At 35.9% G+C, this 101,881-nt stretch overlaps 3 protein-coding genes across 3 annotated transcripts in view; 1 reads left to right on the top strand and 2 right to left on the bottom strand.

The window, feature by feature from the left end:
- Window positions 1-13,839: 13,839 nt before the first annotated feature.
- On the bottom strand, window positions 13,840-91,109 carry RAB26 (Ras- protein Rab-26). Its single transcript, XM_051210155.1, has 7 exons — window positions 91,010-91,109; window positions 61,201-61,311; window positions 56,828-56,936; window positions 55,706-55,758; window positions 35,290-35,421; window positions 23,543-23,619; window positions 13,840-20,164 (listed from the first exon to the last, which is right to left on the bottom strand). Exons 1-7 carry the CDS (start codon window positions 91,049-91,051, stop codon window positions 19,993-19,995), a joined length of 696 nt encoding a protein of 231 aa, XP_051070122.1. The 5' UTR covers window positions 91,052-91,109; the 3' UTR covers window positions 13,840-19,992.
- Window positions 33,128-43,932, top strand: MS3_00002563 (uncharacterized protein). Its single transcript, XM_051210156.1, has 2 exons — window positions 33,128-35,187; window positions 40,726-43,932. The coding sequence occupies exon 1, from the start codon at window positions 34,762-34,764 to the stop codon at window positions 35,065-35,067; it is 306 nt and encodes a 101-aa protein (XP_051070123.1). The 5' UTR covers window positions 33,128-34,761; the 3' UTR covers window positions 35,068-35,187; window positions 40,726-43,932.
- Window positions 91,110-95,629: 4,520 nt separating the features above from the next.
- RAD21 (Double-strand-break repair protein rad21) overlaps window positions 95,630-101,881 on the bottom strand; it is a 23,987-nt gene continuing 17,735 nt past the window's right edge. Inside the window, exons 8-9 of the mRNA XM_012941387.3 lie at window positions 98,112-98,411; window positions 95,630-96,265 (exon numbers count right to left, since the gene is read on the bottom strand). Of these exons, the coding sequence (XP_012796841.1) occupies window positions 96,137-96,265; window positions 98,112-98,411 (429 nt within the window). The 3' untranslated portion in view covers window positions 95,630-96,136. The remainder of the gene's footprint in view (window positions 96,266-98,111; window positions 98,412-101,881) is intronic.

The raw sequence follows: 101,881 nt of genomic DNA, 5'->3' as shown, positions 1-101,881 counted from the left end.
GTAAATAATTCATTTGCAAAATGTCAATCAATCGTCTCAGACTTCATTGTTCCTTTATTTCTACACTGATCATTCATTGTTCTCGTTCTTTTTTCTTTGATCTTCTTAATCTTTTGGTGCCAGACACTGCACTGTCGATTCATGGTACATACTACTTATACCCGTCGACATCAGTAGCACACACCACATTACAAATTATGGTGTCAAATGAGATTTTTTTCGGGTTTAATTTTTTAATTATGTAAACACGTGATTTATGGACTGGATTATTGAGAGTGTAATCCTAATCACTGACTTCTCGCAGCATTACTATTGTTTACGAAATTGAAAGGATGAAAACGAATGTCTGGCGTTTAAAATGGGTTGATGATGGATATAGATGATTCACTTAGGGGAGTTGGAATACCCTGATTAGAAACCATTGGTACACATGGGCTCCAGGATCCTGAAACAAAAAATGGCGTATCAATCAATTGTTGACCACCGGCTTCTATAAGACTGCATCTACTTACGTTGCTTCACTTCCTTGTGGATTAGACCTTTTGGTCGAAAGATCCGAGTATGCCACCCTAGTAAAACTACCTGCTTTAATTTGCGCAACCGGTCAGTATCACAGCCCTCACACAAATCAAGTAACCTTTGCGTGGCACATATGTATTCGGTACCACTTTGTATCAATATTTATATGTTCAAATACATAAATAACATTCATCAAAATCAAATACTATAGAAGATATTCAGCATATATACCATTAGTCAGCATCGTGCATGCATGAAAGACCTCCACTTTTTTGAATGATCAAGCATATGACTACTATCGATGATAACCGTTTTCTTTTCAACGACTATCCTTGTCGTTCAACTACAAGATTGGAAGTTATCCTTATCATATTGATCATAATTGTCTCATTTATTATTATAGAGTAGTGAGTCTCTATAGATTAACTAAGTAAATATATATTTATGATGTAAGAAACAAAATGGTCTAATCAAAACAAGTGAAAACATTTAAAAAAATAAACAATAAATAACTATATAGCAACATATTACTTACAATGACCTTGAGGAAACAAATCAATATTACTAGGGTATGTTTATGAGTAAAAGTACTATTATTATCAGAATGGGTTTTGTGAAGATTTTTAAAAATTTCACTGGTTGAAATCATGAGTCATTTGAAGCTAGACTGACTTCAGGAGACACTCCTGAAGTTCTAGTGAGAAGTCGTTTTCAGTGGAGTTCAACTAGGTCTGTTGTGAGATAGGAACTCATTGAAGACAATGGTGTACGGTGGTGCAACTTTGTGGATTGGTTGAAGTTAGATATTAACACCGTTGGATGCCAGCCGGCTCAGTGGTCGGATGGTTAAGTGCTGGCGTGCGAAACCAGTAGGTACTGGGTTCGAATCCCGCAGGGTGTGGGATCGTGGATGCGCACTGCTAAGGAGCCCCGTACCAGGACGAAACGACTGTCCAGTGCTTCCAGGTTTTTCATGGTGGTCTAGCTTCAATTGACTCATGATTTCAACCAGTGAAAAGTACTATTTATGTTTTGAATACACAAGAACAACTTAAATGTTAACCATTCGCCTTAAAAAACGAATTACTTATACTAATACTAATACTACTGTGATGTGTGCTACTTATATTGACGTAAGTAGTAGTGAAGGTCTGACATGAGAGAGACAAGAGAATCGAACAGTAAAGGATCGAAACAGAATGCAATTTGTATGAAAATGGAAGAACAATGAAGTCTGGGTCATTTTGAGAGAACTGATGGATATTTTGCGAATTACATATTTAGATTTTATTAACAAGTCCTGTAATGTTGTGTCAAATACATTCGATTGTTCCCACTGGTATTCTTGTTCACTACACTACTACTGTGATGTGTTCTACTGATGTTGACAGAGATATAAGTAGTATGTATCATTAATCGAAAATGAAATATTTTGCGTCAGAAAGTTAAGAAGCTCGAAGGGATGAGGATGAGAAGAGAGAATGATTGGTGTAGAAACAAAGTAATAATAAAGTGTGAGACAAATGATGGAAATTTTTGCAAATGAAGTATTTATTGTATGATTCTCAGATTTTACTGAGATTCTGTAATTTTATGTTGAAATATATCCGATTGTCCCCATTGGTGTCCTCGTTCATTATACTTCCAAGACTATACACACAGCCAGTATCGCAACTACTCACATTACTACTAACAATACTACGATCACTCACACCACTGTTGTAGTGTATACTACTTATGCTGACGGATATAAGTAGTACGTAGATGCAGTCGGAAGTAGAATACTTGTCAGCAGAATATTGAATTGAAGAGAATAAGAAGAGAAATTATAATAACACCAAGACTAGAAGAATCATAAAGCATATACAGGACAATTGAAGGAAGATGTTAAATTATTGTATTTCACGTATGATTTTCATATTTTACTAAGGTACTTTGTGATTTTGATTTAACAACGAATACAAAGATTGTTTTCTTGCTTAATCTCATTCGTAATGACCATGTTAAAGAGATGTTAACAGGATAAAAATGACGATGAGACTATGATTTATAGACGACTTTTGAGCGATGCCAAAGTGAATTTGAGAGGGTCTACCTACTTCCTAGGGCTAAATAAGGTTTGTAAAGCAGTTTGAAGAATAAGAATTATGATTCATGTTTGATAGTTAGAGTTAGAAATTAGATTTAGGAGGTTTTTATCACGAACTGACATCAGCTAAAATGCTGTTTGACCAAATGGTTGAGTGAATTTCGGGCCAAAATCCAAAACCCATTATCTTTATTCTGATTAGTTCGTCCATAAATTATAGTCTCGTCTATTAAACTACATTGATTTGTATTTTGATCATTGTTTCTTTGTATCTGTTTATATATAGTTGTGTCTTTTAGCTACAACATTCACATGTAAATTGATAAACACAATGGGATATGATGTTACTGTTTATATGATAAGTGGAATTGTTTTACTGAAGCATGAATTTTGTTGTTATTTGTGTTTTTCATGACGTTCTACCAAGGAGCCGTGATCAGTGGGGTCCAATCTGTGTCAGGCAGAGACAGGTATCTATCTCAGACAATGGATAAATGATTGTGTAAAATCATGGGTCAATGAAAGTTAGACATTAAACTATAGAATGTCAGCTCAGTGGTCTACAGGTTGAACGTTTGCACATAAGACCGAAGATCTTGGTTTCGAGTCCCACATACAGGATATCAGATGAGCATTTCTGATATGTTTCATACAAGGACAAAATAGCCGTTCAGTAGTTTCAGGTTCTCAATGGTGATCTAGCTTAAAATGCCAGATATTCACTATTCATCCTCTCAATATCGTAAACAATAGTAATGCCATTAGAAGGCAGTAATTAGAACTTCACTGGTAGTGATTGTATGCACATGGCCATATGAGAGTATTTGAAGTTGGAGAGGTGACTCTTCTCAATCTCGGCCATACCAGGGCATTTAAGGGCATGTTATAAGTAGTTTATTAAAATGTTATTATCATTTGAACATTACCATATGTGACTAAATAAAACAACTATTTACTGACCTTATTAATGGATACACAAAATAAACAAACAAGCAATTAATCAACAGATGTTCTACTAATTCAATAAGTAATATGAGAAGAATGAAAAGTAAATAAGAATGTGTTTATTATTTACTGAATGAAAATAAATAGAATAAGGTTTATATTGTTTAAGTATTCATCAAAGTTTATTATTATGATTTAAGTAATGATTAGAACTTCTGATCAAACTGTGATAACTACAGGGGCATCAGTCTTCTTTCACTACCGGGAAAAGTCTTCAACAGGGTGTTGTTAAACAAGATGAAGAACTGCTTAGATGCCCAACTTCGAGACCAACAAGCAGGATTCCGTAAGGATAGATCGTGTACAGACCAAATCGCAACTCTACGGATCATTGTGGGATATTCAATTGAATGGAATTCATCACTCTACATCAACTTGGAGATAGACATGAGTAAAATGAACAAGAATAGAATGGAACCAGAAAAGGTCGTGGAGGACGGAGTGGATTGGAGAATGCTGGTCAGCGACCTATGCTCCATTAGGAGTCACAGGCGTAAGTAAATAATTATTAGAAATGCAACACTGTTAGTAATCATGAACTATGCCTGTAGCTCTTCGAAAGTTATTACCGATTCCAAGTTCCGGTAAAGGAGGAGGGTTGGTCATGGGGTGGTCAGAAATCCTATCTTGTAGAAAAAAAATTGAACGATTTAAACTCTGTCATAAGAGTTAAAGGAAGAATTATGACGTCTTAGGATGTAAGTCGAGATTCTTCGAAAGTCACGAGGCTGATGCTCCTTCTAACAATCAGAGCAACAATTTTTATAGGTATATGGAACATTTGAAGCTTGTGGGAGACCGGAAGGACCAATCAAATAGAAACGAAAATGAGGGGATACAACTTAGTGGTTCACAAAATCAGCGAAACTCATTTTATCCAAACTGGATAATAAAGGCTAGGTACGAGAGAGATGTTACTGTACTCCAGTCACGAAGGGGAGAATGCTCCACACACTCAGGCAGTTGCTCTCATGCCATTGAAAGAAGCACAAATTGCACTTATAGGATGGGAATCTCAGGAATCTAGGATTATCAAACCATCCTTCAAAAACAATGAAGAAGGGGATCACAATGAATTCTATCTAGTGCCATGCATCCACCAATGATAGCAACGACGACAATAAAGATCAGTTCTATGAGAGGAAAAGTGCCAAGGAAAGGACCTCACCATCCTGATGGGAGATCAGAACGCTAAAGTCGGAATGGACAACACCGGGTATAAAGATATCGTGGCACGACAAGGACTGGGAGAAAGAACGAGAATAACGAGAGATTCGCAAATGTACATTCAATAAGATGGTTATAGACGGCACAATATTAACACACAAACGTATACACAAGGCTACGTGGGTCTCACCGGGTTACACCACGGAGAACTAGATGGATCATATTTATATTAATAAAACATTCAGAAGGACAATGGAAGATGTGAGAACCAGGAGAGTAAATGGCATAGCTTTAGACCACCAAGATGAAACTGAATCTAAAGAAACACTGGACGACTTGGGAAAAAGCATTACAAAGGTTCAATAGAGCCTTCCTACAAGATACTAGCAAACTCAAAGAAATTCAAGATAACTTTCGACAACCGGTTCCAAGCCTTACAGGATCTATTGAAAGAAGAAACTACAATGGAGGACAATTGGAAAATAATCAAAGAAGCATTAACTTCAACGTGTCAGGAGGTGCTGGGCCGCAAGAAGCATCATCATAAGGAATGGATCCCTATGTAAACCCTGAACAAGCTTAAAGAGAGGAAGAACAAGAGGACAACAATTAATAACATCCGAATAAGAACAGAGAATGTCAAGGCACAGACCGAATACATAGAGACAAGCAAACAAGTAACGAGAAGCACTAAAGCCGACAAGCAGAAATACGTGGAAAAGCTAGCAAGGACAGCGGAAAAAGCTTCAAGAGAAGGAAATATGAGACGATTGTATAACAGAACAAAGAGACTACCAGGGCAATATAGCAAACGAAAGTGACAAGTCACGGACAAAGAAAGCAAGACAATCACCGAGATTCAAGAACAGAGGAACAGATGAGTAGAATATTTGGGGAACTGTTGAATAAACTAGCTCCATTGAATCCGCCGAACATCGAAGAAGTACCCACGGACCTACCTATAGATGTCGCTCTACCAACGATCGAAGAAATCAGGATGACCAACAGACAAATCAAGAGTGAGAAAGCAGTAGTACTTGACAATGTACCAGTCGAAGCACTGAAGTAAGACATAAAAGTAACTGCAAAGATGCTCCACATTAAATTCAGAAAGATTTGGGAGGAAGGAAAAGTGCCGGCAAACTAAAAAGAAGAACAACTGATCGAAATACCAATGAGAGATCTCAACGAGTGTAAGAACTCAGCTGCAGAGGCATCAAGCCAATATCGATACCAGGAAAAGTTCTGAACAGTGTTGCTGAACTGGATGAAAGATTCAGTAGATGTCCAGCTTCGAGATCAACATGTCAGACTTCGTCGTGCACAGGCCGAATTGTGTCACTACGGATCATCGTTGAACAATCAATGGAATGGAACTTGTCACCATACATCTAATTCATTGACTATGCAAAAATATTTGACAATGTGGATAGGAGAACATTATGAAAATTTCTTTGACACTATGGTGTACCTGAGAAAATCGTCAATATCATTCGGAATTCATACGACGGACTATACTGCAAAGTCGTGAGTGTGAGACAGCAAGGTCCTCAAATACAACACGAATAACACCAACCCAGTGACACTTGATGGAGAAGCTCTGGAAGATCTGAAAAGCTCCATGTACTTGGATAGTACCATCGATGAACAGAGAGGATTCGATACAGACTTTAATAATGTCTCTTTTTATTAATTTGAGTTTACTCTCTTTGAGATAATAAATAAAACGATATGTATGAAATTTTACAATTTACTTTTAAATCTCAGTTTTGAAAGAAACAATTAACCAATATGGTCACAATTGACTGATCACTGGGTGGCGATCAATGTCATGCGTGTCTAGTCCTTATTAGTGCAGATCGAATGCTATCGATCATGTTGCAATATGGCCACCAGTCTAGGTGACTCGACACTGCGGGCACTATATATTGTGATTACATCTCAGTCCTACAGGAGGTCGGTCGTGGCTCGGATAGCTCAGTGGTAATGTCTCTGACTGTGAAGCTGGGTGACACGAGGTCGAGTTCGACAGGAAGCACCAGTTCCCTCAAGATTACAGGTACACCTTGCTGATGACGAGTGCCAAGTAGCACGAAACCCGGGTCCAGGGTTTCCTGTCGACTACCTCCAACCATCATCTAACCAATATGGTTTATATTTCATCTAATAATATCTACCATTGAAGAACATCTGAAACTCAAAACATCTGTCTGTCAACCAACACTAAGGCCAGAATTTTCAATACAAATGTCAAGATAGTTCTACTGTATGGAGCAGGAACTTGGATAACTATGAAAGCCATCATCCAGAAGATACAAGTGTTTATTAACGGTGGTCTACGCAAAATACTTCGGATCCGCTGGTCGAACACTGTTAGCAACAACCTACTATGAGAGAGAACAAACCAGATCCCAGTGGAAGTAGAAATCAGGAGTAAGCACTGGAAGTGAACAGAACACAGATTGAGGAAACCACCCAACTGCGTCACAAGGCAAGGATTCTCATGGAATCCTCAAGGCCAGAGGAAGACCAAAGAACACATTACGCCGTGAAATGGAGACATATATAAGAAGAATGAACAGCAATTAGATAGAACTAGAAAGGAAGTTTTAGGACAGAGTGAATTGGAGAATACTGGTCGTCTGCCTATGTTTCATTGAGGGTAAAAGGCATAAGTAGGTTTGCCTATGCATATCATATCTGGATTTAAAAATCTAATCGTTTATATCGATAAAATACATAATTGGATTACATCAATTGACCCACTGATATAAGAAATTAAAGTGACGTATACTATCTGTTCATCTGTTATATATATATATATATATATATACCGAATAACAGAATAAATCAAGCATAACTACTTATATTACTTCCTTACGCCTGCTACACCTCATCGAGTAGAATAGGCCACCCACAAACATTCTCCATCCAACCTTGATAACTAAGTACATATATATACTTACTTATCTACTTGCTTACTTACTTACTGACTGACTGACTTACCTGCTTACATAATTATGCCTGCTACACCTGATCGAGTAGAATAAGCCACCCACCAACATTCACCATCCAATCTTGATAACTACACATATTTATGTATCCATGACTTTATTTATGATTAGTTCATTAGGAAATCATAAATGTTTCATCTATTATTCTTATTAACACAATTATGACTTTGATAATAGTAGTTCCACATCAATAATCAATTTAATATGTAACGGAACATTTAAATCATTGAAATAATTTAATTATAATTACAGTATAATCATGACATGAAGGTGATATATATATATATATATATATATATGACATAGGAACAAAGTGAATTGAATGATTCAATAGTTCACTAAGTATTTCATATAGAAACCAATTCATCAACGTGATATCTTATCAAATCCTTCTTTATCAATTTCTTTATGCTTTTTTTAAGAAAAAAAGAAAAAAAGAAAATCATCAAAGAGAAAAAAAGATGAAAAGAAAAACAATATTCCCCCCCTCTCTATATATATATTGTCATGCATGATTAAGCATAACAATTTCAATCAAAACTTATTTCCATCTCCCTTTCTCTCTCTCTCTCTCTCTCTCTGTGTGTGTGTGTGTTAATAACATACCTGATTAAAATGCAATCAGAAAATAAAGAAGAAAATAAAGAAAAAGAAGAAGAAGAAGAATGTAGGTCAATGAAAGGTCAATTGAGTTGATTATCGAAATAAGACATAGTTCTAGAAAGAAAAAAACAAACTTTGATTGACCTTGTTCATCTATTCACCTTCAAATTTTTTCCTCTTTTTTTCTTTCTTTCTTTTCTTTTCTTACTTTTTTTGAAACTTTTTTTTCTGGTTCTTCCTGTTTCCTTTTTTTTCTCTTCTTCTTTTTATTATTTTAACACGTTTTATTTTATCATCACGCAATTTATTATTAAATAGAAAAATGAATTTTTTAATCGTTCAATTCATAAGTCAATTGAAGATAGACTATTATTGAAATGCCTGATTGTTTCGTTCTCATATTGGAGTGTTTAACAGTAAGTATTCAATGATCTCGTTAGTGAAATCCGAACATAGAACCTTTAGATATCATGTTTATCATGATGATATAGTTTTTTGTAGACTTGTGAATTCAGGGAGCATCAGTTCCCTTAAGATTACAGATACACCTTGGTGATGATGAGTACCAAGTAGCACGAAACCCGGGTCGAGGGTTTCCTGTCGAATACCTCCAACCAACATTTAATTCATGAATTCAATGATTAAATGATTAAAATCTCTACAAAACCCTATTTCTGATGAAATTTAATTGTTTTTAAATGAGGCTAAGGATAATTACGAATCTTGTTACTTTTAATCGTTGACATTTTGAATACATGTATTGATATTATTTATTGATTTGAACACATAGATATTGGTACAAGGAGGCACCAAATACATATGCACCACACAAAACTCATTTGATATGTATGAGCGGTGTGATACTGCCCATGTGCCCAAACCGAAGTGCGTGATTTTCTTAGAGGGACACACTCGGAGCCTTCGACCTGAAGGTCTGATCCACAAGGTAGTGGAGCATCGTAAGGAGATGCAGTCCCATGGTAGCCGGTGACTAATAATTGTTTCATATGCCATTTGTTCCTTCAGAATACTGGAGCAAATGTGCACCATTGGTTTGGAATCAGGGTCCACCAACCCGGTTACAGCACCGGACATTCGCTATTTATCCTCTCAATTTCGTAAATAACAGTAATACCACGAGAAGGCAATGAGTAGGACTTCCCTGGCAGAGGCTATATACGCGTGGCCATGTTAGAGCATTTGGAGAGGGAGAGCGGACTAATATAACATAAGAAAATATTGGAGGAATGTTTTAGATGATCTGACCAACATGTAATCTCAGTTTATGTATGTTATATCCTAGCGAAGATTATATTACGGGTAACTTCTCACAACTATTCATGGACTAATATGGTACACATATTGTATACCTGTTCAGTAACTGGATTATGTATATCTATATTTGTTTTATTATGGGCTTCATTTTGACTTAGACTATTACTATACGATTTACTATTCTTAAGGATACGCAGTGTATATTGATTAAAGTCTTCCAAAATCACAGCCACTTTTGGCTAGATCTTGTACAAATATTATTTACTACTTTATGGTGTGATACAGTCTGTTTAGCTGGTAATATAAACCCAGTATGTTTGAAATAAATGATTCTTATAGTGGAAGCTGGCAATAGTGTTCTGGACTCAACTGGAAGGCCTAGGTAAGAAGAAGGACTAATAAGGAGGCTAGGCTGTTCATACCAGTCGAACATCATTGTTTTTACACAGTGCTACGATCATATAAGTCGTATTCTGATTGGTGAATCAATCACATGGTATTTTAATAGACAAAAAGTCACAACAATATGGTTGTTGATTGTTGTTCTATGTTATGTTGAGAAATTGCTAACTTTCCAGTCTCACTTCATACGATAATCATAATTTATAGTTATAGACTTTAAGTGATGCTTTTAAAAACATATATCTCATTGAGAGGCATATACATCCATTCATTCATTCATTCATTCATTCATTCTTTTTGTCTGTTAGAGGCTAAACCAAGAGTCATTAGTTGAGAAAAGTCTTAATCCATGTGAAACTAGTTTAACATCTACGATTACGAGTTCCATATACTCATGAAAGTCATAAAAGATTGAATAAGACGATAGTTTAAGATTTCTCTTTTAATCCTACCTATATATACGGTGTATGCCACTTATGCTAACATGTAAGTATTATGTAACCTCAATCAAAAGTGAATTGCCTGGTTTTGCCCATGTGAGTTTTTGTGCACTACACATTACTACTAATACAAAGGTTGTTTTGCTCACATAAACTCATTTTTAATTATCAAAAGGGGTTTTTGTGACCGGAATTCAAGGTATAATCGTTTGTTCTTTCGTGAAATATCAAAATCATACATTAAATACTTCATTTGTATATCTTCCATCAATTATATTATATACTCATGATTTGAATCTGTGAAATTTCTAATACCTTCACAAACCCCTTCTGATAATAATCATCTGCTCACTAATGACTGACTTCAAGAGGCATTTCCTGGAGTTCTAGTGAAAAACCGTGACTAGTGGAGTTCAACCAGATCTTTTGTGAGATATCAACTCACTGAAGACAATGGTTTACGGTGGCGCAACTTTGTGGATTGGTTGAAGCTAAACATTAACACCGTTGGATTACGGCCAGCTCAGTGGTCTAGTTGATTAGGCGCCTGGCGCGAGGCTGATAGGTCCTGGGTTTGAGTGTTGCGGGATGCGGGATCGTGGACGCGCACTGCTGAGGAGTCCCACAATAGAACGAAACGGCCATCCAGTGCTTCCAGGTTTTTAATGATGATCTACCTTCAATTGACTCATGATTGCAGTCTGTGAATTTATATTTTGCACATCTCATTGGTTATCCATTCCTGTTGTTATTACAATTACTCTCTGTTTACATTCTTATTCTTTTTAATTCTATGTTCTATTATTAAACATTTCATTTCTGGTTAATGTTATATACTACTTATACCTATCAATATAAGTAGCATACAAAACAATACAAAAATTAATCCAAATATCATTCACAACAATAAACTGTATATCAGAAGGGGTTTTGTGGAGATTTTAGAAATTTCATTGATTGAAATCATGAGTCGATTGAAGCTAAACCACCATGGAAAACCTGGAAGCACTGAATGGCCGTTTCGTCCTAGTATGGGACTCCTCAGTGGCAGTGCGCATCCACGATCCCGCACCCCCGTGAGATTCCAACCCATGACCTATCAGTTTCGCGCAAGGCGCTTAACCAATTAGACCACTGAGCCGGCATTCAACGGTGTTAATGTCTAGGACTACACGGTCGTATTGTACTTCCAGATTTTTCATGGTAGTCTATAGCTTCAATTGACTCATGGTTTCAATCAGTAAACTAAACTGTATACTTAATTTGTATTAAATTTCCATGGGAATATAATGATAAAACTGATATCATCATAGATAATCAATAAAAAACAAACAAACAAAAATTAATTCTATTTAAATAGTTGAATAAACAAATCCATAAATATTGGTATTTTCTTTACTCTCACTCCCCCCTCTCTTTTTCTCATTCCCCCCTCTCTCTCTCGTACTATTTTTCTTTATGTTTTCTTTTCTTTTTAATTTTCTTCTTTTTCTTCTATAATAATTCCATTTATTTCACATTGAATAAATTTTAGAAAGAAAAAAACAAAAAAGAGAAAGAAAAAAGAAAACACAAAAAAGAAAGAGAGAATAATGACATCAAAGAATGAGATGAATAAAGAATAGAAAGAAAAAAAGTAAAGAATAGAAAACAATAACAAAAATAACAAGATTTATAGTATACAATAAATTTTATTATTCTATTTTGTTAAACTTTCTATTCTCTTTTATAAATAGCCTGAAGTAATAAATAAGGAATTAAAATGTTAGAAGCCAATTGTTAGTTGCTAACATCCCCCCCCACACACAGACATACTATATATATATATATATATATATATATATATATAATAAGGGAAATAATTAAATATAGTTGAATCTGATATTGAGATTATGAATGGATCAATGTTAGATTACTATTAAAAAAAATCCTGGAAGTACTAGATGACCGTTTCATTCTAGTATTGATAATGATCGTTTAATATCAGATAGGTTTTGTGAAGATTGTAGTAATTTCAATGCTTAAGATCATGAGTCCGTTGAAGCTGGACCACCATAGAAAACCTAGAAGTACTGGATGGCCGTTTCGTCCCATTGTGGGACTCTTCAGGAGTACGCATCCATGACCTCACCCCCTGCGAGATTCGAATTCAGGACCTACTGGTTTCGCGCGTGAGCACTTAACAATTAGACCACTGAGCCAGCATTAGTGACTAGCTAAGAGAGGTAGTTCTTGCAGTTCTAATGAGAAAGTTGTTAGGACCCGAGGAATATAATAAATGGTAACTTGGGATCTGTTGATGGACTAATACTAAACGTATATTTCTATTGTATAATTATTAAGTAACTAAACTATGCATATTCATATTCCACTTATTATAAGCTCTATGTTGACCCATAAACTATTATTATACGATTTACCATTCTTGAGTTATACCCAGTATATTAATTACTACCTCCCTCATTCACAGCCATATCTGGCTAATTCTTGTACAAATGTTGTTTCCTATTTTATTGGTACGATGTGGTCTGTTTGATTGATATATAAACTCAGTATGTTTGAAATATAATGATTCATATTGCAGCGGCTGAGATAAGCGTTCTGGACTTAACTGGCTGGGCTAGATAGGAAGCAGGACCAATCAGAACTCTAGGCTGCTCATACGTGTTTTACGCGTCCTCGATCCGATCGATAAGTCACTGCCATCTAATCGGCGGTCCCAAGTCATAACAAAGGTGTGACTTGTGAAGGTAATCCGTGTCGGTTAGAGACAGGTATCTATTTCAAACAATGGAAGATGGTTGGGCAATTTCGTGGATTGGTTAAAGTTAAACATTAACATCCATGGATGTCAGTTCAATGGTCTAGTATGATGTGTGCTACTAACATCGACAGATATAAGTAGTTTGTATCATCAATTGAATGTGAAGACGCTGATAAAATGCAAAGTTATTTGATAGCACTGAGCAACAATACCAGAATGTTTGTGAAGCACTTCTCTCCCCTCTCTAAATGGAAGTTGTTGCTTCAGCACTGGCATGCGTCAACACTTGAACTAAGGATAGAGAGTGAAGTAGTAGAACGCGTCGACAACTTCACTTATCTTGGAAGTCTGATCATCGCTAATGGATTGGTGTCTGATGAATTGATAGATATAGAAAGAAGTAACTAGTTATATTTATAAACAAGAAAAAAACACATAAATCTTTTAAGAAAACGGATATCTCACTTAAGTAGATACATAAAAACAATTGAATAGTTCATTATGAGATATTCATAAAGATACAAATGAGTCTCAACTGATAATTCTCTTTATTTATGTTTTATATTATAACAATATGAGATGATGATGGAGATGATGATGATGATGATTAGGATGAATGATAGAATAGTTAATTATCACCAAAAACTAAGGCGTGGTTAACTTGTAAACATCATAGATATGTATCATTAGTGTTAGTGATAATAAATTATTGATAATAAGAGAATTTTCATGATATATGTAAGTTGATTTCATCAAACATCTATGAAGTTATGTTCCTGTATGGACCTGTACTTTAATTTGAAGAACTACAATAGCCATCATTCAGAAGATACAAATGTTTATTAACAACTGTCTACACAAAATACATCGGATCCGTTGGACAGATACTATCAGTAACAACCTACTGTTGGACAGAACAATCCAGATTTCAATGGAGGAAGTAATCAAGAAGAAATGCTAGAAGTGGATAGGATACATATTGAGGAAAGCACTAAACTATGTCACAAGACAAGCCCTCACTTAGAATCCTCAAGGTCAAAGGAGAAATGGAAGACCAAATAACACATTGCTCCGAGAAATGGAGATAGATATGAAAAGAATAAACAACAATTGGATAGAGATAGAAAGGAAGGCCTAGGACGGTATGGGTTGGCAGCTTATGATCCACTGGGAGTAAAAGGCGTAAGTAAGTGAATAAGTTTCTAGCATGGGGGAGTTTTGGAGATTGTAATAAGTTTACTAGTTGAATTCACTTGTTATTCTAAGCTAGTTCACCATTGAAAACCTAGAAGAACTGGACAGTTGTTTTAACCTAATACAGATCTACATTAACACTGTTCAATGCTAACTCATTAGTCTACAGGTTAGGCGTTCGTGCGCGTTATCGAAGGTTCTAGACTTCAGTCCCGCGTACGAGATTGTGAGTGGGCACTACTGAGGAGTCCTGAACTTGGATAAAACGGGAATGAAGTGATTCCAGGTTTTTGTTGGTGATTCAACTTGCATCAACTCACATTAGGAAAAAATGTGAACTTCATTAAACTCCACCAAAATCAACTATACATTTGACTTGTAGACATAGATCATCTTACAACTTTTTGATGAAGTTTTGTTCTCTGAGCTGAATGGTTTAGTCATGGATCTTTCATTGTTCTTCTGAACAACATCAACAATACAAACTTCAGATAGAAATCATCTATCTACCTAAACTAAAAATCTCCTCCATCATCTCACCTGACAACTATTTGTCTTGAATAACATCTACAATAAAAACTGTAAATTTTTTAAGTGGTTTACTAGTCATTTTCAAAACTTTAAAAGTACATACTACAAGTTTATCATTCAGAAAATACTTGATTTAACAATTTTTTTACAGATTGAAATCACGAGTCAATTTAAACTAGACCACCATGGAAAACCTGGAAGTACTGGATGGCAGTTTCGTCTTAGTATGTGTCTCCTCAGCAGTGCACATCCACGATCTTGCGAGATTCGAACCCAGGACCTAACAGTCTCGCGCCAGGCGCCTAATCAACTAGACCACTGAGCCGGCCGTAATCCAACGGTGTTAATGTCTAGCTTCAAGCAATCCACCAAATTGCGCCACCGTACACCGTTGTCCTCAGTGAGCTGATATCTCACAACAGACCTGGTTGAACTCCACTGGTCACGGTTTTTCATTACCACCCCCATTTTTCGTTAAAAAGTGTGAGGAGGGGGATAAACAAATAGTCTTTTTTTCATCATAATATATAAGGTTTAATGTCTCCAAAAAGATTTTTGTATTGTTGATTTAGCCCCTGTTCCATAATATTTACGAGAATAATCAACTAAAATTAATTGTTTTACACTTAAATGTTAAACAATTCATTCATTATTATAATTGATCAATGACAAAAGAGTTTATATTTGATAAATTTGGTTACTATGGTTACTATTTTCTGGTCTTATTGTCTTTCTTTTATATTATGATATTCACTTGGTATTGTTTGGCTTGTATCTTCTCATTGAGGACTTAGTAGTTGGGTGGATAACGCGATGGCGTTTGAAGCGAATCATACTACTGGGTTCGAGTCCCACAATGAGAATCAACTCTGAGATGCAGGTACATCCAACTGACGAGTCTCAAATAGGACGAAATACGCATCTTGGATTCTACTGCTTGCCAATATCCATCTTTGCTTAGAATGTTTGTGAATCAAGATAATATCGAGACAATTCGCACAGGATGCATATATGCCAATTATGAAAGACTGACCAATTGATGTCCTAAACATCGACGGAAAGATTCAAGTAAACAATACCAAGTGAATTTAAACTTCACTTCATAAGCAAGTGGCTGACAGGACTCTGTAGCTAAATGGTGTTACGTCCTAGTGAAGATTACATTACGAGTAACGTCTGAGGCTTATTAACGAACTATTATTATTTATATATTCTCATGGTATAAATATTCGGTAACTAGATTATGTATATTTATATTCCTCTTATTATAAGCTTTATTTTGACCCATAGTTCACAATTGTACGATTTACGGTTGTTAAGCTATGTTCAGTTGATTAACTACTGCCTCCCACGTTCACAGACACTTTTTGGCTTTATTGTGTACAAATGTTATTTCCTATTTTATGTTGCGTTGAGGTCTGTTTGTTTGATATATAAACACAGTATGTTCGAAATATATGATTCCCATAGTGGAAGCTGGTATTGGTGTTCTGGACTCAATTGGACGGGCTAGGCGGACATAGGACCAATAAAGACGCTAGACTGCTCATACCAGTTGAACGTCATTGGTTTGGCACAGTGCTAAGATTGTATATGTCGTATTTTGATTGGTGGATAAATCCCGTGATAAAAATTCGGACATAAAGTCATAACAAATGAATAACACGATGGTGATCGTAGCGAACAGTACTCAGTTCGAGTCCCAGAGTGAACATCAACTATGGAATGTATTTCATCAAACATCACAAAGGTATTCTAAATTGTACCTTTTTTTCAACTAATGTTCATTCTTCATTGAAAGCATCCATTGATAAGCTAAACTTCTGTCTAATATACGATTGTTTGCTCCGAAATTTTCTAGTTAATCATAAGTGACTGGTGATGTTCAATATTGTCAGGAATGTGACAGTAATAATTGACGTGATTCGACAATTCTAGTTAATTGATTTAAGAAGAAAATATAGAATAGTTAGATTCTAACCAGGTAGTTTTATGATTAGTCACTCATTATAATGTTTGAGTGTTCTAGGCTTGGTCTCAGGCTGAGTGTTGAATATTTTGGCTTACAGTAATAATAAAACAAATGTTGATTAATAACTAAACCCATTAATGAATAAATTTAAACAATATCAGTATGGGGATTTGTGAAAATTGTATTAGTTTAACAGTTGAATTCAATCAAGTCAATCTAAGCTAGATCACTATTGACACTCGGGAAGCAAAGAACGGCTGTATCGTGGATACTCACTTCTGAGGAGACGAATAAATCATGAGTACAATGCAAAGTCGTGCATGGAGGGCAGCTGAAAGATGCATTCCAAGTGAGGACCAGAGATAGATAAGGCTACTTAATTTTCCCCTTCCTCTTTCTTCTAGTGGTCGGCTGGATTATGAAGACTTCGACAGCAGAGAGAAAGCAGGAAATACAATGGACAGCTCGGAATCAGTTAGAAGATTCGGACTTCGCAGATGACCTGGCCCCTCTATCCCATACACACACATGAACATGAATGCAGATAAAGCCAACTAGTGTAGCAGCAGTCTCTATATCAGTAAGCCTCAACATACATAAAGGAGAAAGCAAGGTCCTCAAATACAGCACGGAGAACACCAACCCAATCACACTTGGTGGAGAAGCTCTTGAAGATGTGAAAAGCTTCATGTACTTCGATAGCATCATCGATGAGAGTGGAGGATCCGATATAGACGTATAGGCCAGGATTGGCAAAGCAAGGGCCACATTCCTACAGTTGAAGAACATATGGAACTCAAAACAACTGTCTGCAAGCCAACATCAAAGTCGTAATCTCCAATACGAACATCAAGACAGTTCTACTATAGGAAGCTGAAACGTAGAGAACTACTACAACCATCATCAAAAAATGCAAGTATTGATAAACAGTTGTCAAAGCAAGAAGCTCAATGTTCGTCGACCGGATACCATCAGCAACAACTTTCTGTAGAAGAGTACAAACCAGCTTTCAAATGAAGAGGAAGGGAGGAAAAGACGTTGGAAGTGGATAGGACAAACATTGAGGAAATCATCAAACTGTATCACGAGACAAGCTCCAACTTGGAATCGTGAAGGGAAACGGAAAAAAGGAAGGCCAAGGAACACATTACCTCGGAGAATAGAATCAGATATTAAGAAGATGAATAACAACTAGAAAGAATTGACCAGGACAGAGTTGGATGAAGAATGTTGGTTTGTGGTCTAACCTCCTCCTCCTCCATGAAGGGTAAGAGACGTAAGTAAATGTAAATAAGACAGTAACTCAATAACGACAACATTAAAAATATCGCTTATAAAATAAATCGATCTAATTGAAAAGTATCGACAAAACAAAATCTGATCATCAGTGTGTTACTCATAGCATCATTTGTTATTCATCAGTTATTTGATTTATTAATAACTTATGTTAGTGATCAGAAAAATGGTTTTGTGAAGATTATAGTAATTTTAATAGTTGATTTCATGAATTAATTCAAGCTAGACCATTGTGAAAGACCTGAAAGTAAATGGTGGTTGGAGGTAGTCGACATGAAACCCTGGACCCGGGTTTCGTGCTACTAGGCACTCGTCATCAGCAAGGTGTACCTGTAATCTTGAGGGAACTGGTGCTCCCTGGCACATTCGATCCCATGTCACCCAGCTTCACAGTCAAAGATGTTCAGGGTTTCCTGTCGACTACCTCCAACCACCATTTAATCTCAATATATAATGCACATAGTGTCTAGTCACCTAGACTGATGGCCACATTGCAACATGGTCGATAACATTCGTTCTGTACTAAATAAGGACTTGACACACATGACGTTGATCACCACCACTCAGTAATCAATCAATTTTGGATAACCTGAAAGTACTAAACAGCTCTTTCGTCCTAATATTAAACTCCTCAATAATATGTATCCACGATCCTACCCTATGGAGATTATGATACAATCTTTCTGGATGAGAAACACTAAAATAAAAATTCACTTTGTATTGTTTGACTTGTATCTTCCTATTGAGGTTTAACACTGCAATTGATCAGTCTGTTATTGGCATATGTGTATACTGTGCGTATGCCTCGATATTACCTTAATTCAAAAGCTATTTGTAAGCAATGATGGATAATGGCTAGCAATAGAATCCAGTTTGACGCACGTTTCGTCCTATTTGGAACTCATCAGCTAGATGTACCTGGATCTCAGAGAGTTGATGTTCACTCTGAAACTCGAATCCAGTACCATTCGATTCAAACTAAACTAAAAGTTGATAAACTTTGTAAAGTACAATATGATTGTATATTAGTAGTTACATTTATGTAAAATATACATTAAGCACACAGCTATGTATTTCTATGAATTATACATATACAAATAAGAAAGTGTATTATAAGTTACTTTTCCTAAAAAAAAAAGAAAAGAAAAGAAAAGAAAAACAAAAAATAATTATATCATCTCTTTAGTTTGAGTAATAATCAACTCTAATTTCATTCAATGAATGTATTTCCTTATGGAATGCAAAGAGATATATATATATATAAATATAGCTTGTTTGTGTATGTGTCTCTCGCCCCCCCCCTGTGTGTGTGTCTCTTCCCCTATGTGTGCGATAGTAACGTAATAATGAATATTAAATTACAATAAACATTGAATAATAACAGCAACAACAACAACAACAATGAGAATAAAACATTGAATACAAACTTCCGGTAATTTTGAATTAATTCTCCACGTACAATTTCTGTTCGTTTGTTTGTTTATTCTTTTCTTTTCTTTCTTTCTTTTCTTTTCTTTATTGTTTTTTTTTTGTATAAACCGTGAAAAAAATAGGAGTCTCTTATTGAATGAAACATCCTGAATTATACTTAATTTATTGTAATAAGAGTCATAATAATAATAATAATGATAATAATCATTTACATTCAGTATAGATGAAACTAAGCAAATTCAATTCAATCTACATTGTTGTTCTTGTTGTCGTTGTTGTTGTTGTTCTATTTAACTAGAACAACAATTACGTAATGGTTTGGTTGAATGGTTTAATTTAAATGATTGATTTGATGATATTGAATTATGAATTTCATTGATAGTTGTTGAATAACCATTTGATTGTTGAGTTGAATTCGTTGATGAAATGGTACAAATTGGTGTTTGAATTTCAAGTAAACGTCTATAAAGAAGAAAAAATAAAGTGATTAGTAGGTTCAGTTAGTCAATCAGTTACAATGTAGGAGATCAGGCATATATATATATATATATATATATATATATATATATATATATATATATATATAGTGTGGCGTCGAGTCGCGGTTGACTATGATCACCACTACAAGAAGGTTGAGTACTAAATATCAGAAGGCAATTGAAGGTTGTAGCGAAGTATATTTGTTGGTGATCTCGTGGTATTGAAAGATTACCGAGATTGTACCAAAGGAGTACAAGCGGATTTACTGAGCAAACGTTAGTTCGTACAAGGTCACAATCAACGGAAGGAAGAATAGAAGAATAATGGATGTCTTTAGTACAGTTAAACAAAACAAGTCCAGTAACACAATCACTGGTACTGTGGTGCGTGTTACTTATATTGATATAAATAGTACATTATGTGAGTCAGGAATGTAATGTCTGGCAGTAGAAGATGAGGGAAGATCAAGAAAGCAAGAGTGGGAATAGAATGCAATTTGTATGAAAGTGTAAGAACAGTGAAGTCTGAGGCATTTTGAGACAATTGGTGGACATTTTGCAAATCAACGATTTAATATATAGTTCTCAGATTTTATTGGGATGCTTTGTAATTTTGTGCCATCCGATTGTCCCCACCCGTGTTCTGTTCACTGCAGTGCAGTTGGTTATAATAATAGTTGTTCCCATTAAACCAATCGCGTTCTCTTCATAAAAATAGGTCACTACATATACACCAATCCAAGTTGTCATATCTCATTAGCACAATAAGATGAACACCGAATTCATAGAAGTGGTTAATTCAATGGTGGTAGTAATATATAAAAATAAGTTATATAATATAGTTACATAATATACCCTTGTGGGCCAGGGTAATTATACATTGGTTTTCAAGAGAACCAGACACCATCTGGACTTTCACATAAAAACCCGAACAGTACAGCTCAACCCCGTTTAGCAGGGGAACCAGACACCGTACAGGCTTTAACGCTACAATCTGAATAGTACAGCTCAATCCTGTGGCGCAACCACACAGGTACCAAGCACCTTGGTGGACCATTCACACCATTCATATACACATTCACATCACATGTATAGTTATTCCGATCAATGATCGCGTGAATCAAGTATGCACAGCACGAACAGGCCAAAGTTGACCTATTCCGCTTACACGACAGTCAAACTCGTTAATGTTAGCAATGGCGACATGCCTTACAATGTCCCAATGACAATGGCCCTCGGGAACACTGAAAAGCAACCACCAGTATGAATGAAATCAGTTAACCAGCAAACCAATTTTTTGCATGAACAGTCAGCAAAACTTGCCAAAGCAATTCCGAACCATCCACAATAACAATGGCAAACCTCCAGCCTCATATGAGACCTTCAGCTCTATATAGCCATATAGCTTATACTGCATACAACACATGTATAGGGTAGTAAGCGAAATAGCCGAGCCTGAAGCGTTAGGGCTTAAATAACGCTTAAAACCCACTGTCTGATATCGGATAAAAATAAGATTGTGTATAAGGATATAGTACAGCAAGAAAGATTAAGTACGTAGAAAGAAAGATATGAAGCAATTTAAATCTCATAGTTTAAGAAAGGACAGTGAATGTATACACCGACGCCATTGTGATCTACTTTGAGTCATGTCATCAAGAGTCTCTACAGTGTGGACAACCGGAAAGTGATAACCGCCTTTATACCTTTAACATCAATCAAGACCACTGATTAATAGGTTAAAAATAAAATTGAAAAAAAAGCTTAATACAATACGATTGAACTAATTCACAAGTGGATCTAAGCTAGATAATCATTGAAAACTTGGAAGCAATGTATGATTGTTTCATTCTAGTATGAGATTCGTCAGAAATGCTGATTCACGACCTTATACTCAGGATCCGATCTCTAGATCTTTGGTTTCGCACATGAATGCTTTAACTTGAAGATCATTGAGCCAGTATCCAACAGTGTTAATGTTTAACTTTAATCGATACATGATACTGCGCTGCCCTACTTCCATTGTCTAGGATGGTTAACTATTTCACACCCGATATGGATTAGACTTCACTGGTCACGGCTTGTCATTAGAATTCTAGGAGTTTTATTTTGAAACTAGTTACTAGTGAGCATATAATGTTCATAATTCACAAAATAAATTATAGTAAAATAGGTTATTATCAATGTTATTGGGAAAAAATGGTGAGAAAAATGCTTTGAAATGAAAACTTAGTTATATTAGTTCCCCGATGACTCGTTTTATACCTATTTAACAAGTATTCAATCAACAATTGGTAGCTAAGAATTAGCCAATCAGCGCGCTAGTCAATACTTGGAGAACATTCTAGAATCTTCTCATGTAAAAATTATAAATATACTAACGTTTCTCTTATTGTGCTTCATACGTCCACCTAACTTTGTTATTTGGAATATAATTTCGTTCCTGTTCAACCATGTTCTGATTTGGGGAGTTTGTCGAATGAAATTGTATCCAAGAATACTAAGCCATAGGAATAGCTGGATTGTAATATGAGAGGATTATAATAGTGGCGACGGGGATTATAAGAACTACAGTCTAATAACTATAAATGTACTATCCAGTTTGTATCAATCATTTCCTAGTTGAACTTCGTAAATTTTAGTGTTTATAGTCATGTATTCTACTGACATAGCGATGAATGTGATCAGTCTAAAAGTGATAGATTATACAAGTGATTACTGTCTAATCTGCATTGACATTTCGCTAATAAAATATTTCAATAGTTGAAATCATGAGTCAATTAAAGCTAGACCACCATGGAAAAACTGGGAGCATTAGACGGCAATTTCGGCCTAGTATGGGACTAGGACTCCTCAGCAGTGCTCATCCACGATCCCACACCCAAGTAACTCGGACCCAAGACATTCAGTCTCGTGGGTGAACGCTTGAACTCTAGACCACTGAGCCGGCATCCAACGATGTTAATGTCTGACTTCAACCAATCCACCAAATTGCGCCACCGTACACTATTTGTCCTCAGTGAGTTGATATCTCATAAAAGACCTGGTTGAACTCCACTGGTCACAGCTTCTCACTAGAACTCCAGTCACTAATGAGCAGATGATTACTGTATGATTCTCAAATTTTACTAAGATTTTCTGTAATTTTGTGTTCAAATTATTTCCACTTGTGTTCTCATTCAGTACAATAACTTTAAATGTTTTAAGGAAGTTTTTCCAGTGAAAACTACACTCTAATATTAAGTAAGGCTCAGGAGAGATTGAGTTGGAGAATGCTGGTTAGTGGTCTATGCTCCATTGGGGGGGGGAGAAACAGACGTAATTAAAATATTACAACAAAATTTTTTTTGAATTATCTTACTCAGCTATACAATGAAACATTGAATCGACATTAGCCCCAGTTTTAGCACTTGTCTCCCAGAATAATGCATCCGTTTGCTGAAAAGCAATTTAATAAGGAAACAGATTTGATTTAAAGAAAATCTTTGTATCTAATTAAATCAATAAATCAAAGTTAGAAATAGATTAACCATGTGAATAATCTTGTCATAACCTGGTTACATAAGAAGGAGAGGTGAACGCTTACATTATATCAATTCTTATATGATTTAATTGTGAGGCTTCATAACCATATTTGATGTCATGTATACCATAACAGATTAGAACAAAGACAATGTTTTTAATATAGCGTTCACTAGTTAATTCAACAAATGAAATCACCTAGTGCGATTTCTGGATATCATTAACAACAGCCTACTGTGAGAGAGAACAAACCAGGTTCTAGTTGAAAATACTCTGAAATCGGATAGGACATACATTATGGAAATCATCAATCTGTATCACGAGGCAAGAACTAGCTCAGAGTCCTGAGACGAAACGGAAAGACCAAAGAATACACTGCACAGGAAATTAGAAGCAAACATGAAAGGAATAATAAGCAACTGGAAACTAATGGAAAGGATTGACCAGGACAGATTTGAATGGACAATGCTATTGAGCGGCCTACGCTCCTACATGAGGGGTAAGAGGCGTAAGTAAGAAGTTGCAATTTGTTTTTATACACAGCCTGTTCATAACATAGAAAAGCATAGTAAATTAGCATATTTCAAAGATCGGTGGTAACCAGTTAGGATGAAGTAAAGCTCATTATAAAGAACTCATTATGTGCAAACGTAAAAAATTATTATCGGAAGGGGTTTTGTGGAGATTGTAGTAATTTCAATAGTTGAGATCATGAGTCAATCGAAACTAGTGGTTAAGCGCTTGTGCTCGAGACCGATAGGTCCTGGGTTCAAATCTCCATAATATGACAAGCGTATCTCGAATCTTTCTCTGAGATTTTATCACGACAAAATCTTATTGAACAGTTTATTCTTTGATTGTACTAATCATTTTCTTTTTATTTCAGGTTAGGTTCAAAATGTATGTAAAGAAATGCAATTTAAAGGAATTCATATGTCAAGTTTCCCGTAAATTAAGGGACGTATTTGTTGTGGATTGATAATGTTCATTGTGATTATTTTGGATGTATGTAGGTGAAAGAATAATTTCTCAGGTTGGCGCTTTTTTAACGAGTTAGTTTTCTAAGGGATGGGGTCACTAACCCCATGATCAACCCTCCGTCTTCATCCGGGCGTCGGACCGGCAGTAGCGCCAGAGGCCTATGCTCCATTGGGAGTAACAGATGTAAGTAAGTAAGGTGAAAAAATTTATATGTAGAATTAAGAATATTCTAACTATAATCATAGTAAAACACATAATTACGTAATTACATCATCAATCATGAAAATAGAGAATTTCTATCGATCAGTTTAAAGTTTATTCATCAATCAATGTTTAATCTCTTGACATTGGGGCTGCCTTAGATTTGTTGGACAGGACTGTTATCTGGGATTGTCTATTGAAGAACGGTGTGCTTGAGAAGTTCATTAACATCTTAGAGGCCATATATACAAACACCTCAGGTAGAGTGAGGGCATACAACCACCCTTCTCCATTGTTCCATTCAAGCAGTGGGGTTAGACAGAGTTGCCAAATCTCAACATTCCTCTTCAACTTTGCCATCGATGACATTCTGGAAACATCTCTGATGGATGTAAGTAATGGCGATGTGGAGAAAGACTTCTCGACCTTGAGTATGCGGACGATATTGTCTTACTGTGCGATAATGCCCAAGGCGTGCAATCCGCACTTAATCAGTTGGCAATCAGTGTCCGTAAGTATGGGTATGTGCTTTGCACCTTCGAAGTGCAAAGTACTTCTACAAGACTGGCAGGATTCCAAGCCTGTACTCACCCTGGATGGTGAGCAGATAGAAGTAGTCGAGAAGTTCGTGTATCTAGGTAGCTGCATAAGTGCTGGTGGTGGCGTGAGTGATGAGATCAATGCACGAATAGTGAAAGCCAGAGCAGCTTATGCCAATCTGGGCCACCTATGGCTCCTTCGTGATGTTAGTCTGGCTGTAAAAGGTCGGATCTACAGCGCGTCGGTGAGAGCAGTTTTGCTCTATGCTTGTGAACCCTGGCCTCTCCGAGTTGAGGATGTTAGACGACTCTGTTTGATCATCGTTGTCTCTGAAGGATTGCTGACATCCAGTGGCAACACCATGTTAGTAATGCAGAGGTTCGGCATCGTGTGTTCGGGCACAGAGCCGATAATCCAATAGGTGTCACCATCTTGAAACATCGACTTCGGTGGATTGGACATGTTCTACGAATGTCGTCCCAGAGAATTCCACGTCGTGCATTATTTGCCGACACAGGGACTGGTTGTTAAAAGTGGAGAGGTCCTTCACAACTCCCTGGCTGGGATCCGAGAGATGGTGCAACACAGTGGCCATAGACGTTATCAGATATGGCTCAGAATAGAAGCCAGTAGCGATCCTGCTGTAACCTTCTTTTACTTTCTTCATAAAAAGTGGTTGTATCTTCCTTAACTGAAAGAATTCTTTTTGGTTGTGCCTTTCCGTTTCCCCCATTATTATTATTATTATTATCTCTACACTACCTTACACTAACCTGTGGTCATTATTGTTCTCTCCCTTTTTTCTCATACACATCTTACATTCTTCATCTCTTCCCATTCTCATTGTTATAGTGTGGCGCATATATACCTGATGCCCCCTTGTACCAATATTTATGTATTCAACTAAATAAAACAAATCTCTACCAAAACTGAGGTAATTGACCATGATCAATAAGTGATAATGACTAATATAATAATCAATATAACTCGAAATGATACATAGAAACAGATACAGTTTTCTGTGATGATTAGTAACAAATACAAAAAATAAAAGTTTAAAATAGTATCCTAACTAACAATGACCTTTAATTAATGAATATAATATTAGATAATTGTTTTTTGGGAGGGGGGCGAAAAAAATGTTCACAAATGTTGACAGTTATTAAATGACCTATTTTTCTAGATGTTATTTGTTTTGCATTATAGTGAGATTTTCTCAAAGGATTACTGGTTTCATTTCCCCCGGAGAGTGGGTTGGGAGGAGAAGGACGAGAGGGGGGAATTTGTTTTTTAAGAAATCTGAAAAGAACTTATCAACATTTTATTAAACGATTGAATTCTAAACGCGAATTTTTTGTGTTGAATAATTTATCACGTACAAAGATAAACATTACAGAAAATATTCCATGTTACATTAAAAGAATTGCCCCCAAATGCCCTGATATGGCCGAGAGTGGAAAGAGTCCGTTCTCCTCCTCCTCCGAATGCTCTCACATGGCCATGTGCATACAACGACTACCCGGGAAGTCCTACGCATTACCTTTTCGCGACATTACTATTGTTTACAAAATTGAGAGGAAGAAAAGAGAATGTCAGGCGTTTTAACCGGCTTAGCAGATATGCAGTTCCATCAATGGAAGTTGGAAATCCCTGATTCCAAACCATTGGCGCACAAGGGCTCCACGATCCTAAGGAAACAAATGGCGTATGGACCAATCGTTGGTCACCAGCCACCATGGGACAGCATCGCCTTACGTTGCTTCACTGCCTTGTGGATTAAACCTTTAGGTCAAAGGCTCCGAGTGTGTCCCACTAAGAAAACCACCTACTTCGATCTGGGCACCCTGTCAGTATCACAACCCTCACACAAATCGAATGATTTATGTAGCGCATATGTATTTGGTGCCTCCTTGGACCTATGTTTATATGTTTAAATAAATAGATAATAAATAAAAGAATTGTACAGTACTATCTAGTTTTTAATGAATACCTGCATGAAATGGATCTATGGTGTAAAATATGTTCATAGTGAATAATCTGTACAAGTCCCATATTTTTAACTCTTAATATTTTCAATTTGTATCGGTGTACATAGTTGTTAGTAATGTGTTTGCGTAATGATAATTTAATAAACAGTATCTTTAATGTTAAGACATTTAATGTTGTAAATCACAATTACTGAAGGTGTGGTTGGATAAATAATGAACGTCTTTAAAACGTCTCACTGACAAGTTGGAATTATTAATGACGTTAAACATACATTGACAAATGATTAATATGCTGAATTACATGATCATAAGATATACCCCACTAGTGGGAGCATAAAAACAAACAGCTAAGTTCGTGCGCAAGACTGAATGCCATGGGTTCGAATCCCGCGAGCGGGATTGTGGATGCGCACTGCCGAGTAGTTCCACAATGGGACGAAACGGTCGTCCAGTGCTTCCAGAATTTCAATGGTGGCCTAACATCAATCGCTCCATGATCTCAATCTAAAACTTACATAATCTCTACAACCCTATACTTTAATAGTTTAATTCATGAGACAATCTAAGCTAGTCCGTCATTGAGAAACTAGAAGCATTGGATGAAAATATCGTCGTAGTCTGGGATTTCTTGAAAGTTTTCGCCCACGACCTCGTATGCGGGACTGAAATCCAGGACCTTCAGTCTCGCGCGCGGAAACTTAACCCTTAGACAACTGAAGTGACATCCAATAGTGTTAATATCTAACTTCAACTAATCTACGATATTAAGTGACCGTCCGCCATTGCTTTCAGTGAGTAATTGCCTCACAACAAACACGGTTAAACTACAATTGTTAGGATTCCTCAGTTAATCCAAACAGTAACTCTAATTTACCACTGTGATGAATCTCTAAGCTAGTTGCCTCAGTTTAATCATTTGATTGATGACAATAACTGTCGCGTCGAAAGCTGCTACTCAAATTTTAACGAACAAAACGTACGAATGGCGTGTCATAATATGTAGACATAGTATTGTGTGTACAAGTTCTCATTTCATTAAACACCATTACGTATTATTGCACTATTTAGTCATTGAAATTATTCAGAGTCCAACCATATAAGGAATGAACTGGTCTTTAGAAAATTGATTGGATCATAGTCGTATCAATTAGGAAGGTGATTGAAGTTAGACATTTGTACTGTTGGATGTGTTTGTCATGAAATACAAAGGTCCCATACTTATACTCTAAGGAATTATTCGGTGCACGCTGATGAGGAATCCCTATATTAAAACCAAAGAGCTACTCAGTCCTCCATAATGTAATGAATACTATTTACCTATAAAGAATACACTTGATTATCATGACAGTTTTATGATCAGTGCTAAATGAAGTAGACGTTACATCAAGTGTTCTTATGATAGGTAATTTTAATATCAGACTATTTTAATTTAACTAAAGAATCAGTTATAACTATGGAAACAAAATAGTTGTTTCATTCTACTTTGAAGATATTCACTTACTTTTTCGTGGTTATAAATTACTTATTGCGAGACCTGATTATATTCTGCATTCAATCTACTCATAGAATTATAGAGCCATCACACTAGAGAATCTCTAACTTGGAAGAAGAATGTTATAGCTCATATTGCGAATTAAACTTGGTTAGACAACCGTTGAATACCAGGAAGTATTGGACAGTTGTTTTGTCTTAGTTAACGACTTCACAGAGATACGCATCAATGACCTTATCAGATAACGAACCTGGAACCTTTTGATATCGTTTATAGCATTTCAATTTTAAAATACTGAGTCGAAATTCACTTGCTTATATGCCTAATTGGACTCAATTTGTGATAATGTTCAACCATCCACCTAACTCCCCTCATGAGTAACTGCCATGCTCACGACATGGTTGAACCCAACTATCGTTTACTTATTAATTTACATACGCCAGTTACTCCTAATGGAGCATAGGCCGCCGATCACCATTCTCCAACCCACTCTGTCCTCCGCCTTCTTTTCTAATTCCATCCAATTCTTGTTCATTTTTCTCATGTCTATTTCCATTTCTCGGTGTAATGTGTTTTTTGGTCTTCCTCTTTTCCTTTGGCCTTGAGGATCCCATGTGAGGGCTTATCTTGTGATGCAGTTGGGTGCTTCCCTCAATGTGTGTCCTATCCACTTCCATCGCTTCTTCCTGATTTCTTCCTCCACTGGAATCTGGTTTGTTCTCTCCCACAGTACGTTGTTGCTAATAGTGTCCGGCCAATGGATCCGAAGTATTTTGCGTAGACAACTGTTAATAAACACATGTATCTATGGATGATGGCTTTCGTAGTTGTCCAAGTTTCCGCCCCATACAGTAGAACAATCTTGACATTTGTATTGAAAATCCTGACCTTGGTGTTAGTTACCAATTGTTTTGAGTTCCAGATGTTCTTCAATTGTAAATATGCTGCTCTTGCTTTACTGATCCGCGCCTTCATATCTGCATCAGGTCCATCATGTTCATCAATGATGCTGTCCAAATATGTGAAGGTTTTTACATCTTCCAAATCTTCTCCGTCAATTGTGATTGGATTGGTGCATGCTGTGTTGTATCGGAGAATCTTGCTCTTCCCTTTGTGTATATTGAGACCTATTGCTGCTGAGGCTGCTTCTACACTGTTCGTCTTCTCCTGCATTTGTTGTTGCGTTTGGGATAGAATGGCCAGATCATCTGCGAAGTCTAGATCGTCCAACTGCATCCTATCTTTCCATTGTATCTCGTGTTTCCCTTCAGATGTTGACGTCTTCATGATCCAGTTGATCACCAGCAGAAAGAGAACAGGTGAAAGTAAGAAACCTTGCCTAACACCGGTCTTTACTTCAAACGAGTTTGTCAACTGTTCTCCATGCACAATTTTGCATAACTTCATAACACCCCCAAAGTTTTCAAAATTTCTCATTAAACCTACCTTAATGATATATAAGCCATCAAAGTTAATCGAAACATTAACAAACAAACAAACAAACAAAAAAGAGGTAATTTATTGTCATTTGTCATATGGAATTACAAAAATCGAACCGATTTCTCTCTGTCTAATCGATTGTTCAACAATTTTTTTGTAATAATCAATAGGGAGACAAATTTAAAACGAAAATATTTGATAAATTTCAAAAAAAAAAAGAAAAGGAAAAATGTATATTCTTCTTTAGGATATATTATTGTTGTCATAGTGTTTGTCGTTATTATAATTGGTTATTATCATACTACTTAATAAAACAACCGAATTCATTTCAGTTAATTTGTTATAAATATCAGAAGGGGTTTCTTGTGGATATCATGAGTTGATTGAAGCTAGGCCATTATGGAAAACCTAGAAGCACTGGACAGCCGTTACGTCCTAGTATGGGACTCCTCAGCAGTGCGCATCTTGGATACCGCCTCGTGAGATTAGAACCCATGAACTATCAGTCTGGCGCGCAAGTGCTTGACCTCTATACCATTAAAAACGGCCGGTATCCATTGGTGTTAATGTCTAACTTCAACCAGTCCACGTTTTCCATAGTGGTCTAACTCCAATCGACCCAAATCGTCAGTAATTAAATTACTATAATATCCCCAAAACGCCTCTCTGATTATAGTTTATTATTGTTGGTGATAAATTTCTGTATAGCCTAAAGAAAAACAACCAACCGAACAAACAAACAAACAAACCAATTCACTAAAATATCCACCTATAGCAATAATTATTATCCCTGGTAGACAATAGAAAGATTGATTGATTGATTTATGAAAAAAAGAAACAGTGTAGAAGGAGAGAAAAAAACAATCAACACGTGAGACCTTTCTCATTTATTTTATAAACTGATAGTTATGAATAAATCAACAACAAAAGAGAGAAATTGAGTATAATGAAATGAATAATTATGGTCAGTTGTTAACCATGTATAAATGTGTGTATACTTGGCATTAACTTCAACGTGTCAAGAGGTTCTGGGCCTAAAGAAACACCATCATAAGGAATGGATCTCTACAGAAACACTGGACAAGATCAAAGAAAGGAAGAACAAGAAGGCAGTAATAAACAACAGCCGAACACGAGCAGAGAAAGTCCAAGCACAAGCTGAATACATAGAAGCAAACAAACAAGTGAAGAGGAGCATTAGAGCCGACAAGAAGAAATACGTTGAAGAACTAGCAACGACGGCAGAAAAAGCTGCTAGAGAAGGAAATATGAAACAGCTTCACGATACAACGAAGAAACTAGCAGGGAAATACAGTAAACCAGAGAGGCCGGTCAAAGACAAAGAAGGCAAGAAAATCACCGAAATTCAACAACAGCGTAACAGATGGGTAGAATACTTCGAGGAACTCGTGAATGGGCCGGCTCCAATGAATCCACCGGACATCGAAGCAGCACACATAGATCTTCCTATAGATGTCAATCCACCAACTACGGAAGAAATTAGAATGGCCGTCAGACAAATCAAGAACGGGAAAGCAGCAGGACCCGACAACATACCAGCTGAAACACTGAAATCAGACGTTGAAGCAACCACAAGCATGCTTTATCTTCTATTCAAAAAGATTTGGGAGGAGGAACAAGTGCCGATGGACTGGAAAGAAGGACACCTCGTCAAGATTCCAAAGAAAGGAGATCTGAGCAAATGTGAAAACTACAGAGGCATTACACTACTGTCAATACCAGGGAAAGTCTTCAACAGATTGTTGCTGAACCGGATGAAGGATGCAGTAGATGCCCAACTTCCAGATCAACAAGCTGGATTCCGTAAGGATCGGTCGTGCACAGACCAAATTGCAACACTACGGATCATAGTCGAACAATCAGTTGAGTGGAACTCATCACTATACATCAACTTCATTGATTATGAAAAGGCATTCGACAGTGTAGATAGGAGTACATTATGGAAACTTCTTCGACACTACGGAATTCCTGAGAAGATTGTCAATATTATCCGGAACTAATACGACGGACTACAGTGCAAAGTAGTGCATGGAGGAAAGCTGACAGATGCATTCCAAGTAAGGACCGGAGTCAGACAAGGCTGTTTACTCTCTCCCTTCCTCTTTCTTCTGGTGGTCGACTGGATTATGAAGACCTCGACATCTGAAGGAAAACACGGAATACAATGGACAGCTCAGAATCAATTAGACGATTTGGATTTCACAGATGAACTAGCCCTCCTATCACGTACACACGAACAGATGCAGAAGAAGACAGCCAGTGCAGCAGCAGTCTCTGCATCAGTAGGCCTCAGCATACACAAAGGGAAAACCAAGGTCCTCAAATTCAAGGCGGAAAACAGCAATCCAATCACTCTTGATGGAGAAACTCTGGAAGATGTAGAGTCCTTCACATACCTAGGAAGCATCATCGATGAACAAGGAGGATCCGATGCAGACGTAAAGGCGAGGATCGGCAAAGCAAGGGTCGCATTCCTACAATTGAAGAACATATGGAACTCAAAACAACTTTCAACCAATATCAAAGTGAGAATCTTCAATACCAATGTCAAGGCAGTTCTACTGTATGGAGCTGAAACTTCGAGAACTACAACAACCACAATCAAGAAAGTACAAGTATTTATAAATAGTTGTCTACGCAAGATACTCAACATCCATTGGCCGGATACCATCAGCAACAGCCTTCTGTGGGAGAGAACAAACGAACTTCCAGCTGAAGAAGAAATTAGGAAAAGACGATGGAAATGGATAGGACATACATTACGCGAATCGTCAAACTGCATCACGAGGCAAACCCTAACTTGGAATCCTGAAGAGAAGCGAAAAAGAGGAAGGCCAAAGAACACATTGCGTCGGATAATAGAAGCAGATATGAAAACGATGAATTACAACTGGACGGAGCTAGAAAGGATTGCCCAGGACAGGGTTGGATGGAGAATGCTGGTGAGCGGCCTATGCTCCTTCACGAGGAGTAACAGGCGTAAGTAAGTAAGTAAGTGGCTTTGAATCACATTCTAAGTATTCGGACGAGTGATACTACAAGGTTAATCAAATTGAAGTAGATGAAGCGGGTTTCGAACCCATAATTTAGTGGATGAAAGTCGAATGTACTAACCATAGATAAGGACAGGTTGATAGTTAATACCTTCAAGTGACATGTCTTTGAAATTTTGATAAAATGTATGCTAACCATAGAATATAGATCAATGACATTTTTATAAAGCTATTCAATTTACCACAGTTATATAGTGGTATTGAGTTCTTTACTTTATAATTGGTTAATATATGAACACCGTTGAATACCGGCTCAGTGGTCTAGTGGTTAATCGCTCACGCGCAAGACTGACAGGTCCTGGGTTCGAATCTCGTGAGGCAGGATCATGGGTGCGCACTGCTGAGGAGTCCCGCAAAGGGACGAAACGGCCATCCAGTGCTTCCAGATTTCCTATGGTGATCTAGCTTCAATTAATTCATAATCTCAACTATTGAAATTAATATACTATCAACAAAACCAATGTCTGATATTAATATATACCAATCTTGGACGGTGTTTAGACCACAATGTTAATTAAATTCTTTCAGTCTAGTCAAAATGTAATCATCCTACTGAGTAACTTGGGACAGCAATACATTTTATGAAGTATTTCATGAATAAAGAGATTGAGTAATAAATTTGAAATGACTTGAGCTTTGATAAATGTCAGCAAAGAAACTAAAGGTTCTCATAAGATTCAAACCCAATTCACTGAATATGTTGAAGTTAAACATATGAACAATTAAGCGTTGGCTTGATCGTCTAAAGAATAAATTCTCACAATTAGACATGATGGTGCTAGGTTCTATCTGTGATGAGTTCGTTGATAAACACTGTTATAGAGGTTCATGACAGAATGAAAAAGAAGTCCAATGCTTTCCGATTTTTAATGGTCATATAACTAAAGGTAATCCATTGAACAACTATGTAAGTTTTCTATTATTCATGTTTTAAATTTGATTTGCATTCAAAAATTGACTTTAGCTAGAGAATCAAAGAGTAAGGAATAATTATTATGTCACATTATGGAACTCTTCAATAGTACATCTTCCATAATCAGAGATGAATAGTGGCTAGTAGTGAAATCCAGGATTTATGTTCCGTCTTGTTTAGGACATGTCAGCTGGATGTACCTACATCCCAGGGTTAATGTGCTCACTGGGAGTTGAACTCAGCATCATTCTCTCCAAATGCTATCAAGTTATCCATGTAACTACTGAGTCCAGAGAGCCACTAGCTTGTGTAATAGCGTGAGGTTTATGTCATATTTGTATTGTATTTTTTCAACCTCCCCATTGATGTTTATCCTTTGAATTACTTTTTCTGGTTAGCGTTTTTTTTAGCAAGTTAGTCTTCTACGGGATGGGATCGCTAAACCCATGCCCAACTCCTCTCCTTTATCCAAGATTGGGACAGGCAGTAGCCCCAGAGAGGCTCCAGATGTCTACCCAGAATACTTCGGATTCGTTGGCCAGATACTATCAGCAGCAATCTACTATGGGAGAGGAAAAACCAGATTCCAACAGAGGAAGAAATCAGGAAGAATCACTGGAAATGGATAGGACACGCATTGATGAAAGCACCCAATTGTATCACAACACAAGCCCTCACTTGAAATCCTCAAATCCAAAGGAGAAGAGGAAGACCAAAGAACAAATTACGCCTTAAAATGGAGATAGACATGAGAAGAATGAATGACAATTGAATAGAACTAGAAAGAAAGGCCTAGAATAGAATGGGTTGGAGAATGTTGATCGGCAACCTCTACTCGATTAGGGGGTAACATGCGTAAGTACATGAATTGTAAAAATTTATAGTTATATTCTATAAATAATCAAATTTGATTAAAGAAAACAATATATAATTATCAACAAAATAATATTCATTTACTTGAGCTAAACGTTCACCTTCTTTTTTAGTGACCATACGATTTTTTTCTTCATCTAATTTATTCCCAACTAATATAATAAGTATATTATTATTATTTGATTGTATATTTGCATTGATTTCACTCATCCATGACTACAAAACAAAAGAGAAATATATACAGAGAGAGTGAGAGAGAGAGGGAGGTATGGTAGGGAGGGGGGAGGGAGGTAGATAAGGAGATGATAACGGAAAGAAGAAATGACATCAAAGTAAAAAGAAAAAAAAAAGAAAGATTGAAATTGAATAGAAAATAGTTGTAGGCTATAAATTGTTGAATCGTTATTTCTTTCTTAATTTCAACGAAACAATACAAAATTCCTTTAACATTATAAGATGTCTCCGCCTGGAGCCCAATCGGGGCTACTGCCCGTCTCAAGCCCAGATAAAGGAGGAGGGTTAAGCATGGGGTTAGCGACCCCCTCCAGTAGAAAACGAACTCGCTAAAAAAATGCTAACCAGAAAAAACAATTCAAACCATTTAAACTCTGCCCTGGCAGTTAGAAGATCTTCATTTAGAAGAGCTATGATACCTTATGATGAAAGCCGAGTTCCTTCGGAAGTCACGAGGCTGATGCTCCTTCTGACAACCAGAGTAATCATTAATTTAGGTATGTGAAATGCTTGTACAATGTGGGAGACCTGGAAAGTTTTTCAAATTGCTGCATGACAGAGCAGAAAAAATTCATTGTGTTTTATTTGCTAAGATTATACAGTAATCAGTATATTTAGTGTAAATATAAACTGCTTAGCAACTATTCATGAAAGTCTTATCAGAAAACAACTTTAAACAACATGTCTATTTATTTTAATTCAATAATAATAATAATAGTCATTGAATGTGAGAGAGTACTGAACAACTGGTTCATTTCAATGTGAAACTTCATCGAGGATAAGCATCTATAATGTCAACATGGATCAAATCTGAAATTTTCAAAGTCTTTGGTAAGTATTCAAGCTATCGAATACAGAGTTGGTAAAATATTTGTCCACCACTCCTTGATTCAAAATTAGGACCTATAGGTCTCGCGGATGGTGGCACAATTTCGTGGACTGATTGAAGTTAGACATTAACACCGTTGAATTCTGGCTCAGTAGTCTATAAGTTAAGCGTTCCAGTGCGAGACCGTAGGTGCTGGGTTTGAGTCCCTTTAGTGCGGGATCGTGGATGCACGTTGATGAGGAGTCCCGCACTGGGACGAAATGGCCGTCTAATGCTTCCAGGTTTTCTATGCTGGTCTAGCCTTAATTGACCCATGAAGTCAGCTATTAAATTACTGTAATTTCCACAAAACCTTTTTCTGATAAATAAGTAATTATAGATAAGTACCAATAAAATGGTTTATGCAATTAGCTATGAAGGTATTCCATTTTCCCTGTATTAGCGTTCAAAGATGGATTCATAAATCTTTTTTTAGAATTTAAGTTTATTAAACAACAGCCTTTGGTATTGTTCACAATAACATCCTGGTTATAGTTTGGATAGATAATAGCCAGCGATGAAATGACCATCAATAAAGTCATTTGTAATAGCCAGTAACGCAAACTCTATAGTGTTATCTATAATAATGAGTGAAATATTAGTTTATATAATTAGAATATCAACATTACTATACAGGTAGATCCAAATGATAAGTTTCAAATAGGATAGAATGAAGCTTTTTGACTGTAATTGTTAGTCACACAAACAAATTAGTCAATTATTCAACATAAACATGCCATTAGTATGGGATTATGGAGATTGTTGAAGTTTATTGATATCATGAACCGATCTGAGTTGACTAACCTTTAAAAATTTGGAAACACCGGACACGCGTTTCATTTTAGTATAGAACTGAGTATCTATGACCCTTCAACCGATAATCAAACCTAGAAGCTTCTGTCTCGTTTAACCCCTACACCACTGAATTAACGTTCAATCTTATACGAATCCAAATTTAATCAAACCATGATATTGAGTGACTATCTTCGATTGTCTTCTATGGGTACCATTTACACACCTAACATGATTGGGCTTTACTGATCATAGCTTCGTACTAAAATTCCAGATATTTCCTCTTGAAACTCTCCAATATGATGTAATGATTATCTAGTGTTTCCAGATATTCTATGATTGTATAACTTAGATCGATCCATAATTTCAATCATTAACACATCAATTTACTCTCGAATATTACCATTAAGAAAACGTCTAATAAAATCTCGACAAAACCCCCTTTTGATCATAATATAACAGTTGAATTTCATGAATCGATTAAAGCTAGACTACCATAAAAAGTCTAGAAGTACTAAATGGATGTTTCGTCCTAGTATAGGACTTTTCAGAAGTGAACATCTATGATCTCACCTCGCATGATTTGGACTCAGAACCTTCGGTCTAGCTGGCGAACACATAACCTCTAAATCTCTGAATTGCCATCCAATGGTGTTCATGTCTAACTTTTGTTAAAATACTCATTTGATGAAAGTACTTCCTTTCTTATATAACCACTTATAGTAACCATAGGAATTTGAATACAAAATTTTTATTGACATATTCTTTTCATCATTGAAATTACTATAATACTGATAAATGTAATAAAAGTATTAGGGAGAGAGAGAAAGAGGGGGGGTATTGGTACGTATGTATGTATGACAGTGAGAAATCATTTCAATGCGTTTTAATACAAAAAATTAAGTTCTATAGAAAAACAAAATTAATGAAAATGACAATATAAAGGCACCAAAAAATTGGTCTTACACATCCATAAAGTACTTGTATTTTCCAAGTGAATGGATGGACAAGTAAGTGTACACATATTATTATTATTATTATTATTATTAATAGTAGTAGTAGTGTGGTGTGCTACTTATATTGACATAAGTAGTAGATGATGTTAGTCGTGAACAGAATGTCTAGTAGCAGAGAGACAAGAGAAGCGAACAGTAAAGAATGGGAACGGAATGCAATTTTTATGAAAATGCAAGAACGATGAAGTCTGAGTCATTATGAGACAATTGATGGACATTTTGCAAATTACGTATTTACTATTTGATTGTTAGATTTTATTAAAAGGTTCTGTAATTTTGTGTCATATGCATTCGATTGTTCCCCACTGGTGTTCGTGTTCACTACAGTAGGAGATTAATTACTGTCTTAATAACTTAATAATAATGTCTCTGACTGTGATACAGTATGATTCAATTTTGAAATGCAAAGGGAACATTGGTTGTTTTGGTGTTGCTTAATAAAATAATTGATGATTTGTAAGTAGTATTATTTTTATTTGTTTACTTGAATACATAACTATTGGTATAAACAGGTTGCCGAATACATATACAAGTTACTTGATTTGTGTGTGGACTGTGATACTGCCCAGGTGCCCAGACTGAAGTAGGTGCTTTTCTCAGGGGGCCAAACCCGGAGCATTCGACCTAAAGGTCTGATCCAAAAGCCAGTTTAGCAACGTCAAGAGATACAGTTCCATGGTAGCCGGTGACCAAAGAATGATTCATAAACTATTTATTGTTCCAGGTTCCTGGAGCCCATGTACACCATTAGTTTGGAACCAGGGTTTAACAACTCCCCTAGGTGGATCCTCCGTATCAAACAACCCAGTTAAAGCGACGAACATTCGCTTTCCATCTTCTCAATTTCGTAAACAACAGTAATTTCACGAGAAGGCAGTTAGTAGGACTTCCGTATAAGTGTTTGTATTGACGTGACCATGTGAGAGCATTTCGAAAGAGAGAGGTGACTCTCTTCACCCTCGGCCGTAATAGGGCATTCAGTGGTAGGATCATCTTTAATAGAAAAGTCACTAATGAATATTGTAGTATTTCAGTAATTTGCAGAGATTAATCATAATTGAAAATACTTTTTAACACAAACTGATTGACCTATAAAGAGGTAGTCAATATGTACTGATCATGAAGCGATCGATGTTAGACCACCATTGAAAACTTGGAAGCACTGAACGGCCATTTCGTTCTATACGTAGTATTTTGTGCACAGACTAGAAACTAATAAGCACAAAGAATTCCAATTTATAATACACAAAATATACTTGAATTATGTAATATGTATTTTAACGTGATTGAAAGTAGTCGGTTTGAAGATTATTGATTAGTGTTACCTGTTTTTTTTTTCATAGTTAATGCCATGACATTGTTCCAAGAAACTTGAGCAAATTGATCCTCCCTATGGTCTTTATCACTGAATTGTTGAAATCTCACCTGAACTATTACAGGACTGCTGTATCTAAAGAATCTATCGTTTAGATTGTGTTATTCAGAGTGACAATTTTATTATTAGACTAGTAGATTGTCAATGACTAGGATAGGGCAGATTTGAAACTTATTCAACTTATTTCAACCTCTAAACAGGTATTACAACTAGATCTCATATCAAAATATGACACATCGAATTTGACCTGTTAATCTTAATACTCGTATTGTCCTCTTGATTGGATCAAGAGACTTGTTTTTTTCTTTTCTCAATAAATGTTACTATGAGTACCTAACAACACTTTTAAACTCAATTGTATACTCTGTTATAAGTCATATTTCTGTGTATGATATTACAATATATGTTTTTTTGATATCAGAAGGGGTTTTGTGGATATTGTAGTAATTTCACTGGTTGAAATCATGAGTCAATTGAAGCTAGATCACCATGGAGAACCTGGAAGCACTGGACGGCCGTTTCGTCCTATTGTTGGACTTTTCAGCAGTGTGCATCCACGATCTTGTAAGCGAGACTCGAACCCATGACTTCCAGTCTCGCGCGCGAACGCTTCATCTCTAGACCACTGAGCCGGTCGAGATCCAACGGTGTTAATGTCTAACTCCAACCAATCCATCAAATTGCACAACCATCTTCTATTGTATTTAGATGGATACCTATCTCTACCCGACACGGATTAGTTCTACTGGTCACGGCTTCTCACAAGAACTCCAAGAATTCCCTCATGACGTTAGTCACTAGTTAGTAAATAGTTCATAATCTCAATCATAAATTTACTAAAATCTCTACAACTCAATTCTAATAAAAACTGTATTTCTGGACAATGTTTCGTGACTTAATATAAGCCATTTCTTCAGAGTAAATAACTAATTGAATTAAATCAAAATTGTTTCCTTTATACTATTTACAATAGTGTTAATTGAATTTCATCATGAAACATTAGAAGTACAATTTTTCTATTCATAAGGATATAAGAAAAGAAAATGTAATCAGATTTAATTAATTCATTGTGAATTTAAAATAAAGAGATCAGTAAGTAACTAATTATTATTCATAGAAGGTTTATGTTGATATTCAAGAAAGAATTTGATCAGTCTTTATGTGCATATGTGGTAACTGGATAAATACTAATTTACTACCTACATATATAGATATATACAATGTTTTTTTATTAGATGGTGGTTGGAGGTAGTCAACAAGAAACCCTAGACCCAAGTTTCGTACTACTTGGCACACGTCCGCATGGTGTACCTGTAATCTTAAGGGAACTGGCCACATCGTAACTTGATCGATCGCATTCGATCTACACTAAGAAGGACTTGACATACATGACCTTGATCACCACCCAGTGATCAATCAATTGTGAGTGTTTTGTATACCATATTGGCTTGAAACTAAATTTGGAATGTGGATTTTGTCCTGTATATATGACTTTGTGATTATGAATCAAACCTGGGAATTATAGGCTTCTTATCAAGAACATTATCTTCAGATCTATAGTTCGGCATCCAATAGACCGCATTTCTTACTTCGGTCAATTCGTGATACACAAATAAAAAATATTCCTCTACTGAATCATGATTCACATAGCGCTATACATTATCTCTACCTTTATCGCAACTTCAAATAATTATCAGACTGGGGAATTGCGGAGATTATTAATAATTTTAACAGTTGAATTCATTAGTCGATTTAAAACTTGGAAGCACTGGACGGCCATTTCGTCATAGTATGGGACTTCTCAAAAGTGCGCATCCACGATCCCGCATGTGGGACTCCGACCTAGGACCTTCAGTCCCGCGCGTGAACGTTTAAACTGTTGACCACCGAGTTGGCATTCACCGATTTTAATGTCAAACTTCAATCGATCCACGATCTTGAGCAGGCCTTTATTCATTATGTATGTGGATAACTGTTTAACACCAGGCATGGATTTTTATTTATTTATTTATTTTAACACAGATATTGGTACAAGGAGGCACCAAATACATATGCGCCACACAAAACTCATTTGATATGTATGAGGGCTGTGATACTTACCGGGTGCCCGAACGGAAGCAAGTGGTTTTCTTAGGTGGCCACACCTCGAGCCTTCGACCTGAAGGTCTGATCCACAAGGCAGTGGAGCAACGTAAGGAGATGCAGTCCCATGGTAGTCGGTGACCAACGATTGGTCAATACGCCATTCGTTCCTTTAGGATACTGGAGCCCATGTGCACCATTAGTTTGGAACTAGGGTTTACCAACTCTCCTAGGTGGATCCTCCGTATCCACCGACTCGGTTAAAGCGCCGGGTATTCGCTCTTCGTCCTCTCAATTTCGTAAACAACAGTAATGCTGCGAGAAGGCAGTGAGTAGGACTTCCGTGGCAGTGGTCATATACGCGTGGCCATGTTAGAGCATTTGGAGAGGGAGGGTGGACTCTCCCCACTATCGGCCGTACTAAGACATTTGGGGGCATGGATTGGATTTCACTGGTCATGGTTTAGGAGTTCCGTACTAGGACGAAACGATCGTCCAGTACTTCTAAGTTTTTAATGGTGGTCTAGTTTAAATCGACTTGTGAATTCAATTGTTGAAATAATTATCTGAAAATATCTATTAAAAAAGTGCTTTAATTACCAAGAATAAAAGATTCGTGGCTGAAAATCTACTTATTTTAGTGAAATATGAAATGTTGGAATTTCCCTGCCGAAACATATGGGACCAGAATCTTTCGGTCCTCTCTATAGAATGATAAGTGATCACTTTTGAAGTTTTGTACATAACACAAGGAACAGACATTCAATGGTCAGTAGGTTTTAGGTGATATCAATTCATAGTATCATGTATGTTCAAACGTATACATAGTAGTGACAAACTATGTAAATTATATTTCATAGTATAAGCTGATGAATTTGTAGAATGAACTATATTAGACAACCGGTGAAACTTAAGAAGTATTAGATACTAGTTTCGTTCTAATATAGAACTATTTAACAATGTTTTATCCCCACAATCAACATCTATGATATATCTCAAGAAATTTAAACCTCTCAGAAAGTGTTATAATTATTATCTCTTTTGAGTTTTATTAGATAGACAGTTACCTGGGGAATAATGAAGAAGCTTTTGTTATCAGTGCATGAAACAAGGTAAATATTAAGTTTGTTTATTGGATCCATAATGAATTCTAGTTACATATTAAATGATAAACAGAGAATGCGTTGACAAAGTTCCACAAGAAAGATAAAACCGTAAAAATAGATGATTTTGATGCTTACAAAGTAATGCTTCGATAATATGTATGTGTGTATGTGTGTTAGTCTGTAAACGGAAGAGAGAAAGGATGGTTTCACTTGAATATTTGTCTAAATGATTAACTCCCTGTATTATGCCAAAAAAAGGGAGAGGGTACAGCCGTAAATCTGAACCAGTTTATTTGTATTCATTCATCATTTGCTTCTTATGTAAACAACATTTGGATATTTATTATTTTACACTTTCTTAATTCTGAATATGTTCTCTGAGTTGGATGGTTTGGTTATGTAACTTCTACCTGAAGTTTGTGTTGATGATATTATTCAAAAGAACGATGATAACTCAATGACTAAATCATCCAGCTAAGAGAACAAAACTCTATCAAAATGAAAAAGATCTACATCACTGTGATCGATTTGAAACCAATATCATTCATGATTCATTTAGAATTCATGCTACTTCATAGTAATATGGTGGAATCAGAACAAGTTACGATATTTAGTAGTTGAATTCATAAGTCAATTAAAGCTAGACTACCATAGAAAACTTGGAAACATTGGACGGCCATTTTACTTATTTATTTATTTTTAAACATAGATATTGGTACAAGGAGGCACCAAATATATATGCGCCACACAAATCTCACTCGATATGTGTGAGGGCTGTGATACTACTGACCGGGTGCCCAAACCGAAGCAGGTGGTTTTATTAGGGGGCCACACCCAGAGCCTTTGACCTAAAGGTTTGATCCACAAGGCAGTGGAACATCGTAAGGAGATGCAGTCCCATGAAAGCCGGTGACCAACGATTGGTTCATACGCCATTTGTTCTTTGAGGATACTGGAGCCCATGTGCACTATTGGTTTGGGATCTGGTTAAAGCGACGAACATTCGCTTTCCGTCCTCTCATTTTTGCAAACAACACCCTCTGCACGAGAAGGCAGTGAGTGGGACTTCCGTGGCAGTGGTCATATACGCGTGGCCATGTGAGAGCATATGGAGAGGGCGAGTGGACTCTCTCCACTCTCAACCGTACCAGGGCATTTGGGGGCGACCATTTAGTCCTGGTATGAGAGATTCCTTAGTTATGATATATTCAATTTGATATAAATGATTGATAGGCATTATATTGTGTTCATTTTGTATTAGATCAAGTTATGTAACATAGTATGTTACACATTTTTACAAAATAAATTGAAATAAGGTCAAATACATGAAATTAAAATTAATAATTTAACAAAATGTTTTCTATGTATTTGTGTATGATCGGGAGGGGGGTGGGTAAGATTGGGCATAGTTACAAGACAATCTTCAATTACATGTATTATATACCTAAGAGAATAATTGATAATTGATTTATCAAAGTCTGTTACTTTAAACAGATGATTATACGTGATTACATAATAAGTGGGAACCTAGAAAACTAGGTTTCATGAACAGCATTATCGATTTAAATCTGTTATACTCTGTTGTCATGATGTAGAACTTCCATCAATAATATATTTACAAGTCATTGCCAACCACCACATTATGGCATGTGTTACTAAGGTTTATCCTCAGTCTTAAAGGAACTGATTCTCTTCAAATGATTTAAACGTATATCACAGTCACAGATATTACCAGTGCTTTGATGTCGTGATTATTTTCAAATCGAAGTTAATGAAGATTTCTTTCCAGATTCCTTAAAACACCTAACACTCAAACATAATTTACGGATAATGTACGGAATATGACCACATTTAAGCTTGATCAATAGAATTTATTCAGCATTAGGAATTAAGTAAACATGAGATTAGTTATTATGCAGTTATCAATCATTGTGAATATATTACTCTTATGATAGGAGAGCATTCCTACAGTTATAGAACATATGGAACTCAAAACAACTGTCAATATCACAATCTTCAATACGAATGTCAAGAGAGTTCTATTGTATGGAACTAAAACTTGCAGAAGTACCACAACCATCATCAAAAACGTACGAGTATTTATAAACAATTGTCTACTCAAGATACTCAATATCTGTTGAACGGATATCATCAACAACAGCCCACTGCGAGAGAAAATAAACTAACTTTCAGATGAAAAAAAATCAGGAATTGGATAGGATACGCATTGAGGAAATCATCAAACTACCTTACAAGGCAAGCACTAACTTGGAATCCTGAAGTGAAACGGAAGATGGGAAGGCCAAAGAGCACACTACGTTGAGGATCAGAATCAAACATGAAAAGGATGAATAGTAACTGGAAACAACCGGAAAGAACTGTCTAGGACAGACTTGGATGCAGACTGCTGATGGGTGGTCTATCCTCCTCGATGAGGGTAATAGGTGTAGGTAAGTAATGATAGAATAAGTGAGGCTTGAAGAGCGCAATAATATCTTTAGTCATGCCGTCGGTTGGTGAATGAATCATTCCGCTAAAATATACAAATGTTCTTCGTTGATAACTATCAGCGAACATGAAATCTATGTCAAATAACGCTAAATAACAACCTCGTTTAGCCATTTCAGTTATCGATTAATATATTTGGCTTCTAGTCAAACTATATTTATAAACTCTAGTGAAACAACCCAGTTACAAAAAACCACATTAGATGAAATGAGGTTCAAATCTTCACTCATTCATTTGGAATCAACTGTAAATGATTAGTCTAATTCGTCAAACACTGGTTTATAACCTTCATTTGGTCCTAGTTATTAGGTAGACAGTTTCAAGTTCAGTCTAGCATCGCTCGAAGGTCGTCCATAAATTATAGTCTCATTTAACTTTCTTTAAAAATAAATTATTAAAAAAATAAGTAAATAAATAATGAAAACATATGGTATTTTTTAAAGTTAAATGTTAACTCTTTACGCCACAACAGAATAAACTAACAATTATTTAGATTTCACTGATTGAAATCATGAGTCAATTGAAGCTAGACCACCATGTGAAACCTGAAAGCACTGGATGGCTGTTTCGTCATAGTATGGGACTCCTTAGCAGTGCGCATCCACGACCCGGCACCCTGCGAGATTCGAACACAGGACCTAGCAGTCTCGTGCCAGGCGCCTAACCAACTAGACCACTTAGTCGGCATCCAACGGTGTTATTGTTTAAATTCAACCAATCCACCAAATTGCTCACCGTACATCATTGTCTTTAGTGAACTGTTATGTCACAACAGACCTGGTTGGACTCTACTGGTAACGGCTTCTCACTAGAACTCCGGGAAATGCCTCTTGAATTCAACCATTGGTCATCATACTAAAATTATAATCAGAAAAGATCTTGTGGGGATTTTAGTTGAATCCATAAGTCAACTGAAGCTAGACTACCATGGAAAAGCTAGAAGCACTGGACGGCCGTTTCGTCCTAGTATGGGACTTTTCAGCGTTGGATGCCGATTCAACAGTCTAGAGGTTAAGCGTTCGCGAAACGGCCGTCCAGTGCTTTCAGGTTTTCCATGGTGGTCTAGCTTCAATTGACTCATGATTTCAATCAGTGAAATTTCTAAAATCTACACAAAACCTCTTCTGATAATTATTTAGATGCATTAAAGTGAACAAAAATTTAAAAAAATTACATAACATATATATACATACACACGTACTAATGGAAACAGTATGTGTGTGTGCATGTGTGTGTAAAAGTAGTAAATAGAATCCCAGTTAACACAAATCTAAATTACTAATTGATAATGATATATTCACACTAGGTTTTTTTCATCTCATATATGAGGTGCGAGTCGAGGCAGTTTATTGTCATCAAAAGACATCAACTATAATAATAATAATAATAATAATAATAATAATAATAATAATAATAATAATAATAATAATAGTAACAATAATAATAGTAGCAACAGTAATGGCAATAGTAGTCACGGTGATAATATTAATAGTAATAATAATAGTAATAGTAGCGATGATAATAATAATAATCGTAATAATAATAGTACTAATAATAATAGTAATAATAATAGTACTAATAGTGATAATAATAGTAATAATGGTAATAGTAATAGTAATACTAGCAGTAATAATAACAGTACTACCAATAATAGTAATACTAATGATAATAATAGTAATAGAAATAATAATGATAATAGTAATAATAATGACAATAATAATAATGATAGTAATAATAATAATAGTAATGGCAACAGTAATGGCAATAGTAGTCATGGTAATAATAACACTACTACTAATAATAATAGTAATGATAGTGATAATAATAATAATACTAATAATAGTAATGGTAATAATTCTTTATTTATTTAAGATAAAAGTCTAAATGAAATTAATGAAATTAAATTATTATCAAATAAATAAATAAATTTGTTTACGTTATTCTTAGGGAAAAAAAAGATAAGTAAACAAATTTTTATAGAATGTAAATAAACATAAAGAAAGAGAAGACAAGAGAACAAATGGTAATAATAATAATCCACAGTATGTAGAGTGGATATGAAAGAAATATTGGTTAGAATGATTGTTTTCTGGTTAGCGTTTTTATTTTAGCGTGTTAGATTTCTACAGGATGGGATCACTAAACCCCCGTGGCTCAACTCTCTTTCTTTATCCAAACTTGGGACTGGCATTAGCTCATGAAGGGCTTCAGGCAAGCCTTTATTTGGAATCCTCAAGATCAAAAAAACTTATTACGCCAAGAAATGGAGAAAGAAATGAGAAGAATGAGCAACAGTTGGATAGAACTAGAAAGGAAGGCCCAGGACAGAGTGAATCGGAGGATGCTGGTTAGCGACAGACTGATCTTGAGAGTGTCTACCTAATAATCGGTACCAAATGAGGGTTATAAACCAGTGTGTGAGAAATTAGAATTATGATTTACAATTGATAACTAAGGTTACAAATTAGATTTAGGGTTTTCATCACGAACTGATATCAGATATAATGCCAAAACTCTATTTATCCTAATGAATGAGTGAATTTCGCTCCAAAATTCGAGACCTTTTATCTTACATATGATTGATTCTTCTATAAATTTTAGTCTCGTCAAAACACCTATTTTTATTCAAATTAAATTCAAAGGCGATGATGTCTCAGGGTCAATCAATATTCATTATCATTATATTTTGTGTGTAGGTTGTGATATTGACTGGGTTCCCAGACCGAAGTAGGTGGTTTTCTTAGTGGACCACATCCCGAGCCTTAGACTTAAAGGTCTGACCCAAAAGGCAGTAGAGCAACGTGAGGAGATGCAGTCCCATGGTACCTGGTGACCAACGACTGGTTCATTCGCTATTTGTTCCCTCAGGATCCTGGAGCCCATGTGCACCATCGGCCAGGGTCAATCAATATAAGAATAAAAGCTTTATTGAAAAGAACTTTTCTTGCAGTTAGACTGATTGTCTTGTTCAAAATAATATGTTCTTTAACACAATCAAAGCTCGATAGGTATCCCTTTCATATTATCGCCAACTGTGCATAAAAAATTTATATGTATCTGCCAAAACAGTTACATTGGTAGAACAAAAAGGAGAGCCTACGTTCTATTTAAAGAATATATTCTAAAACGTTTAAGGCTTAACGGATTAAAATCATTCAGCAGTACCATCTCAAGACATCTCCTTGATACAGGATATAAAGTTGATAAACTAAAGTCTTTCAAGGTGATTAATAAACAATCAAACTTCAATCTTTTGAAATTTGCCAAAGCGATAGCGATTAAATATCTAAAACCCGATTTATATGTCCATAAAGAGGCGGTAGCCCCCAAATGCCCTGGTACGGCCGAGAGTGTGGAGAATCTGCTCTCCCACTCAAAATGCTCTCACATGGCCACACGTATACAGCCTCTGCCAGGGAAGTCCTACTCATTGCCTTCTCGTGGCGGGGGTGTTGTTTGCAAAACTGAGAGGACGAAAAGCGAATGTCCGGCGCTTTAACCGAGTTGGTGGATACAGAGAGTCAACCAACGGGAGTTGGAAAACCCTGATTCCAAACCAATGGTGCACATGGGCTCCAGTATCCTCAAAGAACAAATGGCGTATGAAGCGATTGTTGGTCGCCGGCTACCATAGGACTGCATCTCCTTACGATGCTCCTCTGCCTTGTGGGTCAGACCTTTAGGTCAAAGGCTTGAAGTGTGGCCCCCTAAGAAAACCACCTGCTTCGGTTTGGGCACCCGGGCAGTATCACAGCCTTCACACATCGAATGAGATTTGTGTGGCGCATATGTATTTGGTGCCTCCTTGTACCGATATCTATGTGTTAAAATAAATAAATAATAAAGAGGCGGTAATAAATCTTTCTTTGCTATGGTTACATTACATCCCCCTTTTTATTTATTACGTCATTGATTATTCTAACTTTTCCTGAAGTTCATATTACATCATTGTAACTTTTTTCTTCAATTCATAGCTGACTGAATTCAATTCAATATCATTTATGTATATCCAATCACTTCATTACATATTCATCTAACTCTAGGAGTTCTAATCACTCGTTCAATGGTCTGGAACTTTCTCGCCTAAACTTTGTTTATCCGAAACAAAAGCTATTTTTTTATGACCTCATTAACTCTATTGGAATATTCGCTACAACATACAGTATACTTGAATTGTTATTCTAGTTTGAATATGATTCTATATTGATGAAAAATGTAACTTCGTTGTATAAGTAGGTTCGAAGTAAACAAAGAGTATTGGTTTCCTCCAAGTTACAAATAAACTTTGTTGAGAAATACTAAGACAAAAAAACCAAGGTCAACTGGAATATCTTATAAACTATCTCTGATAATGAAGCTGAGTAACACGAGATCGAATCTATCATGGAACATTAGTAGCTTCAAGATTATACGTATCACTTTGTTGATTGCTACCAAAGAGCATGAAGGCTAAGTCATGTAGAGTTTCCTGTTGACTATCATATCAAAATATAATGCACACGATGTTGAGTCAATTAGACTAGTGGTGACATCGCAGTTTGATCAATAGGATTCAATCAACAATAAGCATTAGCCAAACATAATATTGTTCAATATATATGGTCATTATTCAATATAGTTTTAACATTGTGAACTAACTGTTCATAGTAAAGTAATTAAGAGCTATACAAATCCAATAAAGTATTTACTTTACAAATAAACGTTAGATGATTAATATGTTCTTATGATTTCAACTATTAAAATTATTATAATATCCATAAAACTTATTCTGTTATTAATCAATATAAGCGCAATAGTGACGGCCTCCAAGAGGTAGTTCCTGGAGTTCTAGTGAGAAGCAGTGATCAGTGAAGTTCAACCGAGTCTGTTATGAGATAGTAACTCACTGAAGACAATGGTGGATGTGCTGTTCAATTTCGTGAATTAGTTGAAGATATAGACTAACACCGTTGGATACCGGCCAGCTCAATTGTCTAGAGAGTAAGCGTTCGCGCGCAAGACTGATAGGCCCTGGGTTCGAGTCTCACCATGTCGGATCGTGGATTCGCACTGCTAAGGAGTCCCAAAATAGGACGAAGTGGCCGTCCAGTGTTTTCAGTATTTCCATGGTGATCTAGCTTCAATTGAACCATGATCTTAACTACTAAAATTACTACAATATCCACAAATCGCCTTCTGAAATTAGTACTATGACTAAATATAAAGTAGATGAAAGAAGGACAGGAAACTACTGAAATGAAAGTTATTCTAGATAACAAACCATTTGTAAAATCTTGATGACGTTGATACTCTTTTTTGAACTCAATCAGATATAACATCGTTTTATCACTGACCTATTTGTTCAAAGACTAACCTTCTATATAATTGAAATATTCGTCAATTTTGATAGTTACTAATTTCATATTTATTAATTATCTGGTGTTAATGGAACTTTCTTTGATCTAGTTGTAATGTGAAGAAATTAAATTAGTTCAATTAGTAACTACAGTATAATTCGATCAGCACAGTTTTTTTTCCTTCCTTTATATCACTTCTTGTTGTTGCATGCAACAGCATAAGTTGATAATCAATTGCTAGGCAGAGTATTCAAAGAGAAATTCTTTCTGATGAACATTTATAGAAGGAATTCATCCGTGAAACTATGAGATTAGGAGTGATCAAGTATTTCATCCTAAATTTCTATGTCTTATTATGTGAATGTCAATGGATTTAAAGTCAGTCATTAAAAAAGTATCTGATCTAATTGTAACACTAGTTGTCAAATTGAATTGTGACGTGTGTTTTTTTTTCTATTGAAGTTGGATAGTAAGTAGTAGTGAAATTTAAACAGATATATATTATTCTATTTAGAAATTGTTAAATAAATAATTAATCTTTCAGCTGAAGAGGAAATTTAGGGAAAAACTTTAGAAATAGATAAGACATACATTGTGGAAATCATGAAACTACATCATAAGGTAAGATTTAACTTGGAATTCTGAAAGGTAACGGGAAAAAAAGGAAGAACAAGAAGAACACACTATGTCAGGAATCGAAAGTATACATTAAAAGAATGAATAGTAACTGGAAAAGATTGTCTAAGAGAGAGTGGAATAGAGAACGTTAGTGATTGACCTATGCTCCTCGATGAGGGGTTACGGACACGAGTAATTAAGTGATATGATGATTTACTCATTATGAGTTTTGTTCAACACTACTTCCCTTCTAATTCAATGTGATGATCATTCAGTGTAGTATTTGATTGTTTTCCCAGTATGGTACTTTCTTCTGTATAATATACGATATTCTTGTATTCAGTTGACATGAACTATACTCAGTAAGTGATTTGTTATAACTGAGTATGTGATTTAATCGAAATTATTAATCAAAATGGGTGTACAATCAATATATAAATGAGTGTATTTTAGACTATTTTGATTCGTTGTCGTCATAGTGTTTCGGGGCTAATAAATCTTCACTTATACCAATCTTTGATCTCAGCGGAGGAAGAAATCAGGAAGAAGCACTTGAAGTGGATAGGACACACATTGAGGAAAGCACCCGACTGCATCATAAGACAAGCCCTTACATGGAATCCTCAAGGCCAAAAGAAAAGAGGAAGACCAAAGAACACATTACGCTGGGAAATGGAAATAGACATGAGAAAAATGAACAAGAATTGGATGTAATTAGAAAGGAAGGTTCGGAACAGAGTGCGTTGGAGAATACTGGTCGGCGGCCTATGTTCCATTAGGAGTAACAAGTGTATGTAAATAAATAAGTATACTAGTCTTTGTGTTCTTACTTTCGCATCATGGGAATTGCAGAGGTCCCTTATTCCAAGTATAAGTGATCAGAGCTTTTTCCGGCACAGCAATCAGCGACCACCGAATATAACATTAAGTAAATAAATATACATGCCCATTAGTGTTAATGTTCACACTCAAACTCATAGTCATCAATATCTTTCTCTCCCTTTCTATTAATTATTCGAATGAAACTAAAATCATTTATTTGAGTATATATTCTAAAGATTAATTTAATAGCTGAAGTGCTATTTCTGTAAGACTATAATTTATGGATGATTTTTTGAGCAATGCCAGGCTATTCTTGAGAGTCTTCACCTAATGACTACGATTAAATGAGGGTTAGAAATCAATGTAAGAAATTAGATTCAGAATTTTTATCATCAACTGACATAAACTATAATGCTAAAACTCTATTTATCTAAATGAATGAATGAATTTCGCGCCAAAATAAAAAAAAACCATTATCTTAAATCTGATTGGTTCATTCATCAATTCTAGTCTTGCCGCCATGTCTTCATAACTCATTTGACAATTCCACTGTATTATTTATGGAATAGCCCATTTTATAGGGAAAAACAATGAAAGAGAGAGAGAGAGTGGGGGGGTGAGAGTAGGAGACACACACACACAGAGACAAAGAATAAAAAAATATTTTTCTCCATAACGGTTTACACTTTTTGTTCTTTTGCAGAAAAAAAACAACAAAAAAAAAAGAAACTAATTTCAAAGAATAAAACGTGACATTTAACAATTTTAAAAAGTAATAAATTATTTCTTTCGATGTATATGAATAAATTTATAGGTTTTGAAGTGAACTTATCCAAATTGGGACCTTTAATTTCATAAGCTTGGTAACTATATGGATCGATGAGAATGTCTGTGGATTCAATTCTACATGAGGTCGATTTAAATCTTATCGAAGACATCAGGGTGAGACGACCATTGAGAAACGCTAGATTAACCTTGAGATTGTATACTTAATAACTAGGATCAAATGAATATTACAAACCAGAGTGAAGAATCTAAATTATGATTTATAGTTGATGGTTAAGGTTAGAAATCAGATTTCGCACCGAAATCTAAGATTTGTTATCGTATACGTGTTTGGTTCTTCTATAAATTATATTCTTGTCGACATCAGTTTATACAAGAATATAGGTATATTTTTCTGATGACTGGAAACTAAAGTGAAATTGAAGTCAATAAAGTGTCTTTTCAGTGATTGTATTCAATTGCTTAATAATAGATAAATATGAATTGTCACAATTGAAATCAATAACTGATCTTAGCTAGACTAAATTGAAATCTGAAATCAATGATGGCCATTTTGTTCTAGTATGAGACTTATCAAAAATGCGTATGGACAACCATGAAATCGGGAATCGGACACAGAAATTTCAATTTTGTGCGCCAAAGTTTAATCTCTAGACCAGTAAGCTGGCATTCATTGGTGTTAATATCTAAATTCAATCAATTCATTATCTTATTCAACCCTTCAAAGATTCCTTGCAGTGAACAACTATTTCACACCAAACATGTATTGAACTCCACTATTTACGGTTTCTCACTAGTGAGCACATGGTTGTTATTAGTATAAGGAACTTGTGGAGATTATAGTATTTTCATTGTTGAAGTCAAAAAACGTTCTCGCTTGCGTAGTCATGTGCGCACACTGCTGAGAATTCCCACACTGAAACGAGGTTTTCAATGTTGGTTTGGCTATGATCAATCCGTGATTCTGAAGTGCAAAATACTACAACCTCCACAAATTCTCTATACTAATAAATGCATATGTATATATATATATATATATATATATATATATATATATATATATATATATATGTTTGGCAGAAGTGAGATGCTTGGGAAACGTGGACTCAGTCTCATTGGAGTTGTTAAGGAATTCAGTGTGGATTAACTGTTATTCATCTTGTGAAGAAGAAGAAGAACTTACAGTGTCAATCTAACGAATACGTGAACTGAACGATCAAAGTTTCATTAATTTGACCGTAGTTGGATGTCTATATGCTGCTGATGATTAATTAAAGCTGCACAGTTTTTAACTACAATCATTATACTAGGTTATCATTCGTACACATCAAACTTAGTCAATTGTAAATTCTTCTTGTTCCTAGAATGGTCAATCAAGTGAGATTAACATTTGAACGATGTATAAATCATAAAATGTAAAATGATATTTCATAGAAAAGCATGATATCTGAGAATTTCTGGGAAATTTTCGAACAATAAGGTTAGAAATTAACACCGTTGGATGTCGACTCATTGGTCTGATGTTTAAGCGCTCGCGCGCAAGACTGATAGGTCCTGCGTTCGAAACTCGCGGGGAGCGGGATCGTGAATGGGCACTACTGAGGAGTCCCATACTGGGAATTAATATCAGAATAAGGATTTGTGTAGATTGTAATAAGTTTAATAGTTGGATACATGAACTGATCTAAACTAGGTCAATCCCACACACGGGACCCGAACAAACGACCTTCGATCTCGCGCGCGAATACTTAAGCTCCAGACCATTGAGCTCACTACTGACGAATACCATATTAGGATGAAATGACCATCCAATAGTGGTCCAATTTAGATTGACTCATGAATTGAACTGCTACAATTAATACTTATCAGGATTAGTATGTTATTTCATATATAAAAGATGTAAAAAGAACTTCGTAAAGACAAAAAGTGAATACATCAATATCATTGTGATTGATTTTGAAATATGTCACCCAATGTTTCTAAGGATTCATCACGATAATCAACCATACGAAAATTAGGATCTTTTCATCTACCAATATTACTCAATCTAAAAGTCAACAACTTCCTGAACTAATGCTATACTTTGGGTTTGATAGCCCTTAGCTTTGTTCTTAAGTGCTTCAGTGAACATCTCTCTTCGAAATTAGATCAGGGTTAAGGATAAGTAATAAATATCTTAGCCAGTTCAGTAAATGAAGATTTATTTTCTTAACCTAGTTGTCATATATTATAACTTATCTCACAAGCCATCACTCAGTGAACCCAACACATACAGACAAACCTTCTAAGACACCTAAGGCCAAGTAATAGTAACTTACGAATATCCTCAATTGCTGAAGGCCACTTTTCAATTATAAAGTGAGACTGAACGAGCTCATTAGTAGTGTAATTCTTCTTCCACTTAGAATAAGAACCTTTTATCTATTCCGTAAATGACATAATTTGGCAACATCTAACCAAATTCATGCTGAGATTTTGTCGGACATCAACCAACCATCGTTGATTAGATTTCCAATGAAAGTGAATTGGTCGATGAGCTTAACTAATTCACTCCTTATCAGTAGCTAAGACTGTCTTAAAGCGAAATTGTGTACCTTGAAGAAGAATAATATATCCGAAACTCAAAGAAATTAAATGATACTAGATTTTATCAAAGGAATCGGTAGTTAGGAAGATAACGCGATGGTGTTTAAAGCGAACGTTAATGGATTCAAGTCCCTAACCTGAGTGAAGATCAACTCTGAGATGTAGGTACATCCAGCTGACGAGTCCCAAATAAGACGAAACCGGAGTCCTGGATTCTACTGTTAGATTTTGTCAAAGTCTTCACCAAATAAAGTTACTTCATTTAATAAACCTATTGTTATCTACAATTCATTCATCTTATAAACCATTAAATGATTCCTCTCATTAAAACTTTAATAAACTCATTACTATAAATAACAGTAGTGACTTACTTTTATATTACTAAATGAATCCATTTTGCATATATCATATACAAGTAGTACAGCTGAATAATATTGAAAAAATAACAATAAATTAGTTTGTACTACGTGAATGATCATTACTTAGAAGAAAAAGGAGTAAAGATAATGTAATCCGACAAGAGTTTTGTGGAAATTATAGTAATTTAATGTGATTGAATTTATGAGTCAATTGAAGTTAGACCATCAAGAAAATCCTGGAAGCACTGGATGACCGTTTCATTGTAGTATGGAACTCCTCAGCAGTATGCATCAACGATTCCGCCTCGAGAGATTCGAACTCAGAATGAAACGGCTGTCAAGTGCTTCCAGGTTTTCCATGGTAGTAGTCTAGGTTCAATTGACTCATAAATTCAATTATTAAAGTATAATATACCTAATATTTTAGACTTACTTTTCCACTCTGTCAATATCCTATTACTGCGTATTAGAATGTAACCTTCATTGAAGATGATATTTTAAATCCAAAATTTCACTAAATCACCAATACATGTATAGTATCAGAATGGGTTTTGTGGAGAGTTTTAGAAATTTCACAGGTTGAAATCATGAGTCAGTTGAAGCTAGACCACCATTGAAAACCTGGACACTGGACGGCCGTTTCGTCCTGGTATGGGACTCCTCAGCAGTGCGCATCCACGATCCCGCACCACACGGGGCTCGAACTCAGGACCTACTGGCTTCGCGCGCGAGCACAATTATTGATGAATGAAAATGCTGAAAATGGAATCTTTATTGTTCCATTCAGTCGATAAATGAACAACCAACTATTCAAAAGTACTGTCGATGAGACTATACTTTATGGACGACCTTTCAGTGACGCTAGACTGATCTTGATAGTGCCCACTTAATAACCAAGACCGAATGGGGGTTGTAAACCTGTGTGAGGAATTATAATTATCATTTACAGTTGATGGTTAGTGTGTTAGAAATTAGATTCGATGGGTTTTCATTCTGAACTGACATCACTTATAATGCCCAAACTCTATTTATTCAAATGGATGAATGAATTTCGCGCCAAAATTCGAGACTTATCTTCTTATATTTGATTAGTTCATTCACAAATTATAATCTTGACATTAAATTATTACTTACCATTAGTATCACGATAATATGATTTTGTTAAACTACGAAATTTCTCTTGTCCAGCTGTATCCCATATTTGTAAACGAACTAATTGATCATTAGCTTTTACTGTTTTTGTCTATAAAACATAGAAATAAACTATTTAATATAAGTAATAAGAAGATTAGCTTATATTGAGGTTGATTAGTAGCTATTCAATTTTCATATATGAAAAAAAACTTGTAACTAAACGGTACTATACAAGTAATCTATTCAGAATGTATATATGTCCATGGAGATATTTATGATTTATTGATTTTAGCACATAGATATTGGTACAAAGAGGCATCAAGTAGATATGCGCCACACAAATCTCATTTGATATGTGTGAGGGCTGTGATACTACTGCCCGGGTGCCCAAACCGAAGCAGGTGGTTTTCTTAGGGGGTCACTCCTCGAGCCTTCGACCTGAAGGTCTGATCTACAAGGCAGTGGAGCAAAGTCAGGGGAAGCAGTCCTATGATAGCCGGTGATCAACAAATAGTTCATACGCCATTTGTTCTTTTAGGATACTGGAGCCCATGTGCACCATTGGTTTGGAATCAGGGTTTTCCAACTCCCGTTGGTTGACTCTCTGTATCCACCAACTCGGTTAAAGCGCCGGACATTCGCTTTTCGTCTTCTCAATTTCGTAAACAACAGTAATACTGCGGGAAGGTAGTGAGTAGGACTTCCTTGGCAGAGGCTATATACGCGTACCTATGTGAGAGCATTTGGAGAGGGAGAGCTGATTCTCTTCACTCTCGGCCGTACCAGGGCATTTGGGGGCCCGCCTGCCATGGAGATAGATTCAATTCAAACCATAACAAGCTAAAAATGTATTGAATAATGCGATTTTTTTTCGCTTGAAACCACTCCTCTAATATATAAGTGTTACAAATGTTGTTATTGTATAAAACATATGAATGGTACTTAGCACCTATTGCATATAGCAACTGAATACATCCAATTATAGATTTTATGTAAATGTGAAGAATGAAACTATTTTGAGTAACTATGTCTTATCTTCTTCTGTGGTAGACATGTAAAAATCTTCTTGGAATCATTAGTGATGTAAATAAACTGACGTGAAACATGTAATTGCTTTATAAAGAATGATCGGTTATGAGATGACGAGAAACAATGAAAGAGGATGGATGTACCAGACTATCCATCGCATTGGAGAGTTTCTGTTGTTCAGTGATATATTAAATAACATCTGTGTTAGTGCTCCTTGGTTTTCACTGATTAATGGGTGTACAGGATAAAATAATTTCCACAAAACCAAATCATTTAAATTAATTATTCAACTCATTCTGATTCCAAGCACCTCCAGGTTGTATCTCCTCATTTCTGCAGCAATTTGGAAGACTTTTCCTGTCTCTCATATTGTGCGAGCATTACATGTACCTAAATTAATGGTTGCTCTGGTTGTCAGAAGGGACATCAGCCTCGTGACTTCTGAAAGAACTAGGCTTCCACCATGATACGTCATAACTGTTCAAAATAAAAATCTAACTGCCAAGGCAGAGTTTAAATGGTTTGAATTGTTTTTTCTGGTTAGCGCTTTTTTAGCGAGTTAGTTTTCTATAGGATGGGGTCGCTAACCCCATGCCCAGCCCTCCTCCTTTATCCGGGCTTAGGACCAGCAGTAGCCCTAGAGGGGCTCAATTTGAGATAAGTTCGTAAAATTATAATAGCAAGTTATGAGTAGTGGATTTTAGTCGTGTTAGAAATAAAACAGTTATTATGGAAAACCTGGAAGAACTGGACGGCTATTTCGTCCTAGTATGGGACTCCTCAGCAATCGTGGATACGCACTGCTGAGGAGTCCCATAGTAGGACGAAATAGCCGTCCAGTTCTTCCAGGTTTTCCATGGTGGTCTAGCTTCAATTAACTCATGATTTCAACCAATGAAAACAGTTATTACCAATAACAATTAGATAATCTTTAAGTTATGCTGTAAATCATTTGAAGTTAGAATTTTACCACTGAACGCTGACTCAATAATTCTAATATCTAAGTATTCGCTATGTAAGTTGAATTTTAAGGGTTCTGTTAATAAAGAGGTTGTGAATGCCCACCATGAAGGAGTCATATACCAGGATGAAGCATCTGCTTATCGATCTGTAACGTTGTTTCTTGAATTTAATGTTAGTAATTAGTTTTTATAAAAAAATAGAGTTAACTTATCAATATAGATATCCGCTCAAAGAGGATCAATCAAGGGGTGAACCACAAAGTTGAATTCACAAGTTAATCTAATCTAGACTATTATTAAAAAGTTTGAAGCAGTGAATAAATGTTTCGTCTTAGTATGGAACTTCTCAATGCTTCTAAGTTTTCAATAGTTATCGTAACTTCGATGAACTCGTGAATCTAACTTTGAAATTTTATGATTCAATGTCTGGCTGATTTCAATTGGCTTATGCTATAAAAGAAAATTGTAATAATTATGATATCAAAGGATATTTATAGTGTTGGTTACTATATTAAGCCTACACAACTTATTCTCGCTTTTGGATCGGCCAATTTATCGATTCTTCTTGAATCACGTTCTGACCTTGTTAATCTTGACTGAGTGTATATATATATATATGTGTACATCTTACCCTACGTTTACGTACTTTCTCCATTACGCACTATATTGTTTCGTTCTCTTGTCTTCGCTTCCTTCGCTATGTCTCTTTGATTGTATTGTTCCGATCAACGATTGTACAAAATATATATCTTTAAATATCCATTCTCGTATTTTCACGACTAATTTAATTCCGTTATACACTCAGTCAGCAACAACGTAGAACTTCGTACGTACGTACATTAGTTCAAGTTGCCATACCACATTACCATAGAGATACAATTGTCGATTCAAATCCCATAGTGGTAGAGGTAGTAAAAATATAAGCAGTAATCGGAAAGATTATAGTTTGAAGATGTTATTCAAGGAGTATAATACAGTGAAATAAATTTCGAAAGAGAAAAGAATGGACACAAAGAATTCAGAAGATTAGAATTTGGGAGAACACAAAGAGTGGATGCACCTGTGCCACTGAAAACAATTTTAAGCCATGTCATTCAATATCTCTAACCATCGGTTGCTATCATCTCACGGATTCCAACCAGGTAGTCTACAGCTGCCAACATGGCTCAATCCACATGTCAGTGGCTAATGCGATTTTAGTCGATGATAATGTACAAGCATTGGCAACATATATATTGTCATAGTAACCATTCATATAATCAAACTAGAATTAGATACCGGGTCAACAATTTGGAGAAAAAAAATATATATATATATGATTTCACATGTGTGTTGTATTGATAGGATAAACAATTATAAATTAACATGTAACAATCAATGTGACAGTTTAATGGACTATCATTTTCTACTGTTTACTGACTTCTTTTTATGATGGTGATGATGAGATTTCTATGAATTTCGCCTAGTTTGCCTGTTCGTTTGTTTTTTTTTTGCAGAAGGGGGGGGATGGTGGTGGAGAAGGGTTGTATTTACTCAATTGAGAGTTTATTATGATCAGATTAAATGATGATACATTGATCAACTGGTTATGTTTATTCTCATGAGATTATGTTGCTCAATATAAGTCTGTTATAAATTGAAATTGATTATTACTTCTATATAGTACAATGTATGCATACAGCATTAAATGTAATTGTATCTAGATAATAATAATGTCAAGGCAGTCCTAATGTATGAGGTGGAAACAGTTGTCTACGCGAAATATTTCGGATCCATTGGTCAGACATTATTAGCAACAACCTACTGTAGGAGAGAACAAACCAGATTCCAATAGAGGAAGTAATTAGGAAGAAGCACTGGAAGTGGATAGAACATACATTGAGGAAAACAGTCAACTGTGTCACAAGTGAAGCTCTCATTTGAAATTCTCAAAAGCAAAGAAGGAGAGGAAGACCAAAGAATATATGACGTCGAGAAATGGAGACAGACATGAAAAGAATGAACAACAGTTGAATAGAACTAAAAAGAAAGGCCCAGGATAGAGTGGGTTATAGAATGTTCGATTGGGAGTAACATGAGTAAACAAGTAAGTAAGTAATAATGATAAATGTTTATGAAAGCACAAGTTTATTAATAATTGTATGTTCATTATGGACTTTCGTTGTGGGCGAAGAGAAGGAGAGTTTTTGAAGTTCTACTTTACAGTTATGAATATTGATGGAGTCAATTACGACACTCATGACATTTTATGACAATCATTGAATATTAAGTACTTGATTAAAAAAAACTAGAAGAGCTCATAATGTTAATTTACTTCTTTAACACATATAGACCCATTTTAAAACAGTAATCATGACAATAAAATAAATTGAACTTCTTTACCTTATAATCAATTCCAACAGTTGAAATATAACTACCTTTTATGAATATACCATCTTTAAAACGGATTAATAATGAAGTTTTGCCAACACATGAATCACCGATAAGAAGTAACTAAAATGTCAACAAAATAATGGAAAGAAAAAACAAACAAAGAATATAATTGTTTGGATCAAAGTTAGTCAATTATCAAATCAAACTCACTTGGTATTATTGTTTACTTGGATCTTACTATTGAGGTTTAACACTACAATTAATCAATCTCTTATTTGTATGTGTGTATCCTGTGCGGACTGCCTCGATATTGTCGTTAATCACAAGCTTTATAAGCAAAGATGGATATTAACTAGTAGGGGAATCCAGAAAGTAATGTACTTGCATCTCAGAGTTGATGTTCATTACGAGATTCGAACTCAATACTGTTCGTTTCAAACGCCATTGCATTATCCACTTGACGAATGAGTCCTCATAGCTACTCACTTGTGGCATTGTGGTGAAGTTTAAATTCACTTGGTATTATTTACTCATATCTTTCCATTGTCATTTGTTAGCATATGGGCATCCTGTGGGGACTGCCTCAATATTACCTTAAGTCACAAGCTGACGAGTCGCAAATAAGACGATACGAGCATCCTGGATTCCACTGCTATCCACTATCCATCATTGTTTTTAACCGACATTTTAAATTAAGATTTTCATAGATTAACTACGCCATCTAGGATACATAATCTTTAAAATATGTGAATATTATAACAAGTTTTCTATTTATTTCAAGTTTGTTTTAATCAACTAATTCTGTTTATAAACTGGATTATTTGATTATCTGCTTTTGTCATCAAAACAAATATTATCATTCATCTGTGAATATGAATTTATGTTACTATGGGAAATACAAAAAAAAATACAAAGTGCTGAATGATACTCTTCTGTTCTGTTTATATTTCCATGGCTTTCCATTAGTAAACCCAAATGATGTCTGTTCATGAGAAAGATCACATACAAATCAAATTAATATTCATCAAACAAACCACCTCAAATAAAGAATATTGTGTTTGCTTAATGATAAGCACGAAATTCCTTCGTGGCAGTAGTAGGAGTAGTAGTAACAGTAGCATTAGGAGTCACAAATCGATCAAATAGAAAACGGTCAAACTGTTTTACTGATTAAACTTCCTCTATGGTACCTGAAGTTCCTGAGTCAAACCCTTGACAGATTTGTTGCATAAGTATTGACCAAGAGTTATATACTAGAATGAATAACTGTCCAGTACTTCATGACTTTCAATAATACCTCAAATTGGATCGATATTTGACTAAAACAACCGGCGAGACTATAATTTATAAACGAACCAATCAGATGTAAGATAATAATGGCACGAAATTCACTTATCCATTTAGATAAATAGAGTTTTGGCATTATAGCTTATGTCAGTTCGGGATGAAAACCCCCCAAATCTAATTGCTAACCTCTTCAATAAGATTTGGGATGAGGAACAAGTACCAAAAGACTGGAAAGAAGGACTTCTGGTCAAAATACCGAAGAAAGGCGATCTCAGCAACTGTGATAACTACAGGGGCATCACTCTTCTCTCAATACCGGGAAAAGTCTTCAACAGGGTATTCTTAAACAGGATGAAGGACTGCGTAGACGCCCGACTTCCTGACCAACAGGCAGGAATCCGTAAGGATAGATCGTGTACAGACCAAATCGCAACTCTACGGATCATTGTGGAACAATCAATTGAATGGAATTCATCACTCTACATCAACTTCATTGACTACGAAACGGCATTTGATAGCGTGGACAGAACAACACTATGGAAACTTCTTCGACACTACGGTGTGCCTCAGAAAATAGTCAATACCATACAAAATTCCTATGATGGATTAAACTGCAAAATTGTGCATGGAGGACAGTTGACAAACTCGTTCGAGGTAAAGACCGGTGTCAGGTAAGGTTGCTTACTCTCACCATTCCTCTTTCTCCTGGTGATCGACCGGATCATGAAGACATCAACGTCTGAAGGGAAGCACGGGATACAATCGACATCTAGGATGCAGTTGGACGATCTGGACTTCGCAGATGATCTGGCTTTTCTATCCCTAGCGCAACAACAGATGCAGGAGAAGACGACCAGTGTAACAGCAGCCTCAGCAGCAGTAGGTCTCAATATACACAAAGGGAAAAGCAGGATTCTCCGATACAACACAGAATGCACAAATCCAATCACAATTGACGGAGAAGATTTGGAAGATGTAAAAACCTTTACATATTTGGGCAGCATCATTGATGAACAGGGTGGATCTGATGCAGATGTGAAGGCGCGGATCGGCAAAGCAAGAGCAGCATATTTACAACTGAGAAACATCTGAAACTCAAAGCAACTGTCAACCAACATCAAGGTCAGGATTTTCAATACAAATGTCAAGACAGTTCTACTGTATGGGGCAGAAACCTGGAGAACTACAAAAGCCATCATCCAGAAAATACAGGTGTTTATCAACAATTGTCTACGCAAAATACTTCATATCCATTGGCCGGACACTATTAGCAACAACGTACTGTGGGAGAGAAAAAACCAGATCCCAGCGGAGGAAGAAATCAGGAAGAAGCGATGGAAGTGGATAGGACACACATTGAGGAAAGCACCCAACTGCGTCACAAGACAAGCCCTCACATGGAATCCTGAAGGTCAAAGGAAAAGAGGAAGACCAAAGAACACATTACTCCGAGAAATGGAAATAGACATGAGAAAAATGAACAAGAATTGGATGGAACTAGAAAAGAAGGCGGAGGAGAGAGTGGGTTGGAGAATGCTGGTCAGCGGCCTATGCTCCATTGGGAGTAACAGGCGTAAGTAAGTAAGTAAGTAACCTGAATCATCAACTGTAAATCATAATATTAATTCCTCACACACTGGTTTATAACCCTCATTCAATCTTAGTTATATTAGATGGACACTTTCAAAGTGATTTTAACCTCTCTCTCAAATGTCGCTCATAAATTATAATCTTATTAAATAACCTACAAATTGAATGAATCTCTAGAAAATCTCTTTTCGAAAAAAAAACAAACTAAACTACTGATAATTCAGAGTAATTTATAACTTGACCTATATTGTTTGTATATATGCATATATATAACTCAGTTTAGTCACTAATAATAAAGTATTAAAGGATATTAATTATCATTTCAACTTGTCAAATTCAATCAACATTCACCTAAAAAAAATGAAAAAAAAATTGAAAACGAAAACAAACAAACTACTTAATTGAAGAAAATTTTTTTTAATTTTGTTGTTGTTGTTGTATTAAGTCAGTTGAAGCTAGAAACATGTGCTCACAAGTGACTAGTGTTGAGTCGGCTTTTGGAGAACTTCAACGGAGCCTCCAGAGGCCCAAAAGGAGCCGAAGAGTCCTAGCATGATGGAGCATTCTAGAATTCCAACGTGGCGTGTTACTATTGGTCGGTAGCATATTCTGTCGTTAACGGATTGGCCGAAATATGATGTTGATTTAACAAACTCTAACATCTATAAATACCCATGATTTTCTGTACAAGAACGAACCTTGGAATAAAGTGTTTCTCTCATACCTTGCGTCTTCTCTCTGGTGTTCAGGTTGCTGTGTAGTTCTGGCTTGTGGGTTGCCAGAATAGCTTAGGAAACGAATATAGCGTTCAATCGACAAGACTTATCAACTAGCTTCAAGAAGTATAACCTGGAGTTCCATTGAGAAGTAGTGATCAGTGGACTTCAACCAGGTCTGTTGCGAGATAGTAACTCATTGAAGGCAATGGTGGGCGTGTCGCTCAATTTTGTGGATTAGTTGAAGTTAGACATTAACACCGTTGGATGCCGGCCGGCTCAGTGTTCTAGTGGTTAACTGCTCGCGCGCGAGACTGGTAGATCCTGGGTTCGAATCTCGCAGGTGGCGAGGTCGTTGATGAGAACTGCTGAGGAGTCCAACAGTAGGACGCAAAGGCTATCAAGTGCTTCCAGGTGACCCATATTGGTCTAGCTTCAACTGACCCATGATCTTAACCATTGAAATTTCTATAATATCCACTAAACACATCTTATATTTTATTATTAAAGAATATGCTTTTCTTCTAGTCAATCTATCATTCATCTAATAAATTATTGAATTGAGATTCAGTGTAACTTGAAAATAATAAGCTAAATGGTAAGGAGTAGTTATTTTCTCATAGACAGGGAATTTATGTGAACACTGCCTTCTCGCGGCGAGGAAGTTAATGGACACAGAGAGTTTATCTAAGGGATTTGGAAAACATTGATTCCAAATCAATGGTGCACATAGGCTCCAGTATTCTGAAGGAAAAAATGGCGTATGAACCAATTATTTGTCACTGGTTATCATTGCTTTGTGGATCAGACATTTAGGTTGAATGTTCCGGGTGTGGCCCCCCTAAAAGAACTACCTGCTTCACTTTGGTCACCTGGGAAGTATCACAACCATCAAACAAATCGAATGATTTATGCAGCGCATATCTATTTGGTGCCTCCTTGTACCAATGTTTATGTGTTTAAATAATAACAATAATAATACTTAGTTTAATCAAAGTTTTACGTTTACAATTTTCAGTGTGTATAAAAGTTACCTTACTTTAAAATATCACGAAAGTTCTAATAATACATTTACATCATAACTCGGTTATCATTTATCGTTTGAAACAGCCCTTAGATGTCCTGAGAATATTATCAGTATTTCAAATCTTACTGGAATCATACGTACAATCAAGTTTTCTAAATTCAGTTTATCAGTTATAGGAATGAATGTATTATAAGTAATAAACAAAGATTTATATCATGTATATTATTACTGAAATTACACGTTCCTACAGATTCTCAATTATATTATTTGATAGTGAAAAATCGTTAGTCAGTCAGTAACAACGTAGAACTTCTTACGTATGTACATCAGTTAGAGTTGTCATACCACATTAACACAGAGACACGATTGTCAATTCAAATACCATGATGATAGAGGTAGTAAGAGTATAAGCAGTAATCGGAAAGATTAGGGTTTGAAGATGTTATTCAATGAGTATAATCCAGTGAAAGGAATTTGGAAAGAGAAGATTAGAATTTGGGAGAACATAAAGAGTGGATGAACCTGCGCCATTGCAAACGGTTTTGAGCCATGTCATTCAGGGTCGCTAACCATCGGTTGCTATCATCTCTCGATCCCCAACCAGGTAGTCAACACCTATCAACATGGCTCAATCGACTTGTCAGTGACTTTATGGATTTGTGTCATGTTTTGATATGGTCGCTCCTAGCTTCCTTCCAATCTACTCCTATACCATTGAACATCGCAAGTCGGGGCAATCGGTGGTTGGGCATACGTAACACGTGTCCCACCCATCTCAACTGATGAAGTTTCACTACTTCATCAATTGATTAATAATATCAATGAATTTGATATCTCAATCATGAACTGATGACACTTAAAATACCATAGAAAACTAGGTAGTACCTAATTGCTATTATATCCAATTATAAGACTGCTTAAAAATAAACATACCTATGATCTCAGTAAAGGATCGAACACAGGAATGAATTGTTCTTAGACATCTCAATCACAATTCACTTAGTTATATTGTTATTAACACGTCGTACCAACAACAAAAAAACTCATTATTTTCATGAAAGTATAAATAAAATCGATAACTTTTAATGAAATCCTAAACGTTTCATCACTATTCTAAACAACATCATCAGCATAAAACATCTAGTTCAATGAATAAAACTTTATCAAACTCATTCATTTATTCTATAAATCATTTCTATTATCCCAAAATCAATAACTACTTAAGACATTTCAATAGTTCACCACCACATTATGAATTGAACCCTCTCCCCCCTCAAAATATGCTTAGTAACAATAATAATAATAATATTAATTTTAAATATAGTTTATACAATAGTTCATATCCTGAACTACTATGAGCTATTATGATAGAGTCATCTAGTTTAGTACTTGTTTCGTTGTTGCTGCTAATGTTGTTATCTATTTTATTCATTAATCAACATTCATATTGAGAATACTAATGTTAAAACTCTATTCCATATATATAGGTAGATAGACAGATATATCGATAATCGTGTGTATAGTTAAGCCAATTTATTTTCTTGAAATTATATATCATCTTAACAATTGACTACTACTGGTTTAATTATTTTGAACATATAGATATAAGTATATGTATATTTATTCATTTATTGCATGCGAAACTTTGCCTGTAGCTCTATTAGAATTATTGCCGGTTCCAAGCCTGGGTAAAGAAGGAGGGTTGGACATAGGGTTAACAATCCCATCTCATAGAAAACTAACTCACTAAAAAGAACGCTAGCCAGAAAAAATAAAATAAATTGCATGAGAATATAGATAAAGAAGTTAACAAAACAAAAAGGGAAAGAAATGAGGTAATATGTATTTCGATTTTTTGAAAACAGGGAAATATGAATGAATGTTTGTGAATGATGTAAAACTAAATAAACATATAACAGTGTTAATGTTTAACTTGAATCAATCCATGAAATTGCCCAACTATCTTCCATTGTCTGATGTAGATATTTGTCTCTATCTGACATGGATTAACTCCGGAAACCCTGGACCCGGGTTTCGTGCTACTTGACACTTGTCATCAGCAAGGTGTACCTGTAATCTTGAGGGAACTGGTGCTCCCTGGCGGATTCGATCACGTGTCACCCAGCTTCACAGTCACAGACGTTACCACTGAGCTATTCGAGCCGCGACCGACCTCTTGTAGGACTGAGATGTAATCACAATTGATTGATCATTGGGTTTCCTGTCGACTACCTCCAACCACCATCTAAATCTCAATATATAGTGCACGCAGTGTCGAGTCACCTAGACTGGTGGCCACATTGCAACATGGTCGATAGCATTCGATCTGCACTAATAAGGACTAGACACGCATGACATTGATCACCACCCAATGATCAATTAATTGTGATGGATTAACTCCACTGGTCATGGCTTTTCATTAGAACTCTAAGAAGTCTCTATAGAAGCTAGTCACTAGTGAGTACATGGTAATGATCAGTATGAGTTTGTGGAGATTGTTAAATGGGACTAATCCGTGTCAAGTAGAGATAGGTATCTACATAAACGTTCACAAACAAGACCGAATGTCCTGTGTTCGAATCCCGAGTGTAGGATCGTGGGTGCGCACTGTTGAGAAGTCCCATATTAGAACGAAACGTCCATTCAGTGAATCCAGCTTATCAATGATGGTCTTACATTCATCATTTCATGATCTCAATCAAGAACTTAATAATCTTTACAACCCTAAATTGAAAACATATAGCAGTAGATTGAATAAAAGACAGAGTATGTGTGTATAGTGAATATATACTGAAACAAAACTCCGCCAAAAAAACATCAGTTTGCATAATATAGATAAAATTTAATTCCCCATCACAGCTGATCAGTCTTTCTTTTAAAAACATATCTACCTTCTGAACAGATAACGTCAATATTGTCTCTTTAAATCACCTGGATTTTAAAGTAGTAGTTTGCATCTCATGATGTCAACAACGTGAAGAGTAGACCGCTCATATCTTCTATTAAAATCATATTGATTTTAGTGAATTACTTTTAGCCTATCAATATATATTAATATGTTCGAATCCCGCGAGTGGGATCGTGGATGCGCACTTCTGAGGAGTCCCACAATAGGACGAAACGGCCGTCCATTGCTTCCAGGTTTTCAGTGGTAGTCTAACATCAATCGGTTCATGATTTCAATCAAAAATATATTAATATTGTGACTTCAGACGATACATTATGTAATCATATTTAACACGTAATCAACATGAAATCATCACTATTTTCAAATATTATTATTTGATCATGACTTTTATAAATCTATAACCCTGTCATCATAGTGACTGGTGTAATACAATATTGATAGATGTTTTATAGTTCTACCAATAGAAAGTTATATTTTGAGTAGTTTTCAAGATTTTCTGTTTTAAGGATTGAAAACAGTCATGTAATTGATTGAAATTATATGATACATTACAGTTGATGTATATTTTATTTAACGTACTTCGGATACAATCGGCAGGATGATTTATTTGATGTCATTTATACTAGTAGAAACTCATCAGTGAATCAGCTGTGAAGTCATTTGAGTTATTAATAACACTGTAATTTGATTGATGGAATTCGATCATCATTCAAAAGTTGAAATAAATATGACAATATAAGCAAACATGGATAGTGTCTAGTAGTGGAATCCGATTTGAGACTCGTTAGTTGGACATGCCTACATCACAGAGTTAATGTTCACTCTAGGACTTGAACTAAGTACCATTTTGCTTCAAACACCACCTCACTATCCACTCAACTACTGGGTTCGAATCCGAGAGTGAACATCAACTCTGAGATGCAGATACATCCAGCTGACAAGTTCCAAATAGGACGAAACACGCTAAGATATTTACAATGAATTAATTACAACGTAATAAACAGTGATCGGTTTACATGGATCTGTTAGTGTTTATCAAATTCTATCGATCAGTTTGTAAGTATTGAACAGCGCATGTAAGTAATTTTCACATTTTATAGTTACTATTCACACCTTATATACTTATGATGTATATGTTGGGGTGACTCAGAAAATTTCTCGAAAAGGTCAAGCAAGGATCTGAAAAACACTAAGAAGCTGGTGGGGAAGATTTGTAGCTCAGATGGATGATTTTGGTGGAGTTTTGTTCTCTGAGCCGGATGGTTTGGTCGTGGAGCTTTCATCGTTCTCAGAGAACAAAACTCCACCAAAAACACTAAGAAGCGTTTCATCGAATCAGCGTTCACTTGAAGTTTTAACCAGAAATATCAATGGGGCAAAACGTCATATGTAGAGGTTCTGATTGGTTGGCTGCTACACTGCTACTATGTTTAGTAGCATTCTAGAATCTTCTAGCAACCCAAGAAGGACATTTAAAATTTTATAAAAACCCTATATTTTCTGTATTGAAATGAACCTTGGGAGTAAAGTACTTCTCGCATACTTTGTGTTTTCTCTCTCTTTGTTCAGGTCGCTGTATAGTTTTAGCTTATGGGTTAAAGAATAGTTTAGGAAACGAATATAGCGTTCACAATTAGCAAGACTTATTAGTATGTATAGTTTTGCCTTTAGTATTTACAAAGGAAATATGAGTAAATTTATTATATAAGCAATTGGATCATCAAATTATCAACAACAACAAAAAGACAAACAAGAAAGATAAGTAGATACGAAAAAAAAAGAAAAATGGAATAGAGAAAATTAAAAAAATAAAAGTTTCAAAATTGGAATTTCTCAAATTTCATGAAATTCAAGCTTATCATAATGACAATAACAATCATAATGGTTATATCCTAATGACAGTAATGAATGGTAATTGTTGGGATCCATTTATAGACGAGTATTTTACATATATTTGTATTGTATAATTGTTAAGTAGCTAAACTATGTATATTCCTGTTCCTCTTATCATAAGCTATTTTTTAAGTAAAGATGGGTAGTGGTTAGCAGTACAATCCAGTTTGATGCTCTCTTCATCCTATTTGGGACACGTCATGCGATAACGTTTGAAGTGAATGGTACTTAATTTGAGTGTCATAGTGAACATCAACACTGATATGCAGGCATGTCCAGCTGACGAGTCCTAAATAGGATGAAACGCGCGTCCAGGATTCTACTGCTGGCCACTATTCATTTTGCTTAATAAATCCAGTATGTTTGGATTAGGCAGGAAGCAGGACCGATAACAACTTCAGACTGCTCGTCATTGGTCCGGTCGATAAGTCACTGTTCTCTAAATGGCAGTATCATTACGTCATATATTAATAGGGCACAAGGTCAGAAGTTATAATAATAATAATAATGATTCAAAGATAAAAATAGATCTGGATTAGGCGGGTAATAAGTCTAGAAAGCAATATATTATATCCAATTATTTACAACAAATAAAATTTATATTATTAAAGGAGGCTATAGTCAGAAAAATGAATAAACTGATTATTCGAAAGATAATGAAGGACTACAATAATAATTAAATGAATAAATACGTATCCTTCGTTTATCATATCCTTTTAATTGAGAGATTTATAACTATTATCTACTTACAGACGACGACAACAACAGGGGAAGAAGGTTTGGGATAAGTATGTCAATAATTACAACGCGCCCACAGATGCCCTGGTACGACCGAGAGTGGGAAGAGTCCACTCTCCCTCGCGAAATGCTCTCACAAGGACACGTGTATAGAGCATCTGCCACGGAAGTCCTACTCACAAACTTCTCGTGGCATCACTGTTGTTTACGAAAATGAGAGGACGAAAAGCTAATGCCTGGCGCTTTAACCGAACCCCAAACCAAAGGTGCACATAGGCTCCAGTAACCCGAGGGAACGAATGGTGTATGAAACAATCGTTGGTCACCGGCTACCATGGGACTGCATCTCCTCACGGTGCTCCACTGCCTTGTGGGTCAGACCTTTAGGTCAAAGGCTAGGAGTGTGGCTCCCTAAGAAAACTACCTGCTTCGGTTTGGGCACCCGGTCAGTAGTATCACGGCCCTCACACATATCAAATGAGATTTGTGTGGCGCATATGTATTTGATGCCTCCTTGTACCAATATCTATGTGTTAAAATAAAATAAATTGTAACGCTATAATGAATAATAACTAGTCAACTTCTAATTCAGTACAATAAGCTATTAATTACATGTAGAGTAATACTAGTAGATCACCCTTTTCAGATATGATCAGATGATATTCTCTAGAAAGATGATGAGGGGTTTCAGGATTAAACCTTCTAGATTAAAAAACATAATACCTTTGAATTGTTCGTCATTAGCTATAAAACTTTATCATTATTCTGACAGGAATAACACGAGGCAGTAATATATATAAAAATTTAAAATTGAAGCATATGTTTTTGATTGAGATTATGAAGCGATTGATGTTAGACCACCACTGAAAACCTGGAAGCACTGGACAGCCGTTTCGTTCTATTGTGGGACTCCTAAGCAGTGCGCACCCACGATCCCGCTCGTGGGATTCAAACCCAGGGCCTTCGGTCTCGCGCACGAACGCTCAACCTACTGGACCACTGAGCCAGCATCCAATGATGATAGCGTCTAACATCAACCAATCCACGGTTCATGATCTAATTCAAAAACTTAATAATCTCCAGAACCCCTATACTAGTAACGAAGCATATGGTTAGATCTTGGGTTTTGAATATTCCAGGATTTCATTTAATTCTTGTACTTCCCCGTTTATTTTGTTATTGCACTATAATACTTAAAAATCCTTGATTGTTTGAATTATTGTTCATCATTTTGATGATTTATTGAAGTAAACTATCTATTTACATTCAAATTTGTTGCTTTGACTCATAATTCTAATTCTTCATACGGTTTTATAACCCTCATTTGGTTCTAGTTAGTAGGCGAACCCTCTCAGTCAGTCAAGCGTCATTCAAAGGTTGTCCATAAATTTTAGTCTCACCTTTATTCTTTCTTCTTGAACCATATTGTTTATATCTAATCCTTTTTTACTACTAGTAATACTATCTAGCTCATTGTGTTGATGTAGTATGGCAACGTAAACCAGTGTATTTATGAGCCAGTTTTCACATAGCTTATAACTAAATGACTGATCGTTATTGTTTAATTTTTTTATCTTCAGTTCCCGACTAAATCTAACAATTAGAAGAAAACACAAAGTTTATTTTCAATAGTAATTCCTGGTTGTTGGAATTTTTCGAGGAGAATCTTCTGTAATAAACTATCAGAGTATTTTAGATATTTGGAACCTGACTGATGAATATGGTTTAGTTTTTAAGAAATTTACTTAGAATAAGAATAACTTCCATATTTGAGCTGATAACTTGTATAGAGTTCTAGAGATTGTTGAATTTTTATTGAGATCACTAACTGATGGATGTAAGACCACAAGTGAAAACCTGGAAACACTGGACATTCTTTTAGTCCTAGTATCAGACTCCTCAACAGTGAGCATACACGATCCCGTACGAATGATTTAAACACAGGACATTCGATCTGGCGCACGAACGCTTAACAAGTAGACCCCTGAGCTGATATCCAACAGTGTTAATGATGTCTAACTTCAACTAATCCACCATCTTCCATTGTGTGAAGTAGATATCTGTCTCTACCTGACGCGGATTAACTCTACTGGTCACGGTCTCTCTCTAGAACTATGAGAATTTCGTCACGAAACTAGTCACTAGTGAGCATATAGAGGATTCGTTTAAGTTCGATATTTACACCATTGGATGCCAACTCAGTGTTCCAGAGGCTAAGCGTTCGCGCGCGAGACCAAAGATCCTGTGTTCGAACCCCACATGCGGATTCGTGGATACACACTGTTGAGGAGTCCCACACTAGGATAAAACATCCGTCTAGTGCTTCCAGGTATTCAATAGTGGTTTAACATCAATCAACTCGTGAATTCAATCCAAAAAATAGTAAAAATAATAGATTTTGAAAATCTCTTGATTGAAAAGAAAAAAACAAAACAAGTTGATTGAGTTACATTTGAATAGGTTTCTGATAAAAACAAAAAGACAATTATCTAGTTTTCGTGATAAAATTTCACGGTAATTGATTTATGAAATTAGATAATGAAGAAATATACAAATGAATTGAATAGCTTTATTTTAATTGTCCAGTAGATGGCCTATGATCCTCCATGAGGAGTAATAGGCATAAGTAAGTAAGTAAGTAATCTTGATTGTAAGTCATTTCCAATTTTCTTATTGTCACTACAATCTGATACATTAACAGTAGGTTAAGCGTTCGTGTGCGAGACTGAAGACCCTGGGTTCGAATCCCGCGAGCGAGATCGTGGATGCGCACTTCTGAGGAGTCCCACAATAGGACGAAACGGCCGTCCAGTGCTTTCAGGTTTCCAAGGGTGGTCTACCATCAATCGGTTCATGATCTCAATCAAAAACTTAACAATCTCCATAACTCCTAAACTGATGATACATTAATGTTGAAATACTGATGCGTAATTAATATGAATACAGTGTTTACATCATTTAGTACTATGTTCGACGAATAATGATAACGTTAACATAGAGGCTCAGTAGTCAGGTTATAAATTCATTGATATGTTAACTAGATAAAAAGCACATATTATTCAATTGCCTTTATTCAGATAACTGTGATTTATGTTTGCTTTAATGTTTAGTGCTCAATATGATAAACATATCGTTATGAAAGAGTGAAATGTATTATATTGATAAGTTGTTTTATCTTATGAAATCAGTACGTACGGGGGCATAAGTTGATAATTTAGAGTAGTCATTAGTTAGTATTTATCCTCATCATATCATTATGTATCATTTGTCAATTAACAGTCCATTCATTGTTTTAACAATATAATCATAACACAACCAAAACTTCAACCAACCCACGAAATTGAGCCACTATTCGTCATTGTCTTCAGCGAATTCTAGTGGAGTTCACTGAAGACAATGGTGAACGGTGGCGCGATTTCGTGGATTAATTAAAGATAGACATTATAACTGTTGGATATCAACTTAGTGGTCTATAGGTTAATCGTTCGCGTGCGAGACCAAAGGTCCTGGATTTGAGTCCCACATAACGGATTATGGATGCGCACTGCTGAGGAGTCCTATACTAGAACAAAACGGTCGTTCAGAGATCCTAGGTTTTCCATGGTAGTTTAACTTTAATCGACTTATGAATTCAACTATTAAATTACTACAATATCCACAAAACCCTTTTATTGATAATAATCAAAACTTTTCCTTCATTACAGTTTCAATGTAATTAATTTAATAAGTAAGTCAACTTACTTAGATTCAACACACAAGCAGCTAATTATTACTATGATCAATATGCAAAGATTTTCATCTCATCTATCTCACGTAATAGGACACACATTGAGGAAACCACCCACCTGTATCACAAGTCAAGCCGTCACATGGAATCATCAAGGCCAAAGGAAAAGAGGAAGACCAAAGTACACATTACACCGAGAAATGAAGACAGACATGGGAAGAATGAACAACAATTAAATAGAACTAGAAAGGAATACCCAGGACAGAATGGATTGGAGAATGCTAGTCGGCAGCCTATGCTCGATTGGGAGTAATAGGCGTAAGTAGAAAAGTAAGTATCTCATATAATTTATCTAGAATATTTGGATTTAATTATTTATTTATTTTAACACAGATATTGGTACAAGGAGGCACCAAATACATATGCCCTACACAAATCTCATTTGATATGTGTGAGGGCTGTGATACTACCCGGGTGCCCAAACCGAAGCACGTGCTTTTCTTAGGGGGCCACACCCGGAGCCTTCGTCCTGAAGGTCTGATCCACAAGGCAGTGGAGCAACGTAAGGAAATGCAGTTCCATGGTAGTCGGTGACCAACGATTGGTTTATACTCCATTTGTTTCCTTAAGATCATGGAGCCCATGTACACTAGGTGGACTCTCTATGTCCACCAACCCGGTTAAAGCGCCGGACATTCACTCTTCATCCTCTCAATTTCGTGAACAACAGTAACGCTGCGAGAAGGCAGTGAGTAGGACTTCTCTGGCAGAGGCTATATACGCGTGACCATGTGAGAGCATTTGGAGAGGGAGAGGGGACTCTCCCCACTCCCGGTCGTATCAGGGCATTTTGAGGCAGAATATTTGAAGATGTTAACAGAATCCACTAAGAAGTAGCCAGTGATTTCATGTATCAATATCAATGAGTAAATTAACCAAATATAAACAGTTATACGACAAATACATAATATATGTACTTTGTAGACTGCTTTCAGACAGCAAATAAACGATTTCATTTCATCTACATTATGAATAATAACATAGTAGTATGTATCGATATTGACATTTTATTACATTTCTTAATCATTAAATCTTTCAGTAGTAAATTATGTTGTGTTTTTTTCATTTTGCAACCAATAACCGTAATGTACCAAAACATAACTCCTATTCATTAAGTGCAACTTTAAGCCATACTATTCATATATTTATATATGTGTGGGCTGGTGTTAATATTTTGGTATTCCACTAAAAGTGGATGTATGTAGGGTTAGAACTTACAACTTGATGTTTGTAAGCCAAGTGCTTCAATCACAACACCATACATGCCCTGGTACGGCCAAGAGTGGAGAGAGTTAGTTCTCCCTCTCAAAATGCTTTCACATGGCCACGCCTATACAGCCACTACTAGGGAAGTCCTTCTAATTGCCTTCCCGCGTAAGGGCTGTCGTTTGTGAAACTGAGAGGATGAAAAGCGAATGAACCGGGTTGGTGGATACGGAGGATCCACATAGGGTAGTTAGAAAATCCTGATTCCAAACCAATGGTGAACATGGGCTCTACGATCCTGAGGAAACAAATGGTATATGAATCATTTGTTGCTCACCGGCTACCATGGGACTGTTTCTCCTTACATTGCTCCACTGCCTTGTGGATAAGACCTTTCGGTCGAAGGCTTAGCGTCTGACCCGCTTAGAAAACTACCTCTATCGGCACCTTTAACTTCTCACTAGTAAGTTATTTATTCTAACGTTTTTCCATTTAGTTCGGTTTCAACAGACGTGGAACCTGATTTACGAATACATAAATACACAGTATTTCTCAAAGTTCAATAGATAAATTTGTATTCAATGAATGAGTTACCATTAAAGAAGAAACATATTATAATAAAATACCTAAATAAAATGCTTTAAAGAAGTCAATACTCATCAACATAGTCAACTGAAATATCAGTAGAAAATGTATATCTGATATATGTGTGATTATTCTACACTACTAATGAACAATTAAAGCTAAAGTAACGAAAACCAATAGATATTATAAGAAAAGATGGATAGTGGCTAGCAGTGGAATAAAGTGTGAGTGTTTCGTCCTATTTGGGACTCGTCAGCTGGAGGTACCTGCATCTCAGAGTTGATGTTCACTTTGGAACTCAAACCCAATACCATTAACATCAAAAAACACCACGTTATCCATTAGCTACTGAGTCGTGATAGCCACCTTCTTCTGCAATGTGGTGAAGTTTGAATTCCACTTGGTATTGTTTCCTTAAGGCAAACGATATTAAGTTCGAGTCCCGGAGTGAAGGCACGTCTAGTTGACGAGTCTTAAATAGGACGAAACACGCGTCCTGGATTCCACTGCTACCCACTACCCATCTTTGCTTCTATAGCATGTGACGTAAGGCAATATCGAGGCAGTCCTCACAGTATGCACATATCCCAACAAGAGACTGATCAATTGGAGTCCTAAGTAACAATAGAAAGATACAAGTAAACAACACCACGTGAATTTAACCAATAGATATTGTTTAATAAAAAATTACCGAGTGACTTACTAAAAAGTGAAAATCATACATTAAATACAGTATTTGTACAATTTCGTCCAGTTGTCTTGTACATGCTTCATGATTCTTTCAATTCTGTTGTTATTATGATTGTTCTCTATTTCTCTTCCTGTTATGTTCAATACAATCTCCTGCTTGCAGGCGTTCCGATTTCTGCTACATAATACTTATATCTGTCAGTATAAGTAGCATACACCAAACTCGTCCTCCTTTTAAACGGTCGCTTCTGCAGTTGTGCTGCTTGCCATGCCACTTTCTTGTTTTTCGTAGTTTGTGCCACGCTCCCCGTCGAAATGTCGAGTATTCTGGAGCTCTGGCCACCGTAGCTCTGTTGATCTATTGGGCCATCTAAACTTGATGTCAACCCAGTACCCTGGACGTCCAACGCCAGCTCGACAAAGACTCGCTGAGTCATCTACATTATTACTTATGTCTATCAGTATAAGTAGTAATCACCACAGAAGTACTTGAAAAAACAGTCATAATTTACAAGAAATAAACTATTTCGCCACATACAACAGAAGATGAACAGCCAAAGTGGTGAGTAATGTGGAAAATGTAACAGTCTTAGAAGATCGGCTGTTGTATGGTTATTGGCACTATGATATTTGTTGTTTACTATGTAAAAAAATTATTCATAGCATGTACTCTTAATTTTAGCCCTGACAACAAGGAGATCAATAAAGGACATTTACTTTATTTAATGAACTGATAAGTTTGCACTTATCTCCAATTTCTTTTCATGATCACTGAACGCACACACAATTAGATGATATTCATTATACATGTACTTTGACAAGTTCAGTTTACTTATTAGTTTATATAAGGGTATGTGAAGATAGTTGAATTTTATAGTTAATATCACAAACTGGGATAACCAATGGGAACCAGGAAGTAATGAACTACTGATTCGCTGTAATATGAGTCACTACAATCCCACATGGGATCAAAGACATGACCTTTAGTTCTCGTAACCAGCATTCAACCTAAAAACTAATAATCATTTAAACTTTAAATTCACTTGGTATTGTTTGGCTTGTATCTTACCATTGAGGTATAAGACTACAATTGATCAGTTTGTTATTGGCATATGTGCATACTGTGCGTATGCCTCGATATTACCTTAATTCACAAGCTATTTGTAAGCAGTGATGGATAGTGGCTAGTAGTGGAATCCAGTTTGACGCGCGTTTCGTCCTATTTAGGACTCGTCAGCTGGATGTACCTGAATCTCAGAGAGTTAATGTTCACTTTAGGACGAAACGCGCGTCCTGGATTCCACTGCTAGCCATTATCCATCATTGCTTACATTTAAACTTTAGTTTCATTTATTATGATCGTAGCCTTAGTTCAAGATTTTACAGTTTCACTGAACTTTGTTAACATAACATACCATAACAAACAAAGGTATACCTAAACATATGGAACATTTTGAACACAATTATATCAAATGTTTTGTATCCATATCATATATTTATACATATAATCACAATAAATGTAAAACACTTTCAGTAATGACTATCAATAATCAATATTCTGTACGGTATTGATTGTCAAAAATAGAATATCGATCATATCAACTTTCTTGAAGACTCTATGGGCTCTTATGCAACACATAATTCACTTCTTAGATGTTATATATATATGACATTAAACAGGAAGAATATGTATTAGTGAAAATCACAGTGAATCCATTTGAAGTAAATCCAACGTTTTTGTCTGGTAATCTGGTCCAATCGTTTTCAAGGAAATATAGAATCAAACATCAAAATTATCGAATATAAATAAGGTACATGGTTCTTCGGTTCATTGTATACTAAATAGATCATCCAATCAATGTTAACAATGTTTACGTATACATACATTTTATCTTAACACTTTTTTGTTTCACACCATATGTCTTATATACACTAATGCAAATACCCACTTTAAACATTGTTAACGTTGATTTGATGATCTGTTCAGTACAAAGTGAACCGGAGAACCATGTACCTTATTTATATTCGATCATTTTGATTCTATAGGTAGGTAGGTAGATAGATACGCCTGTTACTTCTCGCAAAGGAGCATAGGCCGACCACAAGCATTCTCCATTCAACCCTGTCCTGGACAATCCTTTCGAGCTCCTTTCAGTTCCTATTGATCCTTTTCATATTTGATTCTAGTTCCCGAAGTAATGTGTTCTTTGGCCTTCCTCTTTTCCACTCCCCTTCAGGATTTCAAGTTAGGTCTTGCCTCGTGATGCAGCTTGATGATTTGCGTAATGTATGTCCTATCCAATTTCGACGTCTTTTCCTCATTTCCTCTTCAGCTGGAAGCTGGTTTGTTCTGTCCCACAGAAGGCTGTTGCTGATGGTATCCGGTCAACGGACATTGAATATCTGGCATAGACAACTATTTATAAATACTTGTACCTTCTTGATGATGGTTGTTGTAGTTCTCCAAGTTTCAGCTCCGTACAGTAGAACTGTCTTGACGTTCGTATTAAAGATTCTAACTTTGATATTGGTTGAAAAATGTTTTGAGTTCTATATGTTCTTCAATTGTAGGAATGCTGTCCATGCCTTACCAATCCTCGCCTTCACGTCTGCATCTGATCCTCTTTGTTTATTGATGATACTTCCCAGGTATGTGAAGGATTCTACATCTTCCAGAGTTTCGCCATCAAGTGTGATTGGATTGTTGTTCTCCGTGTTGTATTTGAAGACCTTTGTTTTCCCTTTGTGTATGTCGAGGCCTACTGATGTAGAGACTGCTGCTACACCGTTTGTCTTTATCTGCATTTGTTCATGTGTATGCGATAAGAGAGCTACGTCATCTGCAAAGTCCAAATCCTCTAATTGGTTCTGAGCTGTCCATTGTATTCCGTGTCGAGGTCTGATTCTACATTTCCTTGAAAAAGATTGAATCAGATTACTAGACGAAAACGTTGAATTTACTTCAAATTGTTTCACTGTGATTTTCACAAATACATATTCTTCCCTTTTTTTGATGTCTCACATCAACTTGGCGCCTAAATACCATGAAACTATTCAATCAAAGAGATGAATACATTAAAACATGGAATAAAATGAAATACTATTGAATTATCCAAATGAATCTAAACTATCGTTGAATGTTAAAAATGAGAAAAATTAATGAAAAGGAAATTATTATCATTTTCTTTTAAATATTAGTGTAATATGATTTTGAACGAAGGAATTTACAATATTTCCTAATTTGCACTACATATATTACAGTCATTAGAATGAATTTCATTACGGTAACTGTTTCAATACTGATGTGGGACATATAAGTAGTGGGAATCCAAGGATCCATGTGGGTTGAAGCTAGTGATTCCGACTACATATAATTCCAGTTTTTCACCCAGATGTCTGAACTTAATTTTCTTTTCAGATAGCGACGAGACTCTAATTTATGGACGACCTTTCAACGAATCTTAAGTGACCTTGTGAAATATTAGCCAATCAGCAAACAGTCAGTGTAGAGTAAAAGTATATTATACAAAACCAAGGAAATAAAGTAGATACATTTCTTTAACGTGGTTCAAAAACTTGTCATGATTAGAAAGAGGTTCAGGGGTTCTATAACCGTAATGCATACAGTAGAGGAAATCATCCATACGGCTACAGAATAGTCGGCCTCTGGAGCCATGATAAAGTCTCAAAAACTCTTTCAGCCTCGACCACATACCTTCAATATTGTTTATGTGCACTCCGGTTGTTGAGTGCACAAAATGCTACTTGTGGATAACGACACGATGCACATAACCAAGCCTATGTAGGAGTCTGTACACTCTCCAAACATCCGAATATATTGTAGTACCTGGCTGCAACCAGTGTTAGTGGTGCTTTTATTATCCAGTTCGCGATAGTTGTCATAATTCGCCTTAGTTAGAAATTATATATGCGTTTTTCATCACGAACTGAAATCAGCTATAATGCCGGAAATTGATTTAGCCAAATGGATGAAAGGCTTTCGTGTTAAAATCCGAGATCTATTATCTTATACTGGATTGAATCGTTCACAAATTATATTCTTGCCGTTTTATTTGTTATAGGCGCTCAATTATCATGTTTTGTACAAAATTCGTTGTGAACTCATCGTACGTTAGCATTAAGCACTGAGGTTGGCGCCGTAACCTTGAAATCTCCGAAACGCTTCTGATTGGCTCGTTCATAAATTAGAGTCTCGCCCAGATAGCTAGTCGAAATTGTGAAAGATAAATATGATCACATGAAAGCAGTTATGCACAAAACCATTATCCTTTTATGTTTTGACGAAATGAGAATGTTTAAAAAAAACAATGTTTTATAAACAGAAAGGAATGATGGTCAGTAATGGAATTAAGGACAACCGTTTAGTCTTATCTAGGACTCTTCAGTTGGATACGCCTGCATGCTAGACTTAATCATTACTCAGGGACTCGAACCTAGCACCATTCGCTTCAAATGCCATTGTGTTATCCACAAAGCTATTGAGTCCAGGTGGTCACTAACTTGTACAATAGGGTGTACTGGTTAGGGTTTGAATCTTCTTATTGATGTTTAAGAGTGAACAGGATGCACATATACCGATAAAAGAAGGATCAGTTACAGTCTTAAACATTGAACAACATGAATATGACTGAAATTAAACACTATGGATACATAGGAATAAATGAAGCTAATTATACTAGGATTATTATTCAATCAAGTAGTCTGCATATAACAACATGGTTCAGAACAGAAGTCAGTGACTTCAAGCACTGATGCCACGTTTTGGTTTGGCCACCCCTAACTTTCTTCTAACCATCTCCAACACCGGTTAGCATTGCACGTCGTGGTAATCGGTGTTCAGGCATACGTAACACGTGGCCCAACCATCTCAGTCGATGAAGATTAACAACCTCATCAACTGATTTACCATCATTCCCTAATACCCTGCGTCTAACCTCACTATTACTTATCCGGTGATCCCAGCAGACGCCAGCAATATTTCTAAGGCATTTGTGGTCAAATATTAGTAGCTGACGAGTACCTTCTACTCTTAAAGGCCATGTTTCGCTGCCGTAAATTAAAACAGAACGAACTGCCGCGCAGTATACTCGTCCTTTTATTGGTAGACGGATATCTCGCCTTTGCCAAAGGTGACGTAAGTTGGCAAAAGCCAAACGAGCTTTTCGAATCCGTGCTGAGATTTCGTCAGACACCAACCTATTAAGGTTGATCAGACTTCCAAGATAAGTGAAGTTGTCAACGCGTTCGACTACTTCACTTCCTATCCTTAGTTCAGATGTTGACGCAGACCAGTCCTAGAGCAACAACTTGCATTTAGAGGGGAAGAAACGCATCCCAAACATTCTGGCATTGTTGCTTAGAGCTACCAAAAGACTCTGCATTTTATCAGCGTCTTCACCAAACAGGACTATGTCATCTGCGTATTCTAAGTCGATACGTGAACCTCCTTAGAATTTTATTGTTGAATGAAAGTTCAATATTTAACATTTTCAAAGATTATTTTATTCATTTAGTTGTAGGGGTGATAAAAAAACAAGAAAAAAATTACTAAAGGGAGGAGGATTTCATTTCAGTCATCTAAAACTACTTATCTACTTTTTTTCTATAAATATTTAACTGTAAAATATTCCTATTTACTGAGCGAAAAAGTAAAAAAGGAAAAAGTAAATAAAAAGTTATAGCTGGAAATAAAATCATCAATGAAATTTATACTTTCATATTCAATAATCATCTATTAAATGAATGGAAAAATGCCTATTATTGTTTGATACCATGTATATACGGAAGATTAAAAAACGGATCTACTTCATCTTAACAGACATGTATCATATCTCTACTTTTTATTCATGTATCTCATTAACTTGGCATTCACTTTTCATTAAACTGTCTATTCATGTCTTTACGAAACTAAAAATAAAAACAATACTTGATAACATATGATAGTTAATAACAGTATGGAGGTTTTGTGGATATTGTAGTAATTTTTAATAGTTGAGATGATGAGTCGATTAAAGGTAGACTATCATGGAAAACCTGGAAGCTCTGAATGACCGTTTTTTCTTAGGATAGGACTCTACGATCCTTTATGCAGGACTTGAACCTAGGATTCATGAATTCAATCATTAAATTACTGTTCACTAGTGATTGACTTCATAAGAGGCTTCCTGGAGTTCTATTGACAAGCCATAATCAATAGAGCTCAACCGTTGCTGATGTAGAGGCAATTACTCACTGAAGACAATGGTGGATGGTCACCCAATATCGTGGATTGGTTGAAGTCAGACATTAACACCGTTGGATACCGGCTCAGTGCTTTAATGTTTAAGCGTTCACCTACGAGACTGAAAGTCTTAGGTTCGAGTCACTTTGGTGCGGAATCGTGGATGAGCATTGCTGAGGAGTTCTAGTCCCAAACTAGGACGAAACGGCCGTCTAGTGCTTCCACGTATTCTATTGTAGTCCAGCTTTATTCGACTGATGAATTCAATTATTAAAAATATGATAATTCAAATAGTATTGATTTAAAACTAATACTAATAGTGATATTAAACAACTTAATCATTTGCTTATTCATATTTAACCCTTTATGTATCATTCCATTTCATTATCATCCCTACTTCCTAATAAGTAGGCATTGTTAGTAAACACTTTGCTAGACTCAGTACAGTTTGCATTATATCAGATGTTATCTTTTGTTGTATTTAGTTATTATTATTTCTAAGAATGTAAAGATGATTAAATTTTAAAGGATTAAAACAGTATGGTATGAAATGTGATAGTTACCAGGATTAGCTAAAAACATTATTATTTTTAGATTCATTCAAGTAAAATATATGATTTCATTATAAATCTCTATCATATGACCAACCACCGACTGCCTCGATGTGCGATTTTCAATGGTATAGGAGTAGGTTGGAAAAAAGCTAGGGGTGGCCAGATCAAAACATGGCACAAGTCCATGAAGTCACTGACAAGTGGACTGAGCCATATTGGTAGGTGTAGATTACCTGGTTGGGATCTGCGAGATGACAGAAACCGATGGTTAGAGATGTTGAATGACATGGCTAGAAGTTATACGTTGTTACTGACTGACTGATTATTTATTTAATCTAATTTATTGATAAGTAATAGCTTATGAGATATCTGACTGATAAAGAATAAACAGATTATCAATATAGGGGTTATGGAGATTATTAAGTTTTTTTTATTGAGATCATGAACCGATTGATGTTAGACCACTATTGACAACCTGGAAGAACTGGACGGCCGTTTCGTCCTGCCATGGAATTCCTCAGTAGTGCGCATCCAGAATCCCTCTCGCGAAATTCAAACCCACAGCCGCCAGTCTCGCGCGTGAACGCTTAACCTCTAGACCACTAAGCCGGAATCTAACGGTGTTAATGTTTAATCGCAACCGATCCACGAAATTGCGTGACATTCGGGCTGATAAACAATAAACAGATTATAAGCAAAGGTGGATAGTTGCTAGCAGTATAATCCAGAACGCGCGTTTCGTCCTATTTAAGACTCGTCAGCTGGATGTGCCTGTATCTTAAGTTGATGTTCACTCTAGAACTCGGTCCCAGTACCGATCACTTTAAACGCTATCGCACTGACCACCTAGTTACTGAGTCCTGATAGCTACCTAGTGAATCTAAATAAAAAGATCAGATTATATTACATTAACTATTATAATTTGTGCATACATTTTGGAAATGTGTTTTAACTGTTTTATTAAGGTTTAAATTATCTCCTTAAATCTTTATTTCACATTCCTTATTTCTGTATTTAATACAATGAAATTTAGTAAATTACGTCTCTTTCTACAGGGATTTTATATGGGTTAGTTTAATTTCTAGGTTGTCTTCATCACAGAATGATCTAACTTGAAGAACTAGATAACTGTCTCAGTCGTCAGACTGATAGGTCTTGGGTTGAAATCTCGCGAGGTGGGATTGTGGATAAGCACTGCTAAAGAGTCATACAATAGGATGAGACAGCCATTCAGTGCTTCCAAGTTTTCTACGATGGTCTAGCTTCCCATTGACTCATGATCTCATTGATTGAAAACAGTAAAGCATCAAGTGATAGGTGATTAGATCTTTCATATCAGTAGTCAATAATGTATGTCTACATACAACAAATATTTTTTCCCGAATATTTATGTAGTTTATTTGAAAATTTGAAAACAAAATAATCTTGTAAACAATTTACGTTCTCTTTTCTTTCAATCCATTTCGTTTTGCTTGTTTTCTTTCTTCATGATTTGAAAAAGGGAAAGAAATGATAGGAACCTGATAGGACCTTGTATATGTATATATTGGGTATTCGTGTTATTGATTGATTTCCAGGATTAAATTTGATCAAGGTATGTTAAGATCAGTCAGTCAGTAACAACATAGAACTTCGTACGTAAGTACATCAGTTCGAGTTGCCACACCGAATTAGCACAGAGATGCAGTTGTCGACCCAAATCCCATAATGATAGAGGTAGTAAAAGTATGAGCAGTAATCGGAAACATTAGGGTTTGAAGATGCTATTCAATCAGTATAATCCAGTGAAATAAATTTGAAAAGAGAAAAGAAGGGACACAAAGAATTCAGAAGATTAGAATTTGGGGGAACACAAAGAGTGGATGCACTTGCGCCATCGCAAACGATTTTGAGCCATACCATTCAGGGTCGCTAACCATCGGTTTCTATCATCTCGCAGATCCCAACCAGGTAATCTACACCTACCAACATGGCTCAATCCACTTGTCAGTGACTTCATGGATTTGTGCCATGTTTTGGTCTGGCCGCCCCTAGCTTTCTTCCAACCTACTCCTATACCATTAAACATCGCATGTCGAGGCAGTCGGTGGTTTTTTAGCGAGTTAGTTTTCTATGGGATGAGGTCACTAACCTCATGCTCAACCCTCCTCCTTTATCCGGTCTTGGGACCGGAAGTAGCACCAGAGGTGCTTCAAGCGGAGTAATAAGCACCATTCATTTATTTATTGAACATAATATTTATATGATTAGATCCCAATGCTAGATCAATGTATCTAATATCTTATCATACTATTATTAGATATTAAATATTAGATACATTGATCTAGCATTGAGATCTAATCATATAAATATTATGTTCAATAAATAAATGAATGGTACTTATAACTCCGCTTGGAGCCCCTCTGGGGCTACTGTCGGTCCCAAGCCCGGATAAAGGGGGAGGGTTGGGCATTGAGTTAGCGACCCTATCCCATAGAAAACTAACTCGCTAAAAAAGACACTAACCAAAATAGTAGTTCAAATAATTGGATAGCATAATGAATTACTTTTTAAGCTTCTAAAGTGATAATTAATGAAATGACGTCTTCATGTTCATTGAATAATGGAATAAAAGGAAAACTTATCTAATGAATCTTAAAACAGAATAAACATTGGCCTAAAATTCTAATGTTCACCATGATCTATGATGTAATTCTTACAGAGGTGAATTAGATATCTATTTCATAAATTAAATCTTTAAAGCTTATTACATTATACTCTTGTTAACACAAGTATTATATACCTGTATAGACTGTTGCTTTTTTTAATTTCTTATTAACAGTTACTTAGGAAAACTTAGATAAAACTTGTATCCGATCACAATTCCCCAACTTACATCAACTAACCATTGATAATATAAGTAGTAAATGACTTGATTTAATAATAGTATTAATAATGGAACTCAAAACAATTGTCAATCAACACCGAAGTCAGGATTTTCAATACAAATGTTAAGATAGTTCTAATGTATGGGGCGGAAACTTGGACAACTACGAAAGCCATCATCCAGAAGATACAAGTGTTTATTAACAGCTGTCTACACAAAATACTTCAGATTTGTTGGACAAACACTATCAACAACAACCTATTGTGGGAGAGAACAAACCAGATTCCAATAGAGGAAGAAATCAGGAAGAAGCACTGGAAGTGGATAGGGCATATATTGAAGAAAGCACTCAACTGCGTCACAAGGCAAGCCCTTACTTGGAACCCTCAAAACCAATCGAAAAGAGGAAGACTGAAGAATACATTACGCTGGGAAATGGAGACAGATATGAGAAGAATGAACGACAACTGGATAGAACTAGGAAGGAAGCCGGAGGACAGAGTGGGTTGGAGAATGTTGGTGGGTAGCTTATGCTCCATTGAGAGTAACAGTCGTAAGTATGTAGTAAGTAAGTTATTAATAACGAAAACAGTTCCAGGGTTAAAAATGGAATATGCGAATGAAAACTATAAAATTACATTAAAACCAAATATTTCTAAGGGGAGAAAATCAAATGAATATGTTAATATTACTACTATAGTTATTCGTCAATGATAGTCATTTAAACTTTCATATTGTAAATCATGATTTTTGTAAACTTTAATTAAGAATTTTATACTACTAACAAAGATTGAACCAATAACTTCTTGATTTAATGATTGAACAAATTCATAACTTTTAGAATTAAGATAAGTAAAGATCTAAGAATGCTTTTTCGAAAAACAAAGTAATCAGTAATGTAATTTTGCATCTAAATTAGTTGGTTATCCTATACACTGCCTAACAATGTCGTGTTTATTTATTCATATTGAACTGAGAGAAGAAATCTTACATTCTAGCAGCTGGTTGAATTTAACCACATTGATAGTATGATATGTATTACTAATGATAGAGAATTTCGATCTCAAAATAGTATCATCTAGTTAGGTGATTTAATGTGGTATGGAAATTCGAAACAATGTAATTATGTGCCATGGTGTACTTTGCGTTTACGGACTGACTTAGTTAATCAAACATGAAAGTATTTTTATTATTTAGTTTAAATGTGGTACAGCGCTTTAGGTTTTGTGTTAACTACGTTAATTACTTACAATCTAAAGCTCTTATGATTAGAATTAAACACAAACTCTCCTCTTTCACAGCTTTGAAATAATTGCATTCCTGTATAATTCATTGTCAAACAACTATAAAGAGAAATTGAAAAAAAAAACTCGAACAAACGAATACTTAATACTTTAGTCAATAAATCACACGTCAATTATATTTTTACGATCATCTTATGCTTATCTAAGTGTATGAGTCCTTAAAGCCCACACGGTTGACTGAGGATTGGTATTTCTGACAACTGTCTAGTTTGAGTCCGCCGAATAACGTTTAGTCGATAATTATTGATGTATATAATGACAAAGGTTCGTTTGCTGAACTTCGAGACAAAACATCAGTTATTGACTGCCATGTAGGTAGTTTCAGATTATGTGGTTGAGTTCCACCCTAGTTTAGTAACTGAAAAATAAAGACACTATATGCCACGGCTAAAATCGGTCGCAATGGTGTAGGCGTACATGCCATTTATTTTATACCAGGTGCACAGTCTCAACTACCCCCTTAGTCTTTTTTTCTATATCTAGTCTCTACTACCGCTATTTATACTGTTACTGATCCTAATACTCTCGGAAATGCCGTGTTAGTCTCATCTTGATGTGTTAAAGTGGAGTGATAACATGAACTGACCCATATAAGTGCCGCGTTTCTACACTCTAAATGACTTACCAGCTGATAGATAAATATCTGCTTTGTGTTTCATTTTGATTTCGATTTCAAACTCGATGGTTTTTAAAATCCAACAATGTAGAACGATATAATTTGCTTCAAGGCTCTAACATCGTGCAACACTATTCAATTCGAACGACAGATCTTAATAAATAATACTCTCCTAAATTACATCCCTTTCAATTTTTACTCGAGTATACGGTAATATTTATATACACATATATGAAATAATATCAAGCTAATCAAAGTAATTTAAGTCACAACGAGGAAATAGATTACATGAAAAAACGCAATAAGCAAAAGATACAAATTAGTAATGTGATTACGAGTGTACTAATTATGGTAAAACCAATAAAGACCTGAATGAATGTTTTATGATAGGAAGTAGACCGGAAACTTGAAAAAATAGACATTAAAACAGCACACATAAGAAGCTATGAAGATTACATAGTAAAAGGTCGAAAAATAATAAAACACGAAAGAATATATTTAAAGATGGATCGAAAAATAAATAAACAAATAATTTTGGGAATAGTAGTAAGCAAAATCATTTGTTAGACTTAATTTGGCTAAGGTAGAGACAAGGGTGTTACGAATTTCTTAAGGAAATAAAGTTTTGAGGTGATAGATCGAATCCACCAAACTCCTGTTACATGTAAGATTCGAGATTAAAACCGATGAGAAAAGTGGTAGGTATGCGACAAACTACTTTAAATTACTTGGTGTAAACTATTTCATGACTACTATCTATAAAATGTGACATCAAGGAGTTTTATAGATTTTATTTATTGATATTATCACTCACTCATAAATTCATTTGATTGGTATGACACTTTCAGATATACTTATGAATATTACTGCACATTAAAGTAGAGGACTTAAATAAAAACAACATTATTTCTTATACATGTCCAAAACTAAAGATTTTAACAATTCGAGATGGTTCGGGATAAAACAACCTCTCTTGACACCGCGGCGCTTTAATTAGAAACTCTCGTCATACTCATTTGTGTAGCTACATTTTAATGTGTATTTGTAGATGTCAATTAAATGCTGATAAACATATCTTTAAAAATTTGCCAACCTTATGAAGTTAGTCAGACTAATCTGGGCTTTAATTTTTGCCAATGTCTTCAGAAATGAAGTATACTGCTCTAAAAATCGTGCTTAATAATGAATTTCAATCTAAAGGTAATATAGTTCCTTGAAATGATAGCATGTGATGCATAACTTAGTTTTCTATTCATCGTAGGTCCGTTCAAACCCGTAAATATTTCGGTTCAATGAATCATATCTCATAAGAACACAATAATAAAAATTGAATCCGTAACTAAAGATTGCAGGTGATTTTCAATTTCTTCATGCTACTTAATGCACTATTTCTATAAGTGAATCACTGAAAAAGGAGTCAAGTATGTTTTAATTACACCCCACTGGAAAACCATATGTGAAATCTACATATTTTAATCTCCAAAGAGTAGCTATTTTTGACAATCCGCTTTCTTAAGAACTAAATTACTGTCAAATAGATATCTACTAAAACATTCCTTCGATGTCGCGTCAAAAATATTGCTTGTAATACTATTTTATAAAGTAATTAGTGCTATTCTGACACCAGCAGAGCAGAGCAAAAGTAACCTTGTGACGCTGTGAATAACTAAGCTCAAAAATGATCTTCGTACTAACAGTCTACATGATGTGAATGAACAATTCTAAATGTCAAAAAGTTGCTTTATTTTAAATCAATGCATTATAAATTGAACGAAGACGAATGATTATAAATTATATAGGCAAACCTCACTTTAAACGTTGGAAGAGAATTCGATGCAAAGTCTTGTGACATCTAGTTAAAATATTTGCACATTTCTTTGGGAGATTTGAAAATGCTTCTAACAGTCAAGGTCACAAAAATACATTCAATTGGATCATTTAAACAAACCAAAACAGATTAAACAAGGTTTTCATTTGGACGCGGGGGGAACAAAATTCAAAGCTTTTACATCTGATAATATTTCTTCGTCAAAGTCTATCAACGCCTGAAAGAGAATCCTAATCTTTATAAGTTTGATGCAGAAACCGATCAATCCATAATGATTTTGATCATATTATACTGAATTCGATGTTTTGAAAACAAACATCGGAAATTATCCAAGATATAAATTCATAAATTATGATAGTTTCAAATTCTAATCGTAAATATGCAGTTTCGCTAAATACGGCCAAAAAAATCTCAAACTGAGGAAGAATGAAGATGAGCTGCGATTGTCGATTATAATTAATTCAGACACACGTTTATCACATCCAATTCCAAAGTCTGTCTGCAACTATGGATCATCTGAATTGTCACTGGAACCTAACCGAACCATCCGGCAGTCGAGTCACTGCTCGTCTAAAAGTTCATTTATTCTCGTTAAATCAATGACAACCGAAAAATATCAGTTAACCGTAGGCCATGAACTGGCCCACACGGTAGTGGTTGTACATTATTCCTTACACCCACTTTTATTGATACAATCGTTATAGCAGCTCATGAGCAATTGAGTTTATTCACGTTTCATTTTGTAAAGCTCTTTTGTTAACCCATTTAACGGATAGAGTCATCTGGACATTAACAGTTTACCTTATATCATTACACCTTTATTATTGTTGTACTACTATGAATATGTATGCTTGAGAATTGCTTACTGCCTACTCGTATATTCATTCTGCTAGCCTTACTGTTAGTCACTTAATTGATTTGATGGTTCATTCAATTCACTATGTATATATATGTACATTTCAATCGTGTACTTGGACTCGCTTGTCTGCTAGCACTTCGACATTATTCCTACATGGATGCTTAGAATTCCTGTAATCATGGTTATCTGTACATGGAGTAATAATGAACGTAATCAGCACTTCGTATTCACCTTCTGATCAATACACCGTTGGGGAGTTACTGTCCAACAAAAAGCTGCGGAGGGATTTTTATCGTTCTCTTTCCGTTACAACCATCAACCGACTTATTTCGCGGTAATCCACGCAAATTGGAATTGAATGATACCATGAGTACTGCATTCTCAGAGGTCAAAACGGCTATGGCTCAAGTTACCTTCCTCGATAATCCTGACCCATCGACCACGCTTAGTATTGCGGTTAATGCACCGGATTTAGCTATTATGCTGTTATGCAACAGAACATCTCTGGAAGTCGGCAACCACTCGAATTTTTCCTACGGAGACGAGATATCGTGCTTTTGGTCGAGAACTAATAACAGCCTAGTGTGCCATCAAAAACATTTCCAACACGCAGTAGAAGGCCGCGATTTCATCTTGTTCACCGACCATGAGTCATTAACGTATGCTCTGACCGCTGCTCACCACGAGAGACATTTGGACTATATCTCTCAGTTCACAATAGACCTTCGTCACATCAAATGCGAGTCGAACTATGTCTCCGATGCCCTGTCACGTATTCAAATGAATGCAGTTACTTTACCGGTGCTTGGTCTTCCTCCTATGGCTGCCGCCCAAGCAAACGATCTCTTTTGTACAGAAGCACCACAATGCATATCCCTTCAGTGCCTAGGAGTGCCCCTAGCTACTAGCTCAGGTACTATCCCTAGTTAACTTCTACTGGTTTTCCCCGATGACACGGTATAGGACTATATACCTATACAACATACATGCCACACCCTTTCTCTTTTTCTTTGATTTTTTTGTACCCTGAGCCCACGCCGCCGACCATCGTCCGTTTGGTACCTTCGACTTCAGCCAGGTCGTCGAAAGCTGGCCTGATCACCCACGCTTTTGTCAAAGCACTCAGTCGATGTTCTGGTTCCGAATATGTTTGGCATATATTTGGTCTCGCGCTTAGTTATTATGGTCGCTTCTGGTTTCTTGGCTCAACGTGGTTCCATCCTACGTCTGCAGCGTTTACTGGTCAGGACCCATACGAACGCAATCCCCAAATCCTGGATACAAACCACTATGGCGTGGCATGCTAACTCGAACAGCAAATACAACACGTTTCTCCTGGTACCATTCTACGTAAAAGACCTTCGGTGATAACTTGAGGATCAACGATCGCTTCTGGTTCTGCCAACCCTCTCGTCCTACAATCACACGTTTGCAGATCAGTCTCACGAACGAGACCACTAAGTATCGAGAGAGTAGACCTTTACTAGTGGGGGACTTCTGTAGTGACCTACTTTTATCAAGAGAACGCGATTGGTGTGATGTAAACAATTATCATCAATTGTACCATGGATTGTTTTACCGTACTTGTTCGTTTGACTGTACCGAAATACATACATTCTTCCGTTGATTGTGACCTTGCGTGAACTTACGTTTGCTCAATAATTCCACTTGTACTTCTTTGGTACGATCTCGGTATTATTTCGATACCACGAGATTGCCAACAAATACATCTCGAGTACAGACATCAACTGCCTTCCAATATTTGGCCAACGGAGGATCTTATCGATTAACTGGCACATAGTCTTCCTGTAGTGGTGATCATAGTCAACCGCGACTCGACGCCACACTACTTACTCATGTCAGATTAGTACTCCTACGCGTGGTTATTGAAGGGATCGTTTGCGAAACGTATAGCTATGTGGAACTATATTGAGCAAAACATTTTTGACATTCGGACAAATGCAACTTACAACGTTGGTAACACACATCTCTCAACGATGGTAAACCATGATTGCAGTAAAAAGAAGCAATTTGGAGTCGTTTCAAAAGATGGCGACTGCGATAAAACTGGAAACTAAACTAAACTGAAGTCAGGACGAACTACGGCATCAATATTAGCTTAAAATCATGCCGGAAATGGTATACATCCTCTCATTATCTTACAGATCTCGTTAACCCCCAAGGTGAGTGACAGTAATGTGTAACACTTCGTTTCACTTATAATATCCTTGACAGTAACTGCTTCAGTTCATCGCGTGAAACAACCCAAGCAAAGCATTTCATTCACTTAATGTTCTTAATTAAAAAAAGGAAATACTGTTCCACTTTGAAAGTGAAACTTATGAAAAAAAGCTTTCACTATATAGTTATTTGCTCACTCTTGACAATATTGCACTATGTAAATCAAATCACCGTTGTCAACCGATTACATCACCTCTCCCAATTACAGATTTTAAGTAATTTTGAGACGTCTCGAATGATCTTAGCATCTAAATATCTGGAATCTCTACGTTTCGACAGTTCGGTCTAAAACCTTGATAAATGACTTTAATTTCCTTGAATAATTTGTGCTGGCAAAGTTGATGCGAGAAAAGATAGAAACAAATAGAAGAAAGCAAGGACTAGCTGTACCAACAATCCTCATTAATTGATACATCCATCCATATAGCACACAGTTCAACACACATACTTCTCACACCTTAAGGGTGCCATCTTTTCCCAAAGCGTCTGGTACGACATTTGCATCACCTTGTCAAGTATATTCGACTACACTAGGGATTAGTCAAAGTAACATACGGATTTCAGAAAAATCTAGAACGATCTGATTCAGGATATCCTTCAAGCAGTAAGAATATACGAATCTTACTCCCGATTCATTGAGTCATTGGCGTCTCGATTGCTTGAACGCAGATTTTGTGACTGAATCCGGAGCAGTCACACTACTAGATGTACGAATTAAATAATGCTTAAGCTGATACTGCTGTGACTTATTGACGGTTAAACGTTATTCAGAACAAAATCAACGTGACTTAACCAAAGATGAACTACATATTTCACTGTAACGCCTGGTTGGCAAGTAACGGGTTAGCATAGAATATAATGACACGTGGTCTGCATTTGACACATTCCATGTACATACCACTTACATAATTTGATGAAAGACAAGAAGTTTTCCCTTGTCTAATGTGAAAATAGGCAAACCACTTGAGACTACAATTTACAATAGTTGTAATCAGGAGTAAGTGATTAAACTGTCTTTTGAGTTAAGTAGCGTTATAAGTTCAGAAGTTACTTATCAGACGGTGAAATTTGACTTGTCAGTCAGTCAGCTACAACTTAGGAAGTCTGATCAGCCCTAATGGGTTGGTGTCTAACGAAATCTCAACACAGATTCGAAAAGCTGGCTTGGCTTTTGCCAACTTACGTCACCTATGGCGAAGGCGAGATATCCGTCTATCAATAAAAGGACGAGTATACTGCGTATTCTAAGTCGATAAGTGGACTTCCTGGAAGGAGATCAATACCCGAGAATTCAGTCAACGCGAATGTTATTTCCATCAGTAGGTCTATGATGAAGTTAAACAAAAATGGAGAAAGTGGACAGCCTTGACGGACACCATTTAAGGTCGTAAAAGCATATAACAGTTCGCCACAAACTCTGACTCGACTGGTAGTGTTCGAGTAAAGAGCCTTCATAAGGTTTATGTACTTCTGAGGTACGCCTTTCAATGACAGACACTGCCACAGAATCTCGCAGTCTACGGAGTCAAATGCTGCCCCGTTATATTTCACAGTTCCAAAAAGACTAACAAAGATACTTCTGGAGTTGTAGTTTTTTAAAACTTTATATTTGCAATACAAAAAATAGAATGTCACATATACACTATCTTAACAAGTGAATTACATACACGTGTATAATATTAATAATAATAATATAAAAAATCAAATATTTATACACTGATTAGAGAGTAATGATAAGTCGAAAAATAAACAGAAAAAGTTATTCTCTTTTATGAAATGCATTTAAAAATAAGCAATGATGATACAAGTAATGACAGTGAGATACATATACATAGATCCACAAAGAAGATACACGTATAGTCAATGAAAACACAATACAGTGGAGATAATGTGAAGCTTTGATCGTCTGAATAGAGTAAGGCAATATATGTATGTATGTATAAGACAGCGAAAAACAGAGATGCAAGAGAATGTGAAAGTTAGTCTCAAACAAAAAAACACACAACAACTTATGTTTCCACCAAACGGAAAAAGTTTGGTCCACGGGATATATAAATATCTGAGTAGGCAACTTCTTGTGCTAATTCCACAGCTCCTTGTTTACGTAATAGTAGAACTGTATAGAATTTTGAAGCAGCCTTGAATGTAGACATTTGAATAAGCGAAAAAAAAACAGACGAAAAAGTGATCAGTCAAAAACACTGATATATCAATAGACAGTCAGTCAGCTACAACGTAAGACCATGCACATATATGCATCCGTTCAAGTTGCCATACCTCATTAACACAACAAGATGAACACCGGATTCATAAAAGTAGGTAATTCAGAGGTGGTAATATATAAAAGAAAGATTGCAATAAGGATATAGTACAAGAAGAAAGACTTAATTCGTAGAAAGAAAGATCTGAAGTGATTTTAATCTCTTAGTTTAAGGGACAACAGAGAGTGTATACACCGACACCATTGTGATAGATTCTGAGCCATGTCAATAGACAACAATTTGTAGAAACTAAACTAGATGTTGACAAATTGCAGATGAAGACGTTTGAACAAAAAAACAAGTTAAGCGATGGAATAAACAATATCATACTCTTTTTACAAAAAAATGGCTAGAACTTTTGAACTACTCTCATTTGAATGCACAAAGAGTTGGAAAATACTACTACTGATTAAAATCCTCAACTAATAACAACTAGATCGTAGGGACTTAAACTACCACCTTGTATCATAGGCTAAGATTATTGACTTTAATATCTCATATCTTATTACACAACCAACGATTTAGTTACGTCACATTGATCACTAGTATTGATAATATACAGAAGAATCATAATCTCTTTTCTTATTCGAAGTAAAAGGACTGGTTGAGAAAAAAAACAAAACGATACACAGAATAGCTATTATTAGTGTGAAAAGTAATGTAAATAAGCACGAAAAACATTGATTACTGAGTAGTTAGTAGCATAATATTTATCTAATGCTTGAGGGTTGATCAAATTCTATTGATGTGGCAGCTAGTGTTTCAACATCGCATGAACTACTTTTTTGACGTTGGGTAAGAAAACCTTTCAGACCTAAATTTCATGCGAGTTGGTAAAAACAATTATGGTGTATCTACAATCTTGGAAAATAGATGTTTTACGATCTGGGACATTATCAGTGAACTACTATTTGTTGGAACAATTAGACAGACCAAGAGATTTAGTAACGATTGAGATCAGGAACCGATTGATGTTAGACCACCATTGAAAACATGAGAGTACTGGACGGGCGTTTCGTCCTATTGTGGGACTCTTTAGCAGTGAGCACCCACGATCCCTCTCGCGGGATTCGAAGCCACGGCCTTCAGTCTCGCGCGCGAACGGTTAACCTACTGGACCACTGAGCCAGTATCCAGTGGTGCTAATGCCTAACCTCAACCAATCTACGAAGTTGAGCAACCACCTTCTATTGTACTGAGGTAGACACCTGTTTCTACCCGACACGGATTAGCTCGACTGGTCACGGTTCATAATCTCAATCAAAACTTAACAATCTCCACAATCACTATACTGAGATTTAGTAATGTAGAATCACGAAAATGTCCTTTCTTCTGAGCTAAAAATATTCAGAAACAAACCAATCAATCATAGAGGAAGTTATTGTACATCCAAGTGATCATGAAGATATTGATTATCGATTCCAGTCATCATAGTACAGAATTCCTTGTTATTCACAAGATATATATCGTAAATATATTCCTTATTGAACATCCATTTAAAAACAGTACAAATTTTTCTACAACTTAGTCACTTTGCAGGAAAAGTGTGGTACATATTTTGGGTAACACAGTAATACACTATCTGGTTGCCTAAACGAAACATGATAAGATGGAATAGCATTTTGTGTATTTTCTACAGGTGAAACACAAATTCCCTTTAAATACACCATTATGTATGTACGGAAAACATATTTAGAAATAAATAAGTAACAAATTGACTCACTTGTTTCTTTGTATTACCATGACATAAACCTTGTAATGTTAATGGTTCATCCCAACCATATTGTTGTTGATGTACACGTAACATACGTAATAACACTTTAGAACGTTTCTCTAAACGACGTTCCTCGGCTGTTTCCAATGGTAAACCATCAGCTGAGAGGGGAGCTTCAGATCCAGGAAAACCACTTCCTGATAATAAACCATCACATGTTTTAGCATCATTTTTAAATACATTTTCTAATTCATTGTCAACTTCATTATCAGCTGCGGCCAATTCACGTTCTAATGCCAACATATCAACCTGGAATGGAATTTCAGAGGAGAAGAAATACTCTAGACATACCCAACAAGTATTCACGAACAAGTAATATTTGAATGAAAAAAAACTGTCTTGCAATATAACCTCATCATCAATGACTTATTTATTTATTTAATCAGATAAACATTGGTACAAGGAGGCACCGAATAGATATGCGCCACATAAATCATTCGATATGTGTGAGGGCTAAGATACTGTCCGGGTGCCCAAACCGAAGCAGGTGGTTTTCTTAGGGGGTCACTCCTCGAACCTTTGACCTAAAGGTCTAACCCACAAGGCAGTGGAGCAACGTTAAGAGATGCAGTCCCATGGTAGCCGGTGACCAATAATTGGTTCATACGCCATTTGTTCTTTCAGGATACTGGAGCCCATGTGCACCATTGGTTTGCAATGAGGGTTTTCCAACTCCCTAGGTGGACTCTCCATGTCCACCAAGCCGGTTAAAGCGCCGGACATTGACTTTTCATCCTCTCAATTTCGTGAACAACACCGCCTCCACGAGAAGGCAGTGAGGTAGGACTTCCCCGCATCAATGACTTAACAGCTGTATGTCCATAATTATTGTATTATAACGGTTAAGATAAAGTATACACATAAACAAATGAATTAGACAATGTTAAATGTTACAATAATGAATTTTGAACGTCGGTTACAGTTCAAATACATCTAAAATGTGTCAACTACAAATTTGAAAGAGAAGCAAGAAATCTTATTGAATAGTTCCAAGTTATAATAAGAACATAATAAAATAAATCATGCGAATAAAATACATATAATAGAAGCTTATATGTCAGATAATAAGAATAAGAATAACACCATGTGAATATAATATATTATCAGAATGAGGGTTTGTGGAGACTGGTAATTTTAATAGTTTAATTCATGAGTACTAGTATAGGACTCTTCAACAATGCGCATCCACAATCCCACACAAGGGATTCAAACCAAGGACCTCCGGATTCGTGAGCGAATGCTTAACCTCTAGACCACTGAGCTGCTATCCAACGGTGTTAATGATGTTATGTTAAAACAAACAAAATACAGGTAACTTGTTGAAATGTGTTGATGTCAAGAACAAGTAGCCCAGATATAAAACAGGCTTCCAAAGTACAAAGGGAGTAACACACATCATAGTAGTAGTGGAATCATTAGCACTCACATAGAAACACACAAATAAAATTAAAGTATAACTGAAGGTTATACATAAAATTGTGTACTAAGTCTAAGTGACATTTGTATATAATGAAAAATCTAAATCAAACGTATCAAGAGATTTGTGTGGAAAATTATTTGTATTTATATTTCTGTAAGAAATTGAGAGGGCGAAAAGCGAATGTCTGACGCTTCAACTGGGTTGGTGGACATGGAGAGTCCACCTAGGGGAGTTAGAAAATCCTGATCCCAAACCACAAGTGTACATGGGCTCTATGATCCTAAGAAAACAAATGGTGTATGAACCAATCGTTGCTCACCGACTACCATAGGATTGCATCTACTAACATTGCTCCACTACCCTGTAGATCAGACCTTTAGATCAAAGGTACCGGGTGTGGCCCCTAAGAAAACCACTTGCTTCGGTCTGGCCACCCGAGCAGTATCCAAGCCCCCACACAAATCGAATAATTTATGTGGTGCCTCCTTGTACTAATGTTTATGTGTTCAAATAAATATGTTTCTACTTTAAAGGGTTTGTGTGTGTGTATGTTATTGACAATCATTTTAACAGCTTAAAAACAAATACAATTTATTCTTGTCTAATAGCATATTGATAGATTGATATGATTAGTTTTGTTAATAATCTATTACTTTCATTCTATCCATGTAGGTTGTCATTGACTTTGAAAATATATTCATTTTGTAGGTTTGTAGAAATTTTTTACTTGTATACCACCTCTTAAAAAAGATACCTTTTCTTAATCAATAGTTGATTTTTCACTGTTAGCTTAATTGGAATTGTATGAAGAGAAGAGAGAAAAAAGTATTTTAATACCTAACAATTTTTTTATTACACACTAATTGAGTACGAGTGAATGAAGACTCAGCCTCCAAATGCCCTGGTACGGCCGAGAGTGGGGAGAGTTTGCTCTCCCTCTCGAAATACTCTCACATGGCCACGCGTATACAGCCTCTGTCAGGGAAGTCCTACTCATTGCCTTCTCGTGGCAGGGGTGTTGGTTACGAAAATGAGAGGACAAAAAGCGAATGTTCGGCGCTTTAACCGGATTCCAAACCAATGGTGCACATGGGCTCCAGTATCCTGAGGGAACGAATGGTGTATGAACCAATCGTTGGTCACCGGCTACCAAGGGACTGCATCTCCTCATGATGCTCCACTGTCTTGTGGGTTAGACCTTTAGGTCAAAGGCTCGAGGTGTGGCCCCCTAAGAAAACCACCTGCTTTGGTCTGGGCACCCGGGTAGTATCCCAGCCCTCTCACAGATCGAATGATCTATGTGGCGCATATGTATTTGGTGCCACCTTGTACCAATGTTTATGGGTTTAAATAAATAAATAATAAATCGAATGAAGACTCAGAGAGAGAGAGAGAGAGAGAGAGAGAGAGAGAGTATGCATATATACAAATCCAAAATACACAACATCAATAGGGAAGCTCTCGGTTTTTTTTACACTCTATACACTCCGTTTTTAAACATTACTTATCAATGCACGTTCACTTCTGAACAAAATTTCAACCTTGAGAACATTAGCTTTTCTAGCCAAGCCTTCTTTATATGATATGATATCAAGCGATAATGATGATGACAAATTCTATTCAAAAATGAACAAATCTCTAGAAACTACTCCCAGGTTATCTTTTGATAATTGTGTTACTACAACATAGTGATAAATACTGAAGAAATTTATATGTACATAAAAAACCCCAGTAGTATTTTGCATGTAATAAGTGTATGTTATATCCCGATAAGAATAATGAATGGTAATCTTTTGGGATCCATATATGGACCAATATTATGAGTATATTTTTATCGTATAATTGTTATGTAACTGAACTGTTCATATTCATGTCCCAGTTATTATGAGTTTTATTTTGACCTATGAACTATTATTGTACGATTTACCATTCTTGAGTTATGGCCTGTCTATTAATTACTATCTCCCACATTCACAGCCACATTTGGCCATATTTTGTACAAATGTTATTTTCATATTTTATGGTACGTTGTGGTCGGGTTGATTGGTATATAAACCCAGTATGTTTGAAATATCATGATTCATAATCTCAGAGGCTGAGATTGGTGTTCTGGACTCAACTGCCTGCTGGACTAGACAGGGAAGCGGGAACAATCAGGACCCTCGGTTGCCCGCACGTGTATATGCGTCACTGGTTCAATCGATAATTCGCTGCACTCTGATTGGCGGTATCGTTGCGTTATACAATAAACAAGGCACATAGATTCACAAGATATAACAGTATGCAGTGTTTTAAAATT

The sequence above is a fragment of the Schistosoma haematobium genome, chromosome ZW (genome assembly GCF_000699445.3).
Source record: "Schistosoma haematobium chromosome ZW, whole genome shotgun sequence".
Taxonomy (NCBI): domain Eukaryota; kingdom Metazoa; phylum Platyhelminthes; class Trematoda; order Strigeidida; family Schistosomatidae; genus Schistosoma; species Schistosoma haematobium.
Note: the sequence above shows the minus strand (reverse complement) of the source record. Positions and strands in the feature narration are given on the sequence as shown.

Bases quoted from the DNA above. Each gene is read 5' to 3' on its own strand.
- MS3_00002563 (XM_051210156.1), top strand. From the start codon at position 34,762: ATGGGATCGCTAAACCCATGCCCAACTCCTCTCCTTTATCCAAGATTG.
- RAB26 (XM_051210155.1), bottom strand. From the start codon at position 91,051: ATGTCACAAGACTTTGCATCGAATTCTCTTCCAACGTTTAAA. The intron at 56,937-61,200 runs GTAAAGAAGTTC...TATGTTTTATAG, and splicing joins CTGTTGGAATTGATTATAAG to ACAAAAACAGTAAAAGCTAA. The intron at 35,422-55,705 runs GTAAGTCACTAC...TTTGTTTTGTAG, and splicing joins ATTCATTTAGTAATATAAAA to TCATGGATGAGTGAAATCAA.